Source organism: Thalassophryne amazonica, chromosome 6 (assembly GCF_902500255.1).
Source record: "Thalassophryne amazonica chromosome 6, fThaAma1.1, whole genome shotgun sequence".
Lineage (NCBI taxonomy): Eukaryota > Metazoa > Chordata > Actinopteri > Batrachoidiformes > Batrachoididae > Thalassophryne > Thalassophryne amazonica.
The window spans coordinates 103,683,002-103,785,691 of NC_047108.1; the positions used below are offsets into that span (position 1 = coordinate 103,683,002).

At 40.6% G+C, this 102,690-nt stretch overlaps 3 protein-coding genes across 3 annotated transcripts; 2 read left to right on the forward strand and 1 right to left on the reverse strand.

Moving 5' to 3' along the window:
• The first annotated feature begins 3,035 nt into the window (after positions 1-3,035).
• LOC117512818 (transmembrane protein 198-like) lies at positions 3,036-19,027 on the forward strand. Its single transcript, XM_034173050.1, has 5 exons — positions 3,036-3,197; positions 6,552-6,856; positions 12,318-12,896; positions 13,079-13,206; positions 18,313-19,027. The coding sequence occupies exons 2-5, from the start codon at positions 6,703-6,705 to the stop codon at positions 18,460-18,462; spliced, it is 1,011 nt and encodes a 336-aa protein (XP_034028941.1). The 5' UTR covers positions 3,036-3,197; positions 6,552-6,702; the 3' UTR covers positions 18,463-19,027.
• Positions 19,028-22,191: 3,164 nt separating this feature from the next.
• On the reverse strand, positions 22,192-39,057 carry pym1 (PYM homolog 1, exon junction complex associated factor). Its single transcript, XM_034173051.1, has 3 exons — positions 38,772-39,057; positions 27,092-27,185; positions 22,192-22,877 (listed from the first exon to the last, which is right to left on the reverse strand). The coding sequence occupies exons 1-3, from the start codon at positions 38,800-38,802 to the stop codon at positions 22,370-22,372; spliced, it is 633 nt and encodes a 210-aa protein (XP_034028942.1). The 5' UTR covers positions 38,803-39,057; the 3' UTR covers positions 22,192-22,369.
• An 11,822-nt stretch (positions 39,058-50,879) lies between these two features.
• On the forward strand, positions 50,880-96,623 carry spats2 (spermatogenesis associated serine rich 2). The gene is made up of 13 exons (XM_034173052.1): positions 50,880-50,991; positions 61,542-61,837; positions 64,046-64,125; positions 72,070-72,178; positions 75,624-75,673; positions 75,922-76,144; positions 77,968-78,150; positions 78,384-78,519; positions 80,152-80,210; positions 87,562-87,671; positions 87,862-87,964; positions 93,681-93,826; positions 93,905-96,623. Exons 2-13 carry the CDS (start codon positions 61,813-61,815, stop codon positions 94,163-94,165), a joined length of 1,485 nt encoding a protein of 494 aa, XP_034028943.1. The 5' UTR covers positions 50,880-50,991; positions 61,542-61,812; the 3' UTR covers positions 94,166-96,623.
• The last annotated feature ends 6,067 nt before the right edge of the window (positions 96,624-102,690 follow it).

The following is a 102,690-nucleotide window of genomic DNA, read 5'->3' on the forward strand; positions in this document are numbered from 1 at the left end:
CTCGGCGTGCTGATGAAACTCATAACGTCTACAAAAAGCAGAACCTGCTTATTTGATCCCATACCAACAAAACTGTTTAAGGACCTGTGGCCCACTCTTGGGCTGACTGTGCTGGAAATTATTAATCTCTCATTAACCTCTGGATCTGTTCCTAAATGTTTCAAATCTGCAGTGATTAAACCATTACTTAAGAAATCTAATGTTGATCCTAGTCTATTGAAAAGGCCGATATCAAACCTATCATTCTGCTCTAAAGTGGTTTCACAACAGCTCGTGGACCACCTTACTGAAAATAATCTTTTTGAGCCACTGCAGTCTACTTTTAGAAAATATCATTCCACAGATACAGCTCATACTGAAGTGGTGAATGATCTCCTGCTTGCAATGGATACAGACACCACTACGGTTCTGGTGCTGTTAGATCTTAGTGCTGCGTTTGATACTATGGATCATCATATTCTACTTGATAGGCTGGAGAATTATTTTGGGATTACTAGGAATGCTCTTGCATGGTTGACATTATACCTGCCCAGTCGTTCTCACTGTGCTTTGTACAATAACACTACCTCTAACCTTAGTGACATGAAATTTGGGGTTCCACAGGGGTCTGTCTTAGGCCCCCTGCTTTTCTCCCTTTATATAGCATCCTTTGGGCACATATTGCGCCATTTTGGGATTACCTTTCACTGCTATGCTGATGATACTCAGTTATACATGCCGATAACTGCTGGTAATCTCATCCACATAAAATACTTAGAAGATTGCCTTGTATTAGTGAAAAGCTGGATGTCTAGCCACTGCCTACTTTTAAACTCTGATAAGACTGAAATCATGGTTCTTGGTTCAGTGAGACATCGGCATCAATATGACCAGCTAACGCTTAGCCTAGGCTCGTGTGTCATACATCACACTGACAAAGTGAGGAACCTTGGGGTAATTTTTGATCCTACATTGTCGTTTGACCTCCACATTAGAGATATTATGAGGACTGCTTCCACCTGTGAAATATAGCAAAGATTCATCTCATCCTGTCTATGGCTGATGCTGAGACTCTGATTCATGTGTTTGTGTCTTCTAGATTGGATTACTGCAATGTTCTATTTTCTGGTTTACTGCAGTAAAGTATTAAGGATCTCCAATTGGTTCAAAATGCTGCTGCCAGACTTTTGACACGAAGCAGAAAGTTTGACCACATTACACCAATTTTGGCATCTCTTCACTGGCTTCCTGTCCCCGTGAGATCAGATTTTAAGGTTCCGCTACTAACCTATAAAATTGTTCACAGACTGTCGCCTTCCTACTTAGCTGACCTAATTAACCCGTATGTACCGGCCTGGGCTCTGCGTTCTCAGGGTGCAGGACTACTTTGTGTCCCTAGGGTGAATAAAAAGTCTGTGGGTCACAGAGCTTTCTCTTATTGTGCCCCTGTTCCGTGGAATGATCTCCCTGTGTCAATAAAACAGTCAGATTTTGTAGAGACTTTCAAGTCCAGACTTAAGACACACTTACTTTCCCTTTCATATGGCTAGCATACTGGCATAGTATGTTACTATGCTTTTTACCCTTTTAAATTCATTTTATTAGGAAACGGAGTGGGCCGCGGCCTCAACTTTATCTTAAGTCTGGCTCTTTTAGTAAAGCTTGTGGCTAGTGTCCGGCGATCACCTTAGTATTTCTTCTGTTTTTCTTGTCGCTTAATGCTGACTAATTATACTGTATTTGTTGTCTTTCCAATTCCTGATTCTGTTTTTTCTCTCTGTTTGAGGTGTGGCTCTATCCAGAGATGGGACTGGTGTCTACTTCTGCAACCCTCCCATCCTGTGCACTGGCAAAATTTCCTGCATATTCATTTTGTAAATTGTTCTGTAAATTGTGTCAGTAGCATGGCCCAAGCAGAGGGTCACCCCTTTGAGTCTGGTCTGCTTGAGATTTCTTCCTCAAATCATCAGAGGGAGTTTTTCCTTTCCACTGCTGTCTGTGTGCTTGCTCTGGGTGTTGGTAAGGTTAGACCTTACTTGTGTGAAGCGTCTTGAGGCAACTTTGTTGTGATTTGGCGCTATATTAATGAAAATAAATTGAAAATTGAAAATGACGTTTTAAGTTCCATGGTTAGTGTGCGTTGCTTTGAGATCAGAAGGTTCCTCTTTCAAAACCACCCAGGCCCATTATCCATGTAATGTGGTGCTGCTTCAGGAAGGGCATCCAGTTTAAAACATCTGCGAAATCAACATGCAAATCTCTGCTCTGGCAACTCCAACCAAAAGGGGAGATCCTGAAGAATGTACTTGTGCAGCATAAATTTCTATGTGCCAAAATTTGTCTGTGCTGTTTGATGTACTCCTCAAGTTCTTCTTCATTTTATTATGCTTAAGCCCATTGTGCAGCAGAGATGCAGCAGCCAAACGCAACATAGACATGCAGCAGCCCTGAAGTAAAAACAGACATTTAACAAACGATTAAGCACGAACATCCCTGTGCTAAATGCACAAGAGTCTCACACTGATCTTTGAAAATTTGCAAGAGTTCGAAGATGCAGAAGTAGCAGCACAACAGAGACACTCAACCGAATCAATCAACCGATTCACAAATCAGCGTAGTTCATATCCGTGAAACTTTTCTCCCATAATATTTGTGTTCTCTCCTTTCATATGCATCTCTAATGTCATAAAAGGAACAAAGGGTCAAAGGTTGTAGATATATGTACATGCAGATCCCACATAGGCAAGCACACACACACGCACACACACACACACACACACACACACACACACATTGCACGCACTCAGAGTCATTGTTTCACCAGCTGTGTATTAGTGACAATGCTTCGTTGCTGGCATAAGAACTTTTAAATATTTGAATATACTGTATGATGGTTCATTATAGAAACCCAGTTTATGGTATGGACACATTGGTGTTTTTAAAATAATGTGTTTTTTTGTTGTTTAATGTAAATAAATACTAAAGTTTGGTCATGTACAGGCAGAGCAGGATTGCGGGTGGTGAGAGTTACACCCTCGGCCTTGGACTTGGCAGCAGCCTGATGGTGTCGCTGGGGGCAGATGGTCGCTCTGTTAGCGTCAGCTGTTCACAGGAGCACAGATGAGGGACTTACTGTGTCAGACACACACTCGCGCCTGACCAACCAGTCACTGCTTCTGAATGAGATAATGTTTATCTGAAGATATGCCTCATTCCAGGTAAGATAAAGAAACAGGACTTCCTCATTTTGTGTTGTTTACTACCAGGCATCATGTGAGATTCTTATAGCTGTTATTATAATTTTGTAAAGTAATTGATTGGTCACACAGAGGAATTAGACATGCAAAAATTATGTCTTATAAAGTAAATGCCCTGAAACATTTCAACACCACATAAAATTGTAATTTTCATGCTCAATACTGTACCAGTGTTAATTAATAGCATATTTCATACTCACCTCTACAGGAGGACAGCAGGATCATTCAGCTGCTAAAGCTCTTTAATTCCTTTTGCTGACTTAAGGATCTGTGAGAACAGCTTATAAAGTGATTCTATACCATCTTGAGCAAGATATAAGATCCCAATGAAGACTGTTAGTGTTTTAGAAAGTGTGATATTTAGAAAGCTTGCATTTGTTTATGTTTTATAGCTTTGTTTTGTCTTTTGATCATCTGCAGAGGAATGGTCTATTTGAAGAGTTTCAGTCAGGTTTTAGAATTCATCATAGTACAGAAACAGCATTAGTGAAGGTTACAAATGATCTTCTTATGGCCTCAGACAGTGGACTCATCTCTGTGCTTGTTCTGTTAGACCTCAGTGCTGCTTTTGATACTGTTGACCATAAAATTTTATTACAGAGATTAGAGCATGCCATAGGTATTAAAGGCACTGCTCTGCGGTGGTTTGAATCATATTTGTCTAATAGATTACAATTTGTTCATGTAAATGGGGAATCTTCTTCACAGACTAAGGTTAATTATGGAGTTCCACAAGGTTCTGTGCTAGGACCAATTTTATTCACTTTATACATGCTTCCCTTAGGCAGTATTATTAGACGGTATTGCTTAAATTTTCATTGTTACGCAGATGATACCCAGCTTTATCTATCCATGAAGCCAGAGGACACACACCAATTAGCTAAACTGCAGGATTGTCTTACAGACATAAAGACATGGATGACCTCTAATTTCCTGCTTTTAAACTCAGATAAAACTGAAGTTATTGTACTTGGCCCCACAAATCTTAGAAACATGGTGTCTAACCAGATCCTTACTCTGGATGGTATTACCCTGACCTCTAGTAATACTGTGAGAAATCTTGGAGTCATTTTTGATCAGGATATGTCATTCAAAGCGCATATTAAACAAATATGTAGGACTGCTTTTTTGCATTTACGCAATATCTCTAAAATTAGAAAGGTCTTGTCTCAGAGCGATGCTGAAAAACTAATTCATGCATTTATTTCCTCTAGGCTGGACTATTGTAATTCATTATTATCAGGTTGTCCTAAAAGTTCCCTAAAAAGCCTTCAGTTAATTCAAAATGCTGCAGCTAGAGTACTAGCGGGGACTAGAAGGAGAGAGCATATCTCACCCATATTGGCCTCTCTTCATTGGCTTCCTGTTAATTCTAAAATATAATTTAAAATTCTTCTTCTTACTTATAAGGTTTTGAATAATCAGGTCCCTTCTTATCTTAGGGACCTCGTAGTACCATATCACCCCAATAGAGCGCTTCGCTCTCAGACTGCAGGCTTACTTGTAGTTCCTAGGGTTTGTAAGAGTAGAATGGGAGGCAGAGCCTTCAGCTTTCAGGCTCCTCTCCTGTGGAACCAGCTCCCAATTCAGATCAGGGAGACAGACACCCTCTCTACTTTTAAGATTAGGCTTAAAACTTTCCTTTTTGCTAAAGCTTATAGTTAGGGCTGGATCAGGTGACCCTGAACCATCCCTTAGTTATGCTGCTATAGATGTAGACTGCCTGGGGGTTCCCATGATGCACTGTTTCTTGATCTTTTTGCTCTGTATGCACCACTCTGCATTTAATCATTAGTGATCGATCTCTGCTCCCCTCCACAGCATGTCTTTTTCCTGGTTCTCTCCCTCAGCCCCAACCAGTCCCAGCAGAAGACTGCCCCTCCCTGAGCCTGGTTCTGCTGGAGGTTTCTTCCTGTTAAAAGGGAGTTTTTCCTTCCCACTGTAGCCAAGTGCTTGCTCACAGGGGGTCGTTTTGACCGTTGGGGTTTTACATAATTGTTGTATGGCCTTGCCTTACAATATAAAGCGCCTTGGGGCAACTGTTTGTTGTGATTTGGCGCTATATAAAAAAAAAATTGATTGATTGAATTGATTTTGGCTCAGTATCTTTTTCATGGGGCTGAAAAAAGTAATTCTTTGATATAGAGCCTGATCATTGACAGTACACTAATGCTATACTATATTATAATCACTATTTATATAGTGATTATGCTACTGCATATTATGCAGCAGCACAAAAATCAGAAACATTTGGTATCCCTAAATTTTTCAATAATGAAAAGCTTTAAAATATCCATTATTATAGATATAAAGGAAAAAATGTCAACACTTATTTCTTTAAAAAATCTTTTCTATTAGCTGATAAAACTGTGATTTCTTTTACATAATCTGCAGATCATAAGAAAATCCTGCTGTATATTTAATTATTTTTACTGGGGGATCAGGGAAGGTTTGTGACCCTGAATGATTCATTTCCTCAAAGAAACAGGAAAGAAAAAAATCTTAATTTTTGGGATAAAAAAATATTTGGTGATTTTTTTATTTTATTTTAATCTTCTGTTTGACCAATTGATAAAGAAAAATGCATCAAACATTGAATTTTTAATCAAAATCTGAATGTCTAAAACTTTTGCACAGTACTAACGGTGCTTCATTCTGACACAAAACAAATTTGCTATAATAAAAATCAGCAATATATTAATATTGTCACAATTGCACTACACTGGAAAGCTGATTTATAAGGCATGTTAGGACACATTTATGAAAATATTCATGCAATTATTAAGGTTGATATATTCAATTTGCTTGAGTAAATGTGTATTATGTATTATCATTTGTAGGAGATACAAAGTTCATACTTCCTCCTTTTCTAGGCATTTGAATGCATCACCTTTGAGTAACAACATAGTACTTAACCACATGAACTAAACAATATGTCTGTGTGATGGTGGCAGTGAGCCATCAGGTCTTTCCCTCATATGTGTCCTGTTCTTCAACAAAAGACCTAGCAACAAGTGAACAAGAAGCAAAACCCACAGGATATCCCCAGTTTCCTTCCACAGTTCCTGAAAACTGTACAATGACTTGGTCGTGGGAAAGAGAGAGACAAATCCTTCCGTTAAACAATATATTAAAACCCTCTGGAGAGCATGCACCATTTGACTGTATTATGACTTATTCAAGTCAAACAAAATAAAAGGAATATTTTGCAAATATGGACCCACGGGTGCTTTGTTGGACTTTCTGCACAGGAAAACCGGAGCGGAAACTGTGTTTGCAGTTTCCATGGAGCTGACAACTCTTCTCTCTCTGCAGGTGCACAACAGGAAATGATTTAGTGCAAATTCTTCCTTCAGGATTTTCCTCTTTGTCTGGACAACACATGCAGAACATTCCAGCATCCTCCTCCCTTCAGTGAAGACACCATCCAGACCAAAAACACAATAACAGGGATAATAACTCCACAATGGCGGTGACTTCCCTCTATGTGACTGAGGAGCCGCGAGCCGCTGCAGCCGAAGTGGACATTTGTACATTAGAGATTACTAAGAAGTATGAAGTCATCCCATCTACTGTCTGCTCTGTGTGTCTCACGTTAGGCCTCGTGTACTGCTTATTCGGTAAGTAGTTTATAACAACACTGAGACTTAGAGAAAGCTAGCATTGCTCCTCAGGTGTCGTTTTGTAGATACAATTAAATACTCCACAGAAACACTGACGTGATGCATCCTTAAAAATTAGAAAAGAAAGTAAGAAAAGAAATTTCAAGTTTCTAAGAAGTCATCTGATTCTGCACCTGTTGTTTTAAATGCAAAGGAGCTGCTTTGGTCTGGATAGAAAATTACTTTGTCGTTGACATTAATTTTCTGTTCTCGCTTACTCCAATCAAGGGTATTCTTAATCAGTAAGATTAACAACATTATTACCTTTAAAAAGATCATGGAAACATTTAATGCCCTTCTTACCCCATAGATAAAATGCAGCATCTAAGAAGGAAGGTGGAAAGAGGTGATTAAGAGCCAAGAGCAGAAACAGAAACACATTTGAAGTGAAGCTGAAATTGATGCCATATTTTAAGAGAGACAAGAGACAACATGACTGAGCTTGTAACTGACACCAAGTTTTTAACCATTAAATCTCTGCCCAGTAATAAAACATCAAATCTGCTCCTCTTTCCATGACAAAAACTCCTGTAACAGTGAAATGTGCCGTTCATTTCCACACCTGACGCTGTGTTGATCCGGGACGTCGTCTGACTTCCACAGGAATTGCGGAAGACGTGGACATCTGCACTTTTTCGTCACACTGAGACAGACGTACGGAGGAATTCTGCACGTCGCGGTGGAGCCGCATGGCGCAAAGCAACGCCATGATGAAGCCTCACAGGACATGTCCTGGCATGTCCAGCTCATTCACAATTTCTCGGATAGTCACACGACTGAAAAGCCACCGAAAGCTGTCTGAAAGCCATCTGAAAGCCGTCCTGTGAGACCAACACAGAGGTGCTTTTGTCCCACGCCATTCGCGGCATGGTGGCACATCCCTCCGCTTCTCTTTCCATGAAAAAAACTCCTGTAACAGTGGAATGTGCCGAAAAAGTCTTGATGTCCACGTCTTCTGCCATTTTTGTGGAAGTCAGACGACATCCCGGATCAACAAAGCCTTCACGTTGGAAATGATCTGGTTGTTTCAGCGGGGTTTCAGCCTGTCGATTGGCGCTCGGAGTGCGCCGCGCTCTCAGACGCTGTGGGCGGTCTTTAAACCGGCTGGAGCACTCCTTAATCTGTGTAATCCCCAAAAAATCGTCCCTGAAAGCCATCTGAATTTTCCGAAAGGTGTCCACCTGGAGGTGTCTCACAGTTTCTGGAAAAATTTGATGCAGCAAAGCTCCAAATCGTTCAGACATTTTATTCGCAATAAAAATCCGACGAGAGGGGTGGACCACTGCTCACACAAAGCCTGCTCACAGGCGTATGACGCAACCGACAGGCGTGAAAAAACTCACGCATGCGCACGAAGGTTCAAGCTTTGCTGATGCAATCACACGTGATTCAAATCCATATGGTTTTTGAAAAAAATAAAAAGGACCGATACTTTTCTAACAGACCTCGTATGTGTTCGTTATTCTTCATTCAGTAATTTCCAAACCCGCCTACTCCAATTAAGGATGATGTGGGGGGGTCATTGGGTGAGAGGTGAGGTACACCCTGAACAAGCTGCCAGTCTACCGCGGGGCAAACACACAGACTCATTCACACTCTCACTCAAACTGAGACACATTCTCTCTCTCTCTTTCTCTTTCTCTGAACACAGAATTTGTGTTAAACATGAAATCTAAAGCATATTTAACTTTAAACAATTTTTGCACATTATGACGATGGAACTAAATGTCATTTAATACAGATGGATGCAGCTTGTAGTTTTTAAGGTACTGTGGTCCTCACTGTCACTATTTGGAGATCTTCCTGTTCAGGCTGTTTCACACTTTAAGTAGTCGGCTCCCCTGGCGGATTACATTTCTGATGGCAGGTGTGTGGAAGCAGCCAGGGGTTTAGTGTGGATAAGCAGGAGCAGGCAGATGGGTTCTCTCTGAGTTTGGCAGCAGCAGACTTGAAGTTCCACCTGTTGCAGTGACATCTCACTGCTTTTAAAGTGCAAAACGTGACAAAGGCTTCTTTTGCATCTTGGAAAGGACTTTCTACTTTCTAACAAATGTCTGTGTTCCAGCTAACAAATATTTACCAAAGAAAACAAAATGAGGCAACATGGCCTTCTGTCTGTGTTCTCACTGACAAACACAAACTCAACAAACACAAACTGTGACCGAAACAAGGAATCATGTGTCCTCAGGATCCTCTTAAGAGACATACTACCAAAGACATCTCGCCCCCTTAGGTCATTAGTTAGTGTACAAGTCCTAGAACCATACAGTAATACAATAAGACAGGAAGCACAGACCCTAATTAATTGGACCTTCATTGTCCTACAGATATTGGCATCACTAAACACCTCTGTCCAGGGCCCTCATGACACCAGGTGTCTTTCCATCCCAATGGCCAACAGTCCAGAGACATGAATGTTACTGATGAGCTAAATAAATATTTCAACACATTCAACATTTTCACTACACGCAGATGCACTTTTGATGATTGAGTCAGGAAAGGTTTTGATTCATGACACCAAGATGGTGTGAGTCCTCACTCAACTTCTCAAGTGTTGCCATTGATTTTTCCAAAAAAAAATCATGTGCACTCAAATTAGTGATGAATTAACACTAGAAGATTCCTTTGTAATGACCTGTACTCATGCATGCAATGATGCAAATTTTGGGATTGGGAAAACATGGTTTCACGTTTAAGTACACGACAACAATGCAAAAATATTTCAAATTAAAGAGCTGATAACACAGAAAAAAGGTGCTACTTATACTTTGGCGCAACTTGTATGTTGTTTCCCTCTTCAAGAGGCATGTTTCAACACGTGCAACTTATAGTCCCTTATACTCCATCCCCAAGGTTGGGTAGGATTACTTTGAAAGAATACATGTGGATTACATGAATGTATGTACATACATTTGGATTACTTGTAATCTGATTACGTTTGGATTACATTTCAAAGTAACCCTACCCAACCTTGTCCATCCCCTCCAGTTTGCTAATACAATGACTCATAAACAATGAATGCTTTCATCTTGTAACTCACCAAATTAAAAGGGCATGTAATGAGAATAAACTCTGTAAAATCAGGTGAGCTCTGATGCACCAGATTAATCCAAAAAGCACTATTGCTTTTGCCTATATATCCCATAATATCTGCTAACTGCTGGATTGCTAAAGGATGCTGGTTTCATGATGAATTAGGAGCAGGTGTGGTTGTCACTGAGGGAGACATGCGATTCCAACTCAAAACTGCTGAGCATGCAGAAATGTACTAAATTGGAACGGTATACACTTAATTTTTCAATGTTTTGATTTGATTTAACCTTTATTTAACCAGGTAAGTTATTAAGAAAAATAATTCTTATTTACAATAACGACCTGGTGGATAGGGAGAAACACAGAGGTAAATCACAAAAGTGGATCAAACAACACACTTTTACAGTATATACAACAGAACAGGTTTACAACTGTAGAATTAGGAATGTTATTGTAGGAAACAATAACATTTTCAGTCATATACACAGAAAAAGTGGTGGTTATGTGCCAAAACTCCCATGACGAGGTCATACCTCTGGAAAAATTCTGCATAAATGACTTTATATGAATTTACCTGAAAAAAAGAAAGCATGGCAGAAGGCATGCAGTATGTGAAGACTCTCTGTATGTGTGTGTGTGTGTGTGTGTGTGTGTGTGTGTGTGTGTGTGTGTGTGTGTGTGTGTGTGTGTGTGTGAGAGAGAGAGAGAGAGAGAGAGAGAGAGAGAGAGAGAGAGAGAGAGAGAGAGAGACTGTTTCCTTCCAGATAAATAAACAATTATTTTCAGATTGTTTAATAGCAGTCATATTCTAAAACTCAAATTAAGTCCACACAACCATGTGGAAAGTTTTGTGTACAAATGTAGAAAAGGAAGACACATCTTCCTTCACTTGCTGTCTTTGTATGCGGTTTTGAAGTTAAATGTACTTTGAAAAGAGCTTGTTGGTATGTTTCAGTCATTTCAAAAGCCTCGATCTGGCCACTGCTGCTTCTGAATAAGACATGACACAAAACTAAAGTCATTTCAAATGGCAACTTTCTGGCTTTAAGAAATACTATAAGAAATCAAGAAAAAAAATTGTGGCAGTCAGTAACGGTTACTTTTTTAGACCAAGCAGAGGGAAAAAAATATGGAATCACTCAATTCTGAGGAATAAATTATGGAATCACACTGTAAATTTTCATCCCTAAAACTAACACCTGCATCAAATCAGATCTGCTCGTTAGTCTGCATCTAAAAAGGAGTGATCACACCTTGGAGAGCTGTTGCACCAATTGGACTGACATGAATCATGGCTCCAACAAGAGAGATGTCAATTGAAACAAAGGAGAGGATTATCAAACTCTTAAGAGGGTAAATCATCACGCAATGTTGCAAAAGATGTTGGTTGTTCACAGTCAGCTGTGTCTAAACTCTGGACCAAATACAAACAACATGGGAAGGTTGTTAAAGGCAAACATACTGGTACAGCAAGGAAGACATCAAAGCCTCAAGACAGAAAACTTAAAGCAATATGTCTCAAAAATCAAAAACGCACAACAAAACAAATGAGGAACGAATGGGAGGAAACTGGAGTCAACGTCTGTGACCGAACTGTAAGAAACCGCCTAAAGGAAATGGGATTTACATACAGAAAAGCTAAACGAAAGCCATCATTAACACCTAAACAGAAAAAAACAAGGTTACAATGGGCTAAGGAAAAGTAATCATGGACTGTGGATGACTGGATGAAAGTCATATTCAGTGATGAATCTCGAATCTGCATTGGGCAAGGTGATGATGCTGGAACTTTTGTTTGGTGCCGTTCCAATGAGATTTATAAAAATGACTGCCTGAAGAGAACATGGAAATTTCCACAGTCATTGATGATATGGGGCTGCATGTCAGGTAAAGGCACTGGGGAGATGGCTGTCATTACATCATCAATAAATGCACAGGTTTACGTTGATATTTTGGACACTTTTCTTATCCCATCAATTGAAAGGATGTTTGGGGATGATGAAATCATTTTTCAAGATGATAATGCATCTTGCCATAGAGCAAAAACTGTGAAAACATTCCTTGCAAAAAGACACATAGGGTCAATGTCATGGCCTGCAAATAGTCCGGATCTTAATCCAATTGAAAATCTTTGGTGGAAGTTGAAGAAAATGGTCCATGACAAGGCTCCAACCTGCAAAGCTTGAAATGACTTTAGTTTTGTGTCATGTCTGTGATGTGCTTTTTTTCTACAAAAATTAAACAACTGAATGAACATCCTCCGAGGCCGGTGATTCCATAATTTTTTGCCAGGGGTTGTACTATAAAAGAAAAGTGAACTTTTAAATTAAGGACTTGGAAATATTTAAGAAAGTAACTGGAACCATATTTTGTTTCCCCTTTTCAGGATATCACTGCTTGAAAATGGTGATGTTCTTCTCTGGTTTTGTGCCTGGATCAGCTGCACTGTTCCTGTTGTACCACAAGGAGCCTGTGCTGGATGCACAGCTGGGCCCAGAGGCAATGGCAGGGATCGGCCTGGGGGTGGGTGTGCTCTGTGGGTTGATGACTATGCTTGTGTCCACTATGGGGCTCCTTCTCAGCGGCCTGCAGTTGGGGTGCCTACTCTCCCTTCACTTCCTGGTGGTTCTGGGACAGTTTTACAGCCTTACCCCAGTGTGGCTGCCTCTCAGTGCCGTTCTGGCTGCCAGCATCCTGACTGCTGTTTTTACACTTCAGTGGCAGAAATTGTTCACCATCATCTCCACATCTGTTTTTGGAGCAGCGACTGTGATGCTGTGTATGGATTACCTTTTGGGAACATTTATGTTGCCAGATCAAGTGTATGAAATGTTTCGCCAAGTTGCACCGCGCCCAATGTGTTGGTTCAACTGGGTGATCACTGCCATCTCTCCTGTTATGACCCTGATGGGCGTGTTGGTGCAGTGGAAGTTTACAGCAAATGGAGCATCATCACACACAGAAGGTGAATTGCGCTTTGCTTTGCTTTGCCTCATTTCAGTCTGCACTTACTGGTGCATTCAGTTTCAGGCTGTCTTCATGTTAAATGGACCCTGTGGAGCTAAAAATATAGTTTTTGTAAACGGAAAAAAACTTTTTAACTTGTTTTTATGCCTCACCTCTTCACTATGTTGCTGGATGATAAAGTTGCAAACAAAAAGCAGAAGAAACATGTGAAGCAACACAGATATAAGGAGGAAAGAAGCAGACGTCAACCTTATCAGCGACGGCGGCCTCCACTCCTGAAACGCTACGCTGGAGATGTTTTAGCCCCGGTCAGTATTTTAGCTTATATTTGCTTTACATTGATTTTTATCTATTTATTAGTAGGTTTTTTTAATTCTTCAGATGCAGACATAAGCTAGAAGGTTACTTAGAGAGTTCAGACCTCCAACTGTATATCTGATTCTGGCTCTGCTGTTCTATTCCAATTCTACTTCTACAGTTTTATTAATTTCCTACTTTAGCAACTCCTTATTCTGGATCTATTCCACAAATAATGTATTCTTGCTGGGATTTGTCTCATGTTCTGCTCGTCCCTGTCCTTGAACAAATTTGAAATATAGTACCATCTTGGAGAATCTAAAATGACTGTCACTGTCATTTTGGCATCCCCTTGATTCACACAAACAACAAAAAAAGTATGCTAACCTGGTGGAAAGGGTAGCTGTAGCCATGTAGGGGTCAATTAATGATTACACAATAGTCAAAATTTAAAAATACTCCATTTTCAAAGGTATGCCCTACTATTTGTGTGATCATAAGAATTCTATAAATGTATAGTTTCTACTAGCCACAGCAGAAATGCACTGACTTACAGGGTAAAAAAGTACAATCTGGGGTAAAAACCGAAAAATATATATATTTATCCCTCTCCTGTCCAAACTACACCTCGGAATTGAGACAAACTTGGTACACATTTACTTTGACATACAGGGATTGAAGCTATTGAGCACTGTAGTAGTAGTAGTAGTAGTAGTAGAAGTAGTAATAAAGGACAGACACAGGTTTGTGCTGCATCATCATCTGCAAGTCTGCTAAAAGGTTGTTGTCATACTTTTCTATTCTCTTCCATTTCCTTTGAACTTTTTACCACTTCATTTTTGCAAGTACCAGTAGCCGTAACAGTAGCACAGCAGTAGTAATAGAGGTGTCTCTTTTTGAGGCAGTTTTAGTCATGCCCTAAAAGTTCTCTGGAATCTGGGATAGGTGGGAGGTGATAGCTTTGTTGGTGAAGATGAAGTTTTCATTTCAGTCTCTGAATCAAACCCAGCCTGGGGTGGAGGTGTCATGGACTGAGGTTCCCCCTATACTAGATTTATATATTCACTATCTGAAGATGCAAACCGGAGTTTCGTTCTGTACTGAGTTTACCGTTTCTGTGTGCAGACCAAACCCAGTTTTACAGGTAGGTCATTTTTCTCCATAAATTAAAACAAGCTCTCAGTCCTTTTCGCACACAGAAAGGGTAAACTCATTACAGAACAAATTTCCCATATTTGGAGCATGCACAGATAACAAATATACATATCTGGTACAGCTGTCATCTCAATACGTGGCAGTAGGTAATCAGCTGGAGTCATAGAATTCAATTGACCTTGACCTGGTTTGCTCTTTCCTTTGCAAAGGAAGTATTCTGGATGATTCCTTTTTAAAAAATCATGTTTTACCTCAACTAATAATTTGCATCTATTTTTTAAACAAAATTTCAGCAACTACACTCAACAAAAATATAAACGCAACACTTTTGGTTTTGCTCCCATTTTGTATGAGATGAACTCAAAGATCTAAAACTTTTTCCACATACACAATATCACCATTTCCCTCAAATATTGTTCACAAACCAGTCTAAATCTGTGATAGTGAGCACTTCTCCTTTGCTGAGATAATCCATCCCACCTCACAGGTGTGCCATATCAAGATGCTGATTAGACACCATGATTAGTGCACAGGTGTGCCTTAGACTGCCCACAATAAAAGGCCACTCTGAAAGGTGCAGTTTTATCACACAGCACAATGCCACAGATGTCGCAAGATTTGAAGGAGCGTGCAATTGGCATGCCGACAGCAGGAATGTCAACCAGAGCTGTTGCTCGTGTATTGAATGTTCATTTCTCTACCATAAGCCGTCTCCAAAGGCGTTTCAGAGAATTTGGCAGTACATCCAACCAGCCTCACAACCGCAGACCACGTGTAACCACACCAGCCCAGGACCTCCACATCCAGCATGTTCACCTCCAAGATCGTCTGAGACCAGCCACTCGGACAGCTGCTGAAACAATCGGTTTGCATAACCAAAGAATTTCTGCACAAACTGTCAGAAACTGTCTCAGGGAAGCTCATCTGCATGCTCGTCGTCCTCATCGGGGTCTCGACCTGACTCCAGTTTCTCGTCGTAACCGACTTGAGTGGGCAAATGCTCACGTTCGCTGGCGTTTGGCACGTTGGATAGGTGTTCTCTTCACGGATGAATCCCGGTTCACACTGTTCATGGCAGATGGCAGACAGCGTGTGTGGCGTCGTGTGGGTGAGCGATTTTCTGATGTCAGTGTTGTGGAACGAGTGGCCCATGGTGGCGGCGGGGTTATGGTATGGGCAGGCGTCTGTTATGGACGAAGAACACAGGTGCATTTTATTGATGGCATTTTGAATGCACAGAGATACCGTGACGAGATCCTGAGGTCCATTGTTGTGCCATACATCCAAGACCATCACCTCATGTTGCAGCAGGATAATGCACGGCCCCATGTTGCAAGGATCTGTACACAATTCTTGGAAGCTGAAAATGTCCCAGTTCTTGCATGGCCGGCATACTCACCGGACATGTCACCCATTGAGCATGTTTGGGATGCTCTGGACCGGTGTATATGACAGCGTGTACCAGTTCCTGCCAATATCCAGCAACTTCGCACAGCCATTGAAGAGGAGTGGACCAACATTCCACAGGCCACAATTGACAACCTGATCAACTCTATGCGAAGGAGATGTGTTGCACTGCATGAGGCAAATGGTGGTCACACCAGATACTGACTGGTATCCCCCCCAATAAAACAAAACTGCACCTTTCAGAGTGGCCTTTTATTGGGGGCAGTCTAAGGCACACCTGTGCACTAATCATTGTGTCTAATCAGCATCTTGGTATGGCACACCTGTGAGGTGGGATGGATTATCTCAGCAAAGGAGAAGTGCTCACTATCACAGATTTAGACTGGTTTGTGAACAATATTTGAGGGAAATGGTGATATTGTGTATGTGGAAAAAGTTTTAGATCTTTGAGTTCATCTCATACAAAATGGGAGCAAAACCAAAAGTGTTGCGTTTATATTTTTGTTGAGTTGTTTGTCTCCTATGCAAACTGAAATTGAAATTAGCCTTTTGGACATATTTATGCAGGCTACAGTATACTAAGGCTGGATTGTGTTGTTTTACTCCCTCTGGTGGTACCAATTAGGACAAAACTGTCTGGACTATCCACCAAGTATTATGAAATTCAGTCTGGTAGGTTTTGTTTAATCCCTGACAAAAAGGCATACAAAAAAGCAACAAATGGTATTGAAAACAGAACAGAACTAATAATCAAAAAGCAAAAATGTTGCAAATATAACGTTTCTAAATATCAAATGACATTATAACAAGAAAATACAACCCTGATTCCAATGAAGTTGGGACGTTGTGTGAAATGTAAATAAAAACAGAATACAATGATTTGCAAATCCTCTTTAACCTATATTCAATTGAATACACCAAAAAGACAAGATATTTAATGTTCACACTGATAGACTTTTTTTTTTTTGTGCAAATATTTGCTTATTGTGAAATGGATGCCTGCAACACGTTTCAAAAAAGTTGGGACAAGGGCAACAAAAGACTGGGAAAGTTGATGAACGCTCACAGAACACCTGTTTGGAACATTCCACAGGTGAACAGGTAATTGGACACAGGTGAGTGTCATGATTGGGTATAAAAGGAGCATCCCCAAAAGGCTCAGCCGTTCACAAGCAAAGATGGGGTTAGGATCACCACTTTGTGAACAACTGCGTGAAAAAAATAGTCCAACAGTCTAAGAACAATGTTTCTCAATGTTCAATTGCAAAGAATTTAGTGATTCCATCAACTACAGTCCATAATATAATCAGAAGATTCAGAGAATCTGGAGAACTTTCTACACTTAAGCGGCACTGCATTAAAAACCAACATCATTGTGTAAAGGATCTTACCTCGTGGGCTCAGGAACAGCTCAGAAAACCACTTTTTATGTTTTCTGCGGACAGTTCTTGGGCTGCGCACTATGATGTCATTTGTTTACGCACAGCGGGCGGGTATAGCCAGATAGCGCTGACGTAAATCTACGATACCGGCCTAGCAACGCCTCGGTAAAGTGATAATAATGTCCAGCAGTTTGCCCGGTGCTGTCTTCTTTGCCACCGTCACCAGAGAGTCCAGCTTCATGCCAACCACAGAGCCAGCCCATCTTCTTGGATGTGCTGCCCCCCAGCACTCCACAGAGCAAAAGTGGATACTGGATACTACAGACTGCTTGAACATCCACAGGAGTTTCCTGGAGATGTTAAATGACTGCAGCCTCCTCAGGAAGTACGGCCTGCTCTGTCCCTTCCTGTACAGGTGGTTGGTGTGGGTTTTACAGTCCATTTTGCTGTCCATCCACAGCCCTGAGGTACTTGTAGGAATCCACAGCCTCCACCTCAACTCCCTAATAATGTACAGACACCCCCCAAAAAATTTTTGCTTGATGCTTTAATGGATTTTGAAAAATAAGAATTGGGAAAACTGGCCCTTTACATGCATATCAATGGAGAAAAAAAAAAAAATCAGCAATAACCAATATTTATTCAAGAACACTAAGATTATGGAAGGACAATGGAAGGATAGAAACACAATTATATTTATGACTGTACAAAAATTAAAGGGATTTTCAGACAAGATTAATAAAATCACATAATTAATTTAATGTGGTTTGTGAGTATATGTTCATCATATCTGGATTGCCAGTCCAATATGCATCTCATGTAAACGGTATTGCATTCTATGGAGGTCCCAACCCTTTTTTCAGTTTGTCTGTTGGGCTAACATGGCTTTATTCTAATGTAGTTCTTTTACACACACACAAAAAAAATGTTATTTGGACACGTGTTTCTTTTCTTTAGTGCATAAATTAAAATTAATGGCAAGTAAGTGCAGATTTCTTAATATCATTAGCAAGCCTCTATAAGGTTGACTTCTCACATCTCAGTTTTTTCAGGGTGCTCTGAATGCATCATTGTACAACAGAAAACAAACTGCCACATGGGATTGTTTTTTTCCTTCCCACAATGTAAAAATACAGCACATATGTATTAAGAATGTTTCTGTTTGGCTTTCAGAGTTATCTCCAGAGCCTTCGGGAGCATCAGACAGGAACAGGGTCCTCCACCAGCAGCATCAGCACCATCACACATACTGGAACTGACTTGGACTTTGAGACGGGCTCCATGGTGCCCTTGACCCCCGCCTCGCCTGCCTTTAGGGTTTGAATGAACACAGCATCAACTAACTGTAAAGGGCACATCTTGATGAAACGTTTGACATATCTGACAATCACAACATTTGAAAGCCAAACCAGCTTCATGAGTAATTTATTACATGTAGATTTGAGATGAGTGGACATTATCAGTGAAGGATGGAAGAGAAAATAACATTATCAGCAGTGAGCACAGCATTGTCTGTGTCAGACTACACAAATGCAGGAATAACATGTAAATACATAATTTACAGCATGTTTCCATCTATGGCAGAAAATTGCTGTACATAACTTTGGAAATAAGAACTTTACTGGTCTGCACCTATGTGGTGGTAGAGTGAGTCACTTCCTCGGTTACTGCACAACAGTTTTGAAGATCCAGATTATTTTTGCACATGGAAAAATAAATGAATGATATTTAGTTTAGGAGAGAATGCAGAACAATGAGCGCATTTCACTGCATTATTACAGTTTATTTCACTGATGCTTAAGTATTGTCATCTAAACGTCCTCTTAATGTTTGAGGAATCGATGAATGATTGAAAAAGGTTTCTTTTCTAAATTATGTGTGCATGAATAAAAAAAATGAAATATCCTGTTGTGTAGCTGTTAATTATTTTGATTTGATGCAGATTTAATATCACACATATTTATCACACATGAATGTTTTCCAATTATAGAAACACTCAACAGTATCTAGAATTAATGGGATTGTTGTTGTTGAAATAGGAATGCCTGGTGGCCCCCTGGTGGCTCAGTCATCACACTGCATCTAGTACAGTATGTTGCAGTGTTTGGGGGTATGCTTTCTCCACTGCATAGTAGTGTTGGTTTACCCGCCCGTACTATGTGCCTTTGAACATGCATGTATGACTGTTAGTCCACGTCACTGTAGCATCAGTATTGCTGGGACCCCCATGGAACAAGCGTCCAATAGGTCTGGGCTAAGAACTGAAGTCAGTCGGGCCCATTTCGTCCCACACTGCCAGTACTCAGAACCCTAAATCAAAGACATGGCATCTCAAAGTGACGTGCAGCAAACAAAACCTCCAAATAAGTGGGTACAAATGGGAAGACTTGCACTTACTTTCAAACAGATCAGTTTTTTGTTCTTATTTAAGTACAAGGCTGACTCCACATTACCGGGAATATTGATCATGAGTTTAGGAAACCCACGGTCGAGTTTGAATCCAGTGTATCGCCATACCTAGTTTTCTGTGCAAGGGCATGAATTCTTTAAGCCACAGTGAGCAGTGATAAGAACATAAAGGCAGAGTGGTGCATTGCAGCCTGTGTGAAATTATGAAACAAACTGCTCATGTAGTCACCTTTCAGAAAATAAGACGCCCCAGTCTGCTCAGAGTGAACAGCTCCATTGAGGCTCCCTTGAAAGTTCTTCCAAAGTGCAGATATTAGGATGGGACGGCTGTAGCCAGAGCTGGACACCGTCCACACATACTGAACATATAGAACTCAAGAGACGGACCTACCAAAGGAAGAAATAATATATTATTCAGCCGTCTGCTTTGGGCAATAATGAACAAGGTCAAATATCTATTCCTGCCAGGTATCTGTCAATCATGGGTTTTGAGATATCACTAGGGATGGATGTTTCCCTCAGTTCTGATTTGATCTTGAATTTAAAGAAACTGGATCACTGCATAAACACTCACGGAGAACATGTCACACTATTTGACTTTAGCTCAATTACTTCCCATTTTATGGTGCACAAACTACAGTGAGGAATATTTTACCACTTTTATTGGTCATTTAATTGACTGGTCTGCTCCCAGGGTCATTCTGAGAATTTATGGGATCCCCAACACGTTTCTAGACATCATAGCCAGTCAATAAACATGTACTGCAATTTGCTGTACGGAGCAGAGGCAGAAACTTTCACTTTCCAGTGAACACTGGCGTTTGTCAGGAATATGTTCAGTGCTTGCATTGACAGTTGGGTAGGGCTGAGTAAATCAGCAGCAATAGCTTAGGTGATTTTGTTGGTAAGGAAAGGTTTATTGACCTCGTCTTGTCCTCTTGGGTGATGCTGTGATCTTTGTAGAATCAAAGGTTACCCTGACTGCACCACTTGAGAAGGTTGGTTTGCAATAGTCCTGGATCAAGACTACGATCTAGGAGTGTATTCAAATGTTGCTTACTACGCATTGAACTTTCACAGCAGTGACAATCGTGTCTGGGTCATCTGCCTTTGAGATTGGGCGATGCCTGAGAAGAGCTTATGGAGTCATGATGTCACTGTGCAGAGATGTTTGGTGATGCTGGATGTCCAATTCTTTTGGGTCCTTGAACTTAATTTCCATCCTGGTACCATCACAATCCTAAAACTTAGTGGGACTAAACGTTTCAGTTCTTCCCCTTGTTTTTGGGTGAGGTTATGCAGTGAGGTGTTGCATTCATCACAATACACAACCACCCTGAGTACAGCTGGAATCAACCCTGGCAGACCCCAGTCCAGTCCCAGCAAGGTGAAATGTGGACGTCCCCTTAGACTTTTCCAGCTGCTGAGGTCGGCAGCACTGAGGGATATGCATGCTGCATTAAATCCAGAGAGGCATCACACAACTGAAGTTACTTCACAATGCAAATAGCAGATCAGAGAATTCTCCAGAGGCCTAGTATCAGGGACATCCAACTGTCACTGTAAATCACTGGTTAGTCCAAGATTCACAGGGAAGCCACCAAGACAGGACAACTCTGAAGGACATATTAACTTATACTCCTATACTATATTGGAGAACCTGCATAGTGCAATTTTTTTGTTTGTTGCATGACCAGCTTCCTGGCACAGTGCAACAAGAGTTCTACACAATAAAATAAATCAAACCTAGCTTCAAGTTTCCCATATTCTTTATGACAAACCGTAGCTGAAATTTCATCTTTTTTTTTTTCTTCACAAATATCCTTCTCTGTACCAGCAAGATGTAAAGATAGACTGCTTGTCTGGCTGGGCAGTTTCCCTTCAGTACCCATGATGGTTCTGTGGTGTCAAGGATGCCAAGAAGCGTGGCACATGCTCCCAGACTCGACTTCTGCGCAACTCCATGAAATGCAATATTTTTGTGAAACCCCTTTAATTAAAGCTCAAACACGATGCTACTGGCAAACCTTGACGACCCCCACCCATATCAGCACCATCGTGGTATTGTACAGATGCAATATTACAAAAGCCATCACTGTCCAAATACTTATGGGCCAAACTGTAAAAACCAACCATCTTTCAATCCAGAAAATGATCAGAGAACTTTGTGACATCATGTACATGTACCCAAAATGTCAAACTAACCCATTTCCTTTTCTTACAGCTGTACTATTAACATTTCAATTCCCACTCACACTGCTTGCACTACAAAAATAAAAAAGTGCAGAGCATGTAGGTTTAATTAATGCAGTACCTGTATTGAGTGCCTCAACATTAGTGACTACAAGAGGTATTCCGATTAAAGACAAAATACATTTTGAAAGCAGAAAGGTCTACAAACTATAGTCTCTGTCATGGTCTTTACATTTTATGTGTAAATGCACAATGATGTGAAAGGTACAAAATGGACAGACATGCACAAAACAATTCACAATAATCTCTTTAAAAGATATTTATACTGTAAATGACAGACTGGCCAATACAAACACATGAGCAGGAGTCCGAAAAATACTTTAGCAGACTGGGTCTAAAAAACAGTTCATCAGCTCTGATGTGATTCATGCTACGTAGAGATGTTTTCATTCTCTGCCTTGAAAGGTGATCAGACTGTGTTCACTTCCTCAGCTGAAGTTGTTGGTGAATATCAAATAAGTAGAATACGTTTGATGGAAGCTAAAATCACAAAGCTGAAAAGACCCCGTCCTTGTCTTTCAGTATGTAGTCTGTATGTCCTGTCAGTCCAAATCTGACCTTTATTGCTTCAAGAATCCTTCTCAAGCTGCTTCAACTCATCTCGTAAGGGTTTTGCCCGACCGAGCTTTTCCAATTGATCTTTTGTTGGTTGTTTTATTTCCCCTGAGTCTACCTTCTGTTGCAATTCCTCAATTTGCCTCAGCTTCTTCTTCAGGTTTTTAATCTTTTTGGCCTTTTCAGCTGCTGCTGAAGAATCGGTGGGAGAAGAGAAGGACACTGGAGCTGCTGCCTGGTTTGAAGGCTCGGCACCCTCTGAAACAGACATCTCCTCAACAGCTTCGCTGACAGATTCTATATCCATGTCCCCATCCTCGCCTGGCTGCTGCTGCTGCTGTTGTTGTTTACGTTTTTCTTTACGTTTCATACTGCGTTTGGCAGACTTTGAGAGACTGGTAGCCTCACTGTCACAACAACCAGGGATTTTCTGTTGGTGCTTTGGCTCAGCATCAGATGTGTTCAGGCCAGGTGGCAGGTCTGGTTTGCTCTTGAAATACTTGACATACTTGTTTTCGTAACTAAAACAGCAAGAAACAGAAGCAAAAAATTAAACACAACTTAATACTAAGTGCTGAAAAGAGAGAAGAAAGTCATCAACTAGTCATTCATCATCATTTGAAAGCAGTTAGTCTGCTTGCTTCCAAAACAGAAGGTCCCTTTTTCAACGCCACCCATGTACCATATCTGGAATATATGGGGAAAAGTCCTATATATAAAGTGGCAAATGTGTGAGGCTTTTGTGACGCGGCGTGTCTGCAGGGCCAACCCATATATGGGTTAGGAATTGACATGAGTGATAGCCTGCTTGACCTGGGCCGGACAAATGATGCTGGAACACGCCCCCATCTTAAAAATTACTGACAAGCTGAAGCTACTAATGGCTACTAAAAATGCCAATGCTGTTAGCATACAAAATTACATCACAATAATTTCACTTGATGCAAATACTGGCACACACACTTCCTAGATGAGCCGTTAGGAGAATTAATGACGCAACAAGCCATGTAATTAGAAAAAGTAGCAATAAAATGCACAAAAAAAAAAGTCAGGCTTCCACAGCAGTCACAGCCAGCAGCCTGTGACTGACTCTGTGATAACACACGAGCTGTCACTCAAAATGGTCACGCCTCTAATATGTTAGGATAACTGGACTTTATGTACATATTTAAATTATACCACTGGCTCTGATCTTATTTTCATTTCTTCTACTTGCTTCAGTATTGAGCAACCTTTTATTCAGAGATTATGACAATAACCACTGTCCCCCCCCCCCCCCCCCCCCCCCCCCCCCCCCAAAAAAACAGCACCCACAGCCAGCATTTACAGTCTTTTTCAAATAGTTCATTCTTTCTTTAATATGGTCACTAAATTTATTAATGTTTTATCTTTTATTCATTCATTTTCACCAACAATATAGTACATACAGTCTCGCACTTATGAAACTACTTATGGACTGCATGCTTGTAGCTAGAGTGCGACTGACATATTGGTTGGCTGATCATATCGGCTAATATGAGCCTTTCACAAACTTATAAGTATCAGCATTATTTTTGCTGATATGAAAACTTTAATGTAGCTAACAAGAGCAATCCCAGATTTCTGATGTCCACCGATCCAGATCTGGATCACCTCCCAAATTTAGTCTTCCATGGCCTAATATCTATCTGTGGTGTAAATGTGGTGAGAATCCATGTAGTTTTTTTTTTTTTTTTTTTTTTTAAACATAATTCTTCAAAACCTATATAAAGTGAAATCTTGATCCAGAATCCGAATCGCCTCCAAAATGTAATGGAGTCTTTCATGGCCTAATATACATCTGTGGTGAAAATTTAGTCAAAATCTGTGCAGTAGTTTTGACATAATTCTGCTAACAGACAGACAGGTAAGTAAATAAACGCCAATGATTTTATTATATCTTTAGCGGATGTAGGAAACAATGCAGAAACACACTTTGGCTGTTGTAAACGGTGTCATTACACACCATTACGCACACTGTCCAGCAGAGGGAACTGTTTACAATGCTGTCAAGCATGGCTGGGACAGTTCTTGGTCACTTCAGCTACAAGACAAAGGGGCAAAGCGACAATCTGCAATTCATCTTCAGAGTGGGCATTTTTTCAGTGAAAAAAAGACAGGTGATTGCTGTCAAGACAAAATAGACAAGAAGCCTATTTTATGCAAATGCTGAGCAATGCGACACAGCAAATGCCGATCTGAGTGTGACATGTTGGTAGGTTGATGGGTATAGTTACAATTATGTGTTTTTCATGTTTTAACTATACAATATAATATTCTGTAGTAACTATATTTCTTGTATATGTTGTTTATTACCCTGATTGTGCAAATACCACTTATATACATGCTGTCCATTTTCTTGAGCCGCTTAGGTGGGTAGGGAGAGTTCCCATGGGATGAAAAATCTTTTCAACCTACCATCCCTGGTTCTCAAGACCAGGCACTTAAGTGGATCTCCTCTATTCTATTCTTCTTTTTTTTAAGATACACCTTAGTATACACTAGTAGAGTTCTACCTTAGAATTGGAATGTATTATATTTTTATGAAGCCTCAATAACAAAATTTCGTCATTAAGAGTTTGATAACCATGTTTTTATATATATATATATATATATATATATATATATAGTGTAAATATTTCACATTAAGAACAATATGCAGGGAAGAACTCAGAAAAGCAACAGTGATTCCATACTTCGATTCACCAAATGTCGCCATTACTTGAAGCGGCTTCATTTACCCATAACAAGGTCAAGGCTACATAGCACAATATCTGAGGATATGTAACAGCAACCAATGTCATAGACATTATTTACATGATTAACTGAGAATATGGTTATTTTATTTCAAATTTGATTCAATTTTAATTAATGTGGATGTCACATACCCTTCATCCGAAAAGTATTCACAGCGCTTTAACTTTTTCCACATTTTATGTTATAGCCTTATTCCAAAATGGAGTAAATTCATTTTTGCCTCAAAATTCTCCTCACAGCACCACATAATGACAATATGAAAAAAGTTGGGTTTTTTTGTTTTTTTTTTGCAAATTTATTAAAAATAAAAAACTAAGAAATCGCATATACTTAAGTATTCACACCCTTTGCTCAATACTTTGTTGGTGCACCTTTGGCAGCAATTACAGCCTTAAGTCTTGAATATGATGCCACAAGCTTGGTGCACCTATCTTTGGGCAGTTTTGTCCATTCCTCTTTGCAGCACCTCTCAAGCTCCATCGGTTGGATGGGGAGCATCGGTGCACAACCATTTTCAGATCTCTCCAGTGATGTTCAATTGAATTCAGGTCTGGGCTCTGGCTGGGCCACTCAAGGACATTCATAGAGTTGTCCTGAAGCCACTCCTTGGATATCTTTGCTGTGGGCTTAGGGTCATTGTCCTGCTGAATGATGAACCATTCCTGCCTCTGAAAAACATCCCCACAGCATGATGCTGCCATCACCACACTTCACTGTAGGGATGGTGCCTGGTTTCCTCCAAACATGAGAATTTTGTTTCTCATGATCTGAGAGTCCTTCAGGTGACTTTTGGCAAACACCAGGCAGGCTGTCATGTACCTTTTACTAAGGAGTAGTTTCTGTCTGGCCACTCTACCATACAGGCCTGACTGGCTGCAGAGATGGTTGTCCTTCTGGAAGGTTCTTCTCTTTCCATAGAGGAATGCTGGCGCTCTGACAGAGTGACCATCAGGTTCTTGGTCGCCTCCCTGACTAAGGCCCTTGTGCCCCGATCACTCAGTTTAGACGGACAGCCAGCTCTAGGACGAATCTCGTTGTTGCTGCACTCGTGTAATGACAATGACAATAAATGTCATCCATTCCATTCCATTCGAAGAGTCCATTTACAGATGATGGAGGCCACTGTGCTTATTAGGACCTTCAAAGCAGCAGAAATGTTTCTGTAACCTTCCCCGGATTTGTGCCTTGAGACAGTCCTGTCTCTGAGGTCTACAGACAATTCCTTTGACATTATGTTTGGTTTCTGCTCTGACATGCACTGTCAACTGTGGGACCTTATATGTAGACAGGTGTGTGCCTTTCCAAAACATGTTCAACCAACTGAATTTACCCCAGGTGATTACAATTAAGCTGTAAAAATATCTCAAGGATGCACCTGAGCTCAATTTTGAGCTTCATAGCAAAGACTGTGAATACTTCTGTAAAAACTTAAATACTTATGTCAAACTTTTTTCACATTCTCATTATGGGGTGTTGTGTGTAGAATTTTGAGGAAGGAAATGAATTTCATCCATTTTGGAATAAGACTGTAACATAAAATGTGGAAAAAGTGAAGCACTGTGAATACTTTCCGGATGCACCGTAGTTATCTTATAGTCACCATGGCAACTGATTTCTCTAAGAAAGGAAAAATGTCAAACTGCTTAATGTTGAAGACAACTGTTACAACAGGAGTGTTAATAATGATAACCAAAATATGTCTTTCTTTAAATCACAAGCAATCAAGTAGTTGTTTCAGCTTCAATTGTAATCTGGTTGGCATCTTCAAAAATGTAAAAGAAACCTCTCAGCCTCTGGTCAAGGTTCATCTGCAAATCAATTTACAAATGAATAAACAAATAAATCATTTTTTTGAAATCCCAGCCATTTGCAATGACCACAACTGTTCTAATTGTCATTTGGCTGACTTCACAATGAGATGATGATCTCTTGTAGGCTATCATTAAAGGATAACACTTACACCGGAACTTCTTCTTGGGGGACATAACCATCCTTCACCCGCCTGGGCTTCCTCCATGTTCCATCAGGACGTTGAGTGGCAGCAATGTATTTTCCTGAACAGCAGCAGTTGGAACATTTTAGAATGGACTTATATCATGGTTTGAATAAACCTACACATTAGTAAGACAAATTGAGTTAAAGCTCCTTTACTGTTAAATGCTGACTTTTGCTGTCTCAGACCTAAATGCAGGTTTGTAAATACAATGATCGGTGTTAACACTGAATGTCAATTAATTGACAATTTGATTAACTAGAAAAATCAATGAACAATAAATAACTTTTACGCGTGATAAGCTGTTACTGTATTCTGACTTGACTGAGGTACTGTCTGATCCACTAAAGTATGGCTAACTATAATGTTCTAAAAATGTATACAACCCCAATTCCAATGAAGCTGGGATGTTGTGTAAAATGTAAATAAAAACAGAATACAATGATTTGCAAATCCTCTTCAGTCTATATTCAATTGAATACGGCACAAAGACAAGATATTTAATGTTCAAACTGATAAACTTTATTGTTTTTGTGCAAATATTTGCTCATTTTGAAATGGATGCCTGCAACACGTTTCAAAAAAGCTGGGACAGTGGTATGTTTACCACTGTGTTACATCACCTTTCCTACGAACAACACTCAGTGTTTTGGAACTGAGGACACTCATGATTGGGTATAAAAGGAGCATCCCAAAAAGTCTCAGCCATTCACAAGCAAAGATGGGGCAAGGATCACGACTTTGTGAACAACTGCATGAAAAAAAATAGTCCAACGGTTTAAGAACAATATTTCTCAACATTCAACTACAAGGAATTTAGTGATTCCATCAACTACAGTCCATAATATAATCAGAAGATTCAGAGAATCTGGAGAACTTTCTACACGTAGGCGGCCATTCGGAAGATTCAGACGGCTTTCGGTGGCTTTTCAGTCGTGTGACTATCCGAGAAATTGTGGAAGAGGTGAGCATGTCACAACATGTCCTGTGAGGCTTCAACAAGGAGGCACTTTTGTTCCGCCATCAGCTTCGTGTCCAAGCCATCGGCATGAATTTCGCTGCAACTCTTTTCATGGCAAAATCTTCTGTCACAGTGGAATGTGCCGAAGAAGTGCTGATGTCCACCTCTTAGGCAATTTCTCGGATAGTCACACGACGGTCCCACATCACCACAGCATTCACTTTGGAATTATCTGGTCATTTCAGCATGTTGATGGCCACCCGGAGCGCGGCGCGCTCTCCACCGTTGTGCAGCCGTCTTTAAACCAGTTGTACCACTCCTTAATCTGTGTGATGCTCATAGCTTCATCACCGAAAGCCGTCTGAATAATCCGAATGGTTTCCACCTGGCTGTCGCCCAGTTTCTGGCTAAATTTGATGCAGTCGCGCTGCTCCAGTCGTTCCGCCATTTCCTTGCAAAGAAAAAACGATGAGAGACTACACTCATCCTCAAACAAAGGCTGCTTACAAGCAAATGACGCAATCGACAGGTGTGAAAAAATTCACGTATGCGCACGAAGGTTCAAGGTTGGCTCATGCAAGCACACGTGATTCAAATCCATCAATTTTTTGAAAAACAAATAAAAAGGTCGGATACTTTTCTAACAAACCTCGTATATTTGAATGGCAGGGTTCTCAGCAGGATTTTTTCCTCAAAGTAATGGGATGGAAAAATCACCTTAAAAAGCCGGGGGTTCAGGAATGCTTAGGTCCCCCCAAGGCTTTTGCATTATGGGCTTATAAAGGGGCTTCTTTGTTAGTCTAAATAAATATACCAAAATTTGAAGTCCAGACAGAAGAGGAGAACATCTCTGTGTTTCAAAATGTGAGGAAAGTGTTTCCAAAAACTCCACCAATTTGAGGTTGAAGCTGCAGAGGAGACCTTCATCTGGTTAAATGTGCTGAGAGTCTAGCTCACCTGTCATCTCTGCAAACTCACACCTGCTATTATGATTATAAATAAAACAAAGACTCTTTAAACAGCTATTTTATTATTTGAAAAGAAAAAAAAAAAAACATTTTCCTTATTTTAACATTAAATGAATGAACATGTCCATGAAGTCAAAGTTCAGTCAAAAACACATTTGCATGGGCAGAAGAAGCCCCGCCCCTACTGTGCATAATTTTAAAACATTCACAACCACTAGCATTGTGAAATTTATATTTTAGTAATTACTCTGATTACAACATTAAAAGCAATCACAAAGTCAATCAATCAATCAATCAACTTTTTTCTTGTATAGCGCCAAATCACAACAAACAGTTGCCCCAAGGCGCTCCACATTGCAAGGCAAGGCCATACAATAATTATGAAACACAGTCTACGTCTAAAGCAACATAACCAAGGGATGGTCCAGGGTCACCCGATCCAGCCCTAACTATAAGCCTTAGCGAAAAGGAAAGTTTTAAGCCTAATCTTAAAAGTAGAGAGGGTATCTGTCTCCCTGATCTGAATTGGGAGCTGGTTCCACAGGAGAGGAGCCTGAAAGCTGAAGGCTCTGCCTCCCATTCTACTCTTACAAACCCTAGGAACTACAAGTAAGCCCGCAGTCTGAGAGCGAAGCGCTCTAATGGGGTAATATGGTACTATAAGGTCCCTAAGATAAGATGGGACCTGATTATTCAAAACCTTATAAGTAAGAAGAAGAATTTTAAATTCTATTCTAGCATTAACAGGAAGCCAATGAAGGGAGGCCAACACGGGTGAGATATGCTCTCTCCTGCTAGTCCCCGTCAGTACTCTAGCTGCAGCATTCTGAACCAACTGAAGGCTTTTTAGGGAACTTTTAGGACAACCTGATAATAATGAATTACAATAGTCCAGCCTAGAGGAAATAAATGCATGAATTAGTTTTTCAGCATCACTCTGAGACAAGACCTTTCTGATTTTAGAGATATTGCGTAAATGCAAAAAGGCAGTCCTACATATTTGTTTAATATGCGCTTTGAATGACATATCCTGATCAAAAATAACTCCAAGATTTCTCACAGTATTACTAGAGATCAGGGAAATGCCATCCAGAGTAACGATCTGGTTAGACACCATGCTTCTAAGATTTGTGGGGCCAAGTACAATAACTTCAGTTTTATCTGAGTTTAAAAGCAGGAAATTAGAGGTCATCCATGTCTTTATGTCTGTAAGACAATCCTGCAGTTTAGCTAATTGGTGCTAAATTTAGCTAATCAATGAGGGCATGATTTAATGTTGAAATGACTCAATTTAAAAATTATTTAATCATGAGAAATCCTAATAAACAAACACACTGCAGTCATTGTTACATCATCTCCTGTTGTGTTTCTAAGAAATATATTTATTTATGGTGTCTTTATTCCTGGTTGAAATGCAGATATGAATTAATGAATCTACGACACTTAAAAATGTACACATTACTTTTCATGCTATTTTGTCTAAAAAAAGAAATGACCAAGGGCCATTATCATGTTATGGTCCAGTCACACGGCACATGACAAGCATCTCCATCATCATCAGAATCCACACTGTCTGTCGACACGCTGCGCGCTCCGTCTTGCTCCAATTAAAAAAAAAAAAGTGTGCTGTGGTCACTGCTGTATCACTGTATTATGTTCTAAGATACTATATTTTGATTTAGAACAGAAAACTGTCAAAAGGGGGAATAAATATAAATATAAGTGTAAAGATGATTGAATATATCAGAGCAGTAATTTAATCAGTGCGTGTGAACACGCGCATTGACTCGTGCGGTTATTTCCACCAGCTGATCACTGATCCACAACGTGAATTTTGCCTTCCAGAACAACTCTTTATATAATCATTTTGATTCATCTACCTGTTGCCACATGTACAGAAGGGCTGGATTATCATTCCTACACTCATATTGTTATATTTAATATAAAATAATAAGAGCACGCAGCAGCTGCTGCTAAAGCTCCATTCAAGTACTGTCGGAAATTACACATATCCACACAAAATATTAATTCTGGCCTATGTAAGGTGCCTGAGCCTATTGAAGCTGACCCCCCACACAGATTAAAAAAAAAAAAAAATCCAAGCAAGTAGGCTGAGTTTGCCCTGTAATTTCCAACGGTACATGAAGCAGCAGCAGCCTCAGCGCTCAGAAGCCGGCTTCTGCACTGTGTGAAAACATTCAGCTGCTCCAACGAAGTCAAATTAAACAATAACATTACAAAAACTAAACAAATGATTAAAAGACATCAAGAACGACAGCAAACCAAAACATAGATGAATTGAGGTTTTCATTGCCCTTCGCTGAAATTTTTCAACAGTTTAAAAATCCTGACGAAGCACCAGCTGCAGGAGCGTGAAGGTTAAACGATGCCAACAAAAGTCCAGATTTCTTGTTTCGTTAGGGCTTCGTTGCCCTTTGTTAAGTGCCATGTGACTGGGCCATTAATCAAGAAATCATCTCACCTGAAACAACAGATGAGTTATGGTTTTAATTTACAGACAAACATCAAATATTTCAAAAGAATCTACTTTTTCTAAAACTTAAAACTATTTTAATTACAAGTTATTTAATGTAAGAAAAAAAAACAAGGATTTTCTTGAATAAACTGCTGGGCATAAATGAGCAGTTCTGATATTCCTGACACACATCTACACTATTCTGTGTTTTGGCTTGAAGCCTTGTTTCTTTTGGCTTTAAAGTAAAGCTGTAACAGAGATTAATAAAAAAAAAAAAAAAAAACTGTGTTTCAGAGGGTTATAAATTTAAAAATCTTCTGGAGGAAGCTGGCCTCGCTCTCCCCTATCCCACAGCACTTCGAGCGCAGTTTGCTGCAAGGACAACTTCAGCAGCTGTAGGAGAACTTTCCTCCAGCGCTCGGCGCAAGGTTTGCTGCAAGGAGAATTTTAGCGGCTGCAAAGAACTTTCCCCCAAGAACGTTTCCCATATGCGGAACGATTCATACCAGAGAACCTTCATGCGCTAGTCCCATGGAAAAGGCACGTCATGAGGAACAGAAAAAAAAAAAAAAAATACGTGTGAAACGGCAGACGACTGATTTTCTTTTCTTGCCCGCAATAACAGAAGATAGTTCTGTAGCGACTTCAATCAGGTGAAAAGGGAGTCACGATTGACATCTTTAAATGGGTTTGACTGAGGTTGATGAATTTAAAAAAAAAAAAAAAAAAAGTAATTTCAGTAAGTTGAATGGACCCGCTACGAGTCCACAATCAGAAATGATCATTTTCCCACTACACACCCTTGGAAACAGTGTAACAGCCCAACTGCAGCATAGTTTTTTCAGGCAGCAATGTAATGGGCCATTGCACTGTTATAATGCTGGCGAGAACTCTGAATGAATGAATGAATTTATTTGATGCACACAGACTCAAAATAGCAAATACAAAATATAATCACTGAACTAAAATTTCAAAACAACCATGCAAACAGCACTGCACCCAAAAACAAAACAAAAAATAAACCTAATTCATCATGATATAACAAGTTAATTAAATAATTATTATAGAGCCTTTTAAAGCCAAACAAGTTACCAAATGATTGAATGTAATCAGGGCACTTATTCCAAATATTAACACCTTTAACAGAAACACAATGATGTTTTACAGTAGTTTGCGTAGTATTTAGTGAGGTAAACATTAAGCTACTTGATGTTTTTTTCTGTTCAGCGGTGACAAGAAACAGTCACTCTTGAGTTCTTTGTGAATGGTACGTAACAATAAGCTTAGCTTTTGCCAGCTACGGCTGTGTTTGCACTATAGGTAATGTGCCAATTAAATTCATTATGCTTCTTGCTGCAAAAAGCTGATGCACTATGTTTCAAAACAAACATGACTTATAGACCAATGAAACATGTTAATCGTTTTCATCTTCATGACATATTGTTGGACAGATACGACTTACAGTGCATCCGGAAAGTATTCACAGCGCTTCATTCTTTCCACATTTTGTTATGTTACAGCCTTATTCCAAAATGGATTAAATTTATTTTTTCCTGAAAATTCTACTCACAAAACCCCATAATGACAATGTTAAGGAAAGCTTTTTTTTTTTGTTTTGTTTTTTTTACAAATTTATTAAAAATAAATAAACTAAGAAATCACATGTATACAAGTATTCACAGCATTTACCATGAAGCTCAAAATTGAGTTCAGGTGCATCCTGTTTCCACTGATCATCCTTAAGATGTTTCTACAGCTTAACCAGAGTCCATCTGGGGTAAATTCAGTTGGTTGGACATGATCTGGAAAGGCACACACCTGACTACATATAAGGTCCCACAGTTGACAGTGCATGTCAGACCACAAACCAAGCATGAACTCAAAGGAATTGTCTGTGGACCCTGAGACAGGATTGTCTCAAGGCTCAAGTCTGCAGAAGGGTACAGAAACATTCCTGCTGCTTTAAAGGTCCCAACGAGCACAGTGGCCTCCATCATCTGTAAATGGAAGCCGTTCGGATCTACCAGGACTCTTCCTAGAGCAATCAAGGAGAAGGACCTTAGTCAGGGAGGTGACCAAGAACCCAATGGTCACTCTGTCAGAGCTCCAGCATTCCTCTGTGGAGAGAGGAGAACCCTACAGGAGGAAACCATCTCTGCAGCAATCCACCAATGAGGCCTGTAGTGGTAGAGTAGCCAGACAGAAGCCACTCCCCCTAGTAAAAGGCACATGGCAGCCCACCTGGAGTTTGCAAAAAGTCACCTGAAGGACTCTCAGACCACAAGAAACAAAATTTTCCTGATCTGATGAGACAAAGATTCAACTTGTTGGCGTGAGTGCCAGGTGTCATGTTTGGAGGAAACCAGGCACCAGTGAAGCATGGTGGTGGCAGCATCATGCTGTGGGGATGTTTTACAGCAGCAAGAACTGCGGGATGAGTCAGGATTGAGGGAAAGATGAAAGCGGCAATGCACATAGACATCCTGGATGAAAACCTGCTCCAGAGCGCTCTTGACCTCAGATTGGGACGAGAGTTGATTTTCCAACAGGACAATGACTCAAAGCACACAGCCAAGATCTCAAAGGTGTGGCTTCAGGACAACTCTGTGAATGTCCTTGAGTGGCCCAGCCAGAGCCCAGACCTGAATCCGATTTAATGTCTCTGGAGAGATCTGAAAATGGCTGTGCACCGACACTCCCCATCCAACCTGTTGGAGCTTGAGAGGTGCTGCAAAGAGGAATGGGCAAAACTGCCCAAAGATAGGTGCACCAAGCTTGTGGCATCATGTTCAAGGAGACTTGAGGATGAAATTGGTGCCAAAGGTGAATCAACAAAGTATTGAGCAAAGAGTGGGAATACTCATGTACATGTGATTTCTTGTTTTTATTTTTAATAAATTTGCAAAAATGAGAAAGAGGGAAAAAAAAAATTTCATGTACATATTTCTTAATTTTTAATGAATGTAAAAAAAAAATAAATAAAAGAAAACCATTTTTCATGTTGTCATTATGGGGTGTTGTGAGTAGAATTTTTTGAGGGAAAAATTATTTTACTCCATTTTGGAATAAAGCTGTATATAACAAAATGTGGAAATAGTGAACCATTGTGAATGCTTTTTGGATGCCCTGTATACTCTAATACAATTTATATTCCAGAAAATACAGTACTTGCCTTTATATTCCTGCTCAGAGTATTTTGAGGGTGGGTTTGGACAGCTGGATAATTAAACATGTATTTTTAACATTGCGATCCGAGACTTTGTGAAGGATGAATAGTATGACTAGGTTCTGACAAACATAGCTTTGTTAACAATAAGTGGTATTGTTTCAAAAAAGCTTGTTGCATAAGGACCAGTTTCTTCCAGCGTTATTTCAATAGACATTGGTGACTAATAAGTTTAGCATTTAGTTTAGCTATGCTCAATTTCTAAGAGGGATTTTTCATTCTTACAGCTTCATGTCATTTTACATAATGACAAAATTTATGCCAATGCCTACACATAAAGAGGTGAAACAGGCTTGTGGCACTGTTTCTAAACTACTACCATGTTATTGTAATGTCTTTGTTGTAATGTGGCAGTCTTCCAACTGAAGAAACTACAGTTCAAACTGAAGTTGCTCCTGCTTTACAAGTCTAATTGCAGCAGAATTTCAGTTTCCCTGTGGATAAAAATGACTGCAATAATTATTTACTGAGAAAGAAGTTATGGTGGAAGAGTACCAGGTATGGGACAGAAGTCTGGGCCATATTCAGCACACTGTGCATGAGAAAACCAGAGGTTCTGAACTCTAGCTGCAATATGTACAGGTAAAGATCAATGTTCTAAAATGCATAAGTAGTTTCTACACTAGCATCAGATCAGTACTTTGTATCTGCAGCACATTCCTTGTGCAGGTAACACTGGAGGGCTTGCACAGTAAATGTTGATTAAGTGAGTAAATCCCAGCCAGCTTGTGTAGAGAACAACTGAAATCTAATAAATGCTATCATCTTGTACATCTCCAACTTCAAACAAGCACTTAAAGATGACAAACTAATTATAATCTGATGAATTCTGGTGTACCAGAGATTTATTTAAAAAGCAGCTGTATTTAACCTATGCAATATCCGACAGGCATGTCTGCTGCACCTCGGTGAGAAACGCGATGTCAACTGCATGGCCATACAAGGAACGAAACATACAACAGAATGGTCAAGTCGGACTAAAATTAAACTGTTGATAAAACGTGAATGGGGATACACAAAACTTTTCAAAGTACACTGAAGAAAAATAATGTTTTTGCTCCCATTTTTTATGAGCTGAACTCAAAAACCTAAAACATTTTATATATACAAAAAAGACCTATTTTCAAAGTGGCCTTTTATTGTGGCCAGTCTAAGGCACACCTGTGCAATAATTATGCTGTCTAATCAGCATCTTGATATGCCATACCTGTGAGGTGGGATTGACTGTCTCTGCAAAGTGGAAATGCTCACTAACACAGATTTAGACAGCTTTGTAAACAATAGTTGAGAGAAATAGGGCTTTGTGTATATAGAAAATGTTTGAGATCTTTGAGTTCAGCTCATGAAAAATGGGAGCAAAAACAAAAGTGTTGCATTTATACTTTTTTCAGTGTATCTTCAAATAAGACGTATCCCAAAACATGAATTCTACAGGTAAGGTTCGAGAAGTAGAGACCTACAAGAAACATTTGTACAGGGGAAGATTTTCAAGTCCCGACAGTGTTAATATTATTGTTAGTGTTATGGTTAAGGAATTAGACTTTCAGTCAATGAGACATATTCTGTCTTCTGTATCTGTAGCCACTGCTAAAATTTTTGATAAGTACTACAAATTACTGATAGCAAACTTTAAACACTAATCCTTAACATTCTGAAACATCTGCAACACCCAAATTTCAAACAATGGTCAGGGGTTCCAAAGATAAGGAAGATGTCACATGCTGTGTTTCCACCTAATGGACAGTTCAGGAATATGCATCCCTATCAAATTATGAATTTCCTATTTAATGGGACCAGTTAGCACAGGGTAAGTGGTTGCCTTTTATTGGAATTGTGCTTAAAAATGGAAAATTAAGACTGTATTAGTAAAACATTGAAAAAATTGTTCATCAGATGTTGCTAAACATCAGCAACAGTTTATGTAGTTACTGTCAATGACTAGACAAAGTTTATAACCTGTGATTATGCCCATAACTAATGCAAATGTGCTAACAGCAATATTTCAGACAGTACTGCCTGAATACTCCCTTCCTGTTCACACTCTACACCTCAGACTTCAGGTTCTGGTTGCAGTACTGCCACCTGCAGAAGTTTTCAGATGACTCTGCCATTGTGGGCTGCATTGGCAGGGACCAGGAGGATGGGTACAAGAGTGTGGTAAACAGGTTTGTGGAATGGTATGGACTCAACCACCTGTAGCAATGTATCTAAGACGAAGGAGCTGGTGGTGGACTTCAGAAGACGGAAGACCCGTCCAAACCCAGTTATCACCAATGGAACTGAGGTGGACACTGTAGACTACGACAAGTACCTCTGGGTGTCCACATAGACAACAAACTAAACTGGACTGTAAACACAGACGTCGTGTATAAGAAAGGTCAGCACCAACTGTACTTCCTCAGGAGGCTCAGATCTTTCAATTTCTACAAAAATATGTTGCAGATGTTTTATCACTCTGGTGATCTACAGTGTCATCTTCTATGCTGTAGTGTGCTGAGGCAGCAAACTGAAGGCAGATGACATGAATAGACTTAACAAGCTCATCAGGAGAGCTGGCTCTGTCCTGGGGGTTGAGTTGGAGTTGGTGGTGGAGGTACAGTCACTTGCCCAGTTCCGGATCATTGCCGGCTCCGGATCACTGCTGCAGTATTTGCCCCGCCATTTTTCGTAATCAGCGCGAATAAGCTAATACTTGGTACCAATGGAAAGACTGATGTTTTGTCTACAAATGACCACAAGCTCCACCAGATCCAGCCATCTTTGTGATCGGCAGAGGAATCAAAACATCCCGGTCTCGGTGGTGTGCGCACATTTTCTGACTCACTGACTCCTGCAAGTGTGAAAGTGACTATCTCTATTAAGTAGCAAAGGTGAGTTAGCCATTCGGTGTCACTGGTTCTAGAGTGGGAAAATACTTACTTGGGTAGAAAATGTCAGTGTGTTATGTCTTGCTGTTTAATTGCTGCGCGCATTTATCTCTGACGTGAAAATTTGCCGGTTGTGGATCACTGAAGCAGCAGCCTCGTGTCTGTAGTTGTGAGTTATGTGGACTTTGGGTGTCATCTCAACATCAGGAATGGGCATGAATGTGGAGGCTTTTACTTTTTAATTCGGGAGAAATCTCACCTCCACACTTCATTTTTTGCTCGTAAAAACGTATAACGGCGCTTTTTGAAACTAAGTAAATTCTCATTTAACAATTTCTATCATTTTGTGTTCAAAACACATTCTCTGGCACAGTGTGTATCATTCTGCATTAGAAGGGCTCCAGCCAGATGCCAGGAATGACCCCAAAGTGACACAGAGTGTCGTGATCCAGAACTGGCAAAAGTGATCCATTTCTGTAAAATGTTTGCACCACACATAATGTGGCTTCACACTTTAAGTAGAAGCGCTACTCCACCCTGACTTTTTCAGCTAAATAACATTCAAATACCCAATACAACAATACACAATAAAAGACATTCAGTTGCATTATGGCTCCGTATAGCGGGACTTTAAAAAAGGTGATCCGGAACTGGGCAACCGTCTGTACCTTCAGCCATAGATTGAGACCACCGAGGTGCACCACAGAACACCACAGGAGGGCTTCCCAAACCTGTAACAATCAGACTCTATAATTCCGCCCCCTTCTGCAGGATGAATACATAACGAACAGTTATTCAGTTACTCAGTTATGTGCAATATTGGCAAACATCGTGTGAGAATGTCTTCAATCATGTTGCATAAATTTGTTGTATCTACTGTATTAAAATAATGATCGCCGTTAATGTTCGGTACTCTGGCAAAATAATTTCCTCTGGGATAATAAAGTTCCTCTTATTCTTATTTACACTAGCTACAAGCTAACCACACACAATGCTAATCGACTGGAGTGTTAGCTAGCTGCGAAACAGAGCACAAACGTGGTTAACCTGGTTATTATTTACGTCACAAACAACAAGACCACTGTTGTAGTAGCTGTGTTTTGTGGCTAACATGTCCGCAGCACAACAAAGGTCTGACACAAACCTTACCGGATTCATCTGTGACATAGGGGGTTGCCATTTTACTGCAGAGCTGCTCCGCTCGCCTCGGCCCGTCCGAGAGTATCTGCAAACGTCCCCTGCTTCAACAGCAACAAAGAACTACAGCCCTCTCAGCGTTTGTTTTTTGCACTCGGCTCCCTTCAAAGTTACGTCTGGCATCGCAGCATCTATTTAATGTAACTAACGAATGTTTCGTGGCACACAATAGCACACGCTAAACACTGACCGCCAGTGCTGCTCCGATTACCGGGCGACGCCAGCAGAAAAAACAAACCAACCCTTTCCTTCGGAAATGACGTGGACTCTGAGTTGCCAGGTTCACATTGTTCACCCGTATTTTAGTATCTATCTATCTATCTATCTATGAGCAGATATTAATATTACAAGCAAATGTCTGTAGCCTTATTAATATGAAATTCAAAATTCATTTTGTTCCATTTTAATTGTTTTATAGATGCAAAATTTAGTTTTACTGTTGTGTCTTATGTAGAGAGCACTTTGTACATTTTTGTACTATAAAGTCCGATATTATTATTATTATTATTATTATTATTATTATTATAAGGGGTGGCCAAGTGGTTAATGCGCTTGGTTTCAGTGCAGAAGGTTCCGGGTTTAAATCCCACCCCTGCCACATTTCTCCATGTAATGTGGAGTTGCGTCAGGAAGGGCATTCGGCATAAAACCTGTGCCAATTCAACATGCAGATCCACCTTGGATTTGCTGTGGCAACCCCGAGTGCAAAACAAGGGAGCAGCCTCAGACAATCCTCTTTTGAAAAAACCGATTGGCCACTTGAATTTTCAGTTAGCGTTCAGGTAAAGGTCAATTGAAGAATTACATTCATTCATTCATTCATCTTCTACCGCCTAGTCCAATTAAGGGACACGGGGGGCTGGAGCCTATCCCAGCAGCCATAGAGCGCAAGGCAGGGTGCACCCAGGACAGGACGCCAGTCTCTCGCAGGGCCACAAACAGACAAACAAACACAGACACACCCACACACACACCTATGGACAATTTTTAAAGATTCCAATCCACCTAACCCGTATGTCTTTGGATGTTGGAGGAAACCAGAGCACTCGGAGGAAACCCACGCAAACACGGGGAGAACATGCAAACTCCACAAAGAAAGGCCACAGGAATTGAACCCACGCCCTCGCTGTGAGGCAACAGTGCTAACCACTAAGCCACCGTGCTGCCTGAAGGATTACACAGTCAAAATTAAAAGATGTTCCAATCATATTGAAACCTATGCCACATTATTTGCCTGATCATAAAGATTCCAAAAAGGTATAGTTTGGACTATCTGTGACTGAATTCTATAGAGTTATGGGGTAAAAACAGCAAGAATGGTGACAAAGGTCAGTTTCGGTTTGTACAGGGGTCAAAAGTTAAAGTTGACCCAATTTTGGTAAAAAGTGATGCAAATTACTAGTTGAATTAACACGGTTTTAAAAAGGAATAGTTTGGACCATGTATCATCCTTACTTATCACGTTACAGGGTAACATATGTCACATGTTATAGAATCCAATAGATGTAGACCTTGTTTGACCTTTACCTTGCAGACCAAGCATTCAACACTGTCAACAGTATTCCATTTATTAATCATATTAGCTCAACCAATAATTTGCATCACTTTTTACCAAAATTGGAGCAACTTTAACTTTTGACCCCTGTACAAAATGAAACTGACCTTTGTCACTATTCTTGCTGTTTTTATCCCGTAACTCCATAGAATTCAGTCACAGATAGTCCAAACTATACCTTTTTGGAATCTTTATGATCAGGCAAATAATATGGAATATTTTTCAATATGATTGGAGCATCTTTTAATTTTAACCTCTGTGTAATTCTTCAATTGACCCCTACCTGACCACCGATTGAAAAGTCAAGTGGCCAATCGGTTTTTTCAAAAGAGGAGTGTCTAAGGAGTATTTCTGCCGAATTTGATGCTTTTATCACCATTTGCATGATTGTTTCAGTTATCTGCTGCACTATGTGTTTATTTTTATTTTAAGTTTTTTTTTTAAAGAACAACACATTAAGATTCTTCTAACTGAATAGAATGTTTCCATGCTGATGTGTCCTAATTAAACTTTCAGTGCTCAAGATGAAATCATTAAAGCTATACAGCCTTTCAAATTTCATAAAACTGACAAAATTTAGTTTCTGCTGAAATCCAAGCATATAATGTCGTTTTATTTTTGTAACGCAAAATTATATGTTGCAAATGTGCTGCAAAACCTGAAAGGTTGTACAGCTCAACTCAGCAGCTGCCAGGAATGATTATTTTCATTAACTCAACTTAACTCAACTTTTTTTTCTTATATAGCGCCAAATCACAACAAACAGTTGCCCCAAGGCGCTCCATATTGTAAGGCAAGGCCATACAATAATTATGAAAAACCCCAACGGTCAAAACGACCCCCTATGAGCAAGCACTTGGCCACAATGGGAAGGAAAAACTCCCTTTTAACAGGAAGAAACCTCCAGCAGAACCAGGCTCAGGGAGGGGCAGTCTTCTGCTGAGACTGGTTGGGGCTGAGGGAAAAAACCAGGAAAAAGACATGCCATGAAGGGGGGCAGAGATCGATCACTAATGATTAAATGCAGAGTGATGCATACGGAGCAAAAAGAGAAAGAAACAGTGCATCATGGGAACCCCCCCACAATCTACGTCTAAAGCAGCATAACCAAGGGATGGTCCAGGGTCACCCGATCCAGCCCTAACTATAAGCCTTAGCGAAAAGGAAAGTTTTAAGCCTAATCTTAAAAGTAGAGAGGGTGTCTGTCTCCCTGATCTGAATTGGGAGCTGGTTCCACAGGAGAGGAGCCTGAAAGCTGAAGGCTCTGCCTCCCATTCTACTCTTACAAACCCTAGGAACTATAAGTAAGCCCGCAGTCTGAGAGCGAAGCGCTCTAATGGGGTAATATGGTACTACGAGGTCCCTAAGATAAGATGGGACCTGATTATTCAAAACCTTATAAGTAAGAAGAAGAATTTTAAATTCTATTCTAGAATTAACAGGAAGCCAATGAAGAGAGGCCAACACGGGTGAGATATGCTCTCTCCTGCTAGTCCCCGTCAGTACTCTAGCTGCAGCATTCTGAACCAACTGAAGGCTTTTTAGGGAACTTTTAGGACAACCTGATAATAATGAATTACAATAGTCCAGCCTAGAGGAAATAAATGCATGAATTAGTTTTTCAGCATCACTCTGAGACAAGACCTTTCTGATTTTAGAGATATTGCGTAAATGCAAAAAGGCAGTCCTACATATTTGTTTAATATGCGCTTTGAATGACATATCCTGATCAAAAATGACTCCAAGATTTCTCACAGTATTACTAGAGATCAGGGAAATGCCATCCAGAGTAACGATCTGGTTAGACACCATGCTTCTAAGATTTGTGGGGCCAAGTACAATAACTTCAGTTTTATCTGAGTTTAAAAGCAGGAAATTAGAGGTCATCCATGTCTTTATGTCTGTAAGACAATCCTGCAGTTTAGCTAATTGGTGTGTATCCTCTGGCTTCATGGATAGATAAAGCTGGGTATCATCTGCGTAACAATGAAACTTTAAGCAATACCGTCTAATAATACTGCCTAAGGGAAGCATGTATAAAGTGAATAAAATTGGTCCTAGCACAGAACCTTGTGGAACTCCATAATTAACTTTAGTCTGTGAAGAAGATTCCCCATTTACATGAACAAACTGTAATCTATTAGACAAATATGATTCAAACCACCGCAGCGCAGTGCCTTTAATACCTATGACATGCTCTAATCTCTGTAATAAAATTTTATGGTCAACAGTATCAAAAGCAGCACTGAGGTCCAACAGAACAAGCACAGAGATAAGTCCACTGTCCGAAGCCATAAGAAGATCATTTGGAACCTTCACTAATGCTGTTTCTGTACTATGATGAATTCTAAAACCTGACTGAAACTCTTCAAATAGACCATTCCTCTGCAGGTGATCAGTTAGCTGTTTTACAACTACCCTCTCAAGAATCTTTGAGAGAAAAGGAAGGTTGGAGATTGGCCTATAATTAGCTAAGATAGCTGGGTCAAGTGATGGCTTTTTAAGTAATGGTTTAATTACTGCCACCTTAAAGGCCTGTGGTACATAACCAACTAACAAAGATAGATTGATCATATTTAAGATTGAAGCATTAAATAATGGTAGGACTTCCTTGAGCAGCCTGGCAGGAATGGGGTCTAATAAACATGTTGATGGTTTGGATGAAGTAACTAATGAAAATAACTCAGACAGAACAATCGGAGAGAAAGAGTCTAACCAAATACCGGCATCACTGAAAGCAGCCAAAGATAACGATACATCTTTGGGATGGTTATGAGTAATTTTTTCTCTAATAGTCAAAATTTTGTTAGCAAAGAAAGTCATGAAGTCATTACTAGTTAAAGTTAATGGAATACTCAGCTCAATAGAGCTCTGACTCTTTGTCAGCCTGGCTACAGTGCTGAAAAGAAACCTGAGGTTATTCTTATTTTCTTCAATTAGTGATGAGTAGAAAGATGTCCTAGCTTTACGGAGGGCTTTTTTATAGAGCAACAAACTCTTTTTCCAGGCTAAGTGAAGATCTTCTAAATTAGTGAGATGCCATTTCCTCTCCAACTTACGGGTTATCTGCTTTAAGCTACGAGTTTGTGAGTTATACCACGGAGTCAGACACTTCTGATTTAAAGCTCTCTTTTTCAGAGGAGCTACAGCATCCAAAGTTGTCTTCAAAGAGGATGTAAAACTATTGACGAGATACTCTAACTCCCTTACAGAGTTTAGGTAGCTACTCTGCTCTGTGTTGGTATATGGCATTAGAGAACATAAAGAAGGAATCATATCCTTAAACCTAGTTACAGCGCTTTCTGAAAGACTTCTAGTGTAATGAAACTTATTCCCCACTGCAGGGTAGTCCATCAGAGTAAATGTAAATGTTATTAAAAAATGATCAGACAAAAGGGAGTTTTCAGGGAATACTGTTAAGTCTTCTATTTCCATACCATAAGTCAAAACAAGATCTAAGATATGATTAAAGTGGTGGGTGGACTCATTTACTTTTTGAGCAAAGCCAATAGAGTCTAATAATAGATTAAATGCAGTGTTGAGGCTGTCATTCTCAGCATCTGTGTGGATGTTAAAATCGCCCACTATAATTATCTTATCTGAGCTAAGCACTAAGTCAGACAAAAGGTCTGAAAATTCACAGAGAAACTCACAGTAACGACCAGGTGGACGATAGATAATAACAAATAAAACTGGTTTTTGGGACTTCCAATTTGGATGGACAAGACTAAGAGACAAGCTTTCAAATGAATTAAAGCTCTGTCTAGGTTTTTGATTAATTAATAAGCTGGAATGGAAGATTGCTGCTAATCCTCCACCCCGGCCCGTGCTACGAGCATTCTGACAGTTAGTGTGACTCGGGGGTGTTGACTCATTTAAACTAACATATTCATCCTCCTGTAACCAGGTTTCTGTTAGGCAGAATAAATCAATATGTTGATCAATTATTATATCATTTACCAACAGGGACTTAGAAGAGAGAGACCTAATGTTTAATAGACCACATTTAACTGTTTTAGTCTGTGGTGCAGTTGAAGGTGCTATATTATTTTTTCTTTTTGAATTTTTATGCTTAAATAGATTTTTGCTGGTTATTGGTGGTCTGGAAGCAGGCACCGTCTCTACGGGGATGGGGTAATGAGGGGATGGCAGGGGGAGAGAAGCTGCAGAGAGGTGTGTAAGACTACAACTCTGCCTCCTGGTCCCAACCCTGGATAGTCACAGTTTGGAGGATCCAAAAAAATTGGCCAGATTTCTAGAAATGAGAGCTGCTCCATCCAAAGTGGGATGGATGCCGTCTCTCCTAACAAGACCAGGTTTTCCCCAGAAGCTTTGCCAATTATCTATGAAACCCACCTCATTTTTTGGACACCACTCAGACAGCCAGCAATTCAAGGAGAACATGCGGCTAAACATGTCACTCCCGGTCCGATTGGGGAGGGGCCCAGAGAAAACTACAGAGTCCGACATTGTTTTTGCAAAGTTACACACCGATTTAATGTTAATTTTAGTGACCTCCGATTGGCGTAACCGAGTGTCATTACTGCCGACGTGAATTACAATCTTACCAAATTTACGCTTAGCCTTAGCCAGCAGTTTCAAATTTCCTTCAATGTCGCCTGCTCTGGCCCCCGGAAGACAATTGACTGGTTGCTGGTGTCGCTAACTTCGCATTTCGCAAAACAGAGTCGCCAATAACCAGAGTTTGATCCTCGGCGGGTGTATCGTCGAGTGGGGAAAAACGGTTAGAGATGTGAACGGGTTGGCGGTGTACACGGGGCTTCTGTTTAGAACTACGCTTCCTCCTCACAGTCACCCAGTCAGCCTGCTTTCCCGACTGCTCGGGATCTGCCAGAGGGGAACTAACGGCGGCTAAGCTACCTTGGTCCGCACCGACTACAGGGGCCTGGCTAGCTGTAGAATTTTCCACGGTGCGGAGCCGAGTCTCCAATTCGCCCAGCCTGGCCTCCAAAGCTACGAATAAGCTACACTTATTACAACTACAATTACTGCTAAAGGAGGCCGAGGAATAACTAAATATTTCACACCCAGAGCAGAAAAGTGCGGGAGAGACAGGAGAAGCCGCCATGCTAAACCGGCTAAGAGCTAGTAGCTACGCAACCTAGCGGATTCCTAAAAACACACAAAGTGAATAATGTGTAAATAATTTAGAGGTGATTCAGCAGAAGGAGTGCCCCAATCAAGGCACCAAACAGGCCATGAAGCAGCACAGGCAACGCACGACAACAGCGAACGCACGGCAACAGTGCTAAAAAAAAAAATTAAAAAATTAAAAAAATAAAAACGAAAGCGTTAGCAAGCTAGTTAGCTTGCCAACGCTGATAAAAGTTAGCTGATAAAAAGTGCTCCGTCGCGATGTTTCGACCGTTAAACAATTAACAATTTCTTTAATCAATCAGTCATTTATTTTAAAAAATGAAGCATTACCCATCACAAGCTCTAGATCCCAAATCAACACATTATAATTTACTTATTACATTATTATTTATAATTTACTTATTATTTCGTGTTCTGTGTTGGAGGTTTATACTATGCGTGTATGCCTTGCTGTGGAGTATTTTTTATTTTTTTGCACTTTGTATGTTTTTTTTCTTTGTTAATCTTTATTGTGTGTTTTTGTTGTCCTTTTTTATGTTCAAACATTTCATCCAATCAGCAGTCTAAAATTTTTATATTTTTAAAGTGGTGTGAGGTGATACACTATATGACAAACAAAATGATTAAACATTGATAATTCACATTTTGAAAGCTGTTAGTTTGGAATTTTCTTTTAACAGATTACTGAGAAATTAGTTGATTAATTTTCTGAGCATTAATACTTCTGGGAAATGTGGAAAGCTGGTTGTCTCAATTAATGTAACAGGCTGAAATATTTAATGCACTAATTCTGTCCTATGTTTAATTCAGTAGGACACTAAATGTAGTTGTGATTCCCAAAGTGCGGGTCTTTGTCCCTTGGTGGGCAATACAGGTACTGTAGGTGGGTCATGAGTGGTTATTAAAAATAAACATGCATCTTCAATTTTCAAGTTTGGAATAAAGTTAAAATTTCACCAAAATATTCCTGATTATTTTTAAGATGTATAATAAGTAATAAAGCTGTGGGATTTGAATTACATGTTGTTCTTCCTTTATCTGAGCTCGTAATACACATGTGATTGATTGAGAGATGCATCTTTTGATGTGCTTGGACACATCATCAGTGAGATACCCGGGGGTTTTGGATCTTTTAACTTCAGAACCCCTCGCCCACGTGACCCAACCAGGAGTGATGGATTCTGGTCTGTGTCTGTGCCATTCGCCCACTTCTTGTCCCACATGATCCCAAACCATTTTGAGGCCTTTTCTGCAGCTTTTGAGGCCTCACTATTGGCTTTCCTTTAGCGTGCACTTGTGATGCCCAGGAGGCTGTAGGCCTTAATAATCTTCCTGCAAAGCCCCTGCTCCCCACTTCGAACAGCATACACTGTGCACGCTACCCACGACTACAGTAATCCACCCCCATTCTGCATATTTCTCCATCTTCCTTCCGCTGGCCTCCTCCATCCTCTCTTCCCAGGGCACTGTGAGCTCAAGCAACAAAACCACCTGTTTGGATGTCTCAGAGAACAGCACAATGTCTGGTTTGCAGCTTGAATAAATGAGCAGTGGTGTCCAAACTATTCCAGAAATGACCAAGAGGGTGCAGGTTTTCTTTGCAGCCACCGACTCCAGCAGGTGATTTCACTGATTAACATCACTTTGAGCAGATGGGATGAGTTCATCAGTGAAATCAAAAACCTGCATACTCTTAGTCCTTTGTGCAATACCTTGGACACCACTGGAATAGAGCCTTTATTGTCATTGTACATATATATACTCGTACATGCAATGAAATTTGTCCTCTGCATTTAACTCATCCTAGTTACAGGGACAGCTTACAGGCACACGGCTGTCTTATGGACAGCGGTGGATCAGCCGTGCATCCATGTGGCAGAGACAAAGAGACATGGCCAAAGACAAAGAGACAGGATGCCCCGTGGAGACGTCGTGGGGTAGTCTGGCACTGCTGTGGCCGCTGTAGCCAAAGCAGTCTCGGCTGTCCACGCCAAGCAAGTGCCAATCCAAACCAGGCCGCTTCTGCTGCAGGCGTGATGCGCTGCTCCGCCGGATGCCTGGTTCGTAACTGTGGTTGGCTGGGGCGGTGCTCCATCATTCCATCATTCCATCACTCCACCAAAATTCCTGAAAAATGAACTGGTATTTTTGGAATCGAGAAGTTTGACTCAGTGGTGGTTTCTGGACATTTGAGTTGCTTCCCAAGGTCCACCATCATGTGTCAGTCACGAGCTGTTCCCAGGAGGCCTGCTTGGGCATTTGCTTGGGATGTGATTGGTTCTCCTGCTCAGATGAATGCTACCCATTGCCTTGCTATTGGGAGGCATTTACTCTGGTAGATGGCACCACAGATGGTTTCAGCAATAGCCTTCAGCACCTGATCATGGCACCAATGGTAGCACCATCTATAAGTGCTTTTGGACAGCCACTGAGTATATGTTACAGGGTTCTTCTTTCTTGGTACAAGGTTCATGCTGGTGTCTCTGTCTTGCTCTAACAGAAGAGGTTAGATGAGCTTTGCACCATGTTGTATATCGACTGGATGAGAAACCTGATGCAGTAAGGCTCAGCTATCCATTACTCAGCCCATGAGATCTTTCTGTCCATGGCTTTCTCCCATCTGGTCCAAGCGTCCCGCTGTCTCAGTTCCGCCATCTGATTTGCACGCTCGTCTTCGACTCCAACTCTTACCTCCTTTTGAATCAGGTCCTGCCTTTCTTTGCCTTTAAAGCAGCTGTAGTTGGCTGTTGAAATGCTGTCCAATCCCACACATCCTACTGCCACAGTTCCCTCCAGTGCCTTGTGAAGAAGCCTCAACTCAGGCTGGTCCATTGCCTCCTGTGCCCTCCACTTTCTTCTGGTCCTCACCTCAGTGTCAGATTGGAAACTTTTGGATTACTGGATTACTTGTACTGGAGTACGTTCCTTGTTCGGTAACCTTGAACTCTTCACAGATGCTGCTGATGGGGAGTGTCAGCCTGTTTGTATTACCATAGAGAGCGATGCTACTCAGACTTTTGGTTAATCCCAACCACCTTCAGAGGTGGCTACTGACCCTCCTCTTGAACCCTTCCATGGTGGATATAGGAAATTTGTATACTAGCAATGTCCACAATATCCTAGTAAGGATGCCATGTTGGTACATCCAGGTTTTGGATTTCCCTGGCAGCCCTGATTTGTCAGCAGCTGGTAGCCATCCCTCCAGTACTTGATTTGCCATTCTGATGGAAGCTGTATCCTTTAGCGTGCAATCAAAGATCTTTTCAAGGCTCTTCACTGGTTTCTCAGTAACTGAAGGGATTTGGGTTCCTGCGAGAAAGAAGCGGAACTGGTCTGTCACCTGCCCTCTTCTCAGAGCCAAGTACTTCAACTGTTCTGGCTTGAAGCATATCTGAGCCCAGGTGATTAGCTTCGCCAAGCCTTGGAGGATCAATCTGCTGCCTGGGACTGACAAAGTTGTTACTGTCAGATCATCCATGGCCTGGTGGATCTTCAAGCCTTGTGGGGTTTTACAATTCTTGCCACATATACAAGACAAATACATTGTCGATTGTCCGATTGCGTGGGTCGTTACCTGATTGTCTGTCCTTTTGGGGTGCTCATTCTCCCACCCTCTCAGGCTCCCCCGGGGTCATGCTTCTTTCAGACTTTTTGTAACAGGTTTGGGTTCTTCCTCAGAGAAGATGGAGGTTGGGTTACTGGCCCTTCTTTGCCCCTATACCATCGTTCCGAACTGTCCGCTGTCTCTCCAGCTGTCACCACTCTATTCATGGTAGTCAACCAGCCTGTTCCTGGAAGTCACTGGCTAAGCCAGATTTGATTGAGAGATACATCTTTTGATGCGCTTGGATACATCATCAGTGAATATGCCATCTTAGTCTCGTGAGTTTATCAAAATTATGATTAAAGGTTTGGTTGTGTCCCAGAAGGTTGGAGTTTGGAAGAAGGACTGTTGTCTGACCCATCCCATCCGGAGGAGGAAGGCTCCAAAAGGGCACTCAGGGCCACGTCCGCTACTTCTACTTGTACATTTTAATGTGTTTCAGTTTTCATGTTAAACATTCTGACTGTGTTCAAAGAAATTTTCACTCACTCACTCAGTCACTCATCTTTAACCACTTACTTCAAGTAAGGGTCAAGGATTGTTGGAGCCTATCCCAGCAGTCATAGGGTGTGAGGCAGGGTACAACCTGGACAGGACGCCAGTCTGTTGCAGGGCCACATATTGACAAACAAACATATTCACACCCGCACACCGATGGACAATTTGCAATTTCCAGTTCACCTAATCCGCACGTCTTTGGATGTGGGAGGAAGCCGGAGCACCCAGAGGGAATCCACGCAAACACGGGTAGAACATGCAAACTCCACACAGAAAGGCCACAGGTGGGAATCGATCACATGACCTGCTTGCTGTGAGGCAACAATGCTAACCACTAAACCACCATCCTGTCCAAAGAAATTCTACTGGTATAACAATAATTTATGCCAGACACCATGTGTTAAGGTATCTGTGTGAGATATGTAAGAGAAGTAGCCCCCCCACACACACACACAAATGCTCTAATTTTACGTGTATTTATTAAAAGACCCCCGGCCGCCGGCCCACTACCACTGTATTCCATAATCATGGCGTGGGGGGAGATGCTATTTGCTACATCCTGCAGAAACACCATAAATTAGCTTTGTACTTTGAGTGCCAAAATAAATGTGTTGGCACATTATTATCACTTACTGGGGCTTTGCTGGGCCGGTAACATAGATTTACATTTATGCTACCTGTCTATACCTGACCGCAGTAACGGGCGGGTATCCCAATACCCGCCCACGGTGCATAAAGTGATGGCGTCATATCATGCACAACCCAAGACTGTCTGCAGACGATAACATGAAAAGGCAAGAAGTGCGTGTTGGTGTCAATATGGATATTCTGGATGATTTTATCATGGATAGTCCGACAATGAACAGCAGCCAAAGCAGCCAGCTTGATGAGGATGCATACTGCCCTCCAAAAGCATGTTATTGTATTATTACAATGTGATCATTAACATTGTAGACACAGCTAGAAGTTATCAAATCGAAAATGGGTGTGTTGGATTTACAGTGTGAGAATGATCTGCAATGACAATGGTTTTGGCAGCACCAAGGTAACTGGGGGGGGGCTCCGTTTCTGCTCATGGCCCCATAAAGGCTTGAGCCGCCTCTGCAAGGACTACAATGAAGATTGGTTTTATTCTATACTGTGTTGTTCTCTGCATAATAATCCAGCTTTAACTAGCCAGAACAAAATGTGAGCGTTCATTCAGCCCTGAAAGAGTTCATTATTGCGACGTTCTTGAAAAGAGGGCTGTTTAAAAACCAACCTGGCAACTTCTAGTCGGGTCGAGTCTAGTCGGGTAAAATATTGCTCACAGCAGCAGCAGACGCTACTTGGCGACGGCTGGTGGAGGGAGGTGCGGCAGTTCGATTCCAGAACCTACTGTTCAGTGCTAACACCAAGTACGTATTTAATACCACGAAGTCCTTGAGCTGGAACTCTCAAAGACAAAGCTTTATTATAAGCGCTTTTTTTTTTTTTTAGCGTTAAATAGCAAAGGAATAGCTTACGTTACAGCAGGCACTGAATAATGAAAGCCACTGTTAGCTACGCGCTAGTTAAAGCTGCATTCTAGAGCTTCTTTATTTATATGGAACATACTCCTATTGTGTGTTGCAGTATTTATTTATGTTTTCTTCATTTGTGTATTGTGCAATTTAACGTTAATATATTTCCAGGAACGCCGAGTTATGCAAAGCTAAGTCAGTCCGCTAACCTTATGAGGTAATGTTAGCAAGCTAACGATAGCGTAGGTCCAGGGTCTTTGCCAAATAAGTGAAATGGGGGAGAAAAAAAATTGTAGTAGTAGGAATTCTTTTTTTCCACACCTGTAGTTGCACAGCTATTTCCGAGCATAGATGAGCTAATATTTCAAACTGTATTTGTGTCGAACAACGACGAATGTCGTCTCAGCAGATTGGTAAGTTTAATGACGCTAACGTTAAAGCTAACTTTCCTTAAGATTGTTGGAAATCCTATATATTGGTTATCAAATGGTGTATATCCCAAAATTAATGCATTCAGGTTAAGACTTCTCTATAAAGTAGGATTGAAATGATTAATCAGTTGAAGCACTGAGAGAAAAATATAATCAACTATTTTGAAAACTCATTAATGGGTTGAGAAAAATGCACCTGAAATATGTTTTCCTCATTTCCTGATTTACAAGGGGTGAAAATCAGTTTGTCCCATAGTTTGCTAATCGCAGGGAATATTTACATGTAATCAAAATAACACTTTTACACCTAGTAGCAAGACGTTTTTCCCCCAAAATGGATATTTGATAAGTACCTTGCTAGCTAAGCTGCGGTAAGTGATGAGATGATATTTTTTGTCTTAAATAAATATCTTGCTGTGTGGCAGTGTGTGTGTGATAAGGTGATCCCTTGGATCTGCAAAGACAAGGTCGTTGAATCTTTTTCTTTGCTGGATAAAGAAATGGTGAGAATAATGACAGTAGACAGAACCGCCAGCTGGAGTGAAACTGGGCCTTTGTGAATTCTGCTGGGTTGCAGCTTTACTTGATTAACTGTGGAATGCTAAACTGTTAAATCAGTCACTGAAAGCCCATCTGGCTTTTTGTTACACGTCACAACTTGTTCTTTTGCCATTCTTGTCAAAGTCTTTTTTGGTGGGGGGGCGCGCTCTGCTGTGTGGAAGCCTGATCCCTTCAGATCTCAGAAGCTAAGCAGGGTGGGTCTTGGTTAATACTTGGATGGGAGACCTCTTAGGAAGATCAGGGGCTGTGTCTGTTTCTCCAAGTAAAACTGGAGTTGTCAGGAAGTGCATTCGATGTAAAACTTAGTGCGGATTTGTACTAGATTCACTGTGGCGACCCTGTATAATTGAGTAGATGTGAACCTGGCCTCTTACATATTGAAGCACCATCCCTCTTGATAAATACACTGCGTCCTAATGTTTGCATGAGTAGGCAGTGTAGTGTCATTTGATGTCTGTCACTGTGTGAGTTTGACGTAAAGAGAGGTGAAGTGGAGCCAAGATTGTCGTCTGCCAAGTTTTAATCAAAAGGGTGTGGGTTTGTGCAGCTCTAAGTTTCTCTTCTACAGAATCAGTGTTGGAAAAGGGAACCCAAAAAGAGGGAAACAGCTGGCCCATAAAAATGACTCCAGATAGCAGAAATTGTTGGACACGTAAAGACTAAAGGACACGTCATGACAGGAGACTCTTGACATGGCAGCAGTCAGCAAGTGAGCTTTGGGGTAGTCCTGGAATATTTATTGTGGTGATAGACTTCCAGATGTTACTTTGCATGCTCTGTGAAGTGCATAGTTTTCAAACTCTTGTCAAAGTCCATTCGGGCATTTAATACTTTGTGGGAAATAAATAAATAAATTTTGCAACACATATCCAAGACTAGATTAATGAATTCCCAAAATTTCCAATGGGAGTTTTTCCCTGTACTAGTCTTAGGACAGAGGGTTTTATGTGGAGAGTGTAAGGCCCACTGAGACATTTGTGTGACTGTGTAAATAAAGTGAAATTAAAGTTTTGCCTTTCTGTAGCTTTATTTATGAATGAAACTCTGTTTGGAAGTAAAGACGTCTTACTGCATTAGTGCAAATATTGGATTAGTCAGTTTTTGGTTGTTTTTTTTTTTAAAGTCATCAAATTGCCTACTTTCGCAAGTGGCTGCAGCAGCTCCCTGTCATAGGTGCAGACTTAACTGTAATTTAAAGCTATAGTCTTTTGTCCCCACAAAACTGACTACATTTATTTTATGTTTACATGTAGTTGTTATGCAGTCCATTTGGCTGCTCCCTTGTTTTCATTTGGGGTCGCCAGAGCAGGTGCATCTGCATGTTGATTTGTTTGAAGTTTTACACCGGATGCCCTTCCTGACACAACTCTACGTTAATGTGTCCTGACACTTGCATGACTTTGATCCGCACACTTGTACGCACATCGTCGTGACGATCCCATCTGCTGTGTTCCCAGCTGGACACTGCTTTGTTCCACTGGCTGCCACGTGTTGTGCGCTGTGTATATAAAATAATTGTTTTGTAGCGGATTAATCATTTTCTGTCTGAGTTGGCTATTGAAAATGGCTCTAATTGCTTCTGAAATCACAGAGGAGCACTTCAGCTGCAGCTTTTCTTGCACGCATGTGCTTAATGAGGTGGAGAATGTATTTGGAGCCATCTAAAATGGTAATTATTTGCCATGCTTGTAATAGCTTGGTAAAACAGGTGCATCTTCATTCCTTCTTGTGTGCAGCTGTAAAAGTATGTTTATGATATATTTAACATCTCGTTATAATCGTTCAGACGAACTGCACTCTGATGCGGTGCGCTGACGCAATCACTCGCACGCACACAGTGTTTTTGACTTGTTTGCATAATGTTCATGTAAGTATTGTTTGATGGAGATTTTGAACAATTCAGTTTTCTTTGCGCACTTGCACGAAGCTGTGCACAGTTTATGAGTTTGAGACGAGTTTACTCTCGTGCACGGCAGAGTGCGTGCAAGTGCGCGGATCGAAGTCGTGCAAGTGTCAGGGGAGCCTTTACATGGAGAGGTGGGGCTTGAACTGGGAACCTTTCGCACTGAAACCAAGCGCACTAACCACTTGGGCACCACCCCTGTACAGTAAAGTATATTTATTTTTGTAATGTATAGCAAAATTGCAGTGAATTTTGTAGTTGGTAAAGTATTTATTTTTGGGGAATTCCATGGCAAATGCGTACAGTCAGTTGACTTTTACAGAGCAAATCACAGCATAAGTCACCCCAAGGCACTTCGCAAGGATAAGGTCTAATCTTAACCACCCTCTGAGCAGGCAGATTAGTAACAGTGGTAAGGAAAAAAAAGTTCCTCAATGAATTTATGTGAGATTTTGCAGATGAAGTACATGTATTCCATGCAGTTTGCAAAACTGGACTTTTTATTATTATCTACATATTAACAAGTGATCTCGTGCGTGCGTGTATGATGTCGATCATGCCAAAAGTGGGGAGAGCTGACATTTGCCATTTGGTATGCTTATATATTTTGGGTCAAGGATGAATGCTGCAAAAACCAAAAGTTGATAGGGCAAATATTTTGGGGGAAATTAGCCATTTTAGCTAACCAGTAAACAGTGGATGTTGTGCTGCAATGGGCCATGAGAATTCCAGGTTTTGGGGTTTTAAATGTTGTTGTGGTTCACATTTGTTTAACAGTGTTAGTGTTATTGCATTATTGTGTTTTTGTAGTTGAATTGATTGTCAGTTTAGTTAAGTCTCATGCTGTCGTTACCATGGATGAGTTATGTTTCATGTTGGCAGTACCATGAATGAAGTATATGTAGTGTGTTTGATGTCTTCCGCTATCTCTGTTTCTGCCTGTCTAAAATTAGAACCAGCTGGTTGTAGCAGAATGCGGAAAAGACAAAAAGCTGTGCATGCACGCACGCACGTGTGTGGGTGTAATTTTGATCACAGAGAAACTGGAGAGCTGGCATTTGCCATTTGGTGTGCTTATGTATTTTGGGTCAAAGATGAACGCTACCAAAATGGAACATTAATAGGACTAATATTTTTGGAGAAGCTATGGATATTAGCTAAAAACACTGAACAATGAATGTTGCTAACTACATTCCGGACTCGCACGCCATTCCAGCAGGGTGTGGTAAGTCATTTTTATATTAAAAGTGTGATTGTGGTGAGTGATTTTATTTAATAAGTTAGTGTAAGTACATCATTGTAAATATGCTACAAATACAGCGATGATGCAAGAAAGTGAAAACAGTTTCATTATGGTCTGTTTATAAAAAAAAAAAAAAAAAAAAAAATCTAATGACAAAATAGAAGTAAAAATAAAATAATAGCAATAGTGTGTATATGATAACAAGAACCTAAACAATTTATAAATGCATTAAGACAGTAAATTACCATTAAAAAATTACATAATTAATGGGAAGTAAAAGGGTTGAGCTCCTCTTCTAAAATTGTTGAGGTCTAAGATTCTAAAAAACATTCTGGTTGGACACCATTCCAACTCATTATACAAGCTTTGCTTAATTTATTACCACCCTTCAAAAATGTCAGCTACCTGTTTTATAAACACTACCAAATCTTGAGCCTGTGGATCCCCACAGGCAATACGCAAGTTATTACTATTTTTTTTAAACTCGCATATCTTAGTCTTTTATGGAATGGCATTTCTATTGATGGAATAAGGCTAAACTTGTTTCAGCAAATTCAAAAATTCAGATTTATTTATTTATATAGTGCCAATTCACGATGAACTCGTCTCAAGGCGCTTCACACAACATAAAACAACAACAACAAAGAAAACTGAATTAAAAATTTAAAACACAATAAAAAGACGACCATAAAAGAATACAAGAATAAAAACACATAACACTAATGATAAAATAGGGGAAACAAATGAGTCTTTAAACGTGACTTAAGTCTCCACAGTATCAGATTGCCGAATGTGTGCCGGGAGATCGTTCCACAGAGCTGGGGCACGGTAGGAGAAAGTTCTGTGACCGGCAGACTTTTTATTCACCCTGGAAACACACAGAAGTCCTGCACCCTGAGAACGCAGGGCCCGAGCTGGTACATAGGGGCTTACCAGGTCAGCCAGATAGGGAGGTGCAAGTCCATGAACAATCTTATAAACTAATAACAGTACTTTAAAATCCGATCTTGCAGAAACTGGAAGCCAGTGCAGGGACGACAAAACGGGCGTAATGTGGTCAAACTTTCTGCTTTGTGTCAAAAGTCTGGCAGCAGTGTTTTGAACCAGTTGAAGACCCCTAATCCTGGACTGCGGTAAGCCAGAAAATAGAGCATTACAATAGTCCAATCTAGAAGAGACAAATGCATAAATCAAAGTCTCAGCATCAGCCAAAGAAAGGATGGGACGAATCTTCGCTATATTTCGCAAATGGAAGAAAGCAGTCCTCGTAATGTCTCTAATGTGGAGATCAAAGGACAACGCAGGATCAAAAATTACTCCAAGGTTCCTTACTTTATCCATATGATGTATAACACATGAGCCTAAGCTAAGTGCTATCTGATCAAATTGATGCCGATACCTTGCTGGACCAAGAACCATAACTTCAGTCTTATCAGAATTTAAAAGTATGAAGTTACTAGACATCCAACTTCTTACTGATACAAGGCAGTCTTCCAAAGATTTTATGTGAATGAGATTACCAGGAGTTTTTGGCATGTACAATTGAGTGTCATCAGCATAGTAATGAAAGGGAATCCCAAAGCACCGCAGTATATTCCCAAGGGGTGCTACATAAAGGGAAAAAAGCAGGGGGCCTAAAACGGATCCCTGCGGAACCCCAAACTTCATGTCCCTGCGATCAGAGGAGGTGCCATTACACAGTACACAGTAAGAACTGGACAGGTATGACGTCAACCATGCAGGAGCAGTTCCAGTAATCCCAAAGTGATTCTCCAGCCTATTGAGTAAAATATGATGATCCACAGTATCAAACGCAGCACTAAGATCCAGCAGCACCAAGACTGTAGTGGTATCTGAGTCCATTGGTCGCAAAAGATCATTCACTACTTTAGTAAGTGCTGTCTCTGTGGAGTGATATTTTCTAAAAGCAGACTGCTGTGGCTCAAAAAGATTATTCTCAGTGAGGTAGTCCACGAGCTGTCACGAAACCACTTTTTCCAGGATTTTAGAACAAAATGAGTGATTTGATATCAGTCTATAATTTTTCAATACACTAGGGTTGAGATTGGATTTCTTAAGTAATGGTTTAATTACTGCAGACTTGAAATATTTAGGAACAGATCCAGAAGTTAGTGAGAGATTTATCATTTCCAGCACAGTCGGTCCAAGAATGGGCCACAGGTCCTTAAACAGTTTTGTTGGTATAGGATCAAATAAACAAGTTGTGCTTTTAGTAGACGTCACGAGCCTTGTCAGTGCGCCTAGCGAGATACCATCAAAATCTGTAAATCTGGGTAACACCTCAGTGGGCGCATCCACCTCCAATAGTGAATCTACGGTTAGAATAAAGGTTTAGAATAGGGTTTAATTTTTCTGAAATATGTAAAAGGTTTAGAAATTTGATCAATACTTAAGATATGGTCCAGCAGCCAATCTACCAGTGTAAGCCTGATCCTCTCAGATCTCAGAAGCTAAGCAGAGTGGGTCCTGGTTAGTACTTGGACGGGAGACCTCTTCAGAAGACATGGAGCTGTGTGTGTTTTCCAGGTAAAGCTGGAGTTGTGTCAGGAAGGGCACCTGGTCTTAAACTTGTGCCTAATCGTAATGCAGGTCTGTGCTGGACCTGGTGTGGCAACTCTGAAGAAATGGGAGCAGCTGAAAGGCGAACAACTTCCGATATGATCGAGGTTCAGTAGTTGAGATTTTCTAACTGCACAGAACACATGCACAAAAGGTCCTTCTTGCGATTACGAAAAATACATCTACGATAAATTGTTAGCATCTGCACTGACTAATTTTGGTGAACCAAATAACATTCTAAGTGTAAGGAAAGATAGTATTGACAACATAGCAGGCACCTGTGAGTCATGTCTTACTTATAGTAGATGCATCCACCAAAACTTGCATATGAAACAAGTCTACATCTTATCTGGTATTTTTCAGTTTCAGGGTATTAATCAGTTGCAGCTGCTTTGGTGTTAATGAAATTAACAGGTGTACTAGAGGAGCATCAATGAGACAACCCCAAAACAGGAATGGCTTTACAAATGGAGGCTACTGACATTTTTCCCCCTTCTCATCTTTTCTGACTGATTTTTCACTAATTTTGCATTTGGTTAGGCTCAGTGTCATTACTGCTAGCTTTTGCTGTACCTGGACCTGACAGAAATTGCATAGGTAGTCCACCTCCTCCAGAATGGCATGTCACATGTGCCGTTGCGAGAAGGTTTGCTGTGTCTCACAGCGCAGTCTCAAGCATGGAGGAGATTCCAGGAGCCAACCCGGGGAGGTGATGGTCTACTGGTTAAGGTGTTGGGCTTGAGACCAGAAGTTCCTCAGTTCAAATCCCAGCGTGACTGGAAAATCACTAATGGCCCTTGGGCAAGGTCTTTAATCCCCTATTGCTCCCGGTGTGTAGTGAGCGCCTTGTATGGCAGCAACCTCACATCGGGGTGAATGTGAGGCATTATTTGTAAAGCGTTTTGAGCGTCTGATGCAGATGGAAAAGCGCTATATAAATACAGTCCATTTACAACCCGTTACTGGGTTGTAGAAGGTCCTTCACCCATCAGCAGGACCAGTATCTGCTCCTTTGTCCAAGGAGTAACAGGATGAGCACTCCCAGAGCCCTACAAAATGACTTCCAGTAAGCCACTCGTTTTAATGTCTGACCAAAACAATCAAACAGATTTCATGAGGGTGGCCTGATGGCCCGTTGTCCTGCAGTGGGCCCTGTGCTCACTGGCTGGCACCGTGGAGCTCAGATGGCATTTGCCATAGAACGCTAGAATTGGCAGGTCCACCACTGGCACCCTGTGCTTTTCAAAGATGAGAACTGTTTTAACCTGAGCACATGTGATAGACGTGTATGGGTCTGAAGACACCGTGGAGAACATTATGCTGCCTGTAACATCATTTAGCATGACTAATTTAGTAGTATGTCAGTGATGGTTTGGGGAACATATCCCTGGAAGAACGCACAGACCTATACAGACTAGGCAGCGGTATCCTCACAGCTATTCGGAATCGGGATTAAATTCTTGGACCCATTATCAGACGCTATGCTGGTGCAGTAGGTCCTGCGTTCCTCCTGGTGCACGACAGTGCCTGGGCTCATGTGGCGAGAGTATGCAGGCAGTTCCTGGAAGTTGAAGGAATTGACACCATTGACTGGCCCACATGCTAGCCTGTCCTAAATCCAATAGAACACCTCTGGGACATTATGTTTTGGTCCATCGGATGCCACAGCTTGCACCTCAGACTGTTCAGGAGCTAAGTGATGCCCTGGTCAGGATCTGAGAGGAGATCCCCCAGGACATGTGGGGGGGCCATACAAACTATTGAGTACCATTTTGAGTTGGTGAAATGAAATTTTTGCTAAATGGCTAATCCTGCCACATAGTAATTTTTTTTTTTTTTTTTGCTTTAATTTTCAGGGTGTCTTTGAATTCAGACACCCCGAGGTTGTAAGTTGACAGTTTTCATTTTCATTAACCAGTGTGGAATCCTTTCATTCCTAACACACTACCCAGTCCATATTAGGAAAGGTGTCAGCATGATTTTTTTCCCCCATTGAAATCTGATGTTTTTCAAAGTGTTACTTTAATTTTTTTTTTTTTTTTTTTAACTGTTGCAGAATAAAACTTTTTTTTTATGAATTAAATTGTTAAAAGGAATCCAAAAGGATTACAACTGTAGTTGTACTTTCCTTTTGGAACAGCAACAAATTGGAGGTGGGGGGGATCTTCCTCTGAGGTAAAATATTAAAAATAAATTTGAAGACAGAATTGTCCCCATTTGCACACAGTAAGCGTTTCACATCTTGGACGTACAAAGAAATGAAGTCTGCTACTAGGCAGTGATGCCGGCAACGCCTTACTCTAATCTGACATCTTTTTTCAGTAACAAGTAATCTAACGCGTTAATCTTTCCAAATCAGTAATCGGATTAAAGTTACTTCTCTGAGTCACTGTGCGTTACTATTATTTTTGTGTCGTGGGCCGATCGCAACTGTAAAACAGGTGCCCCGACGAGATTCAGGGGGAGGTTGCCGTTCGGTTGAACTGCCCACTTCCCCACTTTCAATGAGCTGCTGCACAGAGCTGCATCTGTGGACAGTTGTCTCTCAAAGTGCGGTGACAGTCAGAGCTATGGTTTTACCAGCCCATTTTACAAAGACATTTTTACCCTTTTTTCCCCCCTTTAAAACTCTGTGCCGCTCTGTGCGTGTCCTTGTTAAAAACTGCTGAAACGCAAATACTACTGCTTTTTTTTATCAGCGTTTTTATGTCATGTCATCCTCAGAAAGAGACTGTAGCTCTTTCTGAGGATGACATGACATAAAAACGCTGATAAAATTTTCTTGCCTGTCAATCTGGTCGTGTTTTCTGCATAAATTAAATGTTATCTGTTCTGCTCAAACAACAAGCCAGGGGCGAATCCATGCAGAAAGGGGGAGTGGTTGGGGGGGACTCCTCACAATAGCCCAAGATTAGAGGTCTACTTTTGAAGACATTTTTTTCATACCATTATTATTACTACTACTACTACTACTACTACTACTACTACTACTACTACTACTACTACTACTACTACTACTACTACTACTAATAATAATAATTTATAAACAATGCAGGTTAGAAATTGTTTTACTGTTAGTGCTGTCAACATTTAAATATGAGGTCAAGAAAGATGTCTATTTTATTTTTTATAAAACAAGTATTTATGTTCATATAAGATGAGTATTGCCAAAACGGGTTGTGTTCATGTTGAGGTGGCAGGTTGGTTGTTGTCTGCAGCTGCTGAAAATAACTAATAAAATAACTAGTTATCTAACTTAGTTACTTTTAAAATTGAATAATCAGTAAAGCAACTGTGTTGCCACTGTTAAACAAAAAGTAATCCAACTACTTTGAAAAAGTAATTGGATTTCTTTTTCAAAGTAACTGTGGCAACACTGCTACTAGATCATTAGTTCAAACTAATGTTAAATTCTCCATGTGGTATCATTATCACTCATCACTACTGCAGAGATTTGACAAAAGGAAATAACTTTGAGATGTGCTGCTGTATCAGTCAGCCAACCAATCCACCCCTAAAAAGTACAGAATATTAACTGCAGATTCTCTAGAAGGGCCTACCAGACAGACAATCTATTGAGCCTTAGAATTTTTAAAGCAAGGGGGTTTTTTATCACCCCCCCCCCCCCCCCAAAAAAAACAAAAAAAAAACCTAAGGTTTTTTGTGCACTGTCACATTTTTGTGTAAAAGACTGACTGTAATTTTTTTTTTCCTTCCTCCCACACAGACTTGGATTCATTTTGTGGAGGACCAAGAAGAAAACCCAAATGTTGGCTTAAATGGTAAAAGCCTGATCTCATCCTTTTTGTTCCGACCGTCCTGCCAATTGAGAACACTTCCTGGCATCTTGTTGAACAGCAAATACACAAAGGAAAAGCTACTGCACTCCAGAGGCTTTATTTGAACACCAGCTCAAACATATTTGAAGGGATATTGTCTCAAGGAGGTCTACAGCAAGGTGTTTCTTGAATCATACTCCTGTGTGGACTCGCTGTGACATGGCAAAGAAAAACAGCCAGAAGGGTATGTATTTGCTTTGCTTTCTGAACACCTAACAGGAATTGACAAAATAAAAATGTCTATTGCATATTCACTTCAATGGCTGCGGCATTCACTGTGAAAAGTTACAGGATGTGTGCTTTCACATATTTAAATGAGTGCTCTGATGTTTAATGCATGCTAAGGCAATATTTTAGACTGTAGTTCTTTTGCAGTGATGGTGAACATTACAGTGATACAAATGTGCAGTGGAAAAACAGGCTTGACAGTGCCCCAGCATATTGTTTTCTCATTTACCACGGATTAACTGTTAACATAGCCTGAACTCTTCTTTTTAACCTCCCCCAACCCATTTTTGTTTCAATAATCCAAAAAAATTATACAATCCGTGGCTTAAAAAAAACGTCCAATCCAAACTGTGGGTTTTATGATCCATGAAACCCCTAATGGTAACAGAAGTGGCTGTTTGCATACTTGTCAGTTTGCAGCTTGACTAGGACATCTACAGCCCTCTCGTTATCCCCCTGTATGAGATACAAGGGATATAGTGATCAGCATGTCCGTCCGTCCGTTTTCAATTTGAGCACAGTATCTTAAGAAGCAGTTGACTAATTTCATTTATATTTAGCACAAGGGTGTACTTGAGTAATCCCCCGACACCAGTTGATTACAATGACCTTGAGGTCAATTTCAAGGGCACAGTGAGATATTCAAGGTATTGCTGTTACCACCCTTAGCACGATATCTCAAGAAGCATTTGACCGATTTTAATTGATACAGTGCATCCGGAAAGTATTCACAGCACTTCACTTTTTCCACATTTTATGTTAGAGCCCAAATGGAGTAAATTTTTTTTTTTTCCCCTCAATACTTTGTTGGTGTACCTTTGGTAGTAATTACAGGCTCAAGTCTTCTTAAATATGATGCCACAGATTGGTGCACCTGTCTTTGGGCAGGTTTGCCCATTCCTCTTTGCAGCACCTTTCAAGCTCCATCAGGTTGGATGGGGAGCGTCGGTGTACAGCCACTTTCCGATCTCTGCAGAGATGTTCAGTCAGAGTCAGCTGACTGGGCTCTGGTTGGACCACATAAGGACATTCACAGAGTTGTCCTGAAGCCACCTCTTTGATAGCTTGAATCAATGAGCCTTGTTAATCTCTCCTGCTGCTCTGCTACATGTAGGTAAAATACATGTTAAGTACTTTTCATACAAAAGTAATTTGCTGTAATAACTGTCATTGTTAAATCTGAAATATGGGAGTTTGTGATTTTACCGACGGGTTCCGCTTCAATGATCATTAGTTAACAGCCTCACGAAGCTCTGACAGCTTTAAAAACTGTTTTAAAAGGTTTGATTCATGATGTTTTTCATCCAGACTTTAATGGCCAACAGGCAGATTTAAAAATGAAATAGTCTTGTATCCAATAAGATAATTATTAAAGAGGTAATACTGTGAAAAATCACCTTTTACATTATCATGTTTGATATTTAATGTTCTGCATCTCCAAAGTCGCACAATTACAAGTGTTCTCACAGATATTCCTCTGATTTAAGATTAATTTATGTCACAGCTTCGTTAACGCCAAACAGAAATAACAGATCCTCTAATTTTACTTCAAACACACACATTGTCTATAGCCCAGGATTGCAGCTGTATTCCAAAATCACAAAACACCCTCATTTGCAAACTGAAAATTGCTACATCTCACACACACCCCATCACCTTAAATGATGACGTTTTCTTTCTGAAAAGCTCACAGATTTTCAACGTAAAGCGCTTTGTGCACAAAAAAGTGGAGTCCTCTGGCAAGATGAAAAATTTAAATCGTTGACTTTGTTTTGGGAATGTGCTAGCCAGCCTTCAAATGAAGGCGAAATGGTGTCTCACTGGTCGCCACATTGGGCGCTGAGGCTTACACTTTCAGTGTAGTGATGCAAAACTTGTTTTTTTTTTTGTTTTTTTTTACTGCTTGGTTGCGTATTGTTAAAACAAAGCATAGTTAATCAGTTGGATTTTACCTTAAAATGGTTCTGTAAGGGTGATCTTTTTCCTCTGAGTTGAAGCCACACTGCATCAGAAAGATAATAAATTTAATAAAAATAGTCGACTCTGTGCATAAAATCTCAGAAGGTGCCTGCTGCTGAGTTTGGTTTGCAAATGATCTTCTACAGTGGTTTGCAAATGGGATTCAAAGCACAACAGAAAATTGAGTTTGGTCTTTGTTTCCCAGATACGTCTGGTGTGGTGTTTGACACTCGGTCAAAAATGGTCATGTCCCAGGGGGGAACAGCTGAGAGGATGAAGGAGAAGGTAAGAAGCATACACAGTACACATGGCTGCAGCTGAAAGCTGCCCCCCCCTCCACAGAGGAATCGGTTGTGAAGCATGACATTCCATTTCAGTAGTTGCGGGCGATGCACAGTAGTTTCCCAGTGAGCCGGTTTTTGGCATCAAGGGGCAAGTTGTCAGAACATTAGCTGCAGTTACACTTTATTGCTGGAGGACAAATGTAGTTTTGCCTGACTCTTATTCTGAATTAAGCTGTGTTAATAATGGGGATACAACAATAAACCATGAAACCGAAAAACTAATATTTTACATGTATCGAACTACACTGCATCTGGAAAGTATTCAGAGCTTCACTTTTGCTACATTTTATGTTACAGCCTTATTCCAAAATGGAGTAAATACATTTTTTCCTCAAAATTCTACTCACAACACCCCATAATGACAACATGAAATGATTTTTTTATTGCAAATTTATTAAAAATAAAAACTAAGAATTTACGCACACACATATATATATATATATATATATTAGTATTCATACCCTTTGCTCAACATTCTGTTGATGCACCTTTGGCAGCTGTTATAGCCTCAGGTTTTCTTGAATATGATGCACAAGCTTGGTGCCCCTAGCTTTTGGCAGCTTTGCCTATTCCTCTTTGCAGCACCTCGCAAGCTCCATCAGGTAGGATGGGGAGTCTCGGTGCACAGCCATTTTCAGATTCATTCATTCATGTTCAATTGGATTCAGGTCTGGGCTCTGACTGGGCCATTCAAGGACATTCACAGATTGGCCTGAAGCCACTCCATTGATATCTTGGCTGTGTGTTTAGGGTTATTGTCCTGCTGAAAGATGAACCGTCACCCCAGCCTGAGGTCAAGAGCGCTGTGGAGCAGGTTTTCATCCAGGATGCTTCTGTACATTGCTGCATTCATATTTCCCTCAATCCTGATTAGTCTCCCAGTTCTTCTTACCAAAAAACATCCCCACAGCATGATGCTGCCACCACTGTGATTAACTGTGGGGATGGTGCCTGGCATTCATGCCATATAGTTCAATCTTTGTCTCATTAGACCAGAGACTTGTGTTTTTCATCGTCTGAGAGTCCTTCATGTCGCTTTTGGCAAACTCCAGGCGGGCTGTGAGGTGCCTTTTCCTGTCGCACTTTGACAATTTAGCCAGCGTATGCCAACCATAATAAAAATGCTGGTATATGCAGCCGTACATCTAATAAATTATGCGGCTGTCACACCTTGGCGATTTAGCCAGCGTATGCTGACAGCCCCTTTTCCACCGAGTGGTTCAGGTTGGTACTGCATGGTACATATCAGAACAGTTAAGTCTGGCTTGGTTTGCATTTCTACTGCCAGCAGAACCCTTTTGTTTGACAGATGGAACAGAACACAAATATTGACGAGGTGTCATCGCACATGCGTACGCTGTCACGTGGCATCTCTTCTCCACACGGAAGCAAAACCCGCTGTGAGTCTTTCAAGTTTAAAATAAGTTAATTTTCTTGTGGTGCAAAGAGCCGGCATTCTCTGGCTCAGGCTGAGAAATGCACCTGAAGCAGAAAACCACAGAGGGACTTGCTTTAAAATGCTGCGTTTCTTCAGCCACAACAAGGAACTAAAGTATTTTCAGACATTTTCCAAAATCAGGATGTTTTATGTGGATAAGTTTTTGTCAGGCAAATAATATTTGAAACAGTCCGTTTACCTGAGGACTGCAGCGTTGAGCCAATCAATGGACCGCATCAATGGATATATTTTGAATTATGAGTAATTTGCATGAAATGTGTGTCATCACATAATTTACCTACGACTTAATGTCCCACATATGTGGAATGTATGAGACATATGCTGGCATACGTCAAAATATTGTGCATGCCCAAAATTTTTCAAGGTACTCTGCGTATTACAACCTGTATCAGTGTGGTTCAGTGTGCTCTTGATGTATACAAATCTTACCCATAACTTATTAGATGTATGCCAGCGTTTTTAATACTCATGGCATACGCTGGCTAAATTGTCAAGGTGTGACAGGGGTGTAAGGAGTGGCTTCCATCTGGCCACTCTACCATACAGGCCTGATTGGTGGATTGCTGCAGAGATGGTTGTCCTTCTGGAAGGTTCTCCTCTCTCCACAGAGGAATGCTGGAGCTCTGTCAGAGTGACCATCAGGTTGTTGGTCACCTCCCCTCACTAAGACCCTTCTCCCCCGATCACTCAGTGGGGATGGGTGGCTAACTCCAGGAAGAGTCCTGGTGGATCAGAACTTGTTCAAATTACAGACGATGGAGGCCACTGTGCTCATTGGAACCTTCAAAGACAATTTCTTTGACGTCATGCTTGTTTGTGCTCTGACTTGCACTGTCAGCTGTGGAACCTTATATGTAGACAGGTGTGTGCCTTTCCAAATCATGTCCAATGAACTGAATTTAACCCAGGTGGACTCCAGTTAAGCTGTAGAAACATCTCGAGGATGATCAGTGGAAACAGGATGCACCTGAGTGCAGTTTTGACCTTCATGGCAAAGGCTATGAATACTTATGTATGTGGGATTTCTTAGGGTTTTTTATTTTTAATAACTATGCAAAAATTTCAGAATTTTTTTGTATTGTCATTATGGGGTGTTGTGAGTAGGAGGAAAAAATGAATTTCATCCATTTTGGAATAAGGCTGTAACATAAAATGTAGAACAAGTGAAGCGATGTGAAGACTCTCTGAATGCACTGTGAGCAAAAAAAAAACACCTGAACTCTTAAAGAAAAAAAAACCTGGTAGTCTGTAACACTGACCATGAATTATATTGTCACATTCTGATTTTTGTTTTAATGTGATTGTGCAGAATGTTGCGAGTGTTACTCAGTATGGCATTTGTTGAACACTGCAAGGGATGCTATTCCAGCTTTTTAATTTTGTAGAAATATTTTCCCTCTAAGAGGAAACCTGACAGGAATTAACTGTGATTTTATGTATTTATTTTGCTATACCATGATTTACACTGAACTGAGGGAGGTGTGCTCTTAGACACCTAGCTAATAAGTAGTTTAAGTTAGGGTGATAAAATTCAAAAGTAGTGTCTTCCAATACCATTGCATGTTACTCAAAGGGTCAAGCTGTATAAACTCATATAGACAATGACTGCACCTCTGTAGAAAGTAGTTTGAGTAACTTGTTAATAGTGAGGTCTGGACAAGAGGTATTTGGCCCATTGTTTCTGAGAAGACTCATTGCTGCTGCTGTCTTTAATTTTTTTTCCCCAGTCCTATCTCCAATTCTGTGACAGTGGAGTTGTTCCAAAACTCTATAAATCTAGACATATAAAGTATATACTTACAGAGGTGGTGGTAGCACATACATTGGCGTTAAAAGTAACTGCACAGGCAAGATCATGAAATCCATGTTTTCAATAGTTTTATCAGCTCTACATTTTTCACTAAATTGGAAGACATCTTGCTCTTCGGGAATCATCACCTTATCATGGTGAAGAGGTTTGTGTATTCCGATGAACCTGAGAGCTGTGTTGTCTGGAGCCTTTGTGCTCCTGGTAGGGTGTCCCGTGGCAAATTAATCTCAGGTAAGGGCTCAGACTAAGAATGGTTCACAAAGACTCCATGAAAAACAAGACAGAGGAAGTGTGGCCCTCGTCTGGAGCTATGCTAGGATGGAGGGCCCATCAGTGAGCACCTGGTGGCCGGGCTTGCCACTGAGACTGGTCGAGTGAAGTCCAAAAAGGTAGCGTGGACCTTCCATCTCCTACCTCTGGGCTCACCACCTGCATGGGGAACCGCTGGTGTCAGGTGCACTGTCCCATGGGTGGAAGTGAAAATTGAGGGGCTCAGTGGACCAGACCCAAGCAGCAGAGGCTATCTTTGCGGGTGTGGAACATCACCTCGCTGTGGGGGAAGGAGTCAGAGTTTGTGTGGGAGCGGAATTGCTACCAGTTAGATCTGGGGGACCTTGCCTCCATGCATAGCCTTTGCTCTGGAACCACCCTCCTTGATAGGGGCTCGACCTTATTCTTCTTTGAAGTTGCACAGGGTGTGAGGTGCCTTGTGGGTGTGGGAATACTCACAAGTCCCTGGCTGAGCGCCGCTATGTTGGAGTTTACCCCAGTAGACAAGAGGGTCGCCTCCCTGCTCCTTCGGGTTTTTGGGGGAAAACTTTGACTGTTTGTGCATATTCAGCAAACAGCAGTTCAGAGTATTTGGCTTTCTTGGAGTCCCTGACTGGAATCCTGCATGGGGCTTAAGTTGAGGATTCCTTTGTTCTGTTGGGGGACTCAACACACATGTGGGCAATGACAGACACCTGGAGAGGCGTGATTGGGACGAACAACAACCTTCATCTAAACCCGAGCAGTCATTTGTAATTGGACTTCTGTGCTAGTCATGGATTGTCCATAACAAACACCATGTTTGACCATAATAATGCTCATAATTGTACATGGTAGCAGAGCACCCTAGGCCAAAGGTTGATGATTGATTTTGCGATCGCATCATCTGATCTGAGGAAGCATGCTCTCGACACTCGGGTGAAGAGAGGGGCAGAGCTGGCAACTGACCACCATCTGGTGATGAGTTGGATCAGAGGGTGGAGGAGGACTTTGGACAGACCTGGTAAGCCCAAATGGATAGTGTGGGTCAACTGGGAACGTCTGGAGGAGCCCACTGTCCTACAAATCTTCAACTCACACCTCTGGCAGAGCTTTTCTGGCATCCCTGTGGAGGTTGTGGGCATTGAACCAGAATGGGCAATGGTCAAAGCTTCTATTATTGAAGCTGCAACAGGGAGCTGTGGCCTGATGGTCTTAGGTGCCTCAAGGGGTGGCAACTCTCAAAGACTGTGGTGGACACCGGTGGTCAGGGAAGCCGTCCAACTGAAGAAGTCTTTCCAGTCTCTCAGGGCAAACCAATTTTTAGGCGGGGCTGTTCGGTCTGTGACACTAGGATATGATATCTTGGAGGACTCTAGAGGAAGTTGTAAGGTAACAGGCCCAAAGGGCGGCAGCCTCTGCTGTGAGGGAGGCCAAGCAGCGGCTGTGAGAGGAGTTCAGAGCAACCATGGAGAAGTACCATCGGTCAGCACTGAGGTGCTTTTGAAGTACTATAAGGCACCTCCAAAAGTATTTAATCTGACTTATCTCTCTCTTAATACAGACAGACCTGAGGTCCTTGTTTGTGCCTTTGAGGAGTTTGTTCCCTCAGTGGTTAGGAACCATGGCTCTCTGTCCTCCTTTCTTCGCTCAGCAGTCAGAAGTTTGGGTGTTACGTTTGACCATGCTCTCAACTTGGATATGTCACCTGTGTTGTTCAGTCCTGTTTCTGCAACCTTCTGAATATTACTCACCTTGGTAGCATTGTGTCCAGAGCTGAGCTGCAGATGATTATCCCTGCCTTTGTTTCCTTGTGCTTGGACTATTGTAACTCGCTGTTCTTTAGCCTCAGCAAACCTCTCTGGACCACTTACAAATGGTTCAGAATGCAGCTGCAAGGGTCCTTACTAGGTCTTCCAAGAGATCCTGCGTAACACCGGTTTTGTCCTCCCTGCATTGGCTCCCCATTTTTTAGAGCTCTGCACAGTCGCACTCCACCCTACATCAGTGACTCCTACACCTTTATGCTCCAAGCAGGCCTCGAGGTCCTGAGACCAAAACTTGTTGGTTGTGCCACGGCCTAGGTTGAGAACCAAGGGACGCTGTGCATTTGGGGTGAATGCTCCCAAGCTATGGAATGCGCTACCATTGCATCTGTGCTCTGTGGACTCTGTCGGACGGCTTAAGGAGAAGCTCGACTCTTTTGTGAAGGATTGCTTTCACGTAGTGTTGTGTTGTTGCTGTTTTTAATATTTGATGAGACATCTCTTCAACATTGTATGGAGGTCTAGGACAGTGCCAAAAGAGCGTCAAGCTGGGATGGTGGTCCCAATACTTAAAAAAGAGGACTAGAGAGTGTGCGCCAATTACAGCGGCATCATACTACTCAGCCTCCCTGTTAAAGTCTACTACAGGGCACTGGAAAGAAGGGTTCAGCCAATAGTCGAACCTCAGATTGAATAGGAACAATGCGGGTTCCGTCCTGGCCATGGAACAACCTCTACCATATTGTTGTTAGTGCAGCAGATAAGATAATATTTACAGAGGAATCCTTCAAATGGTGATACAAGCACCAAATTTGGCACAAATATGCCTTAGACATTACTCTCTTGAAAAAGCAGAGTGTTCACTTGAATTTTCAATAGGTGGCCATGTAATGGTCAATTGAAGAAGTACACAGAGGTTAAAATTTAAAAATGTTCCAGTCATATTGAAAGGTATTCCATATTATTTGTCTGATCATAAGAATTCCAAAAAGGTATAGTGTTGACTATCTATGGCTGAATTCTATGGAGTTATGGGGTAGAACATAGCAAAAATTTGAAAGCATTATTTCACTCCCTTCTGAACTCCATAACACTAAGTCACTTCTTCTGTTTTAATCTGGTCTCAAAACACATATTTTGTGATGCATAGATTAACTTTAACTTTTGACCCCTGTATAAACTGAAATTGTTCTTGCTCACCATTCCAGCTGTTTTTACCCCATAACTCCATCACATTCAGTCACAGATTGTCCAAACTGTACCTTTTTGGACTTTGGGATCAGACAAATAATAATACAATAACATGCTTTTGTAGGGCGGCATGCATTTTCTGTGTCCCGACGTTCACGCCCAGTGGCCCAAAATGACAGCTATTCGCCCTCGTTACAACAGCATGTTATTTGCATTATCACTTATTACTGAGATACTCAACACGTAACGCGTACATAAAAAGTTGGCTCACTTAACTTCTGCCGCCTGGCACGCGCTGCTGTTGAAATTCAGCAGTGCATCCTCATCAAGCTGGCTGCTTTAGCTGCTGTTCATTGTCGACCTATCAATGAGAAAATCATCCGAAATATCCATATTGTGACCAAAACACACTTCTCGCCTTTTAATCTTTTCCTCTGCGGACAGTTCTTGGGCTGCGCGCTATGACGTCATTTGTTTACACACAGCGGGCGGGTATAGCCAGATACCGTCGATGTAAATCTACGATACCGGCCTAGCAACGCCCCGGTAAAGTGATAATAATGTGGTATAGTTTTCAGTATGATTGGAACCTATTGAAAATTCAAGTGGACAACCTGCCTTTTCAAAAGGGTAATGTCTAAGGTGTATTTGTGTCAAATTTGGTGCTTGCATCACCATTTGAAAGTTTTTTTTTTTGTTGTTGTTTTTGTTTTGTTTTTTGTTAACCACTGCACTGTGTGATGAAAAGGGAGGTGAGCCAAAAGGCGAAGCGATTGATCTACCAGTCAGTCTTCGTTCCTACTCTCTTCTTGGATCATTAACGAAAGAACTAGATCATGGGTACAAATGGCTGAAATGGGTTTACTCAGGAGGGTGGCTGGTGTCTCCCTTAGAGATGGGGTAAGAAGCTCAGTCATTCTTGAGGAGCTCGGAGTAGAGCTACTGCTCCTTCATGTTGAAAGTTGCTGGCTAAGGTGGTTCAGGCATCTGATAAGGATGCCTCCCTAGGGAGGTGTTCCAGGCACATCTAGTTGGGAGGAGACCCCACGAAAAACCCAGGTGGAGAGATTATATCTCCACACTGGCGTTCCCAGGCCAGTGTGGAGATATAATGTAATATGGACAGGATACCTCAGTTAGAGGTGGTTAATTTGGCCCAGGAAAGGGAAGTTTTGGGTCTCCTACTAGAGCAGTTGTCCCCGCGACCCGATCCCGGATAAGCGGTTGAAGATGTATGTATGTCTTGCTCCATTTGCAAAAACTATGTGCATTACGAAACTTAAAGATATTCTCGTTCATATAACACGAAACAAAATTGAATGGTATACTGTGTTATTTAAATGTTGAAACTCATTGAGTGACTGTCAAAGCTGTCTAAAATCTGCTGCTCATACTTTGTCCTTTTTACAGATCAGTGCTGTCAGGGCAGTTGTTCCCAACAAAAGCAACAATGAGATCGTTCTGGTGTTGCAGCATTTTGAGAACTGTGTTGACAAGGCCGTTCAAGCCTTCTTAGAAGGTACAATTCTGCACAATTACTATGCTTCAAATGAAGTAGAATTGCACAGTTGTTTTTGATTGATCAACCAACTAATTGAGAATACTGCAACAGTCATAATGTATCACAGCTGCTACTTACTAATGTCTATTTTTCATAACTTTCCCACTGCAGATACAGTGCATCCGGAAAGTATTCAGAGTGCTTCACTTTTTCCACATTTTATGTTACAGCCTTATTCCAAAATGGAAGGTTGTGTGTGTGTTTTTTTTTGTTTTTTTTTTAGATTTTTTGTAAATATATTAAAAATAATAATAATAATAATAATAAAAAAAAAACAAAAATCACCTGTACATAAATATTCACAGCCTTTGCCATAAAGCTCAAAATTGAGCTTGGGTGCATCCTGCTTCCACTGGTTATCCTTGCGATATTTATTCAGTTTAATTGGAGTCCACCTGGGGAAAAAATTCAGTTGATTGGACATGATTTGGAAAGACATACACCTGTCTGCATATATGGTCCCACAGTTGACAGTTCATGTCAGAGCACAAACCAAGCATGAAGTCAAAGGAATCGTCTGTAGACCTCCGAGGGTACAGAAACATTTCTGCTGCTTTAAAGGTCCCAATGACCACAGTGGCCTCCATCATCCGTAAATGGGAGACGTTCAGATTCACCAGGATTTTTCCTAGAGCTGGCCGTCCATCTAAACTAAGTGATCGTGGCAGAAGGGCCTTTGACCAAGAACCCAATGGTCACTCTTGTCACAGTTCCAGCATTCCTCTGTGGAGAGAGGAGAACCTTCCAGAAGAGCAACCATCTCTGCAGCAATCCACCAATCAGACCTGTATGGTAGAGTGACCAGATGGAAGACACTCCTTAGTAAAAGGCACATGGCAGCCCACCTGGAGTTTACTGAATGGCACCTAATTCTCTGGTCTGATGAGACAAAGATTGAACTCTTTGGTGTGAGTGCCAGGCGTCATGTTGGAGGAAACCAGGCACCATCCCTTCAGTGAATCATGGTGGTGGCACCATCATGCTGTGGGGATGTTTTTCAGCAGCAGTAACTGGGAGATTAGTCAGGATTGAGGGGAAAAATGAATGCAGCAATGCACGCAGACATTCTGGATGAAAACCTGCTCCATAGTTCTCTTGACCTCTGACTGGGGTGACAGTTCATCTTTCAGTGGGACAATGGCCCTAAGCACGCAGTCAAGATATCAAAGGAGTGGCTTCAGGACAACTCTGTGAATGTCCTTGAGTGGCCCAGACCTGAATCCAATTGAACATCTCTGGAGAGATCTGAAAATGTCTGTGCACCGACACTCCCCATCCAACCTGATGGTGCTTAAGAGGTGTTGCAAAGAGGAATGGACAAAACTGCCCAAAGATAAGTGCACCAAATTTGTGGCATCATAGACCTGAGGCTGTATCATCTGCCAAAGTATTGAGCAAAGGGTGTGAACTTTTCAGGTTGTCATTATGGGGTGTTGTGAGTCGAATTCTGAGGGCGAAAAATTTACTTCATTTTGGAATAATGCTGTAACATAACAAAATATGGAAAATGTGAAGTGCTTTGAATACTTTATGATGGACTGTGTTTCTGCTGCATAGTTACTTTGTAGGGAGTAAATCAGACGTATGCTGTTGGTGCTGTGATAATGCATTTGTGTATGTATACAGTGCGTTGTATTACAGTATGTACAGTGAGGAAAATAAGTATTTTATCCACTGTCAATTATGCAAGTTTTCCCACCTACAAAGAATGGAGAGGTCTGTAGGTTTTATCGTAGGTACACTTCAACTGTGAGACAGAATCTAAAAACAAAATCTACAAAATCACGTTGTATGATTTTTAAATAATTCATTTATATTTTATTGCATGAAATAAATATTTGATCCACTAGAAAAACAGACCATAACATTTGGTACAGAAACATTTGTCTGCCATTACAGAGGTCAGACATTTATTGTAGTTCTTGACCAAGTTTTCACGCACTGCAACAGGGATTTTGGTCCACTCCTCCATACAGATCTTCTCCAGATCTTTCAGGTTTGGAGTTTCAGCTCCCTCCAAAGATTTTCTATTGAGTTCAGGTCTGGAGATTGGCCAGGCCACTGCAGGACCTTGGAATGCTTCTTACAGAGCCCCTCCTTAGTTGCCCTGGCTGTGTGTTTCAGGTCATTGTCATGCTGGAAGACCCAGCCACGGCCCATCTTCAATGCTCTTACTGAGGGAAGGAGGTTGTTTGCAAAAATCTCGCAATCCATGACCCCATCCATCCTCCCTTCAATATGGTGCAGTCGTCCTGTCCCCTTTGCTGAAAAGCACCCCCCAAAAATGATTTTTCCACCCCCATACTTCACAGTTGGAATGGTATTCTTGGGATTGTTCTTATCCTCATCCATTAGGGGAGGTGATGGTCTAGTGGTTAAGGTGTTGGGCTTGAGTTCAGAAGATGCCAAAAAGCTCTATTTTGGTCTCATCTCACATGACCTTCTCCCATGCCTCCTCTGCATCATCCAGATGGTCACTGGTGAACTTCAAACGGGCCTGGACATGTGCTAGCTTGAGCAGGGGGACCTTGCTGCCCTGCAGGATTTTAAACCATGACGGCGCCGTGTGTTACTCATGTAATCTTTTTTTGACTGTGGTCTTGGCTCTCTTCAGGTCATTGACCAGGTCCTCCTTTGTTGTTCTGGACTTTCTCAGAATCATCCTTACCCCACAAAGTGAGATCTTGCATGGAATCCCAGACCGAGGGAGATTGACAATCATCTTGTTTCTTCCACTTTCTAATAAATAATCATAACAGTTGTTGTCTTCTCACGAAGCTGCTTGCGTGTTGTCCTGTAGTCCATCCCAGTCTTGTACAGGTCCACAATTTTGTCCCTGGTGTCCTTAGACAGCTCTTTGGTCTTGGCTCTGGTGGACAGGTTGGAGTGTGATTGAGTGTGCAAACAGGTGTTTTTTTTTTTTTTATACAGGTAACAAGTTCAAACAGGTGCAATTAATACAGGTAGAGTGCAGAATAAGAGGGCTTCTTAAAGAAAAATTAACAGGTCTGTGAGAGACAGAATTCTTACTGGTTGGTACATGATCAAATACTTATTTCATGCAGTAAAATGCAAATTATTTAAAAATCTTTTTTTTTTTTTTTTTTTAAGATTCTGTCTCTCACAATTGAAGTGAGCCTACGATAAAAATTACAGACCTCTCCATTCTTTGTAGGTGGGAAAACCTGCAAAATGGACAGTGGATCAAATACTTATTTTCCCCGCTGTATTCTGCATGTTTGGTGCCACAGGTTATATATAGACCAAGAAGGGTGTCCCCGTACGTCAAACACCTTTGTTCTGTTTAGCTTTGTCTTGGCAGTTCTTTGCGGCATTCAGGTTATGACATGGGTATGACAGTCTCTCATGGAATGCATTTGTCTTGTACTGCTTTACGCCTTAGGCAGTGCAGTCGAGATACTGAAGGAGTGGAACGTTACTGGAAAAAAGAAGGTAAGCACTCAAATACTTTTTCTTTAATCTCTCTTTAGGACATTTACACATTCCATTTTCTATTCATTGTCAATTTCAGTAAATGATGGGTCTGTGCAAGGAGAGTAAGAATTATCATAAAATTTTAATGGTAGTCTTTTTGAGCTTTATATTCAAGTCATCACTACTTTTTAGTGGTACTTGGTAGCTTAGTAATTAAAAAAGATACTGTGCAAAAAGTAATGTGACTTTGATAATCCCACAATCAGCCGAAGAAGAAAAAGAAGCCCAAGCCCCAGCCTGAGGTTTTAGCAGAACCTGCTACAGCTGAGGCTACTCCACCAGAGGAGAGCAAGGAAGAGCTGAACGGTTTTCATGCCAATGGGTCAGTAATGGATGGAGAGTCATTAGATTCTCTGAGCGAACAGTTGGACTCTGCTTCCCTGGATGCAGCTGAGCTGGACTCTGAACCTGCTACATCTGAAACCACCGGTAAGCCCAGGGAGCCTGAATGTGATAATAATGCTTACAAGAAAATGGAAATAAATAGGGGACATAGTTGAATCTTTTTTTTTTTTTTTGAAAGCTCATATTATACTGAATTTCATATCAATGTCACTTTCTTAAATGCGTTTTCCCCCAATTCCTTCAGTACATTCGCCCTATTGACGTTTCATATCCCACAAGAGGTCGCCGCGCTGCGAGATCTCAGTAACATTGACACGCTCTGATCACGCTGCACTTTAACCGCTGCACACAGACAACACCATTAACATCGCAACATAAAACTATTTTTATATTGTGCCTAAAACTCTCGTGAATATATTCTCTGGGTTTATTGTTATTGCTTTTATTTTATGTAAACATGGGAGAATCACAGGCTGTCTCCCCGTTATTTTCAGTGGGAGCTGCTGTGAGCTACGCTCGCTTCCTGATCATGTCGTCCTGGGGGAAAGTGAAGTTTGCTCTTTAACGTCTTGATTATTATTGTTAGCAACACTGTTTGTCCTCTTTCTTCGAGAGTAATATATATAATATGTCTGAAATTCGGTTTGTTTATTAAATTCCATGCAGATTAAACGTAACAGACACAGATTATTTGTTCTAATTGTTTTAGCAAGTTTTCAGGGTATCATGCTGCAGTCTCTTAACTTGACAAAAAGCATAAAAAATACATTTTTGTAGTATAATATTAATTTACAACTGTCGTGTTGATTCTCTGTTAGACTGCAGCGACTCTCTGGCACGCAGTTGATTATGGGATACGTCAATAGGGTGAATAGGTATTTTGTGGAAATGCATTTTTTGTGTCACTACCTGTTATTAAACAAGACATTGATAGATGTAAAAACACTACAGGTGCCCAGTACATTTAATCAGTACTGACTGAATTTACTAGGCTGACATTTATGCCATCAGTAAGTTAGTGTTTTATACTTGAGATCACATGGAAGCTAACTGCATGTCATGCTTGCTTTTGTTTTCTGTGATCTTTATATTGGCATTTTATGCCACATATTGCTTTATGACTCAAAGTAAATAAACCTAGACACATAAAATATGTGTTTACAGAGGTGCTGGTAGCACATGTATTTGAGTTATGACTAACTGCAGGAAAGAACATGAAAACCATGCTTTCAATAGTACTGTAAAACTTTTAATGATACTGGCATTCATATAAGTAAAATACGATGGTATGCTGTGTTCTTTAGGTATGTTGTTTAAATGTCAAAACTTAAGAATGCTTTATAATTTAGATCGTATTATACGCTATAATTTAGATCACATGCACATTATATATGTTAACTACATGTCATGCTACATTTTATTTTCTATGATCTTTAATGGTAAATGGAGTGCATTTATTTCACGCTTTTCCAACTGAATCAGAAGCTCAAAGTGCTTTACAGTGATGCCTCGTATTCACCCATTCTCACACACTGATGTCAGGGTGCTGCCATGGAAGGTGCTCGCTACACACGGGGGGCAACCTCGGGCTTAAGGACCTTGCCCAAGGCTCCTTAGTGATTTTTCTGGTCGGACAGAGGCTTGAACCAAGAATCCTCTGGTCTAAAGTTCACCACTTAACCTTTAGACCAATTTATATTGACATTTTATGCCACACAATGTATTATGACTTATAGTTTTAACAAAAACTATTTCAATGTTCAGTGTCTTCTTTATAACACATTAAAAAAATGAATTTCCTTAATCCCAGAGTCTGGTTTCAACTGAGTTGTCTTATCTGAATTTTGAGCATTGTTGTGCATGATTACTTTGAAACATCTTTTTCATAGTGGTATTTGTCCTCACAGGTGCAGAAGGAGAAAGTCAAGATAGCACTCCAAGTCCTGCTTGTCAACAAGAAATGAGAACTCTCCACCAACCCAGAGGCAATAAGGACCGACACAGGCTGGGCTCAAATTCACACCGTCAAACGTCTTTAGCTCTCGGCACTGAAGAGAGACCGCATGGATCATTGGGAATTAAAAAGATGGGTGAGAAATGTTACTGTTTGTCCAGTCATTCTGTCCTACATGTAGGTGATAATAAAATGATCTGTGCTGCAACATTTAAAACACTGGACATCATCAGGAGCAAAGTTTTCTTTACTGATTCAGTTCATAAAGTAACTGAGTAAAAAAGGAAAATGTTTAATTTCTCTTTTCTTTTTCTTCTCTATACCCCCCCCCCCCCCCCAAAAAAAACAAACAAAAAAAACAAAACTCAGCTTCAAACATTGACCGTTCTGTGAAGGATCTGCAGAGGTGCACTGCCTCGCTGTCTCGTTACAGGATGGTGGTCAAAGAGGAGATGGACTCCTCAATCAAGACGATGAAGCAGACATTTGCTGAGCTTCAGAGCTGGTACTTGGCTTTCTTTATAAATCTCCTGGTCGTGATAAAGGTTACATCTGTGGATGCTTTCACATATGCAGTTTTTAGTCTGGTTAATGTGGTCTCTGGTATGGTTTCATGTAGATGGGTAGGAACACAGGGACTGGACTGAAACTACTGCACTAAAATCTTTGAGAGAAGGTGGTCTCAGTCTCAAATAAACCTTGAAGTATTTACTTTTTGATACAAAGGCAAACAGAACCAGCATACTTACTTGCCCTTTTTTAATAAACACAAGGATCAACCTAAATTTTTCTGCCAATTATATGAATAACAAGCAATATTTTGAAGTGGAATGGGTGCGAGAATAATCTTTCTTATTAACTATCACTACACCAAATGGTTTTCGCCTGCAATTTCATGTATATGCAGAATTGCCTTCAAAGTAATACTTGTGCACAGTAGTCGGGGATTGTGGCGACATACATGGACGTGCATTTCAAAGAAAGTGCTTCAGTGATGAAAGTTTTCTGGAAATTCCCAAAAATCCAGCTTTTTACTTACGTGGTGAATGTTTCCGGGTTATTTTTGCTAGCATATATCAGAATCCATTAATGCTCCACACTCAAACAGTAGGTGGCGATAATGCATCGTGTTGGTTTGCAAATCGCCAATAAACTTGAAAGAAGGGTTATTTTTGTTTTCCTGGTGCGTATCGGCTTTAGTCTGTGGTCTGTCTTTCACGATGTTTTTAAAATTGTTTGGAAGCATCTCTGAGACACCACAGTGGATATTAAGTCTCATGTTTTCACGTACTGATCTGACACTGAAGGATAATGTAACACAGCGCCTCTCGACCACACAGCAACGAATGTGAGACGCTGTTACAAATTTTACCATGAACTCCACGTCATGTTGAAATGACAAAAGAAATGAATGAAATGTTGTTCTGCTGCGGGAGACTAAAGTTCGTGAATAATTTAAAATGGGACTGGTTCAACCAAAACGCTGAACCAACTTTTTTTAATCATTTATATGGAAAAGGCAACTTTGTTGTGATTTGGCGCTATATAAATGAAAATCAATTTAAAATTTTGGTGATTGGTTAAATATATTTGATGCATGTATCACCAGAAGTAATTTGATAATAAACAGGTCGAGCTCAATGATCATCAATATCCGTTTTCCTCACATTATGGCAATGTGCTGCTTTCAAACCTTGCAGGTAGCCAGCTGTGAACTGAAGGAGTGCATTTAGGTGCATTTTGCATCTGCGTTTGACAAGATAGTTTCTGAAAAATGCTGGTTTTCTCAGAAGACCTTAGAGACATGGATTATAATAGTAATTTCTCTTATTACAAAAACAATAATCATTTAATTTTAGAAATCTTTTTTTTTGCCATTTACTGTAACAACGTTTAGACTACTAATACACACATATGTGTGTGTATACTTCAATTTTATCCCTATTTTGTGTAATAGGAGGGAACTGTTCATTTGTTTTTGATGTATGTATTTTGGTATTCAGTGACTGTGGTGTATACCTCATCCCAAGCTGCAGCAGTATTGGAAGCGCTTTGTAACCTCAGTACAAAGTCAAGAGTACTCAGCGTTTCTCATCTTGATGCAGACTTGAAAACTCTAACTCCTCTTTCTTTTTAGTTTGATGGACAGAGAAGTGACTCTTCTGGGAGAAATGGACAAAGTGAAGGCAGAGGCCAGTAAGTATCATATTTTCAAAAGCAGAGCTGGCTCTAGCCATTTTAGCTCCCTAGGTGAGGTTATGGTTTGGCATAGTGCCTTAATTGAGAGAGTGGTGTCAACTCAGAACATGGCACCATTTTGGTTCCAACTGCGCTGAACTACTAAATGAACCTTTTTTTATGTTTTCGACCTTTTTTTAAGTCATTTAGCAACATACAGCAACACATCCAGGTACAGGTACTATCAGAATAAATATAAAAATAGTTAAGATATCAAATTTACATGAATTTACCATTTATGATGACTTATTTCATTTAAAGCCAGATTTATGCAGCTGCACAGCTGTAACTCTGTCATGCAATGACGTGCGTGACAGTTTTAAAGTTCTCCATCTCTAGCTTATGCTTTATTATGGACTAATTTGACCCTCAACAAGCTTTTCTTTCTACCTTAATCACCTCCAAATCAAAGGTAAACTGTACAATTTCGTCTTTTACCGACTTTGTGCTATAAATTCAGACTTTTATGATCCGTTTGTAATTGGTGTCCACACTGCAAATAATATTATAACATGATGGCAGATGGAGTGAAAGCAAAAAAGTGTCAAATCACAGCCTTTTGTGTCTGATTTAATGGGTGCACGTCCACGCTGTGGGTCTGAGTCTGAGCACGGTGTGAAAAAAATAAACAGCCGGCTTTTAATCACAGAAATGACTCCAGTTCCACTTACTCAAATCGACGAGAGTCAGAGTGCTGAACTTTAATTTGTACCTCTGTTACTGTGCACGTCCAGACTGCTCGGGGTTTTTAATAGAAATACATTGCGATCGGATGGGACATTTTATCTGATGTGAGCTTAAAAAAAAAAAAAAATCTGTTATACACGGTGTTTATTACATGGAAAACAATACAGAAACATTGGGACTTTTTTTTTGTCCGGTGACTGCGAATATCTGGTTTAGGTGAGTTTTACTGTACATGGGATTGAACAATAAATTTACCTCTCAAAGCTTTGACGATGAAGTTGACTTCTGTCCTGCACGGCTGACTTTATTTTCCCAAATGTTTCTTTTGTTCGGATATGAAGGGCATCTGTACATCTTGAAGCCCTTGTCTGTTTGTGCCTGCAGATGCACAACAACCCGTCATTTTCAGCAAATAAATAAATAAAAAAGCTGGATTTACATGCAGACACAACAGTGAACACTATTTTGGAACAAAGATGACACCATGAGTCACGTGACCTTTATTTTTGTTTTGTTTGTCGACTCGCCATGTCGCCACTCTCTCAATTAAGGCACACTAGTTTGGCACCCCTCTGCACGCACACCACCCCAAACATTACTGGACAACAGCCGTATGACACAGCTAAAGTTTAATTGTTGATCAAACACACAATAAAATAACAAAAATCTCATGAAATAACATAGATAATAACCAGAGTTCCTGTTCAGATATTGTGCAATTATTTAGAAAGACCTGACAGTTGCCACAATATGAATAATAAAAAGGTACTATGTTGAAACACTACAAAACAGTGCAACACAAAAAATAATAAATACAGAATACAAAATCAACAGACACATTTATTGTACGGATTCTTATCGTTGTGGCCAGAGTAGATTTATCAATGTGCCTTTCGTGGACAAGCTACATGCCACAGCCCCACACACACTCACGATGTACATGCACTGTGGGGAAAGAGCCGAAACACACTCAAAAAACCCAAGAAATCACACGTACATAAGTATTCAAAATGGAGCTCAGGTGCATCCTGTTTCCACTGATCATCCTTGCGATGTTTGTACAGATTAATTGGAGTCCACCTGGGGTAAATTCAGTTGATTGGACATAATTTGGAAAGGCACACACCTGTCTACATAAGAGGTCCCACAGTTGACAGTGCATTTCAGAGTACAAACCAAGCATGAAGTCAAAAGAATTGTCTGTAGACCTCTGAGACAGGCTTGTCTCACGGCATAAATCTGGGGAAGGGTCCAGAAACATTTCTGCTGCTTTAAAGTCCCAGTGAGCACAGTGGCCTCCATCATCCATTAATGGAAAACATTTAGATCCATCAGGACTCTTTCTGGAGCTGGCTGCCCATCTCAACTGAGTGATTGGGGGAGAAGGGCCTCAGTCAGGGAGGTGACCAAGAATCCGATGGTCTGTGGAGAGAGGAGAACCTTCCAGAGGGACAACAATCTCTGCAGCAATCCACCAATCAGGTGTGTATGATAGTGGCCAGATGGAAGCCACTCCTTAAAACTGGCACATGGCAGCCCACCTGGAGTTGACCAAGAGGCACCTGAAGAACTCTGACCATGAGAAACAAAATTCTCTGCTCTGATGAGACAAAAATTGAACTTTTTGGCATGAATGCCAGGCGTCATATTTGGAGGAAACCAAGCACCGTCCGTACAGTGAAGCGTGGTGGCACTATCATGCTGTGGGGATGTTTTTCAGTGGCAGGAACTGGGACACTAGTCAGGACTGAGGGAAAGATGAATGCAGCAATGTACAGAGACATCCTGGATGAAAACCTGCTCCAGAGTGCTCTTGACCTCAGGCTGGGGTGACGGTTCATCTTTCAGCACGACAGCAACCCTAAGCACACAGCCAATATATCAAAGTTGTTGTTTCAGGACAACTCTGTGAATGTCAAGCTTTTGGCATCACATTCAAGAAGACCTGAGGCTGTAATTGCTGCCAAAGATACATTAACAAAGTATTGAGTAAAAGGTGTGAATACTTATGTACATGTGATTTCTTGTTTTTTTTTTTTTTTTATAAAAAAAACTATTTTTCATGTTGTCATTATGGGATTCTGTGAGTAGAATTTTGAAGAACAAAAATGAATGTATTCTATTTTAGAATACAGTAATGCTGTAACATAAAATGTAGAAAAGGTGAAGAGCTGTGCATACTTTCCAGATGCACTGTATGTGGCCTATGCCAATATCCAACTCTGTTCAAAAGTGCAGAGCACACTAAAACCCTGCTTGCCACATGCCATGCAGCAGTTAAGACTATCCGTCACATAATTTGATCAGCTGATTTGAGGGCTTGGAGAATCTGACCTAAATCACTTCTGCAAAGGTAGTAAAAGAGCTTCCCATGGAACAGCAAGTCCCAGTTTCTTCAACTGCAGTGGTCCCCTCTGGGTTCTTGTATACTTTGAGCATCGCCCTGTGCAAGTGCATGTGTGCAAGACTGCATATTTGTACAAGTAGGCCATTCTCCCTTATTCTGTCCTCTCAGTGTAGAGTGTTGTGTATTTCAGGTCTGGAAAAAGTGAATAGTGTCAGGTGTCAAGGGAGCCTCAATGCTGTCTTTGTGCAAGGTGTGTGTGGCGCATGGAGAGGAAAGCAACGGAACTCAAGTACTTCTTCGAAATTACAAAAGTCAGTTTTCCTTCAGAGTTTACCAGCGCCTTCCACTGATGTCCTTTTTAGTAAAATATGACAAAGTAGCCACTTGCAATCACTGAAGCAAAAGTGGAACATGTTTCTTATTTTTTGACCTTTTATAAAATAGTTCAACACCCTTTATGCCGTTTCCATAAATTGTTTATAAAATAGCTGCTTTTGTGTCTGGCAGTTCACAACAGTTTTTATTTATAGACTGAGATAGAACAGCCACTTCATTAGGTACACCTTGCTAGTACCAGGTTAGAGCCTAAGTGAATGGCTTTGTGGCACAGATAAAACAAGTGGAAACATTCCTTAAAGGCTTTTTAACTCTTCTTAGTAGGCCCTAGAGGTGGTTTTACAGGACCATTCTAGTATATCAGCAGCTTGTGAAAAAGTAAAACTAGCCTGTCTGGTACCAAGAACTGTGGCAAAGAAATTGAATTGAGATTCCATCATCCTGTCTACATGGCTAAATGTAAATTAATATTCCTGCCATGTGATTGGCTTATTAGCTGTTCAGAGTGTGCTGTATACAACCCCTGGCAATAATTATGGACTCACCGGCCTCGAAGGATGTTCATTCAGTTGTTTAATTTTTTAGAAAAAAAAAACATCACAGATATGACACAAAACTAAAGTCATTTCAAATGGCAACTTTCTGGCTTTAAGAAACACTATAAGAAATCAGGAAAAATAATTGTGGCAGTCAGTAACGGTTACTTTTTTAGACCAAGCAGAGGGAAAAAAATATGGACTCACTCAATTCTGAGGAATAAATTATGGAATCACCCTGTATATTTTCATCCCCAAAACTAACACCTGTATTAAATCAGATCTGCTCATTAGTCTGCATCTAAAAAGGAGTGATCACACCTTGGAGAGCTGTTGCACCAAGTGGACTGACATGAATCATGGCTCCAACAGAAGAGATGTCAATTGCAACAGAGAGGATTATCAAACTCTTAAAAGAGGGTAAATCATCACGCAATGTTGCAAAAGATGTTGGTTGTTCAGTCAGCTGTGTCTAAACTCTGGACCAAATACAAACAACATGGGAAAGTTGTTAAAGGCAAACATACTGGTAGACCAAGGAAGACATCAAAGCGTCAAGACAGAAAACTTAAAGCAATATGTCTCAAAAATCGAAAATGCACAATAAAACAAATGAGGAACGAATGGGAGGAAACTGGAGTCAACGTCTGTGACCGAACTGTAAGAAACTGCCTAAAGGAAATGGGATTTACATACAGAAAAGCTAAACGAAAGCCATCATTAACACCTAAACAGGAAAAAAAACAAGGTTACAATGGGCTAAGGAAAAGCAATCGTGGACTGTGGGTGACTAGATGAAAGTCATATTCAATGATGAATCTCGAATCTGCATTGAGCAAGGTGATGATGCTGGAACTTTTGTTTGGTGCCGTTCCAATGAGATTTATAAAGATGACTGCCTGAAGAGAACATGTAAATTTCCATAGTCATTGATGATATGGGGCTGCATGTCAGGTAAAGGCACTGGGGAGATGGCTGTCATTACATCATCAATAAATGCACAAGTTTACATTGATATTTTGGACACTTTTCTTATCCCATCAATTGAAAGGATGTTTGGGGATGATGAAATCATTTTTCAAGATGATAATGCATCTTGCCATAGAGCAAAAACTCTGAAAACATTCTTTGCAAAAAGACACATAGGGTCAATGTCATGGCCTGCGAATAGTCCGGATCTTAATCCAATTGAAAATCTTTGGTGGAAGTTGAAGAAAATGGTCCATGACAAGGCTCCAACCTGCAAAGCTGATCTGGCAACAGCAATCAGAGAAAGTTGGAGCCAGATTGATGAAGAGTACTGTTTGTCACTCATTAAGTCCATGCCTCAGAGACTGCAAGCTGTTATAAAAGCCAGAGGTGGTGCAACAAAATACTAGTGATGTGAGCGTCCTTTTGTTTTTCATGATTCCATAATTTTTTCCTCAGAATTGAGTGATTCCATATTTTTTCCCTTTGCTTGGTCTAAAAAAGTAACCGTTACTGACTGCCACAATTTTTTTTTCCTGATTTCTTATAGTGTTAAAGCCAGAAAGTTGCCATTTGAAATTACTTTATTTTTGTGTCATGTCTGTGATCTGCTTTTTTTCTACAAAATTAAACAACTGAATGAACATAATCCGAGGCCGGTGATTCCATAATTTTTTCTAGGGGTTGTGTAATCGAGCTCAATACAATGCATCAAAAAAAAATTGTGCTTCACCTTTATGGGCCATCCATTGGTGATGCATTTTGGTGCTCTTGCCACTTTTTGTGTAGGTGTGTGTCACACTCATGTTGTGCCTTTCTTTTATACTAGCCAGTTGTGCAGGACAGACAACAATCTCAAGCTTGTCCTGACATGACCTCAGGGTCGACAGTGCAGTTATAGTGTTTTAATTTCAGCAGGCACACATCAGTGTTCCAGCATTAATTTGATAAATATGAAAAATTTTAATTCCACTGGTGCTCGTTGTTTGAAAGAAGTCGCTTCTTTTTTGTTTTTACTTAAATGTGCAGTGAAATGGGTCCAGACATTGTTTAGAAGAACAGTGTTTATTGGATAGGGGGAAATGTATAGGGAAATGCAGAAAATGATAGGCTGCTCAGCTAAAATGAGCTCAAATGCTTTAAAATGGCAACTAAAACCAGAAAGATGTGGAAGAAAATGGAAAATGGCCATTCGAAGAATAGCAGAGACTCGGCCAGCTCCAGGGTGATCAAAGAAGGTCTAAAGTTACCTGTGAGTACTGTGACCATCAGAAGACGCCTATGTGAAGCCAAGCTATGGCAAGGAGCCCCCACAACGTCCCATTGTTGAAAAACGACATGCTGAAGAGGTTACAATTTGCCAAAGAACACATTGACTGGCCTAAAGAGAAATGGCACAACATTTTGTGGATTGATGAAAACAAGATTGTTGTTTTTTTTGGGTCTAGAGGCGCAGACATTTTGTCAAATAACCCCCAAAACTGAATTCAGACCACAGTACAGTGACGACAGTGCAGCATGGTGGAGCAAGCATCATCATATGTGGATGTTTCTCATACTGTGGTGTCGGGCCGATTTATCACATACCAGGCACCGTGGATCAGTTTGAATACATTAAAATATTTGAAGAGGTCATTTTCCTTTATGCTGAAGAGGAAATGCCCTTGAAATAGGTGTTTGTTTCTAACAAGACAGTGACCCCAACACACCAGCAATTGAGAAGCACCTTGGTTCCAGACCAACAACATTAAAGGTATGGAGTGGCCAGCCCAAACCCTGGAACTGAATCCAATAGAAAACTTGTGGGGTGACATAAAAATTGCTGTTTCTGAGGCAAAACCAAGAAATCTAGTCCAGTCGTCCTGGGCTGGAATACTTGTTCACAGGTGCCAGACGTTGGTTGACTCCGTGCAATACAGTTATGAAAGAATGGTTATACAACTAAATATTAGTTCATTGATTCACAGGAAAGATGAATCTTCAAATATTTTTCAGTAAATGGTTTGAGTTTGTAAAGAAAAATGCAGATACTGCACAGCCTAATATTCCTTTTCTTCACTTTCCGTAAAGGAATAACAAATTTGATAAATTGTTCATGTTTTGATTTGGAATAGATTGTCCAGTGTTCCCAGTGCATTTGCATGTATGGAAATAAAAGCTGTTAAGGATTGTGAGCTTTTCTCACTTTTTTAAGCACTATTATTTTGAATAGAACATGAGCACATGTATATAACATGTATGTTATCTTATTGGCCAAATGCCTCATCTTTGACTTTTTTTAAGCTATAGCTACTTTATAAAGTATTTGTTGTACTTTATCTCATTAAACTTAGATCTCTGTAGCTAAATTAAAAAAAAAAATGTTTTTTTGAACATGAAAATATTTATCTGTGCAGAAGTATTTGCTTAGAACACCTTTTCCTCTGTTTTTCAGTGGTAATTTTAGATACCCGTCAGAAACGAGCAGAGGAACTCAGACGGCTGACAGACAAGTCAGCATCCATGTCTGAGGAGCAGTTGTCTGAACTGCGTGCAGACATCAAGGTAATTTCACAATACAGATGCTGCGGTTTGGTTTCAGTCTCTCTCAGAATTTAGACTCTGGATTTACCAAATGAAATCGCCATCTCCTGTTGGCTTTTTCCAACAAAAACAATGTTACCAAATAAAAACGGCATGAAACACACTAGTTTATTCATATAATGAAAAAAAATTGGTGTTCTGTTTCTTTCAGCACTTTGTGAGTGAACGTAAATATGATGAGGACCTCGGGAAAGCTTTAAGGTTTACATTTGATCTTGAACCTCTGAAGACGAGCATCTCAGGGTTTGGATCAGGTAAAGTTTTCCGTTCATCTTCCTGTTATGTGTCTGTTTATAGTTGCTTAAGTTTCTGAAGAGAATCCACATATCCACAATATTCCTAGAGACATGAGCCTCCTTCCACAAATCAACTTTTATAAAACAAGAATCAACATTTTAACTCCTGTGTGTTAAATTAAACAAGATGGTAACCTGAGAAAGTATTCATTCATTTTCTATACCCTCTTACTCCAGTCAAGTGTTAACCTACACAAACACTGGGAGAACATGTAAACTCCACACACAAAGGACCAGGCGAAAAGTGATCTCATGATCTTCTTGCTGTGAAGCAACAGTGCTAACCACTAAACCACTGTGCTGCATGACACTGGGTTATCAACATAAAAAATACTTGTCCTTAAAAGATTTAAATGTATTTTTTGTAATCAACATAAAATAGAAAAGACATGTTCATGTTCACCCGACACAAAAAACCGACCATGCGATGTTTTCAGCCTCAACATATGGTACATCAGAAACATGTTGCACATGTGTCACTACTGCATATTTCATTTTAATTGAGCAATATGTAATTGAATTGTGACCTCTACTCGGTATCAGGCCTGATTTTGGCTGATTTATTGTTTTTATAATTGTTACTCTACAATATCTGAATGTATTTTTTTTCTCAACCGTGTACATACACACAATTGTTTAAAAAATGCTGCTTTGCACATGTATGAACTATTTTGCATTCCTACGTGATTGAGCAGGATGAACAGTTTGATATCAGCTTACTGGGAGTGACCAGTGTGCTGTAAGAAGTTGTGTCCGTGTCACAGTCTGATGACTACAAACAAGAAGATGGGAGCTGTGTTTTTGATTCATTCAGCAATAATTTAAATAGCTAAAGCTGCTGCTGATGCAAACTGGCCACTCCCTGACAGAGGTGGGAAGACGTCACTGTCAAATCTCAAGTCAACTTGCAAACAATTAGTGGTCATTATGACTTGAGACTTGACTTGGGACTTGCTGATTCATGACTTGTAAGTGACTTGATGGTGACTTCGTCCACCTCTGCTCCCTGATACAGAACAATTTATTAGTTCTTTATAAAAAAAAAACATTTATGTCAAGAGCAACAGCAGTGCCCTTAATTGGAATAAGCGAGTAAAGTGAGTGAATGAATTTAGCCCAACAGTGACATTAATGGCTTTCACCTACTTAAGCCCTAAACTTCATAGTAGCAGTCAGCTAGTTTGTTTCTTAAAAACGATCCTCCACTGTTCATTCAGACCAGCCTTCCTCTGCACACTCTTGCAGTACTTCTAATTTCTTTAGTTTGATAGTTATTTAGTCCATTTTATGCATCACTGATTTTTTTTGTTTTTTTTTTTTCACCAAAAAAAATACCAGCAAGGGAATTACTGTAGTGCATCACATCAGGGTTCCCATGCATCCTGGAAAACTATGAAATTTAGAGAGTAGTTTTTCAGTAATGGGAACAACCTGTAAATTTTAATTGTATTTTAGCCCTCACTTAGATTGCCACACAAACTTCGGCGTGTATTTTGTTTGAAACTCAGCTCACTGTTGTGCAGTATGACAGGTCTGCTGTTTGCTGAAGCAGCAGAGCCTAGAATATGCCTGGAAGTATGAGCACAAAGTGTACAGGATACTATTTTGTGAATAAATACTCACTCATCTGCATTTTGTGAAACAAGCCCTACAATGTCACCAGTGCAGGGAATAAGTTGACGACGTATGGTTAACCTGGATAAATGCATGTTGAATAAAACTGTATAGGCCTGTGCATCTGCGTCTATTGAAAATTTATAAATTATTTAATTCTAGTGTATTTTTAATCCTGTGGGCAAAAACAAAACAGAAAATATTGTGCTGTTAAATAACAAAAAAATGACAATGACCTTATTGGACATTTAGCAGTGATGGGTGGAGGCATCACCAGTAATTGTCCCGAGGTAGTTCATCAACATTTGATTATAAAAAGAGGAATAAAAATTAAGTGCAGTGTGTAAGCACTACCATTAAATTATACAACTGTTGGTGAGCAACTGCTGTCCTGAAATGTCAGGAAAAACTACAACGGGTACTGAAAAGGTCCTGGGCAATGATTTCTTACAAAGTGTGGGAACCCTGCACATTCCCAGAAAATATCTTCAGTGGGACCTTGCACAAATTTTAAGAGTTTTCATAGTGAGATGGTACACTGAAATGCACCTCGACTCTGCTAGTTATATGAATGCAGTTTCATAAACAACGGTTGCTTCCTCTGCCCTGTGTTGTAACGTCATTGTTTATTCATTTGACAAGATCCTGCACATCAAAGTTAGAGGCATACCTACAACTACTGTTAAACTGGTTACTGGTTTTCAATGAAATTCCATGCAGTGGTAGCACACCTCATGAAGATGTACATGAAGGATAGTGAATCAGGTCAAACATCTTTAAGGGGAGATAACTGGACTTTATTCAACGTCATGCATGTCAGTTACATACTAGGATAAAATGGCAAGGGTGCAGTCCTGAGCTGAATACTAGTGATCGCAGATCCCTCAAACGGCACTGCATAAGGAACAGTCATTCATCGATAGCTGGTATAACCATGGGCAAGGAATTATTTTGGAAAACCTTTTATTATATTATTTTTTTCAAAACTGCTATGCTGATGATACTCAGTTATACATGCCGATAACTGCTGGTAATCTCATCCACATAAAATCCTTAGAAGATTGCCTTGCATCAGTGAGAAGCTGGATGTCTAGCTGTGTCCTACTTTTAAAATCTGATAAGACTGAAATGATGGTTCTTGGTCCAGTGAGACATCGACATCAATTTGACCAGCTAACGCTTACCCTAGGCTCGTGCGTCATACATCACACATTAGGGTAATTTTTGATCCTACCTTGTCCTTTGACCTCCACATTAGAGATATTATGAGGACTGCTTTCTTCCACCTGTGAAATATAGCGAAGATTTGTCCTATTCTGGCTATGGCTGATGCTGAGACCCTGATTCATGCGTTTGTCTCTTCTAGATTGGACTACTGCAATGTTCTATTTTCTAGTTTATGCCAGTCCAGCATTAGGGGTCTCTAATTGGTTCAAAATGCTGCTGCCAGAGTTTTGACACGAAGCAGAAGGTTTCGACCACATTACACCCATTTTGGCGTTTCTTCACTGGCTTCCTGTCCCAGTGAGATCAGATTTTAAGGTTCTGCTACTAGCCTATAAAATTGCTCACGGACTGGCACCTCCGTCTCCAGCTGACCTAATTAAACCCTACGTACCGACCTGGGCTTTGCGTTATCAGGGTGCAGGACTACTTTGTGTCCCTTGGGTGAATAAAAAGTCTGTGCTTTCTCTTATCTTTCCCCTGTTCTGTGGAATGGATCCCCCTGCGTCAGTAAAAGATGCACTTATTTTCCCTATCGTATGGCTACCATGCTGGCATAGTATGTAGCATGGCCCAAGCAGAGGGTCACCCCTTTTAGTCTGGTCTGCTTGAGGTTTCTTCCTCAGAGGGAGTTTTTCCTTACTACTGTCGCCTGTGTGCTTGCTCTGGGGGTTGGTAAGGTTAGACCTTACTTATGTGAAGCCCCTTGAGGCAACTTTGTTGTGATTTGCACTATATAAATGAAATAAATTGAATTGAAATTGAACCGTAAATGCCACTTAAAAGTTTATTATGCAGAACATAAGCCTCATGTTAACCTTATCAAGAAGTGGGATGGACTTCCCTGGGCTTGTAGGCATATGGGTTGAACTGTCACACAATGGAAATGTCTAGTGTGATCAGTTTGCCAGACCATGCAGACTCTTATCTGCAACAAGTCCAAAGGGTGGGGAGGTGTCTCTCCCATTGGCAGAGGTAAATTACACTTCTGTGAGGGCAGCATTAATGTAAAGAAGTGCATTGAGATTATAGAGCAACATATGGTGCCTTTACAACTACGTCTTTTCCAGGGACGTCCATGCATTTTTTAGGAAGACTGTGCAAAACCACTTCTGTACACATTACCAAGGCATGACTGTAGGGAAAACAGGGTTCGGCTACTGGACTGGCCTACTTGCAGTCCTGGCCTGTCCCCAATAGAGAATGTACAGAAAATTTTAAAAGGGGGAACTGAGGATGATTCTCGTTTCTTGCCTACAACAATGCGAGTCCCGGTTAGTGACTTTAATCAGCAGAAAGGTGAGTCATGGTTGACATCTTTAAATGGCTTTGATGGAGGTTGCCAATCATCTGCTTATGGAGCAGTGGGTCTACAATCAACGTACAGAAATGATGATTTTCCTGCTACACACCCTCAAAAAAAAGGTAAAGGCCCAATTGCAGGGTAACTTTTTTTTTTTTTTTTTTTTTTTTTTTTTCAGGCAGCAGCGTAACGGGCTGTTACTCTTAGAACTCTAGCGAGAACCCTGAGCAGCAAAAACAAAATGAATAAAACATGTCCCGTTTACATGCGTTTGGGAGAGACAACATGCTTAGTTCTGATGGCCACACAAATGGAAGTTTCTGAAGCTCATTTTCTCATGCTGTGCTCGGCTACAATTTCTCCACTCTTTCTTGGAGGCTTGTACCGACCACTTCCACCTCAAAAAAAAAAAAAAAAAAAACTTATCTGTGGGAAAACTGGACAACTAATAAGCATCATGACTGGTATTGGTGGGTGTTTAAAAAAAACACACTTTTCCACGATTTCATATTCACTGTCACAATCAACAAAATAAATACATTTTGAGCAGTAAAACATTACAGTCAATGAAAATGGAAAATCAGTCCGAGTGTGGTTCCAAAGATGGTGTCACCAAAGTGAACATTTCTTACAGGCTAACATTTCTGAGTGTTTATCAGTGGCAAGTGAAATCAAGCTAATTTCCCCATGTTTGACAGTTTCTCAGGGCATATGGCATCCAAAAATAAAACGCAATACTTTCAATATTTTCATAATTCTTTATTTAGAATAGTCTGGTAATTTGGAATTTCATTTATCAGAGATAGTAGAGAAGCTTGAATCTTCGACTGGACTGGGTTGCTTGGTGCGAGGATGTTTCGCTTCTAATCGCAGAAGCTTCCTCAGCTAAAATTTAGCCGAGGAAGCTTCTGTGATTAGAAGCGAAACGTCCTCGCATCAAGAAACCCAGTCCAGTCGAAGATTCAAGCTTCTCTACTATGGAAACCACCTGGACAACTGAGAGCCTTCACAGAAACATTTATCAGATGTGCACTTTAAGTGTTGTGAGAAGGAATGGCAACTTTAGCGTGCCTACTTTGTTGGAAAGTTTTGCAGGACTTGCATATTAACAAATGAACTCGACCAAATAAAGCCTGACACATCTTGGGGTCATTCTGTCTGCAATGAAATGGAAGTCCAAAGTAAATGTAAAAATTGCTCAGTTTTTTGTTTTTCCCACATGCCGATACAACAGTAACCAGAAAAGGGGGGGGGGGGCGTCATTTTTTGATCTCTAGTCCCTAGTAAGCATTATTTGTTTTAGGAGCTGAAACCCATTGAGCAGTTTGAATTTTGCCCTGAGGTCTAACAACCTTGGGAAAATGGGTGAATCATGACTGTTTTAGCCACGAAACTGCATCAGATGGTCATCCTGAGAGTCAGAATTGTATAACCATGATGTGGTTTGACTTGGTGAAAATATTTTAGTAATCCTGCTTCTTAAGTCGGCCTCTGCACTGTATTGTTGGTTGAAGAATCTTGTTTCTTTTACAGTTTACCATCCGCGGACAGGCTACTCAAATCGCTCCCGTTGTAGCTCCACATCGTCTTCTGTCGCTAGCCCGAGCCTGCTGGAAAACCCTCCACCCAGCCAGCCCCAAACCACCGCCAGTGAAAACCGCCCTCCTCCCACCAAACAGGTCAGCTGGAAAATCAGTTGGTTTAACAGCAGTGAAATATAGAATTGGGGAAATTATTAATTTAATTCTGCTTTTCAGATTTTCCAAGGCAACCGGCGTACTTTCCAAGGACAAGGTTATTACTCAAGTGGTCAGCGGTATAATGGCGGTTCCTACCATGACAGAAACGCTGGCCGAGCTAATTACCGTAACCAGAGTGATGGTGGTTCCTCTGGTCCAAAATCGCACAACTCCGGCAGTGTGCGTAATCCCGCCCACTCTTCCACGTCATCCTACAACCAAGACCGACAGTCTCATAACGGGCTGCCCCAAAGGCCTCCGCGGACGCAGTGCCCTTGACAGTGGAATGCATTTGCTTAATCAAGCCCGTTTATTAACCCTCGCACTCCCGCTACCCTTCCCTGCACCCTTGCCCCTCCCCCCTTACTAACTCCTTCAATGAAGAATAGAATACAAGTTTACATAGTTTCATTAGTCAGGCTCTGCCACCTCTGCATTAGTCCGTTCATCCTCTAAACTTGAAATGCTTTCTTTTCTCTAATTTCTTCTTGAATGGGCTCTTCAGAGACATTTGTTCTGATTTGCTTTAAGGTTGTGGCTACCCCCTTTCAGAGATCTCATTCTGTACTGTTTGATCTCTGGTCAGTGTTTTTCTTTTTTCTCTCCCTCTCTCTCTCTCTCTTCTCAAACTGCTTCTGAAAAACCACTTAAGCAGCCTGGTGTAAAATTGTTCAGAAATGAGCACCATCACCTGCCACAACTCTTGCACTATTGAATTTGATCTGTTTGTGGTCGTTTTTTTTTTTCTTTTTCTTTCTTTTCTTTCTGCTGCAGCTTAGTTGAGATTTTCACCTATTATTATTATTATTATTATTATTTTGGTGTCCCTAAACCATTTCACTGCCTTCACTGTGTAAAGCACAGTGAAAGTGCAACAGTAGATCTAACATTAACAGTTTTTTTTTTCCTCCTGTGTGTCATGAAGAGACTACACATGCAATCAACACAACACTACACTCTCCTTAATATTTGCAAAGTAAATGTAAAACATATCAAACTGTAATTCAGATTTTTGTATGGCTGCTACAAACTAAGGAACTGGTTGATGCTTAGATGTGGCTGCATTTGAGAGTAACTGTGACATTCACATTGACAAATGGGGTTAGTGTGTGCAGTTTAATTTTTGGCTTACTGTCAGTTATTGTGTAAGTAAGAGGGCTCATTACCTTTTGTAGAATATTGTTAAATGGTGTCAAATATTAAGGCCCACACGAAAAAGGAAATGCTATCCACGTGCTGTTTCATAAGTCTGGACATCTAGATAAATGTGTTTTTCCTCATGCACGGTTTGCTATTTTGTTGTATGTGCACAAGCTTGCCTTTGGTCAGACTTCACGTTTGCCTTTTCAGAAACACAGATGTCCGCTTCATGACGGCTTTCTAAGCATGTGGTACTTATAGCGCAGACACGTGCTTTATACACATTAGCAAAAATAAGGTGCGAGATGTTCCCCTTTTTCTTTATAATCTCGTCTGTGAAAGTAACGATCAAAGTGACAGCTGCGTTGTCACGGTTGATTTCAGATGTTTTTTTTCAGCAGACTGACAGGCTGCTGTCGGGGTTGCGTCTCTGTCGAGTCCACAGTATGTGAACAAAACACAGGCGAGTACCTCATTGCTGTTCCTTTGACGTGGCCTCTTTGTGACCAGTCGGTTCTAGACTCCTTGGTGAGTTGTCTTCTGTAGTTATGTATATACGTGGAGCTGTGAGGCTATCATGTAAAAACAGTCATGACATTATTGCTGCATCTTCATAGCGTGTTGTCCTTTCTCAAGTAGACTATTAGGGGAGGAAATCTTTTTTTTTTCTTCTTCTTCTCCATTTTCTGCCCCTTTTGTGTCCCATCATGTAGAAAATGATAGTTTGAGACCTGAAAGCTTTTTTTTTTTTTTTTTTTTTAGTAATTTTCCCCACACAGTTTGTGGATATTCTGGAAAATGGAAGATGTAATATGTAGTAAATCTATGCTGTAGATCAGATGTAGGTCAGGTAATTTGGTTATCTCTTGACTTACAGAGGTGGTACGCTGTAATAATAATAATCTTTTTATTGACTAGTCATTGAGGAAGTTGTGCAGAATTTTGTCACCTCTTTCTCTGTGGTGTATTTGATGGGTGTCGTTAGCTACAGGCCACAAAAATAGTCACACACCTCAGCTTTTAGAGGCGCTTGTGTGATCAAGACTTAAGTAGCGTTTTGCTATTTAACCCGCCAACATTCCATATGGTAGGAATATTCAGTTATCGCCAAAGAAATTATTTTTGTCCTGTTTTAAGGTTGCTCTCCCCCCCCCCCCCCCTCCTTTTTTCCCCCCCTATCTTTCCTCTGCCTGTAAAGAATTCCAAAGGGAATAAGTTCACACTTGCGCATTCTCCTTCTTGCTTCGCTTTATTTTCTGGTTCCTACTGTGTATGCATGTCTGTAGTTATGTAATTTTGTGCTCACTTGGGGCATTTTGGAAGTGATATTCATGTTAGGCGTACTTATTCTTTAAAGGTTAGAACTTTTAGTTCACTCATTCTTCCAGTAGACTTTGTGTCCTTGAGACGACTGTAAACTCAAGTGCCTTCTCTCGTGTCCCTCTGAGTTATTGACATCTTTCCACCAGACTATGGACCAAAGACATTGACCGTCCTGCATAGCCCCGCCCCGTTTTTCCTCCCACTCACTGAATGGCACACTTCATTTACTATGAATAAAAAAAAAAAAAAAAAAAAATCCATTTTGCAAGAGTGACTGCTTTATATTTATGTTTGGTGTCTTCTTTGAAAATGTAACAGCTGGTGAGAGCTAACTGGAGCAGTCAGCTGTCAACCCGCTGCTGTTGCAATATTTGGATGATAATATGTACTGCCAAGGAAATGTTCAAACAAATTTTTGCAAAACAGACTACAACTGCAGGCATGCATGAATGCGTCACATTGATTGCTTATGAAGTTGCATTTAATTTTAAGTAGAAAATGACAAATCCTCCCAAAAGTAGCTTCCCTATATCTCTGAGAGTGAATCATTGGTTTGATCACAGAAGAGGATGTTGGAAATACTGGGTGTTGGAATAAACTGTTTTAATAGCTAAAAATCATACTTTCATTTAAACTAGCAGAAAGCATTAAGGTCATTGCCACTGGTTGTAAACAGTGTTCATCGGCAGCAGCATCTTCAGGTAAAAGCTGCAGAAACAGTGTGTGTGTGGGGGGGCAACCAGCAATGACCAAACTGTGGAACAAAGATCTGTGAACAGTTTCTAATGAGAGCATCTAATGACCACTGACCGGATCTGGACCATGAGACTGAGGCTGCACAACCAAAAACATCACTGCGAAGACACGTGTAGCCTGAAAAACGCACCACCTTCAGGATCATGAGGTCAAAGTCTGATAGAGATGCACTCGAACGCACAACAGGCCTGGATTTCATTTCCTGAGTTTGAGTTACATTGACTCAAGAATGGAAAAATGTGAGACAAAGGATAAGCTGGAGGCGTACAAAAATGTCACGCAGGTGGAATGGTTGAGAAAGAATTCAAACGTGAGGACTGAGCTGGACCGTGAGACTTCAGTCAAGGAGACAAGGTTCTCAAAATTGGTGTGTAAAAAGCTGTTGGGACATCGGAGTCGAAATGAGTGAGCTCACATCAGTAGACAAAACTCTAAGAAAGTTTAATTTTTCTGTTACAACTCTTCCACAGTACAGTTAAAGGCCCCATTATATATATATATATATATATACTGAAATTTCACATTTTACAAACTGTAAACTAGGTTGATCTGTTAAAAATGGCACATTGCTGTTTGTTCAAAAACAAAATTTGTCTTTCCTGAAGATGAGCCAGCATCTTTCACTCTTAAATGCAGTGTGTAGATTTAGAATCAGAATCGCCTTTGTCATTGTAATTTACATTGCAACGAGATTTGAGTGCATCTCCAAAAGGTCCTTTTACGAGGTACAATTACTAACCATAGTAACAACATTAATAATTTAAATATGTTCAACTAAAAGTAAAATGTAGACAAAATCTAAAATGTAAAACTAGAATTATGTACAACTGTGAAATTATATTGCATGGGGAAATATTGCACATGGATACAGATATTGCACAAGAAATATACTCAAAACCTGGATTAATCTTTTTAGTCACATAGCACTATTATTCTGAACGCTACTGTATATATTGTGTAACACAAGCAAAGGCAAGGGAGCAGAAACTAAACTTGTAACCACTGCGATTTGCAGCGTCACCCACTAGGTGACGCTAAATCCTACAGACTGTGTCTTTAAGTCTATTCCTAAATATACACAAACGATGTCAGATGATAAGATTCCACTCAGAGTAAATTTTGAATGCGTCTTGTGAAGATGTGCATGTTTTGGTATATTTAGAGTGTCAAGGTTGAATTTGGTCTGATCTAAAGTGGAAAAAGCTTTCTTTGAGCTTCAAGCAACCTTCACTTTCTCAAATGATTTATATTGTGGCAGAAATAGTTTGGAAAAGAGGAAGTGAAAAATCCAGGATTAAAAGCCAGCGCAGATCCATAGAGGTCAGTCTGCACCACAGAGCCCAAAGTCCAACATAAATCAAACATGTTCCTTCATTCGATTTGTGCAAAAGAAAAGGGGGGGGGGGGGGGGATTCCTCTATTTCCACCGGATGTGAGAATGAGCCACATCATCACATACCACTGTCAGGGGGAAGGACGCCCCCTGGTGGTGCAAGCGTTTTAGCCAATGGTGCTGTTTCTCCAGAAAATTGTCTCAAAACGAAACCTAAAAGTTGATTATTAAACCGATGTTAATATTTCTGACTGATTTAATCCTATAACCCTGCAGACATACAAAATGAAAATACAGAAACACCACAAGCACTTAAAACGTTTCTGAACTTTTACTATTAAGAAAATGTCATTAAAAATGACCAATATTCTGCTTGATTATGACAGTATTTCTAAGCACTGCGTTTCAAAAAGCGACATAAGAGCAGCTTGATGTACAACCCCTGGCAAAAATTATGGAATCACTGGCCTCGGAGGATGTTCATTTAGTTGTTTAATTTTGTAGAAAAAAAAGCAGATCACAGACATGACACAAAACTAAAGTCATTTCAAATGGCAACTTTCTGGCTTTAAGAAACACTATAAGAAATCAGGAAAAGAAATTGTGGCAGTCAGTAACGGTTACTTTCTTAGACCAAGCAGAGAGAAAAAATATGGAATCACTCAATTCTGAGGAAAAAATTATGGAATCATGAAAAACAAAAGAACGCTCCAACACATCACTAGTATTTTGTTGCACCACCTCTGGCTTTTATAACATCTTGCAGTCTCTGAGGTATGGACTTAATGAGTGACAAACAGTACTCTTCATCAATCTGGCTCCAACTTTCTCTGATTGCTGTTGCCAGATCAGCTTTGCAGGTTGGAGCCTTGTCATGGACCATTTTCTTCAACTTCCACCAAAGATTTTCAATTGGGATCCGGACTATTTGCAGGCCATGACATTGACCCTATGTGTCTTTTTGCAAGAAATGTTTTCATAGTTTTTGCTCCATGGCAAGATGCATTATCATCTTGAAAAATGATTTCATCATCCCCAAACATCCTTTCAATTGATGGGATAAGAAAAGTGTCCAAAATATCAACGTAAACTTGTGCATTTATTGATGATGTAATGACAGCCATCTCCTCAGTGCCTTTACCTGACATGCAGCCCCATATCAATGACTGTGGAAATTTACATGTTCTCTTCAGGCAGTCATCTTTATAAATCTCATTGGAACGGCACCAAACAAAAGTTCCAGCATCACCTTGCCCAATGCAGATTCGAGATTCATCACTGAATATGACTTTCATCCAGTCATCCACAGTCCACGATTGCTTTTCCTTAACCTATTGTAACCTTGTTTTTTTTCTGTTTAGGTGTTAATGATGGCTTTCATTTAGCTTTTCTGTATGTAAATCCCATTTCCTTTAGGCGGTTTCTTACAGTTCGGTCACAGACGTTGACTCCAGTTTCCTCCCATTCGTTCATTTGTTTTGTTGTGCATTTTCGATTTTGAGACAAATTGCTTTAAGTTTTCTGTCTTGACGCTTTGACGTCTTCCTTGGTCTACCAGTATGTTTGCCTTTAACAACCTTCCCATGTTATTTGTATTTGGTCCAGAGTTTAGACACAGCTGACTGTGAACAACCAACATCTTTTGCAACATTGCGTGATGATTTACCCTCTTTTAAGAGTTTGATAATCCTCTCCTTTGTTTCAATTGACATCTCTCGTGTTGGAGCCATGATTCATGTCAGTCCACTTGGTGCAACAGCTCTCCAAGGTGTGATCACTCCTTTTTAGATGCAGACTAACGAGCAGATCTGATTTGATGCAGGTGTTAGTTTTGGGGATGAAAATTTACAGTGTGATTCCATAATTTATTCCCCAGAATTGAGTGAGTCCATATTTTTTTCCCTCTGCTTGGTCTAAAAAAGTAACCGTTACTGACTGCCACAATTTTTTTCCCTGATTTCTTATAGTGTTTCTTAAAGCCAGAAAGTTGCCATTTGAAATGACTTTAGTTTTGTGTCATGTCTGTGATCTGCTTTTTTTTCTACAAAATTAAACAACTGAATGAACATCCTCAGAGGCCGGTGATTCCATCATTTTTGCTAGGGGTTGTAGAAGTAAAAAATCTGCATTACAGAACATTGTGACTGGGACATAATTATGTAGATTTGATACACCAAAATCTGTAGTCAGTGAGAAAATGTGCACTTTAAATGTAAATTTTCGTGACATACATTTCTTGTAGTTGACATACATAATATACAATAAACCGGTTTGGATTGTAAATAATCACCATTTTAACAGGGATGAAGTACAAATGTGGAAAAAAAAAAACCTTAAGGTTTTAGACTTGGCAAGATTAAAACAATAACACAAACTATTGTGCAAAGGAATTTCCAGTTTTGCATAACGGTAATTATTATGAAGACAAACTGATCAGACTTTGGTGCAGCTGATCTTATTCAATTATCAGATATTGATTTTTCGTTACCAGAGTTTACCATGTTGCTGTTCATGTGATGCTGCTGCCACCTAGTGGCGAACAGCATACATACACTCAACAAAAATATGAACGCAACACTTTTGGTTTTGCTCCCATTTTGTATGAGATGAACTCAAAGATCTAAAACTTTTTCCACATACACAATATCACCATTTCCCTCAAATATTGTTCACAAACCAGTCTAAATCTGTGATAGTGAGCACTTCTCCTTTGCTGAGATAATCCATCCCACCTCACAGGTGTTCCATTTCAAGATGCTGATTAGACACCATGATTAGTGCACAGGTGTGCCTTAGACTGCCCACAATAAAAGGCCACTCTGAAAGGTGCAGTTTTATCACACAGCACAAGGCCACAGATGTCGCAAGATTTGAGGGAGCGTGCAATTGGCATGCTGACAGCAGGAATGTCAACCAGAGCTGTTGCTCTTGTATTGAATGTTCATTTCTCTACCATAAGCCGTCTCCAAAGGCGTTTCAGAGAATGTGGCAGTACATCCAACCAGCCTCACAACCGAAGACCACGTGTAACCACACCAGCCCAGGACCTCCACATCCAGCATGTTCACCTCCAAGATCGTCTGAGACCAGCCACTCGGACAGCTGCTGAAACAATCGGTTTGCATAACCAAAGAATTTCTGCACAAACTGTCAGAAACCATCTCAGGGAAGCTCATCTGCATGCTCGTCGTCCTCATCGGGGTCTCGACCTGACTCCAGTTCGTCGTCGTAACCGACTTGAGTGGGCAAATGCTCACATTCGCTGGCGTTTGGCACGTTGGAGAGGTGTTCTCTTCACGGATGAATCCCGGTTCACACTGTCCACGGCAGATGGCAGACAGCGTGTGTGGCGTTGTGTGGGTGAGCGGTTTTCTGATGTCAATGTTGTGGATCGAGTGGCCCATGGTGGCTGTGGGGTTATGGTATGGGCAGGCGTCTGTTATGGACGAAGAACACAGGTGCATTTTATTGATGGCATTTTGAATGCACAGAGACACCGTGACGAGATCCTGAGGCCCATTGTTGTGCCATACATCCAAGAACATCACCTCATGTTGCAGCAGGATAATGCACGGCCCCATGTTGCAAGGATCTGTACACAATTCTTGGAAGCTGGAAATGTCCCAGTTCTTGCATGGCCGGCATACTCACCGGACATGTCACCCATTGAGCATGTTTGGGATGCTCTGGACCGGCGTATACGACAGCGTGTACCAGTTCCTGCCAATATCCAGCAACTTCGCACAGCCATTGAAGAGGAGTGGACCAACATTCCACAGGCCACAATTGACAACCTGATCAACTCTATGCAAAGGAGATGTGTTGCACTGCATGAGGCAAATGGTGGTCACACCAGATACTGACTGATCCCCCCCAATAAAACAAAACTGCACCTTTCAGAGTGGCCTTTTATTGTGGACAGTCTAAGGCACACCTGTGCACTAATCATGGTGTCTAATCAGCATCTTGATATGGCACACCTGTGAGGTGGGATGGATTATCTCAGCAAAGGAGAAGTGCTCACTATCACAGATTTAGACTGGTTTGTGAACAATATTTGAGGGAAATGGTGATATTGTGTATGTGGAAAAAGTTTTAGATCTTTGAGTTCATCTCATACAAAATGGGAGCAAAACCAAAAGTGTTGCGTTTATATTTTTGTTGAGTGTAGTTCCAAAATCTGTTTCTCAGCCTGCATTTTTATCGCTTGCTGCTCTGCTAGAATCCGATTGACTAATTCAGGTGACTCTTG

What these genes read in the sequence shown, in the direction of transcription:
- LOC117512818 (XM_034173050.1), top strand. Translation starts at nt 6,703, where the DNA reads ATGGCGGTGACTTCCCTCTATGTGACTGAGGAGCCGCGAGCCGCTGCA. An exon ending in CCTCGTGTACTGCTTATTCG is followed by an intron (nt 6,857 to 12,317) that starts GTAAGTAGTTTA and finishes TCCCCTTTTCAG; the next exon opens with GATATCACTGCTTGAAAATG. An exon ending in CTGGAGATGTTTTAGCCCCG is followed by an intron (nt 13,207 to 18,312) that starts GTCAGTATTTTA and finishes TTTGGCTTTCAG; the next exon opens with AGTTATCTCCAGAGCCTTCG.
- pym1 (XM_034173051.1), bottom strand. Translation starts at nt 38,802, where the DNA reads ATGGCAACCCCCTATGTCACAGATGAATCCG. An exon ending in CTATGTCACAGATGAATCCG is followed by an intron (nt 27,186 to 38,771) that starts GTAAGGTTTGTG and finishes GCTGCTGTTCAG; the next exon opens with GAAAATACATTGCTGCCACT. An exon ending in CCCCAAGAAGAAGTTCCGGT is followed by an intron (nt 22,878 to 27,091) that starts GTAAGTGTTATC and finishes TTGCTGTTTTAG; the next exon opens with TTACGAAAACAAGTATGTCA.
- spats2 (XM_034173052.1), top strand. Translation starts at nt 61,813, where the DNA reads ATGGCAAAGAAAAACAGCCAGAAGG. An exon ending in ACGTTACTGGAAAAAAGAAG is followed by an intron (nt 75,674 to 75,921) that starts GTAAGCACTCAA and finishes TCCCACAATCAG; the next exon opens with CCGAAGAAGAAAAAGAAGCC. An exon ending in CATCTCAGGGTTTGGATCAG is followed by an intron (nt 87,965 to 93,680) that starts GTAAAGTTTTCC and finishes TTTCTTTTACAG; the next exon opens with TTTACCATCCGCGGACAGGC.